This window comes from Cetorhinus maximus, chromosome 25 (genome assembly GCF_964194155.1).
Source record: "Cetorhinus maximus chromosome 25, sCetMax3.hap1.1, whole genome shotgun sequence".
NCBI lineage: Eukaryota > Metazoa > Chordata > Chondrichthyes > Lamniformes > Cetorhinidae > Cetorhinus > Cetorhinus maximus.
In genome coordinates, this window is record NC_135903.1 from 16,897,849 (window position 1) to 17,042,027 (window position 144,179).

The 144,179-nt window shown below is 40.8% G+C and overlaps 3 protein-coding genes across 3 annotated transcripts; 2 read left to right on the forward strand and 1 right to left on the reverse strand.

Annotated features, from left to right (window-relative positions):
• Nucleotides 1–10,728: 10,728 nt before the first annotated feature.
• On the forward strand, nt 10,729–46,156 carry LOC144667678 (meiosis-specific coiled-coil domain-containing protein MEIOC-like). Its single transcript, XM_078529133.1, has 5 exons — nt 10,729–10,793; nt 10,987–12,916; nt 25,136–25,270; nt 42,435–42,615; nt 45,915–46,156. Exons 1-5 carry the CDS (start codon nt 10,729–10,731, stop codon nt 46,154–46,156), a joined length of 2,553 nt encoding a protein of 850 aa, XP_078385259.1.
• Nucleotides 46,157–53,489: 7,333 nt separating this feature from the next.
• Nucleotides 53,490–74,647, reverse strand: ccdc43 (coiled-coil domain containing 43). Its single transcript, XM_078529560.1, has 5 exons — nt 74,345–74,647; nt 70,882–70,972; nt 70,497–70,632; nt 58,967–59,019; nt 53,490–54,510 (listed from the first exon to the last, which is right to left on the reverse strand). The coding sequence occupies exons 1-5, from the start codon at nt 74,516–74,518 to the stop codon at nt 54,323–54,325; spliced, it is 642 nt and encodes a 213-aa protein (XP_078385686.1). The 5' UTR covers nt 74,519–74,647; the 3' UTR covers nt 53,490–54,322.
• Nucleotides 74,648–74,689: 42 nt separating this feature from the next.
• On the forward strand, nt 74,690–117,001 carry LOC144667935 (uncharacterized). The gene is made up of 12 exons (XM_078529559.1): nt 74,690–74,886; nt 84,810–84,984; nt 90,087–90,254; nt 96,422–96,472; nt 97,967–98,036; nt 99,234–99,295; nt 104,213–104,255; nt 106,012–106,057; nt 107,877–108,011; nt 108,584–108,710; nt 111,291–111,415; nt 115,117–117,001. Exons 2-12 carry the CDS (start codon nt 84,844–84,846, stop codon nt 116,864–116,866), a joined length of 2,718 nt encoding a protein of 905 aa, XP_078385685.1. The 5' UTR covers nt 74,690–74,886; nt 84,810–84,843; the 3' UTR covers nt 116,867–117,001.
• The last annotated feature ends 27,178 nt before the right edge of the window (nt 117,002–144,179 follow it).

Sequence of the window (144,179 nt, forward strand, 5' to 3'; positions counted from 1 at the left end):
GCTTGCTTGCACATTCCCAAGAGATCTAAAAATTCTCCTGCCACGTTCAGATCATTGTCAACAAAACAAGTCCATATGCAGAGCTGAGCAATGTCATTAATATCTTTTCTTTCATCCAGCTCTATACTGATAACCTCACTTGAGCGTACAGTTCTGGAAAGCTGCATTGCCAGATCAGCAGCTGCATCTTGCACTCTGAGACTCTCAGTATGCCTGCTGAGTTGCAGACGTTAACACGTTTAATAACTTCCTCTTGGTTTTTAAACCCATCAAATAAAACATCTAAGGATTCGATGATGCATTATTTCGCTAATTCACCATCTGAGAATGGCTTTCCATTTTTTTTGCAAGTGACCAAGTAGAATGAAAGCTAGCCAAAGTCACTACATCACTCTTGTTTAATGCTTGTCTAAGTACCTGCTTCTGTGTTACCACGGGTTCCTTCAGATTTGGAAGCTGTCAAGCAGGTTGAGCAGAACCTACCTGAAATTTTGCGAAGTGAGAGGAATAGCGTGATCCATAATGTCTCTTAACATGGTGTTTTTTTTTGGAACTGATATCACCTCGTTGCAAATTAAGCAAAATAGTCTCCCTTTCTGTTCAATATCAAAATAATCCAGCTCCCAGCTATCTTTTATCATTCTGCCCTCGTCACTGATTTCCGTCTTTTTGGCTATTTCTTCTTCCTCTGTACTTTTTGATTTTGCATTTGATTTTCCTTCTTTATCACACCACTTTAAGACAAAGTGATCCATTATATAATATGGGGCAAATTAAATTACTGGCAAAAGTAACATAAAAAAATGCAACCTCCCACTCCACAGGTGTCGTGACCAAGAATGATTTCCCAGGATAGAGTAATTTTGCTAACTCTCCTTGCGTACCTAGAATTTGTGGTGTGCACCGATTGAATCATAGCAGCGCTTTGGATGCAGAGGGGGCGCAGGGCTCTCAGTCAATGTTGTGTGCAATCAGCATGCACCTCACTTCACGTTCCCTTGCTTTCCATGCATATCACTTCAGTAATACCAGTAGGAAAAAAACGTGGACTGAAACCAGCGGATTCTGGCAACGGTTAGCAAAATTTCTCGTGGGCTGCACTCAGAACTGATGGTGTTTAGTTTAACAAATCATTTTTTTTGTTCTACTCTTGAGATAAATCAACTTATTTTAAAAATGGAGAACACTTGTACTTGTGGTAACAGGATTCAAGTGGGTCGGTGAAGTCGAAACCAAGACACACAACTTTTCCTGTTAGCCTAACGTCTGTCATATGGAAAGTGCTAGAATCCATTATTAAGGAGGTTATAGCTGGATACTTAGAAAAATATGTGTGATCAGGCAGAGGCAAAATAGCTTTGTGAAAGGGAAATTGTGTTCAACTAATCTGTTAGTGTTTTTTAACGAAGTAACATTCAAGATAGATAAAGGGGAAGCAGTAGATGTGGTGTACTTAGATTTCCAGAAAGCCTTTGATAAGGTGCCATATTGAAGGTTATTACAGAAGATAAGAGCTCATGGTGTATAGGATCATGGATAAAGGATTGGTTAACTAACAGTAAGCAAAGAGTAGGGATAAATAGGTCTTTTTCAGATTGGCAAGCTGTAATTAGTGGACTGTTACAGGGATTAGTGCTGGGTCCTCATCTGTTTACAATCTATATCAATCATTTGGATGAAGGGACAGAAGGTATGGTAGCTAAATTTGCCAATGACATCAAGATAGGTGGGAAAGTAAGTTGTCAAGAGTAGGTAGAGAGTCTGAAAAAGGATATAGACAGATTAAGTGACTAGGCAGAAATTTGGCAGATGGAGTATAATGTGGGTTATAATGTTCATTTTGGCAAGAAGAATAGAAAAACAGTATACTATGTAAATGGAGAGAGATTGCAGAATTCGGTGGTACAGAGGGAACTGGGTGTCCTGGTACATGAAATACAAAGTTAAAATGCAGGTACAGCAAGCGATTAGGAAGGCAAATGGAATGGTGGCATTTATTGTAAGAGGAAATGAATATAAAAATAGGGAAGTTATACTGCAGCTGCACAGGACCTTGGTGAGACCACATCTGGAGTGCTGTGTGCAATTTTGGTCTCCTTATTTGAAAAAAGATATAATTGCTTTAGAAGCAATTCAGAGAAGGTTCATTTGACTCATTCCTGGGATGAAAGGCTTGTCTTATGAAGAAAGGTTGTACAGGTTAGGCCTATACTCATTGCAGCTTAGAAAAATGAGAAAAAGAATCTCATTGAAACATATAAAATCTTGAGGGGACTGAATAGGGTGGGAACCTGGAGGATGCTTCCTCTTGTGGAGGGAGCTAGAACTCGTAGTTTAAAAATAAGAGGTCTCCTTTTTTAAGTTGGAGTTGAGGAGAATTTTTTTTGTCAGTGGGTCTTTAGAACGTGGAATTTTCTTCCTCAGAAGGTAGTGGAGGCTGGATCATTGAATTTATTCAAGGCTGGGTTAGATTTTTGATAGACAAGGGGGTCGAGGGTTATGAGGTGCAGTTAGGAAAGTGGAGTTGAGACCACAACAGATCTGATATTACTGAATAATGAAGCAGGCTCAAAGGGCTGAATGACCTGCTCCTGCTCCTAAGTTCTATGTTATTTATAAAGAAAGTTTATTGGCTTTGTTTAGTCTCACAGCTCCTCCCACCCCTCGTGTTTCAGCTATCCCCTATTTATGTGTGCTCAAAGTACGTAATTAAGTAATACCCTTCACCTGTGTATCCTAACAATATAATTTACATACCATTAACACATTCCCCTTTCTTTAAACAATAGTTTTGTAACACTCAATTAAGTTCAAAGAAAACAGTGGTTTTCCACATTTCTTATAGCCCATCATAATACAAGATGTCCCTCTTCTTGGACCTCCAATAATTTCTTCAAACAAGTACCCTTTTTGTAAAGCAGTCCAGTAATTGGAGACTTGCGTCGACCCATTTTATCTTAGATCTCTTTTCTCCCTAATATTTGTTTTATGCTAACACTGTCAATCCTTAACGTTTTCTCAGTCTTACTCTTTGTTGAATGTACATTATCCCATGAGGAATGGTTATCCGCATAACATTCAGTAGGTAAACTTTTCTCAGACTGCTCCTTGTTAGGATTTCCCTCAAAGTGTTTGATAAATAAAATCCCATATTTATCATTTCTACTAGAGCCAGTGTTTTTGCAGCTAAGTTGCTTTTAACCACCCTTTTTATTTTCTTCACTTCCCAGGCCAATGGAAAACATTTGTTACTCTTTCCCACCAAGAATGTGATAAACACTGCTGCTGTACTAGAATACCATCTGAAAGATTGGCATGTGAAGCATCACTAAAAATGACTAACTTCATATCTTCTGGATCACCCAATGCTGGAAACTTGAGTGCGCATTTCTCTGAATTGAATGTTTTTAATGTTTTATTTGCTCTCAGAACTTGCTCAACTGTAGCATGTTTCATCATAGTACTCAGTTCCAATATGTCATAACTGGCATCAGGTCTGGCCTGAGTGCACAATCAGTTCAACTGTCCAGTCAGACTCCTTAATTGGCCTATTTCTTCCTTGGATGCAGGATCCCTTTTTTGGGAGGACCTGGCCTGATTTATTGGGATACAGTTGACATTTTCTAAATAAGACTGTTGATTCAAGGTCAGTCCTGACACATTCTGTTTAATGTCTAACCCCATATATTTAAAGGCTCCCAAAGCCTGAGTTCCAATCTTAAACTCCTCCTTTATTTTATGTATCACCTATTGCTCAAATTCTGCAGAACCTTATGACACAAAATCATCAATGTGCATTATAAAGATGCCTGCTCGATACCAGTAGAACGTTGCTGGGTCTGCTTTTAGCCGAATACAACCAGTTTTCAACAGCACAGACCTAACTGAGAAATACCACATCCTTCAAATCATAAACACACTATTTAATTTCTACAGTTTCCCTTCTATACTGCCAGCTTCTTTAGGTGGTTTCAAAAACCTTTGAAATTTCTCACCCTGCAAAAATGGAGCTTTTATATCAATCAATTTACATTCTCAGGAATATGTTGCTAAAAGAGCTAAGAAAATCTTCAAGTTCACTTTTCCTGCAGCGGGGGGAGTCCGTTCTGACATCTTGATCACCAAGTCTCTCTTTGAAACCCTGAGCTACTAGTCTGGCTTTAGCCTTATACATGCCATCAAGAAGTACCTTTTCTGTGCATATCCACCTGTGTAATGAGGCTGGCTGTTCCCTGTCTGGTATTTCAGTGTATGCACCAAACGCTTTCCAACTTTCCAACTCTGGTATCTTTTATCAACTTATCTTCTAATTTTTTAATAGCCACTAAAACTTGTTGATCATAAGGGCTTCTACTTCTAGTGGCATTCCTACCCCTGTTCTATGCCTGGCAAGAGGTGATAGCACTATATAATGCTTCCTGTAGGACCTAGAAATAGGTGGTAAAGAGAATGGTGCATTTTAAGGAATCTGGTAAGATAGAATTGAATGAGAATATGATGTACCAGATGCTAGCAGTTGCCACAATGTTTCCTGTTCTGCCATGCTAGGATTTCATGCAACCTTACAGTTCTTTCATTTTCATCTCATGCATACCGTTACCTTAGAGCAGGCAATCAAGGCGCAACATAGAATTGATAGCCTTGTGCACTCAACTTTCAGTGATTTCAAATTGGAGATACTGGTGCACCTTCCAAAATGACCTTTGCTTTTTGGGAATGTATAACTTACATACTTCATATACTGTTTGCTCCCTCTAGTTTGAGCTTGGAATGAGTTACAGATGTAACAATTGAGGATATTTGATACTGCCAACCATAGGTTGTTGTCTTTATGTTACAAGTTTGCTGTGCTGATGCTGCATATGTCAGTTTTGTCCTGCTAACTTGTAACAAGCCAAAGCATTTGTCACTGATCATTGGCAGGTGGATATGTCATGATCTGCAATATAGCCTGATGCTTGCCAAACTCCTTGCCATGTCTTCTTTCATCCTCTACCATCTTTGCCACAAAATTCAACATTTTAAGAACAAAAATGGCTGTGAAAGTCTTCATGGGATCTGGAGACGAATTTTTACAGGCATGGCGAGGCATGTTTGGGTAGCTAAATCCCCTGAATTTACAGGTTTCAGTGGGGCAAGATTGAAGGCAGGCAGGGAAACTCTTTCGAGTTACCGACAGTCACAGATTGCAACTTCTTTCAAGTACAATCACAGTGCTTGGTTTTCCAGGAGTGGGACATGAACCCACAACCCTCTGATTCAAAGGCGAGGGTGCTATGAACTGAGCCACAGCTGACACCTCAAAGGCAGGCAGGGAAAACATCTTGGATCTGTCAGGTAAGTAATTAAGGTACTTAAAAAGCCAATTAAGAAGTGTTCTAACCCTCAATTCCTTAATTGACAGCCACAGCACCTATTTTTGATCTATCAACGACATGCCAGGGTCACTGAGGTGAGTACACAGTGGGAAGAGCTTCTTTAGTGAAACTGTCAAGCTGGGAAGGCTTTGACCAGTGAAACTGAAGAGCTCCAGCCATGGCCAGATGAGGCTGCTCTTCAAAGCACTTGGTCATCTCAGAGAATACTATTACTGCTTGATAGGTGATTGCCAACTTCTAGAAAGACACTAAACCTGTCTAGCACTTCACTCATCTTCAGCTGCTCTGCAATGCTGCCAACCATCACCATGGCATGGGAGCACCTTATGCAGCTCCACCATGCATGTCTGGTGAGGGACAAGAGCAGAAGCAACACTAGCAGTAGCAGCTTCTCCAGTTTCTGTCTCAGCTGGGTTCCCCTCCAAAGGGAAGAATGGATGGATCCCAATACCTAATTGGAAGGGGGCGAGATCCCCAACACAGGGTCTGCAAGCAGAGGATCAGCTCTCTTGACATGTCTGAGCATCAGTGCCTCAGGGGGCTCAAGATTTTTTGATAGTTTGCTGCTAACACTATCAGTCTCCTGCAACAAGACGACCTTCCTGGTGGAGCAGGTGGGCACAGTTGCCAGTGGCCTGTAAAGTGCTTGCCACTGGAGGGCCTCACTCCCAGGTCTCTGCCTCTCACCAAGTTGTGTGCTCTCTTCTGCAAGTAGAGAAATAAGAGGTGTGACTGTTTGAAATTGTTTGTGTGCAGATAGGGAAGGGCAGCATTTGTGGAGTATGACTGTGAGGCATGGGTGTGAAAGGTAAATAGGATGAGGATGATTGAGTTTTAACTGTTCAGATAGGGATGTGAGTGTCTGAAAAGAGAGAAATGAGCGGAGCTCCAAGGTGTCCTGAGGAGTACTGGGCTGTAGAATTCTGGGCAAGTCAGAGTGTGGGGCTTGGACCTGAAAGTGTTATGCCACTCACCTGTCCTGTCCTCCTGAGGTCCCGACCTGGATGATCTTGGTGCACTATCTCCCATTTGGACAGACCACACTCCTGCTGTTGACTTCCTCGGCCATTTCCATCCACACCTACTCAGTTGGAAAGACTCTCCTTTTTCTCCTGTCTTTGGGAGAATTCAGCTCACTGCAATTCCTTGGATTCCACAGCAGAATCTCCAGGAAAGAGTCAGAGACTGTGGAGCAGCCTTTCCAGGTCTTCTTTCCATTGCTGTGGTTGCTGCAGCCTCAAAAATACATATGTTCATGAGCTCTTGTAAACCATGTTGTAGTCCTTTGTAATTAGAAATCCTTCCTTTGGCAGAATGGGTGTGTTATCCTGCTGGCTGTCCCTAATTGTTCAGGAAACCTGGAGGCGTAATGTTAATGCAGTGGCCCTGGGAAAGAGTCTTGGCAAAATCCATCCCCTCGCTGTTCAGGTTCCCAACACTGAAATGATCCTGCTGTTCTGGCAGAGACTAAATTGATAAAATTCAAGTGCCAAGGCTTTCCCTGACTCCCCCTTTAGTGTTGTGCTCCTGGAAAGTGTGTCTCACACCTCCAGTGGAGTTTATTGTCCATTCACTACCCTGGGGTGAAGGTCCTGGTAGCAGATTGGCAGTGTAGTCCATGGAAAACACAGATGTGGGTTTGCTGATAGTCATGATCAAGGCCATTTGTGTGTTAAAATGTAGAACTAGATCAACAGTAGAGACCCAGGACTTGGTTGGAGGCTGGGACCAAATTAGCACCTAGGTTCTGAATATGACTGACAAATCCTGGATGGTCTAGTCATATCTGGAGTAGTCTGATGGTTGAAGTCCAGGGATGTTTGCTAGTTTAGTTTGACATCAGAAAAGTGGCGTACTAAAGAGTCAGTGCAGTGGGTTATTATCATTCCGTAAGATTGATGTGTTTTCAGTTGATTTGTGAGTGAACTGAATTGCAGAATGAAACACCTGCCATGCAAGTGTGGATTGAGTGGCAAATTTGGCTTGATCCTCCCTGTGGGCACAGCTTTAGAGATACATCTGAATTGATCTGATTCAGGCTTGATGCAGGCATGCAACAGACAATGGGATCCTAGGTTTTATCCAGATTTAATATGCTCATTGTACATTTGTCTGGAGTGCAGGAAGGGCTACCAACAGCAACTCAGGGGAGGAGAAATGAGGACGGCAGTTATTATTTCTTGTTTGCAGGCTGAATGTTCTGATGCAGTTTTCTAAAAGACATCTGGAGTAGTAGAATTTATCCCTTTGAGGATGAGAGTCTGGAAATGGTGTTGGAGGAGTGCATTGAAGGAAGGTGGCAATGAGGTGAGGTAATGTGTAGCAAGAATAGGAGGAAATGGCCTTTTCAGTGAAATAAATCTGCCACATTGATCGGTCATGCAAGTAAGTGAGTTGTTATCTGGTCTGAGGAAGAGTGTCAAGGTAAACTTGACTGATGTGTGCCTAATGAAAGGAAAGAAGTCCTGGACTGTGCATACACCAAATACTCACCCACTTAATAAAGCTTGTAATTCTTTAGTACTAGATTTTCTATCTGCTATCTACCACAATGTTAAAGCTGTTGTTTAAAATTGGTGGCTGCCACAGGGAAGCACTTCTCTTACCTTGTATAACTGTAGCATATTTTGTCATGAAGGTGGTGTAGATTTAGATGCTGTCATCAAATGGACCCTGACCACTTCTCAGAAGGGAGTGTGCTGCAGTTTGCAATGAAGCTACCACACGCTCCATTGATATCTGCAATGAAGTGAAACTTCCCTGACAATTCTGAAAAGTTCTAGAAGTTGTTAAACTTGTATAAAACACTGGTTAGACCTTAACGGGAGTATAGCGGAGAGTCTTCCCCCTGATTTCAGTTTGGCTAGGGCTCCTTGATGCCAACTCAGCCAAATGCTGCCTTGATGTCAAGAATAGTCACTTGCCTCACCTCTGGAATTTGGCTGTTTTGTCCATGTTTGGACCAAGGCTATAATGAGGTCTGGAACCCAAACTGAGCATCACTTAATTGTACTGTCAATGATAGCTTCCATCACTTTGATAATAATTGTGAGGGGGCTGATGGGGATGGGGTAATTGGCCAGATTGAATCTGCCCTGCTTTTTGTGGGCAGGACATACTTGGGCAACTTTCACATTGTCAGGTAGATGCCAGTGTTGTAGCTATAATGGAACAGCTTGGCTAGGGGCACAGGTAGTTCTGGAGCACAAGCCTTTAATATAGCTGGAATGTTGTCAGGGCCCATAGCCTTTGCTGTATCTAGTGTCTTCAGTCTGACATCTGCAGAGACTAACCTGAAGAGTCTGACCTTATAACTGTTTCTTGAATACCCTTTTCTCTAGGAAGATGCATATGAGTTCTGGGTCTGAAAAGTCTGAAGCCATGGGCTGGAAAGATGGCACGTTCTCACTCATCACCTATTTACTTCTAGCTCTGTTATACTCTGCAAATTACACAATCTTGCTTCTTCACTAACATATAATTTCCTAGCACCTCGATGAAATGATCTGAGCTGCTGTGGCAGAGTAAAGAATCAAGTAATGCAAAGGGATATTTGACAGGCATTGGGGCAGAGGAAATAGGCAGGAGGGATCTGTTTTTGTATTTATGTTGTGGGGGTGGTGGAAGAGCAGAGAGACAGTAGCATAGTGGTAATGTTGCTAGACCAGTAATCCAAAGACCCAGGCTAATGCTTTGGGGACATGAGTTCAAATCCCACCATGGCAGCTGATGGAATTTGAATTCAGTTAAAATATCTGGAATATAAAAAAGCTAGTGTCTTAGTAATGGTGACTATGAAGCTATCATCGATTGTCATAAAAACCCATCTGGTTCACTAATGTCCTTTAGGGAAGGAAATCTACCATCCTTACCTGATCTGCCCTACGTGTGACTCCAGACCCACAGCAATGTGGTTGACTCTTAACTGCCCTCTGTTCAAGGGCAATTAAGGATGGGCAACAAATGCTGGTATTGCCAGCGACACATGAAAGAATTTTTTAAAAAAAGAAACACGTAAGTAAGCAGTCATTCATTCCCGAGCACCATAAGATAGCTTCTTTTTCATCTCTGAAGTAAATAATAAAAGATATTGAGACTCTTCAGGAGTATGATCACAATAGTGTCTAACTATAGAGCTTGATGGTTTCAAAAGTTAAGATTATTTTATTTGAAAAATGCAAACTTAAAAGGGAATATGATTGCACTTTTTAAGTTGATGAAGGAACTATTTTTTCTGGTAGATAAGCAATTTGCGATGAATAGGTTGCAATGAGTAAGAGGTTATGAATATAAAATCCATAGGCAGAGTTAGATACCACAGAGTTTTTAATTTCACAAAATTTCAATGCCCTCTAGAACAAACTACTGAAATGTGCAGCAGATAAGGAGTCACTACCTTCCTATTAAAAACAAACAGCAAGTCCTAAGAAAAGAGTATATTTCCAGTTAGAGGATAGTTAATTATTAGTTGTGTTTATGAGGTACTACCTGGAACTACAGTAGTTGGGGAGAAATTTCCAAAGTTAAGCCTGAATGGGCAGCATAATAACTTTTTTTTTGTTGCCTCCTTCAGGCTGGCTAGGTGTTGGGTGAAAGTCATACACTGCTCTGAATAGGGCAGGCTTGATGGTCTTTTCTCTCCCCTTTTCAAAATTTCAAATATAGGAATCACATTTTTTTTAATAAGAAAAAAAGGAAGATTGCCAGTTTATTTCTTGAGGGTTTCTTTTGACTTCTAATTGATTTCAGAAGAGTGCAATTACACACACAACTGCACCTTAGTGGCTGAATAAAGGAATGTGAATTACATGGCATAATGCTACCCCCTATTAAAACCTCTAACTTACTGGGATAGATTTACTAATGTTTTAAAATTTCTTTTCTGAAATTTAGTTGATAAAACAATCGTACACCTTTTGAGAAGAGGGTCCATTTTAGCTTGTTTGTGGTGTGTTTGGTCTCAAAATCAATCCAGTTTCTTATTTCCTTATATTGAATTATATCATATGTTGGTCCCATTGATTCTGATTTGAAGATTTTAGCACAGTAATCAAAAGAATAATTACTTTTTTGGATATTCTTCTTCCCAAATAGGTCTCAAAGTGAAATGACTGATTTTGGGAGTGCTGCAGACTTGTATGGGCTTGTTTCTAACATTTTAGAAGAACCTGATCAATCACAATCCTTGTTTGTTGAAGGGTAGGTTTATGTATGAGTATTTTTATTTAATAAATTAAATAAACATTGTGGGGAGAATGGGGGCTTCTGGTGTTTTGATTTTCCATTCAATCTGGGGACAATTGAAAAGCTGATCAGCCTACTGTCTGCCACTGTGAGTGGGTGTAAGGAGATGCATCATACCATTTTGGCAGACTTTCCCAGTACCCTCCTGCTCTGGCCTGCCTCATTGCAGCAGTACAGCTGAATCAATTCAGTAGTGTAGGCGATGGTGCCCACATTCCTCCACTGCTGTGATGTAGTACATTGGTTGCTCAGTGTGCTGTTCCATCATTCCACACAAAACAAAATGTAATATTACAATGCATATTATCTTTTAAGATTTTATCTATTATCTAATCAGTTCCTTGAAACATATCTTTTGTTTTAGAAATACCTCCTCTAACTTGTTAAGATCAATATGGTCTTCCACAACCAGCAGATATACAGAACATCTAGATCACTCATCTGAGTCTAAGAAGCCAGTAGATACATCATATTCACAGCCAGTTTTTAATGCAAAAGAATCCATAGCAACTTCTGACAAACCACAGTACCAGCAGGATAGTCATTTAGTCTCACAGCAAAAAATAAATATGGAAGACTTTTTAGGATTTGATGACTTGGATCTTACAGAGCAATGGATGTTTCCTTCAAAGAAAGAAGCTACTGATTGCAGTCCTTTTCAGTCCACTGATAGCACCAAGATGAACTTTCAAGAGTTTCCTTATGTGAAGAATTGTTCCAAACTCCAGGTAGGGTTACCAGTATCAGTTAGAGAACCAGGAACAGATATTCACATGTACGGCAGAGACGGGGGAGACTTTAAAGAAGTTGGTACTCCATCCAGTCAGACATCCACAGAGCTGTTTCCCTTCCTGCATAATTCCAGAAATTCTTACAACAGCAATACTGGCAATAGATACATGGAACAATTACATGGCAGTAAATTCAGACAGAACAAATTTGTGAATTTTAACATAGCAGATGGAAAGACCTCTTCTGATTGTATACCAGAATTACCAGTGATAGAAATGGATACATGCTCTAGAGTGTCCAAAGGGAAACAAGCACCAAAGGGGTTTGATGAATTAAACATTGACCAACATACCTTAAAATACTGTGTCAAATCATCATCGGGCTTGAGTGAAAAACAGCTTTCAAAGGAAATGGGATTAGGTAGTGATTTGGGGCAAAAGTGCACATCTGAATGTGGAAGAAATACACATACATTTTGCCCAATTAGAAGTGATTTTGAGAAGGCCTTTGAAAAGCAACAACATTCTAATTATGATCATTTTTCACAGCAGTCTGAATATGTTCAGCCATTAAATGCATTGCCGGTATCTGTGTATTCTGGAGAGTCTTACCAAAACAGACAATCCTGGACAAAATTGGCTACTTCTGGTTCTGAAACTACCACTACTACCTCATTTGGGAAACCAGACAACTCCTCAGACCCCAGTAATCAAGCATCTCCTGCCTCTAAAACATCATCCCATTCTTTCTGTCTACCTTCTCATCAGTCTTCCATGCCTTTTTCTCAAAATAGTAGTGCCTACTTCCAGAGATCCACAGGAATTTATGGTCAGGACAACCACTCCAAGATTTCTAGTAGTGAATTCACATATAATGTGGAACGGGTTCAGCCAGGTACACATGTTGAAGGGCAAAACAAAGCTAGTGGAGATATGTATTTTGAATCATCCATCGAGAAGAATTGTCAAAATGGAAAGCAAGTAAATGGATTCCATGGGAGTTCGTCATCTCAGCAATATGTTGCAAATAAATATCCCAGCTACCAAACTAAACAGCAAAACTGCCATTACGATTTGAATGAGGATGTGAAAAAAAAAGATGATGAATTTTCCCAGAGTATGTACAGAGATTTAATAGGTGCTCAGTCTTATTATTATAATAATCACAATTCCCAGCAAGGAGCTGGGGACAGCAACAATGTGGCAAATTATATGACTCGTTCATCTGCTTTTTCGAGTCCCTACATGATGGGTGACTTTAGACGGAACCACAATATTTCACAACTTGGTCCACGTAGTGTTGCTTCAGGAACTAACCTTCAATTTGGTCACCCTGTTGTTTCATTAATGGATCCCAGTGAGTTATTTCCTTATGAGGAGTTCAGTCACTTGTATCCCCTTTTCAATGATATGTTTTATGGGGATGCATCCCTTTATGGATTTATACCACCCTTTGGATTTCCAAGACCTATGAAAAATCGTAGCGGTCCAGCCAACGAACTTCATATTCGGTTGGAGGAGTGCTATGAACAATGGAGGGCTTTGGAAAAAGAAAGAAAAAAGGTAAATGGGTTTGTTGAAAGCATTAAAGTATAATTTAAAGGGGAAGTCTAGGGCAGTACATTTTGTTCTTAGTAGTCCTGTTTGTTTATGGAAGAAAATAATCTGCCATACATTTCTTGACTATATTTAACTTTACCATTTGACTTGTTCAAAGAGGTCAATTAGAAGGAGCATCTCAGACTGCCTTAGTTTAAAAATGCGACCCGTAATTTCATATTGTTCAGGCGCTCTGGAAAATCATAATGTGGGCTGAAGGCACAGCTTCCATATGAGCATGCTACATACCATTATGGCATAGCAGATGATTTGTGCCAGGCAGACCAAATCCACAAGGGAAACTTGATTGCACCATCATAACGGTTTTGCAATTATTATAAGACGTGTGCACTGAATTCAGAAGTAATAAGTCCACCAAGACCGTTAGAGATTTTAAAAATTAAATTAAAGTATTTAACAAAATATAAAAGATTTCAAGCACATACATAAGATTACAAATTACTTACTACTGTAATAACTCCTAAAATCCCTAATTAACCTGACTCCCAGTTACACTCCCTTTAAGGCAACCGTCCAAAATAATTTTTAGATTTAAAACGAAATCAGCAAGTTAACAAAATACCCTGGACAGTGGAATTCTAAATGGCTTTTCCCCAACTTCAGTTTTGTTAGATAGCAAACTTATGCACAAATGCTGGAGGCTTCATTAAGGCTACTTCACACACTTCTGTTAAATCTTACATGGCCTTCTCTTTTCACATAGCCTTTCATTCTCCTTTATATATGTTTCTCTCTCCTTAATATGTAAATTCTATTGTTCCATATGTCTTTGAAACTGTATCTTCCTCATAATATAAAAACTTTCATGTCCACTATATATTGTCAGCTACCTTTTGGAAAAATAAACACATTCCTTAGCCTTGCTTATCTGACTAGTTGTAAACAGTGTACAATCCCGTTGAAATCCAAATATCCCTTCATTTATCTAAAAATGCAAATTCTCTTCACACCTTACATGCTAAGCCAGCATCCATGTTTTCTCATTAGCATGTCAAGTACCTTGCTTCTTTTGATGATTTAAAGCTTGCAGTCTACTTCACTACAAAATGTAATTAAAATCACACACACACCCAACTATACTTACCCCCATAAACCTACTTCACAATAAACCAGAAAAATAGTATGAAAAGTATTATACTTTCATCGCAATACATCAGGCTTGTTTCACCCAGACAAGGTGCTGATTCATTTGTACCAATTTAAAAGGGTGGTGGGGTTGGTGTTGGGCAGCAGTTTTACATTTGTGAAAACTGGAAAAATGGATATATCTCAAGATCCTGCTATTAACACTTTCTGTCTCCATTTCCTGGCTGCAGCTAACCAAATTGAAAGGCTGGCAACTGTTGGATAAGCCTTTGACACCAGGCCACAGCCAGGAGCACAGAGGAGGGAGTGATCAGAAAGACCTGAGGGCTAGTCAGGGGGAAATTGGGCATTCTTGCCCAAAGACAGTGCTATAAAAGCAGTCTTCTACAAGGCATTCTTGTCCCTCTTTAACTGCTGGGAAACCCAGCTGGCTGATTAAACCTGAAAAATCCAAGGCATGCTGTCTCAATAAACTAATTAAATGAGGGAGACCCCTCCTGCGAGCAGATCGGTTGCTTCATCTCTTCTGCTTCCCTTAAAACCAGTAATTGGCATGTTGAGATTCTTAACATTTTAACATTCCACCTGATCCAAATCTACCTGTATTAGGGGTTTAAAAAACCCCTCCACTTCATGTCATGCAGTTTCTTAGAAGAGGCAAAAAAAAATCCTGTGGCTAATTTCTAAAGAAAACTCTTAAGAAAATCCTTGCTAACTCCAAAGGCAATCAAGCAAACTCTAGGAGATTACAGTAACTCATGAGCATCATTAATGCCAGCTATCCTACAATTGGAGTGCCCCCTCTCAAAAGGTTGTCTAGTTCCCTTTTAAAGATCTGCAGGATATTCCTTACCATACGCTTTGGCAATCTATTCCAAAACTCTCTAGCTCTTTATGAAAAGAAGTACTTTGTCCTTGAATCTAACTTAACTCTTTGTTTTATTCTTACACTCCTTATCTTGCTCAGCCAGAGCTAGATCTGTTTCCTCCCTCATTTTAAAAATCAGTTCTTCCCTAATGCTGCACTGCCCCAATGAAAAAAGTGTATTCCTTGAAATCATACCTTAACAGCTAACACGCCTAAACGTGAAAAACATTTTGGTCACCCTATTCTAGACCAGGGCTTCAATATACCCCACCATGAGTAAAGGATCAAAACTGAACATGATTTTCTAAATTTGGCCATGTCAATCCTTTGTACAACCTCAGTATTAAATTGTTTCATATTTTTTTTGTACTGTCCAATTCAACCCAAATATATTTGCTTGTTATTTGGCTTGCGGACCTTCAATGTTTTATCCACCGTGACCCCAGATCCCTCTCCTGCTCTGCAACCCTCCATCAAGAACTTATCCAGTCCTAAATCCGTTGCGCTTAACATTTAAAAAGTATCTGCTACATTTCCCCATTCTATCTAAATTCACCAGTAACCGATATAATGCAAGTCGCTATCTCGTGCATCATCAGACTTGTGAATGGTTTCATTTGATGTCTTCATCCAAAACATTGAGGATGTTGAAGAGGAACAATCCAATCATAAGTTCCTGTAGGACTTTCATTCTTGACTTGTCCATGCAGAGCTATGTCTCTAACCTTTGTCTATAAGAATGCAATCAATTTGCCATTCAACATAAAATCTGACTGTCGATCTCATTGAACAAATTTTCCCCAATAATTTTTTGTGTGGTACTTGACTTTCTGGAAATCAAGCTTAACACTGTAAACTAGTGTCAGCCACTAACTTCATAATTTCTCCAAAAGAATTCAGATTATTGAGGAACAACATGAACTAAATTCATGCTGGAATACTTCAATAACTGCCAATCTCTCCTGATCATGCATTACATCCTTAATATCTTCCATCACCTTTCCTACAAGTGAAATTGAATTAACTGGCATATAATTCCTGGGGTCTGATTTCTTCTGCTTTTTAAACATTAGAACCAAATAAGCCTTCCTGTAGGCCAAAGCAATGATCCCAGAACTTAAATAATTTGTTTCACACATGATCCAATGGCTCAAAAAGTACATATTTCATTTCTTTCAGCATATAATATAAATGTTACCTTGTCCAGCAGTACAGTGAACCTTGACAATGAAAGCTGTACAAACAGACACCCCTAAAAATGGGCACCTGTTGGGGGGGAGGCAGATGCTATTGACGGGTTCCAGACAACTTACATATATAATAGATGCAAACTGCCCCTTGAAACCACGGACTGACAAATAAAAAAACAAAGACAGTCTTCAATGCACCAAGTCTCTTTATAGCTTAAAATAGGGGACAGGGAGACAAGTGCAAAGCGACAGCTTTTTGTGTAAGACTGGTGAGAGTGTGGAACTCACTACCACAGAGATTGATCGAAGCAAATAGTGTAGATGTATTTAAGGAAGGTAGGCAAGTGTATAAATGGGAAGGAAATAGAGGGTTACGATGATAGATTTAGATGAAGAAAGATGAGAGGAGGCTCAAGTGAAGCATAAACACTGGCATAGACTGGATGGGCCTAATTTCTGTTTCTGTGCATATATCTTATGTAGTGTTATGTAATGGTGGGGCTGAATTTTACGGCCCTGTCGCGGTGACCTGTTCAAAAGTCCATTGACTTTAGTGGGACCAGAAAATATTGCCAGCGGGAGAGGCCGTAAAATTCCACCCATGGTGTTTGTACCCTATAGGTATAGTGACAGCTAAAACCCTTGATCTCTGGGATTCAATGTTTGCATAGCTATATTACAGGGATAGAAGCATTTCTCTGCTGCTAGGGATGCTGGGTAAAAAAATCTCCATTACACAAAAGCTGGAAACTGCCTATCTGGATGGTGACGGAGAAGGATTCGGAAATCAAGGATCCAGAAATGGTTTTCGCATTGTTACAATCTCCATATAGACCGATAACTTTAAAAGAAAAATTGAACTTCTGGTTGATAGCTGAAAGAAAAATACAAGAAAATTTCATGTTTTAAGAGTTACTGTAACAAGCAGTCTAAAAACATACTGACTAAAATCTGTTTTTGTAGGTAACTTATACTTTAAACAACAGGACAGAATTTTCTATCTTACTTTCAACACAACTAAGAAACCCACTTCACAGGTCTAATTTACACTGTCCCTTAAGTAGCCACTCAAATTTCCCAGAGCCAGTCAAAAGTGATGCTTAGGACCCGAGGGTTTACTTCTGTTGCTTTCCTTTGCCAGTCTTTACATTTTAACCACAGAACTCTCTTTCACAGTGAGGGATTTTCCTTGTGACTCTCCCTCTAGTGCTAACTAGGCGAATCTTCTAGCCTCGTTTCAAATTCTTATGAATTTGGTCTTTTCTATCCAAGCACAAGCTCCCACCTGCATTCCTGTGCAGTGAACCATAGAGATGTTCGGCCTCTAACTGTTCCTTCTCTCCTGAATCCTGGCAGACTGCCCATCTCTATGGTCGCATGAACTACATGGGCCTTGTATACAGGCAGAAATGCTGATTAGCTATCCTTGAGAACCCAACTCTCTTTAGTTCATCGTGTAAGCCCTTACAACCTGACATTTTCGACACTTGTGTGGGACTTTGGAGACTCTCAATCTATCCAATGTTAGCATACAGGCTGCTGCCATTGTCTCCAAGTGTAAACTCCTTGCACCTTCTTCCCAGTAAAGCATACTAGGTCCCTTTTAATCTCTAACAATCAAACCACCCTGGCTTGCTGTCATGCAGACTGCAGAGCAGGTCACGTGACCTTCTTCATATTACCATAAGTTAAAGACACAGTCCCAAAACCTAACAATCTTGTCACAGAATCTTTACAGTGCAGAAGGAAGCCACTCGGCCCAGTGAGTCTGCACTGGCTCTCTGAAAAAGCATTCTAACCAGACCCACTCCACTGCCTTATCCCCCTAACCTTGCACATTCTTTCTTTTCAGATAGCTATCCAATTCTTTTTTGAATACCTCCGTCAAACCTGCCTCCACCACCCTGTCAGGAAGTTCGTTCCAGATTCTAACTACCCTCTGAGTGAAAAAAATTTTCCTCACATCACTTTTACTCATTTTGCCAATTAATTTGAATCTGTGCCCTCTAGTTCTTGATGCTCCCTTGAGTGGGAACAGTTTCTCACTAGTTACCCTGTCCATACCCCTCAGGACCTTGAATGATATTAACTTTTCATACACTTCAGCCACGTCTTAGTCTTTAGTTCTAACTTACCCTGTTGAATTTCTCAAAGCACCTATGAGGTCCTGTTATACTTCTGGCATCTTGTATAACTGGAAAAAAAAATTCACTATTGCTTCTGTGGCTAAACAAAATATTTTCTTGTTAATGCCTTTTTGGCTTTTCTAATAGGATTAATTAACCAGGTATTCAGGAAGTCTCTTCTCAGCCACTTTTTCTCCAAGGAAAACAGCCACAACCTCTCCAGTCTACCCTCGTAGCTGCAGTTCTTCACCCCTGGAATCAAACCTCATAATTGTAATGCCATCCTTGGTTTCCCCTCTCCTCCTGCTCTTGGGTGGCCTCCGAGTCCTGCAACGCCTCACACGCTGGCTGCTGGTGCAAACTGCAAATAAAGGTTCTCAACTACAGGAGCCCAACCTTTATAAGATAAATGCAATAACATTTGTGTACATTCTGTGATCTGATATCACGTGACTCATTGTCACATGGTCAGTACATCAAGTAATCAAACCTCGAGGAATTCCTTCAACTAGAGACTCTTACCCTACTTCAGTAATGGAGCACTTCAAACATCAGCATCTGCACCATACGGAGGGAGATGTTCCCAGACAGGGATCTGTATGATATTAACTCTCCATGCACTTCAGCCACGTCTTAGTCTTTAGTTCTAACTTACCCTGTTGAATTTCTCAAAGCACCTATGAGGTCCTGAAATGCTTCTGGCATCTTGTGTAACTGAAAAAAAATCTTCACTATTGCTTCTATGGCTAAACAAAATATTTTCTTGTTAATGCCTTTTTGACTTTTCTAATAGGATTAATTAACCTCAAATAATGTAGTGATTATGTTAATGGACTAAAATTCAGAGAATCACGAGATCATATCCTACCATGACAGTTTGGGAATTTTATTTAGTTTTGTTTTAAATCTGGAAATGTAAAATTTGGTATCAATAACAGTGACCATAAAGCTGTCAGATTATTGTAAAGCTGCAACTAGTTCTCTTGTGTCCTTTAGGCAGGGAGACCTGTTTTCCATACTGGGCTAGCCCATATAGGCAGCAGCCTTACATAAATGTAATAGACAGTTAACTGCTTTCTGAAGTAGCCTCGTAAGTTGCATCAAATCACTTTGGTGGGAATGAATGCTGGCCTCGTCAGTGAATCCCATGTCCTGTGAATGAATTATATACATAATATATACATCCCTACTTTTTTGACTGTTACTTTCTGTACATTTAGCGATATATTTCTTTTTGAGGTTATTTTGCCTATGAACCTCTAACTCACAAAACCAAATTTTAAATTAGGTCAAGCCAACTTTGAAGGGATAAGACTGGAATTAACCACAGTTAACTAGGGAGAATTGTTAAAAGTTAAAATTACAGATGAACAGTAAGAGGTATTCAAAGAGTCATTTAGTGCAAGATCTGTGATATCCTGAAGGACAAGAGCTTTATTTGTGTAATTTAACTACTTCAGTCTACAAAAGAGATGAGAGATATGTAGGGAAGAATTTTCCCCCCCATCAGGGGGGGGAAGTGCAGGAGTGGACGCGCATCTGATCGCCATTTTACGTGGGCGGGCCAATTAAGGCTCACCCAGTGTGACATCCGCCAGCAAGCGCAATGCGCTCCCTGGTCGGGCTGGGGGGGAGTCCTTCAGCCGAGAGTGCGATTTTTTGCGCGCATGCGCAAAAGAGCGCACTCATCTCCCTGAGGCTAAGTGCTGCCTCAGGGAGATCGGTGCCAAATTTAAAAATGGTCAAGGAGCAGAAACAAAATTTCCCTGACATGTCCCCTCATGTGACACTCACATGAGTTGGGATATGTCCATCACTTTAATTCTAACCTTTAGTAAATTTTTTAAAACCCTCATGAAACCTCATCCACGGGCGGGATGAGGTTTCATGCTTTTTCTGAAGCTTGCCAGGGCTCCCGGCCTGCCTGCCAGCCTTAAGGCTGGATGGGCAGGTCCATTAATTAAGCCAATTACTTTTTAAATGGCCTCAATAGGCCGTTGACAGGTTGGCGGGCGCACAGCTGATTCGGCTGCGCCCCCACCGACCTGAAAATTGAAATGACGCAGGGTGACGTCAGGAGTTCCGCCCAACGTCATCCCGTGTCATTTTACATGTCAGCGAGCGCCCCCCTCGCCGACCTAAAAATCCTGACCATAAAAACTTAAAGAAAGTGCAAAGACAAATGGAGGTCCAGCAGACTGTGAGAGATAAATAGCTGTAATGGGATACTGAAAAAGTAGTTAAAGCAGTGGTGGAAGAGAATATAATAAAATAATGTGAGGCTATTAAATATCTATAAGTTTTTTTTCAAGTATATTAAGAGAAATAGGGTGTCTATGGGTAATGTGGGTCACAGAAAGACAGAAGCAAGTGATACTGTAATTGAAAATTTGGAAATGGCAGACTAGCTAAATAATTACTTCATATTGGTCTTCACAGTAGATTTAACAGATTTATTGAAAACTAAAATGAAATCAAAGGGATGAATTTATTGGTTTTAATATAAGTAAATAATGGTAATGGAAAAAGTAATAAGACTGAAGATTAACAAATCTTCAAAATCTGATGGTTTCCACACCAGTTTATTAAAGTAAGTAGATGGAGTCCCAAATTCTTTTGATTCAAGAATTGATCCCTTTGATTGAAAATTCTCAAGGTAACTCGTTATTTAAGAAGGGTTGGAGAGAGAAACCAGGAGAGACCTATTAGTCTAATGTTGGTTGTGAGGTGGTTACTATACAATTAACTGAGCACCTTGACAAATAGGAACTGTTCAGAGAGCCAGCATGAATTTGCAACAGGTAAGTTATATCTAACCAAATTGGTTTAATTTAATTTGTTTAATTAGTTTAATTAATTTAACGAATTGGAAAATGGGAATGTCTTACTGAGGTTATTTAAATGCACTTCTAAAAGGCATTCAACAAGATCATAACCATAGGATCATAAGAAATAGGAGCAGGAATAGGCCATTTGGCTCATTGAACCTGCTTCAGAGTTGATCCAATTGTGGCCTTAACTTCACTTGCCTGCCTGTTCCTCATAACCCTTGACAATCATAAGTCTGTCTAACTCAGCGTTGAATATGTTCACTGACCAGGTCTCCAGTGCTCCCTTTGGAAGAGAATTCCAAAGGTTAAAGGACGAAGAAATCCGTCCTCATTGCCGTCTTAAATGGGAGACCCCTTATTTTTAAACTGTGTCCCCAAGTTCTAGATTCCCCCACAATTCTCAAGGTTTGATATGAGAGGCTGATGGAAAGAAATAAATGGAATGGAATTGGAGGCAACCTTTGGACATTGGGTTGAAAATTAGTTTGGAAACAGAGGACAGGAATAATGGTTATGTATTCTATTTGACAAGATGTAACTTTTGGTGTCTCTGCTGGGCCTTGAACTTTTCACTATATTTATCAATGACTTAAATGAAGGAATAGGGTCTATGTCCAAGTTGGCTGATGACATTAAATTAGCTATGCACACAGTGCATAGTGTGGGGAATGGAAAGTTGCAAAGGGACATTGATTGTTTAAGTGAGTGGGCAAAACTGTGACAGATGGATTTCAATTTTGGGAAGTGTGAGGTCATCCACACCAACCGAAGGAAGATCGATCAGAGTATTTTCGAAACTGTAAGAAGATAGAAACCAGAGGAACAGAGATATTTAGGGTCCATTTACAGAATTTATGACAATATAGCTGACAGGGGGCTGGAAAAAGGTGGAAGTTATGTTACAGGTTGTATACAATTGTGGTTAGACTGCATCTGGAGTACTGCATTCAGTTCTAGGCTGCACCGCTCCATATGGATATATTGAATTTGAAGCGGATGCAGAAATTCACCAGAGCGATACCAGGGCTTAAAAGAGTTAAATTATGAAGAAAGGTTACATAGACTAAGCTAGTATTTCCTTAAGTATAAAATATTATAAGGTGATCTCATTGAGTTATTTAAGATGATTAAATAATTTAATAGGCTAGATAGGGAGAAACTACTTAATTTGGCGAAGGAGTCTAGAACAAGGAGACATAACCACTGAATGGCCAAGCTTTAATTTTGAGGTTATGTCAGCAAACACTTCTTCACACAAATGAAAGTGGAAATCTGAAACTCTTTCCCTTAACAGAATCAATTGATTAAAAAAAAATCAAAGCTGAGGTGGATAGATTTCTGTTAGATAAATATTTTAAGAGTTAAAGAGAAAAGACGGATATATGGAGTTGAGTTACAGATCAGCCATGGTCTAATTGCATGTTGGAGTAGGATCAATGGGGTGAATGGCCTACTCATGTTCCTATGTAATGTCAGCCAAATAGTATTACTTTCTTGGACTAGCTAACCTTGGACGATCTCTCAGGGAGGATGACCCTATTTTAGGATTTCCATGCAAGCAATAATGGTTAAATTTTTTCAAAAGCCAGATAAATTCATGGCGGGGCTTATTTTTTCCTATTAAAGATATGGAAAACAAAAGTATTCATAGGCTTTTCTTTCACTTTAATATATTGTGAAAATACTGTAATAAACAAGTTCATGTCCATATGCAGCAAGACCTGGACAACATCCAGGCTTGAGCTGATGTGTGGCACAAATGTTATTTGCCACTGAAGTGCCAGGCAATGATCATCTCCAACAAGAGAGAATTTAACCATTTCTTCTTGACGTTCAATGGCATCGCCATTGCTGAATCCACCACTATTAACATTCTGGGGATTGCCATTGACCAGGAACTGAACTGGACCAGCCATATAAATACTGTAGCTACAAGAGCAGGTCAGAAGTTGGAAATTCTGTGACCAGTAACTTGCCTCCTGACTCCCCAAAGCCTGTCCACCATTTACAAGGCACAAGCCGAAATATGATGAAACACCGTCCACTTGCCTGGATGAGTGCAGCTTCAACAACACTCAAGAAACTTGACACAATCCAAGACAAAGTAGCCCAGTTGATTGGCGCCCCATCCACTACCTTAAACATTCACTCCCTCTACCACTGGCGCACAGTGGCAGCAGTGTGTACCATCTGCAAGATGTACTGCAGCAATTCACAATTCGCCTTCGACTGCACCTTCCAAACCTGAGACCTCTACCACCTAGAGGATAAGGGCAGCAGATGTGTGGGACCACCACGACCTGCAAGTCCCTCTACAAGCCACACAGTATCCTGACTTGAAGCTGTATCACTGTTCCTTCACTGTTGCTGGGTTAAAATCCTGGAACTCCCTTCCTGTCAGCACTGTGGATGTATCTACAGCAAATGGACTGCAGTAGTTCAAGAAGGCAGCTCACTACCACCTTCTCAAGGGCGATTAAGGATAGGCAATTAAAAGTTGGCTTAGCTAGCGACATCCACATTCCGTGAAAGAATATAAAAAGTGCAAGAATAATGAAATGTGTTGCATAGTCTCCACTTAGATTAAATTTGTCCCAGTAGCTACATGCCCAACAAGGGGAGAAATGCTTCACACACTTTAAATATTTGTGTATTTAGGCATTATTTTTGAAAAATACACACTCCCTGCACTGTTTCAAAATATGATTCCCAGTGGAGTTTCTTTTCTATTACCATTTGTTCCTTTATAACAACAGTGAGGTGGACTTCATATGTTTGATGTGAATCAGTGTATTTCTTCCTCAAATTGTACCAGATTTCCATTTCCCTTAATTGCAGGTATTTAAACAACTTTTAAGCACTATGTAGTGCATATCTGTCTTTGTAGATTGTTTGGCTTGCACTGTTTGACATTTTAAAAAAATGCTCTGTTTCATTCTTTTGCCCATGCTAGCATTACCCACTATAGTTAGAAAAGTTCAAATTTGCTTTGTGTTTGCAGTACAATTTGAATTATTATGTAATGTATATTTATTCTGATTAATGAATTTTATTAATGGTGCTTCATCACTTCTTAAATCATTGTTTAAAATGCATAGATCTGAATGTTTTTGGTACGTATGAATAAGATTTGCAGCATAAGTAAAATTAATCCAACTTTGTTTTATTCCCTCTAATTTGTAATCACAAAAGAACAGGAATCTAATTTTCGCAGGCTCGATGCATGATACAGAGCATGTTGGCATAGGTCAGAAAATTGTGCCCAATTCCTGATTTTCCAACAGGAAATCTTGGAATGGAATAAAGAGGTCTCATAGCAGAAATTTGCAATCCAGATTATTTTATATTAATTTTGCAATTCACTGCCCCTGCCAAATTTTGCCAGTCCTGACAAAGTTGTAGATTATTGCTTACCTGTATAGAATGGGCATATTATAGGGAAACGTTTCTCAGCATTTCTTAAAGCTAGTTTGCTGTTGGTTGATTCTATATTGAAGCATACTTTTTTGACAGAGTACATTTCCTTTGCATTGAGCATCTAGAATACTTCTTTTCCCCACCATATTTATGCCTTTTTTAAATTTTAAAGAATTCATGCTTGTCAAGATGAGAGATTTTAGTGCTGAAAATGGCATTTTCCCATTTCAGGTACACAATGCCAGGATCTCAAATCAGGTGTAGCACAGTCAGACTGAAGCTCTTTTTATTTTGCCCCAACACTGTGCCTCAGCCTAAACTCAGAAAAACACTCCTTAATGTGCTAGTGTGATATTTTATAATTTCTCGCACCAGCTGAATAGATCCCAAGATAGCACAAATTTTACATAATTTATGAAACAACACACTTGGTGGGCTTAATGTTTTTTATTTCTTTGCTCATATTTTTCTGTTGTGCCACTGTCGTTTTCTGTGAGTACCAGCACGGCTGGTTTCTGGTTTGACATATCAGTAAATACTTTTGCTAAATTGTCACCTGAAAATTATTTTTTCTTTGAAGTTTAGTCTTGTCATATTAAAAACTGGTATTGGTTATGACGATTTTCCCCTTCTCCCCTTTTAAGACTGAAGCAGCACTTGCCCGGAACTACCCAGGAAAGAGAGTGACCAGTTCAAATAATACACCCATTCCCAGGCTACCATCAAACCCTTCCCGGGTTGATCGTTTGATTGTTGATCAACTGCGTGAACAAGCAAGAGTATGTTTCAATTATAGCTGGTAGATTGATTAATTGACCATATTTCATATCCCTTTTGTTGATCTGCTTAGGTACAATTCAGACAACTTTTTCTATTTAAAATTTGCGTTGTTTTTCAAAATGTAGCTACAAATAGATGAAAGTACACTTTATCATCGGTAATTGGCCATAGTTGTCACAGAATCTACTACTATTTATATAGACAATTTATTATATATGTAGTTATTGTACTATTCCTTAACAATTGGAATGTTTTGTAGTTTGGCAGTTTGTAACTTTTTGGTTATTTGCTAACAAAATAATAACAACTAATTAATTCAGAGTTGAGCTAACCAGGAAATTAGAAGAATAAATAATGGAATAAACACCATTAATTTTTAACTTCTGATTGTTTTCTCCCTTTAAGGTAAGGGATGTCAGTGTTAGGAAAAGGACATATTGACAAAAAGTCCTGCAAAGTCAGGCAGCACAGACAGATACAGAAAAAATAACATTCTCTGCCCTGCTCAAACAATGGGGTTTATTCTGAGACTTTCTGCCTGGCGGAAATGAGGCAATAGTATTTTGAAAATCATAGGGAAATAGTTAACAGCTTGTTTCTGTCAGTGTTGCAATGGCACCATTTTCCCTGGTTGTTCAGATTAGGCAACCTAAATAGCCACATGAACACAGTGATAGGTTAATAATCTAATGCAAACCAGGTCCTATAATATAAATAGAACCCCAGTACTATTTTGGTGGTGGGACTGCGTAGTAATCCCTGGTGGCAAAAGCCAAAATAGGCAATTAAACACTTGATTTAAAGGGACATGCACCCACAAACAAAACTGGTGAGTACACCTGTCGAAATTCTTAGTTGAGTGCTGTGGAAGCATTTGCAACTCCAGTACTGATTATAGAAGAGAGATTTTCTGAAGGTTTTTGGCAGAATTTGTTAACCTTCAGGGATGCACAATGGGATTAATTCTGGCAACCCAAGAGGGTCTGAGAAGAAGAGAAGAGGAGCAGCAGCAGGAAGATGAGCATGCTGAATCTGCAGCAGAAACTAGAGTGCATCACATAGGAGGGTGGTTGCATGGTAGTGATCCTACCCTTCATATACATTCTGTAGATTGGTTACCAGGAGCTCACCAGTGAATCATATTGAAAGAGGCTCAGGTTTTGCCATTGGAAAGTAGCAGACCTCCTGCAGCAGAAACTATGGCCTTCTGTGCCATCTCATCACTCTGTCAGTAGCAATGAAAGTAATGGTTGCCTTCAATTGTTTTTGCTTCAGGGTCCTTCAGGCTGCATCAGGGTTCATGGCACATGTTAGCCAGACAGTTGCTCATGCCTGCATAAAACAAGTCATGGATGCCAGTATTTACCCATAAATGCTGCCAGTCAACATGACAGAGCAACAGGATTTGCAGCAATTGCCAGGTTCCCAAGTCCAGATTGCGATTGACTGCACTCATGTGGCAACTAAGGCACCACTACATGAGCCAGGACTTTTTATAAACAGGAAGCGATGCCACTCCCTGTGATCCATTGGCATGTGATCATCATCTACAAAGTATGCTGGTGTGTACATGGTTCTCTGGTAGCAGGCATAATGCACTTATCCTACATTGGGCCAACAATTCTGCATTTTTTGAGCAAGCATGGAAATAAGGGAGCAAGGTCCTCAAGTTCTGGGTAGAGGAAATGCATTGTAAAAACCTACCCAACAGCCATGAACCCCAGCTGAAAAGTGGTACAATGATAGCCATACAGGTATTGGGGTAGTAATTGGGCAAGCTATTGGTATGCTGAAACAGCAACAGGTGCTTGAGAATTTTCTCCATTTCTGAACCATCTTATCTCCCATTTGTGGACTTGTGTATATAATCTCACCATGCAACAGAAGGAAGACATTGAGCCAGCTGCAGCTGAGCAGGAGTTATTGTCAAAGGAAGATGATGATGTAGGGTAAACTGCAGAAAGACTTGGATTAAAAGCATCCAGGACAATTGGGCAGCAGCTCGTTACAAGTACTTCCAGTAAAAGAACAATCAAAACCAACACCTTTACATCAACCTTGCATCAATTGTGCTTCAACATCAATCTGTCAATTCTCATCATAACAGGAATCCCTAGACTCTGAACGTTTCTACAGATGTCATCTGCATACTATAGTATGACCTATTGTACAGACAAACTTGCACAATTCATCTATTATGGTTTTTAATGCCTTCACAGAATAAAATTGCACCCTTCTTACCATAGGTCTCCTGAAGATGTGCTTCTGATGCCTGGGCCGTCCCAGGGGGGACAGTACAATACCCCCAGAGCAGGTGTCACTGATAGTGGTCACATGCTGTGCTCTCCATAGTCTGGCACTGGCAAGAGGGGACCCACTGGAGGAAGAGGATATTGACGCAGCTGCACAGGCCACAGGTGATGAATTCAGTAGTGAGTCAGAAGAGGAGCACGGTGAGGAGAACACTGAGGGCGTGGAAACAGACCTCTGTAACCTCCAGGGGGACAGGGACGTGAAGGACGCCTTGATCCAATGCTCCTTCAGCTAGGCTGCCAAATAAACACTACCAATTCTTGGCAAGGCTGCTGCTTCCATCCCGGATGTCTGAAATGACCCATTCCTTTGACCCCAAAGTCCACTCAATGCCTGTGCAATAAAGTTTCAAGCCACCCACATCCAGCATTACATACCGGCGTACCCTGCACCACATTAAATAAAAAAGGTGAAGCATATGCAGACCGTTACAACAAAAGAAAATTTATCTCATGTTGACAGTCAAAACAAATTAACAGAACCTTCTCTGGTCTTCTTCCCCAGACCAGTTCAAATAAACAAAACATTGCACAACAGAAGATCACCCGTGACCAGTCCCTCTTGTGCTCATGGTGCCTTAAACTTACGTTTGCGAGTGCTACGTCTTGGTGGCACCAGCATTGGAGACAACCTGCTGATTCTGCTGTCTTGTTGGCTTTGATGACCTTGGCGATCGTCCTCTGGCCAGTGGAGCCTGTGCTGGCCACAGCTGGGAGGGAATGGCCAGTTCTACAGCTGGCATCTCCCCAGTCGCTGCAGCCTCATCAAATGCCACGATCACTGGCAGAGGGGCGGAGGAGCTGCTGCCATCATCCAGAGCGCCCTGAAAGGAGCCCACAGAGATAAAAGGCAGCTCATGCGCCAACGTGTAGTACCTCTGGACCTCCCTGCTCACCCATTGATGGACGGGCACCTAGCTGGAGTACTGCGTGCCTCATCCAACTCCCACACGGACACTGACCAGCTGAGGTGCCTTGCAGGTCCAAGCGCAACCCCAGGAACCCCTGCTTCTGTTCCTGGAGCTGCCTCTACATGAGATGTAGGAAGTGCACTCGGCCATGAGGGTCAATACAGTGCTCATGCTCTGCATGGACTCCTCCCTAATGGAGACGATGGCACACAGACCCTCATGGATCTATACCAGATCATCCCGCACATCTCGCTGGACATCCAGCATTCGCTGCCTATGGACGACTCCAGAGGCTCATCATCATCCTTCGACTGAGCATTGTCCTGGTCTCCGGCAGTCCTCCAAATGCCGGCATCCTGGGCACTCTCTGCCTCCGCCTGCACCTTAAGCAAGTGTGAAGTGCCTTCACTGCTATGCACCAACATTCTAGCCGAAGATCTAATGCCCACTGAGGCGCTGGTATCTGTGCTGGTGCCTGGTTCAGGGAGGGGGTGTGATGCAGATGCATGTGGAGCCTGGCGGTCCTCTGGCGTCAGGGTTGGGTCTTCGGGTCCCTGTGATTGGGTGTGTGGTGGCAAACCTAAGGGAGAACAACGACATGTCATTAGGTTAAGTCATCACACTGTCACTGTGTATGCCAGGCACCCTGGTGAGACCATGGAGATCTGCATCATGGTGCCATCGTCTTTCAATAATCAACGGGGAATCCAGTTTTGAGACTCCTATCAATGATGAGACTACACAAGAATGTTTGCACCATCCGAAATTCTCAACTCTGTGCACTGCATTCTTACCTTCCTGTGACACCCAGCCTCTCCACAGCTGGTTGATCAAGGTGCATGTAGAGCCTCTCCAGCTCCAAGGTGTCCTGCTCGTATCTGGTTAGGATTAGGAGGTTAGCAGAGCCTCCGCTGGTTAGTGACCTTTCAATGTTATTATGGGCCGTCTTCTCCTGAAAGGACAGACGAGCATTGATTAGCTCACTCTCTACCTGCAGCGCCATTGCAGTCAGGCCAACCCCACCTGAGGAGCACCTTGCAGGGCACATCAGAGTCATGGCCCTTGAGCCACAAGGCACTCAGTCCAAGCAGCCAGGGCTCACCCCCTTGGCCAGCTCCGACGTCATTGACAGTTGGCACTCAGACTCTAACATCCTTGAGCTCCACGGGGGAATGGCCAGCCCTTAACACTTCAATACACTGATCCATGCTAACACGGTACTCACCCTTCCTGGGTGCAGCAGTTCGTTAAGCCTCTTGCGGCACTGGGCCCAGGTGCGCCACACAACATCATGGCTGCTGATCAGCACTGCCGCCTCCTCCCAAGCTCTTTTTGTAAGGTGTGGTGGCCTCTTCCCATCCCTGGGGACAAGGGTGTCCCTCCTGGCAGCCACCTCCAGGAGGACCGTGAGGCACTCATCAGAAAACCAGGGGGGCCGAATGCCCACCAGACCTGCCCTCTCGCCTGGCTTCTGCAGCCGCATTTGAATCCATAATTTTTAATCTCCTGACAACAAGAAAGATGTCTTGTTGCCAGCAGCCTTCAAGGGACTGACTGTGCCAGTTTTAAACTGGCCGCCGGGTCGCCATTGGACCCAGCAGCCAAGAGGCCCCTGCTCCTGCCTGACCATTGGGGAGCCAATGTTCACGGAAGGCCCGCCAGCATGAAATCATGGCCAAGAGCTGATTGCGGGCGGCAGCCTGTTTCCCAGCCGCTCCCAGCCCACCAACCGCACCCGCACGCCGCACTCAAAATCCTGCCCTCCATCTCTGAATCCCCCTGACAGTAACCAGCCCTTTAACGATATTATGGGTGGCTCTGAAAAGAGCCTTAGGATTATTAATGTTTTGTTCATTCTGTGCCGGATTAGCGGCATTCGCAGCAAGAGAAGTGGCTTTACCTCCTTCGGGACCCGAACTGGAACCCCTGCTCTCTCCCTGACTCCCAATCTATTCCCCAGTGGGAGTAAGTAACATGGGGCAGGATTTCCCCAAGCTCTGCACCAATCCCCCACCTCTAATTAAACTCGCCTTTCAGTCCCGAGTCCTGAGCGAGGGGATTGACAGTAGGAGCGATTGAAACAGTTTAGCAAAGGGACCCAACACCACAAGCCCAGTAGCATCATGCGCCTGCAGCAACTTTACACCCCAGCAGAACTCACACTTCCAATAAGTGTAGCTAGCATCATCGGCTTTATAGTTGGAGCCAAAGTGAACTGCTTTTAAAATAAATCCCCATTATTTCATGGTGCATTTCCAATGGGAAAAAACTGCACTGGAACAAAACATTGCACCACACAGGAAGCTGATTATTTTATATTTATTAATCATATTCAAATTATGCAACAGGCCACTGCCCTTTTGATATCTCAGATCAAGCTTTGTAGTGATGGATCTTGCTAACCTAGCTAAAAGGTAAAGTGGGAGAAGGCGAAAAGGCTACTTCACCAAATGGGGATTGAAAAGTTATAGAGTGAAGTGGCCCAGAAATTCATGCCAGAGCCTCTTGATCTATACAAATAACCTAAACTGAGTTTTAGTGCTTACGAATTAAGTTTGAAGATGGAGGAGCAGAAGGATTCAGCAGGCCTCTAAGCCTTAGATGGGCAACAAAGCGGCATTTAGATCTGAGTATGCAACTCAAACTCATATAGAGCCTTTAACATAATGAAAAGTTCCAAGGTGCTTCACAGGAGCATTATGAAACAGAGTATGACACTGAGCCACATAAGGAAATAGTATGTCAAATGACCAAAACTTTGGTGAAAGAAGTAGATATTAACGAGTGTCTTAAAGGAGAAGAGAATGAGTGAGAAGTGAGCTAGAGAAGCAGAGGGGATCAGAGAGGGATTCCAGAACCTATGGTCTAGGCAGCTGAAGACATGGCCACCAATGATGGAGCAGTTAAAATTACTGATACACAGGAGTCCCGAACATACCTTGGGGGTTTTGGAGCTGGAGGCAATTGCAGAATAGGAAGGTGTGAGGCCATGGAGGGGTTAGAGAACATTGATGAGAATTTTAAAATCAAGATGTTGCTTGATTGGGAGCCAACATAGATTAGCGAGCACAGGGTGACAGGGGAATGGAACAAATGTTGCGAGTTAAGACATGGGCAGCAGAGATTTTAATGACCTCAAGATTAAGGAGGGTAGAATGTGGGAGACCAGGCAGGAGTGTGTTGCAATAAACAAGTCTAGAGGTAATGAAGGCATGAATGAGGGTTTGAAGCAGATTCCAAGTTAAAAGATTTAATAATGTATATTCAGTCTTTGGTGTATGTACTACCTTATCTATCAAAAGAAGAAAACCCTGAAAAAAATTCAACACTTCCATTCAACATGAAATGGAAGGTAATGATACTGCATGATTGCATTACCTAACAAAGGAGTTAGGGAGAATGAAAACGGAGCCTCTGAAAAATAAAATGTAGCCCTTGAGAAAATCTCAAGAAGAGCCCTTGGAAAACAATTATTTTGATCCCTGGTTGACGAAGAGAATAAAGTATTGGATACAAGGAAAATATCAAGGCAGGGAAGGACCTACTAGACTTAATATAACTTCAGAAAAGTAATGGAGAAAATAATGGGCCAGATTTTTCTATCAAAATAACATTGAGGCTCATGGTGCTTGCCATTATTTATATATTAATGTTACAGCAACTTCAGTCAAGGAGCACATGTGCGGTAAAATGCCAATATCCAAAAGTTGTCTGTGTTGTGCCCCACCGCCACTAGCTTTGCCAAAAAGGCATTTGACTGTCTGCCTCACCATTGCCATGCATTAAATGTCATGAAGTTGTTATATTTGAATTACATTTGCCACAGAAAAGTTAAATCTTGTCATGACAAGCTTAAACACCCTTTTAATAATATGTAGTTATTAAATACTGTCAATCAGCTTCTGGCACTGAAATTGAATTATTGCAAATGTGGGGTCTCATTCTTTCAGGCATTACTTGTTGGAGACTTTAAAAATGTCAATATAATTAATTTTTTTGTTGTTCCTTGCTATCTCTTTTTTCTTTTTCTTAATTCAGTCTTTCTCTCCCTCTCTCTATTTCTCTTTCTGTAACCAATTTGACATTGGATTTATCCACTCTTCTTAGTTCTTCTACTGTTTATTTCTCACTGTTGGTTGAGGAGATACACAGCTGATTGCCCTGTGTATTCAGATACCCTGTTTCCCTCATCACGCCATGATCGGATTGCACTTCAAGCAATTTGTGATGCAAATAATTTTTAAAACTAAGTGTACACCAACAAAACTAACTAATAGCAAACATCTTTAGATGCCCACTACAACAGAATCTGGGCCAGTGAGACTGAAGATTGGCATATCTCCAGAACCTTATATTTTCTACCTTGAGTATTAAGAAGTAGGTGAGGAAATTGCTGATCTTTCAAACTCTCTTGATTTAGGTGAAGGAATACACCCAAATTTGCAGATGACACTAAGGCCTGAATTTTCGTAAAGACAGAGGGGGTCTCTGGTGTAGCCAAAATGGTGGCAGAGACCTAATTCTGGAAGTCAGGCCCTGGACGGTTTTTCAAAAATTCAATCATAGGATGTGGGTGTCACTGGCTAGGCCCCATTACCCTTGAGAAAGTAATAGTGAGCTGCCTTCTTGAACCACTGCAGTCCATGTGGTGTAGGTACAGCCACAGTGCTGTTAGAGAGGGTGTTCTAAGATTTTGACCCAGACACAGTGAAGGAAGGGCAATATATTTCTAAGTCAGGATGGTGAATGACTTGGAGGGGAACTTCCAGGTGGGTGGTGTTTCCATGTGTCTGTTGCCCTTGTTCATCGATGGTAGTGGTCATGGGTTTGGAAGATGCTGTCTAAGGAGCCTTGGTGAGTTCCTGTAGTGCGTCTTGTAGATGGTACACACATCTGCCACTGGTCGGTGGTGGAGGGAGTGAATGTTTTCTGGATGGGGTGCCAATCAAGCAGGCTGCTTTGTTCTGGATGATGACAGTTTCTTGAGTGATGCTGGAGATGCACTCATCCAGATTAGTGGAGAGTATTCCATCATACTCCTGACTTGTGGTTTGTAGATGGTGAACAGGCTTTGAGGAGTCAGAAAGTGAGTTACTTGCTACAGGATCCCTACTTTCTGACCTGCTTTTATGGCCACAGTATTTATATGGCTAGTCCCGTTCAGTTTCTGGTCATTGGTAACCCCTAGGATGTTGATAATTGGGGATCCAGCTATGGTAATGTCATTGAATGTCAAATGGCAATGTTTAGATTCTCTCTTGTTGGAGATGGTCATTGCCTGCCACTTGTGTGGTGCAAATGTCACTTGCCACTTGTCAGCCCAAACCTGGATATTGTCCAGGTCTTGCTGCATTTGGACATAGACTGCTTCAGTATCTGAGGAGTTACGAATGGTATTGAACATTGTGTAGTCATCACCGAACATTCCCACTTCTGACCTTAGGACGGAAGGAAGGTCATTGATGAAGCAGCTGAAGTAGGCCTCGAGCCTGCTCCGCCATTCAATAAGATTGTGGCATATCTGATTGTGGCCTCAACTCCACATTCCACCTACCACCGATAACTTTTGATTCCCTTGTTAGTCAAGAATCTATCTACCTCTGCCTTAAAAATAGTCATTGATCCTGCCTCCACTGCTCTCTGGGGAAGAGAATTCCAAAGACTCACCACTCCCTGAGAGAAAAAAATTTCTTCTCATCTCTGTCTTAAATGGGAGACCCTTATTTTTAAACTGTGACCCCCCCTCGTTCTCATCTCTTCTACAAGGGGAGACGCCCTTTCAGCATCCAGCCTATCAGGCCCATCAGGATCTTATTTGTTTCAGTAGGAACACCTCTCAATCTTCTAAACTCCAATGGATACAAGTCCAGCCTGTCTAATCTTTCTTCATGAAAAACCACCCCCTACCCCCCACCAACAACATCCCAGGTATTAGTCGAGTGGACCTTCTTTGAACTGCTTCTAATGCATTTATATATTTTCCTAAATAAAGGGACCAAAACTGTACACAGTACTTCTGATGTGGTCTCACCAACACCCTGTACAACTGTAACAAAACATCTCTACTTTTATATTCCATTCCCCTTGCAATAAATAACAACATTCCATTTGTCTTCTTAATCATTTGCTGCACTTGTGTACTAACTTTTCCTAATTCATGTGCCAGGACACCCAGGCCCCTCTGCACCTCAGAATTCTGCAATTTCTCTCAATTTAAATAATATGCTGCTTTTCTATTCTTCTGGTCAAAGTGGACAAGTTCGCATTTTCGCACCTCATACTCCATCTTGATTGGCGAAAGGCCATGAGGGTACGTGGAGGGGCATTGAAACTATAAAGGACCATTGGGGTGGATAGAAGGGCATAAGTTGGCTTAGGGGCTATAAAGAGCCTTGGGGGAGGTTTGGAGGGCTGTTTTTTTGGTTTATTTTTCTTACAGCTGGGACAAAGTCCCAAATCACTGAGGTGTGGGGGGGAGGACGCGCCCCCCCCCCCCCCTTGCAAAAGACGAAAATCTGATCATCTGGGGAACTTTCTCCTGAGTCAGGTTTGCTGAGCTGGGAATTTTCGTGACGAGCAGGGGCAAAAATTCAGGCCTGAGTTAGGTAGCATAGTAAGTAGTTTGCAAAGGGACATTGATAGATTAAGTGACTGGGCAAAAATGACAAATGGTATTCAATGTGAGGAAGTGCGAGGTCATCCACTTTGGACCTAACAAAGATAGATCAGAGTATTTTCTAAATGGTGAGAAGTTAGGATTTGTAGAGGAGCAGAGAGATTTAGAGGCCATGTCCAGAAATTACTAAAAAAAAACTAATGGGACAGTTTCAAAAAATAGTTAACAAGGCTAGTAGAATGTTAACTCAAGGAAATACAAAGGAGTGAAGTTATGCTACAGTTGCACAGAGCTCTGTTTCGACCACTCCTGTAGTATAGACCCCATGTTCATATGCTTGCTACATATGAAGGCCATTATAACTTGGTTACATTATTTTATACATTCAGTTCAATTTTTGAAAAGCTCAGAAAGAATTTTTATCTTCTGTCTCTCCACTTCTCCATCAGTGTACTTTATAACACTATTGCCCAATGCCTAAAGGACAACAGACACAAATCGAAAACTGATCATGGCAATTAGGGATGGGCAATAAATGCTGGCCTAGCCAGCGATGCCCACATCCCATGAATGAATGAAAAAATAAGGACTTAGAAATCTGACTGTCAAACCTTTCTCAGCAACTTGGGTTGGATGTTAAAGATGTAGACTTGTTTAAGAAAAGACAAACTCATATTTTTAAATAGAGTTGGGAGGTGTCCAATCAGCAAGCCAGCAAGAAGGGCTTGCATCAATGGCAGGAATTCTAGAGAGATTGGGGGTTAGAACTTAATAACAGGTAATTGCACTTAAAAAGGTGCAGATAGTTGCTTGAACTGCCTCAACATGGTTTAAGCGGCACCTTTGGAATTGATTCCTTTGGCAATAAGAAATGATAAATATTACTTGCCCTTTGCAGGTAGTAGTCCAGGATAAGCTGAAACAATGTAAAGCAGTGTTGTCCAATAGGATTTCGATGCTCATCAAACTTGCAGCAATCAGGTCACCATATTCACCACATGATACAAAATATACACAGTATGTATAAAACAAATGCACAATATTTTGAAAATAATCAAGACAACAATCAAAGCAATCAACATTGATACATTTATTGTTAGAGCCAGGAGAACAGCTTCAAGTAGACCTTTGGCTTATGGCCAACCTGAAACCTCTCATTTTATGCTGATAGCTCCCCATTCCTTTCAATTGTTCATTTCAACAGATCTATTAAGATGAAGGTTGAACACATTTGGATGTTGCTGCACCAGTCCAGCTTGCGAAAACTGCACATTTCAACCCTCATTGGAAGCCATACAGTGCTGTCCATCGCTCATCATGCAACTCAACTGTTTTGCAACAACCACCTACTTCCAGCTAAATTAAACAAGTTCTTCAGTTAGCATCCCTAATGTCACTAAATTCCCCAAGAAAATTTTGAGAGCAGTTGGGCTGCTGAAGATGGGCGCTACTTTCACAGTGCTTCACAGAGCACTCGCGCAGATCAAATATATTGTCAGAAGCACCCAGAAAGAACAGGAACAGAGAAGATAACAAATGACAGACTGTTTTTCTTGAAATTGAATTCTTCCTTGCTCAATTAAAGATGGATAACAAATAGTGGTCTAGTGAGTGACATCCATACTGGGATCCCCGGCTGCAACTTTAACACGTGTTGTGTGGCTCTAAAAATGAACAGCACATGTCTGTGGCAAATTCACCATGTGGTGAGTGTATTTGGACAACACTGGTGTAAAAGTTGGGGGACTCTACTCCTTTCAGTTCTGGGCAGCACACCTCAGGAAGGATATATTGGACTTTGAGGGGCTGCAGCACAGATTCGCCAGAATTATACTGAGGCTAAAAGGATTGAAGTTTGCATAAACTACTTGTATTCCTTTAAATCAGGAGTAATCTGATTGGGGTGTTTAAGATGTTAAAAGTATTTGGTAGAGTAGATAGAAATTATTTCATCTGGCGGGGGAACTCAGAACAAAGATCAAAACCTTAATATTAGAGTTAAGCCATTCAGGGAGCATCAGGAAGCACTTCACAAAAAGGGTAGAAAGAAATGTGAAACTCTCATCGAAACAGCTGTTGAGGCTTGGTCATTTGAAAATTTCAAAACTAAGATTGATAGTTTTTTTTTGTTAGGTAAGGGTATCAAGGGAATGTCCAATCAAAGCTGATCAGTGGAGTTAAAATGCAGCTCAGCCATGATCTAATTGAATGGCGAATAGGCTCAAGGTGATAAATGGCCTACTCCTTACATTTTAGAGCCTAAATTGCACCAGCCAGAGCTTCCATCAAAGCTACCTAAGCTGGTAACACAAACTCTGGCAGACGTCATGCTGCAGCATCCATAGAGGTGAGTACATGCTCCATGATAGATGACAGGCTGCTGAGACCACTGGCTAGAATGTTGCACACTCTCAAATGAAACTCCTCCATAGTCTAAAACATGTCGCGGTTACTCATAGGCAGGTGGTCTAATACTCCCCAATAACTGCTGTGTGTGTGTCATAGAGTCTCTTTTTGTAGGTTGGGTCTCTGATGGCTCAGCAGCAAATATTGAGAAGAATGGCAAGTTGTTCTTTTCATAACAGTGCTACAGTGAGAAACGGTGGAAGTAGTTAGAAGAATGAAAGCCTTTACAGTCACTAGATGAACCCAGTATGCTGTTTGTGACTGTTGAGAGTGTGTTTATGACAAAAATGAGAACTGCTTTCATGACGTATTTTATGTGGTGAGGAAACAGAATGTTGGAGGAGAAGAGTTCAGTATGCTTGAGGGGTGGGGTGGTAAAAGGCATGACACATATGAATGGAAACAGGAAAATTTGCATCTTAGTCTTGCTGTCCTGATCAAGTCACTAAATCATTTCCTGAACCCAGGTCCTTGGGGTGATTTTGCAGGTGTCAGTGACTTCAGCAGTCTCCTCCTAGGATTACTGTTGTGGCTGTTTTGCAATCTTGGTATTATCTCTGGGAAAGCTGACCTGCCCGTTACCTTATTTGCTCCACCAAGACTTCCACAAGCCCAACACTGATCCTTGGAAGTCTAGCTTTTCATATTTTGGAAATGCTGCAAGCACATGGAGAAGCAGCAGAATGTACTCTTCTTGGGGATATTCAACTACTTGTTGAGAAATAGAAAAAATCGACAGTTATTCAAATTCACATTTCAGTTAGCTAAATTTGGCATCCTTTTAGGAAACAAAACTAAAAGCAAGCTAATACCTATCTCAATGGTTGATCTCACTGCCAAATCAATTTTGAATTTGGGATCTTGGAATAGAAAAGAGCTAAATAAAAAGGTTCCCCCCCCCCTTCTCTCTGGCCAGGTTTCACTGTTGAACACATCTTCCCAATTTGGCTGCTTAGGATGAACTGAAATTAAATTTAAAAACTAAATGTACATAACAGACATGCCTGAAAGCATTTGAAGCAGATTAAACACACACAGGCAACAACTCTTTTGCTTTCTTCAGCATGAAGTTGCTGCCTCATAAGATGGGGAAAACAGGAAAGATAAGATCTCATCACTAGAGGGACAGGAACAGTTAGAAAATAATGTCCATATTTTAATATGTTTGTCATCTCCAAAACCAACAAGTGATAACAGATATTTTTAGTGTTGGCATGTACAGGACTGTCAAGATTTGAAGTGCTTGTTTTGGCACCAAGTATGGCGTAGACCCAAACTTTAAGATGTATACCTACAAGTGAAAAGCACTATAACAAGAGTGTTGATGCTTGATTGCATTCTTGCTGAAAGATTACATTTATGATATTCTACAATTAGAATATTAGCTTTAGTTAACTATTAGGAAATAACATTCCAATATAAGTTACATATTGACAGTTACTTCCAGTCTTAAAATTTTGAACTTGCAGCAATTATGTCAAAATTGTTAATTCATCAGTGGAAACACTATCGTGCATAAGCTGTATGATATCTCCTGGCTGATAATAAAGGTCTTGACACCTGAAAGAAACAACAGAACAGATAAACCAAGAACAGAAATTAAGTGTCCACAATAAATTCACAGTGATTTTTTTTTAATAACAGATTGGTGTTTTAGAACATCATCTGAACTGTTTGTGAAATTACTGACTTGGAAGACTTGAAATTACTGCAAATATAACAGAAGGAATTACTCAAAGTACACTAGTGTTCCATTGGATAATTTCAGGGCACAAATTTCTTAAATGGAAAGAGATTGCAGAACTCTGATACAGAGGGACCTGTATGTTCTGGTATATGAATCACATAAAGTTAATGTGCAGATACAGCAAATGATTAGGAAGGCAAATGGAATGTTGGCATTTATTGAAAGAGAAATGGAATATAAAAGTAGGGAAGTTTTACTGCAGCTGGACAGGGCATTGGTGAGACCACATCTGGAGTACTGTGTAGTTTTGGTTTCCTTATTTAAAAAAAGATATAATTGCGTTAGAAGCAATTCAGAGAAAGTTCACTCGACTCATTCCTAGGATGAGGGGCTTTTCTTATGAAGAAAGGTTGAACAGGTCGGGCCTATACCCATTGGAGTTTAGAAGAACGAGAGGTGATCTTATTGAAACATATAACGTCCTGAGGGGAGGTGATTGGGTAGATACCTGGAGGATGTTTCTGCTGTGGGAGAGACTAGAACCAGCGACCACAGTTTAAGAAGAAGTGGTCTACCACTTAAGATGGAAATGAGGAGAATGTTTTTCTCTCAAAGGGTCATTAGTATGTGGAATTCTCTTCCACAGAAAGCAGTGGAGACTAGGTGATTGAATTTATTCAAGACAAAGTTAGACAGATTTTTGATAGACAAGAGAATCTAGGGTTATGGGGGAGCAAACGGCAAAGTGGAGTTGAGGCCACAACTAGATCAGTCATTATCTTATTGAATAGCAGAGCAGGCTTGAAGGCTGAATGGCCTACTCCTGCTCCTAAGTCCTATGTTCCTACCACCTACAAACACTGTAATTTACTTTAAAATCATAGGCTTTTTTCGCAGCAAGCTGTTGTGATCTGGAAATGCACTACCTGAAAGGGTGATAGAAGCAAGTTCGAATGTAACTTTCGAAAAGAAATTGGATAACTACCTGAAGGGAAAAAAATGCATGGCTATGGGGTAAGAGTTGGGGAGTGCGACTAGTTGGATAGCTCCACCGAAAAGCCAGCACAGGCATGATGAACCAAATGCCCTCCTATCCAGTATCATTGTATGATCTGATTATCTGAATAACCTCTGAAAAAAAATTGTTGCCAGTGTTAGCAGGTATAGGCTTTTTCCTCTGCTAATTTTACAGAGCTGTTGATCATTTATTAAAACAATGGACACAGGAATTTCATACAAATGCATCAAATATTCATTCATTTTACTAACATTAGCAGTAGTGGTCTTATCCTGTTTGTAGATAAGTAAATGGTAGAGGGTCTGTTAAGCATTGAATGCATGCTGCTGAGACAGCAACTGACCGATGAAGATCTATAATATTATGTTATATTATATCAGGAAGTATGTTTCACTGGTCTGGGGGTCTAGAACCAGGGGACACAGTCTCAGAATAAGGTGTAGGCCATTTAGGACTGAGATGTGAAGGAATTTCTTCACTCAAAGGGTGGTAAATCTTTGGAATATTCCACCCCAGAGAGCTGTAGAGGCTCAGTCATTGATTATGTTCAAGGTAGAGATTGGTAGATTTCTAGTTAGTAAAGAATAAAGGGATATGGGGAGAGTGGGAAAATGACTTTAAGGTAGAAGATCAGCCATGATCTAATTGAACGGCAGAGCAGGCTCAAGGGGCTGAATGGCCTACTGCTCCTAATTCCTATGTTTTATTCAGTTTTGCTAATGCAACATAATACCAATGGTGATATTATGCTGTATGTCTTACTTTATCAATACATCTTCCTGTGCTATCTCTGATTTGGAGGTTCATGTCTTAATATGAAGCATTGGGATTTCCTATATTTTCTATTTGAAAGAATACACAGTAGGTACATTAAATCCTCCTGTGATAGGTGCCATTGCCCCCCTCTGGAGGGTATTTCGCCTCCATTGTTTCCTTCATCACTGCCAATGAAATGAGTTACTGCTGATCACAAGGATGCAAACCAGTGTTTTTTTTCTCGCAGTGAAGCTGGCAACAATGATACAAAGTTCTCATTCTCACAGCATTTTATTGCATTATATATACAATATAAGGCTTTCATATCAGAGAAATAGATGAGATGCATACAAGGTCACCCAGAAGAGGCTGTAGATATTCTGTGTATCATATGCAAAGCAACAGTTTCTGTAGATTCAGGTTCTCTAGAAGGTGCTGTCAGGATGCTGGAAATCAATTTAAAGGGATTATTAGACATTCCAACTGCTCTAGCTATGGCTTTGAAAGTAATAGTAACTATTAATTTCTGGCAGCTCGGGACTTCCCATTCAGCAGGAGATGACTTCTTTGGTATTGCACACAGCATCATTTTCGTCCATATTTAAAAGGTGATTGATGGTTTGAAAGGTTACCAGGCTGTCAGTTTCACAATATCAAATAAACAGAACATTTTTTTTGATTTTGTACTAGAGTGCCATTCAAAGTGTGCAGTGTCTTTATGATGTGCTGTGTAACCCTATCAGGAGGTAGTCTGTGAATTCAGTAAATTATTACGTGCATGGTTCTTATCTTATGTCAATTTACCACATTCAGGAATTTTGCCCCTTTTGTGACTAATCCATTATGAATAAATCAAACCTTATTTTAATTGGGAACCAAGGTTTGGTTGTCACCTTGGCATTCCTTCAAATACCCTTGCTGATCATGTAGAGAATGTTCATAAATTCATTTCACGCTGCTTGTCCTATGCATAGTTCTGCATGTTGGGATATTATCAAGCTATCTCCCGATTTCAGCATTTTAACTGATTGAAACTACTATCTTGTTTCTATTTTCTGTTACTTTTTAGTCATTTTTGTTTTGACATAAATTTATTTTTTTCACACTATGAATCCTTTGTTCTGCAGAAATTAAATTACCAGTAGAAGGGAACCTACACATTTAAAAAAAAATTTCACACCCATTATATTACATATTATGCAAAACTTAAATTCATCTGTTAAATTTTGCAAACTTACATTAACTGGAAATCATCCTACACGTATATATTTTACTCCCCCAGGTGTGACTGTGGAAACCGTAATATAAATGTAGACATAAATCAGTGTACAAGTTGTAATAACTCCTAATAACATACCTGTTTAAGTAGAAATTTGCAAAACTGTATTAATAAAGTAATAGCATATTTTACTGCTAGATTAATAGAAGCATGAACTGCACAAATCCTCTATTAACAGGTTGTGACATTGCTTGGAAAAATGGAACGCCTCCGCAGTTCTCCTCTTCATGCTAATATTTCTACAGCTCTTGATCGACATCTGGAAGCTATCCACATTACGCAAGCTCGTAGGAAAGATGAAATAGTAAATGCAGCTAATCGACAAAGGCAGGGAGCACCACGATACCAGGATGACAGAGGTAAAATCATACATTTACTCAATTTATGCAACATGAAGATTTGGTTTTTTTCGTTGATCATTCATGTGGTTTGGGGCAATTTATGACTGCACAGAAAACCCAATGCAGTGAACTTCAATTATTCACTGTACAAATTGTGTATGATTATACTACTTGTGCATGGAAGGCCCCCTTTGGAGAACCAGTATCACCATGGCAATAATATATCCTAAACATCTAAAAGATATCAAGTATTGACTATTTAGCTTGCTTAAGGAGGCTTGATTTGATGTCAATATTGACAAATGGAATCATTGGTTGGTACTGCTTATCTTTGACAGAGAAGTTTCATTCTCAGCATTAAAAGAACTCATTTTTATTCATGCCATTAAAAGTTTCCTTTGCTTTTTAATGAACTTTAAAAAGCTTAGCACACTTCCAAAAAAGTATAAAGGGGGGCTGAGATTTTGCCAGAGCATTCCAGACAGGTTGGGAAGCAGAGGGTTGGGAAAATGGCAGCAAATAGTATCGGAAGGGAAGCCTGATATGTTCATGCCGCTAGGGGATATTCCCAGAGGCAGCCAGACTGGCGGGAGAAGGCTATGCTTGAAGCAGGCAAGAAGGTAAGCTAAACAGGAAGCTAAGCAAGAAGCTAAACAGGCAATTAATTGAAATTTTACCAACATTTTCCATTTTTACATGGCGGATAAGAACAACGGAGCTTGAGAGCTATAAGGAGGTGGAAGCTCAGCGAAAGGTCAATTATGCTGCAGTCAGCATCCATTATGAGAGGTAGCGTGGCTTGGTAGGGAGAGTGAAATTGGGTGAAGAGCGGCAGGGAAGCCAAAGTTGGCCAGAGGCATTCTAGTTGACTGTCCTCTCTGACTGACACATACAGAGTAAGGGTGAGGTGTAGGGTGGTTGTGGAGAGATGGTAGAAGGCCCTGAGAACTGTGTAGCAATTTGCTATGGACCCCATTCACTTAGGCCTTCAGACCACCTTACAAGGGGGGGTGAGGTGGAGGGCATCAGAGAGGTGGAGAGCTGCAGCCAAGGGAGGTGGGGCTGCGGCACCCAGAGGGATACCAGTATCATGAGGCTGGAAGGGGGAATAGACAAGGAGGATGCAGAGGAGCATGCAACCAGCCACTTGCCCGTAGAAGACACTGCCCACCAAAGAAGGTCTAAAGTCAGAGGCTCCGGTTCCCGCAAATGTTAAAGCAACAGTGTCACTGAACACTACATCTCCCCAGCAAGGCTGTCACAGAGCTTCTGCCATTTTCTCAATGTACTACTGGTCTGTGACCACCGTAAACAGATCCCTGCAAGGTTCCCTGGAAGCTGTCATGACCGCTAAAAATACTAAGGCAAGTCCCAGGTGCCTCAACTTTTCAGACCCCCATGTGCCTTCAAGGATTGAAACTGGGTGATGTGGACTACCTGCTGAAGAGATGGCTATGTATGTTTGTGTGGAACCCAAGCTCAGATACAGAGGAGAAATACCACAGCTGTTTTGGGACAACTCGAGCAACCATCATAGGACCTATGAATTTGCAGTTCAGGTCTGATGAAGCCCTTCAACATACCCCAGAAAGGGTGTCACGTTTCATTGTGGTGTGCTGTGCGCTGTACAATTTGGTCCACAGAGGTGAGAAGCTATGATCAATAAGGACAAAATGGAGTGCAATGCTTCCTCCAAGGATGAGGAAATGAAGTGGGGTGGTAACCAGATGCAAGACGACGAAAACAACGGAGAGTGCTGGCAAGATGCAGTGAGATACAAGCAAGGAAGACATTTTTATGAGCCTTCCTTACACACCCATTCAATTAAATACATTTTCCACCTTTTATAATCATGTTACCCTTTCCTTGAATGCTCTTACCACATCCCTAGACCTGTCATCATGAGGGCACAGCATAGGAGATGTATTGACCTCATCTGGTGTGCTGCTTCCCATCACATCCTTTATATGACCCATCCATCTGTTAACAGTCTAGTTGTGGATAAAATAATTGAAGGAATCTGTGGTGCAGCATATCAGAATTCATTACAGACAGTTAAACAAGGTGACATCAAAATACATAATTAAACACAGTAAAAGACAAGTGTAGCCAGGTGAACTTTCTCTTTGGTGTTCTCCCTGCATTGTCAGTTGAGGTGGAAGCAGGCTGATGACCTTGTTGCTTACTATTTGGCTTTTGATGACCATGGCAGTCGACCTCTGGTTGCCTGAGGCCTTGAGGGCCCAGGCATTTTGGGGGCCGCCTGCATGGGTGCAGGAGATGCCTCTGTTATCACACCTTCCTTTGGTAATAGTGTGTCCGTCATAGGACTGAGGAGCCACCATCCATGCCAGGAGTGCCTTGAGAGTTCTATTAGATTGTTAGAGGATTATTTTTTTCCATCTCCATTGCAAAGACATGGCTCCTGAGGTCTGCCCATTGTGGATACCGGGTGAATGGCTATGGAGGTTACATGGGCGGGATGGGAGGTATGGGGAATTATGGAGAGGCATGGGGAATATTAGGGAGCATGGAGTTGGCATGGGGGGGGGGCATGTGCAGGGGTGAGTGTTTGAGGGCCTGACATTCATCATTAAAACTGGGCTGACTTCCCAGTAAACAGAGACGAGAATTCTAGCCTGTTCGCCAGGCCATCTGCCCACCTTCATTGTTGCCTCAGACCTGACTCCATCCTGCCCCTATCTCCCAGGAGCAAATATACAGTGGATATTTATGGAAAACTGGTCTGCTGGGTTGGGAAGTTTCCCAACTCAACCTTTCTGCCTCCACCACAAAAGTCCAGCACTATTTGTTCAAATGGCAAACTAAGGAATTTAACGTGCATTAAGATTTCTATGCAACAACTATCTGCATTTATGTCACACCTTTAATACAGTAAAACATCGCAAAGCGCTTCACAGTAATGTCAACTTCACAACATTTGTTATCAAGCTACATAAGATATTAGGATAGGTGACCAAAGGCTTGGTCAAAGGGGTAGGTTTTAAGAAACATCTTAAAGAAGGAGAGATAAAGAGATGCACAGAGATTAGATACTTATCTTTGCACAATGTAATCTCAAGATCTTGGTGATTAATCATGTAATTTTTTTTTGCTTGCATGATGGAAAGTGTCCAACTTCTACTTGGCCTCTGCACACATCTCCTTGACAGATTGGAACATGAAGAAGTCTCACCTGCACAGTTCCCTATCGTGTTACCAATGCACTACACGACTGTGTACTTTTAAATCATTTCATTGTTGAGATAGACTCACCAACAAATCTTTAATTCAGATTGTATCTCTTTTATGTACAGATGTTCTTGCTTTGGCTATTGCAGTCAAAGAAATGGCAGTAGCTACACGGAAAGCCCGGACTGCCTTGTGGTGTGCCCTCCAAATGACATTACCTAAAACACCAAATACCAATCCAGATGACCAAGTTGAAGTAGAAAGAGAACTGCAGGATCTAGTAACTAATGGAGACAAAAACTATCAAAACAGAAGCAACTACTATGGTGGGGAAAAGAATGAAGTGGTAAAAGCTCGTGTTGATTAGAAAACTGAGGGAGAAAAATTGACTGAAAAGCCTTAAAATAAATGATTCTATTATTATCTTTTGAGTTACTAACATGTGAATTGGTTAAATTGCAGCAATCACTAATTCAGATTAACTAAAAAGAAAGCATTAAGGGGAAAAGGGCTAAAATGCATAGTCTCCCCTGAAAAATAATTATAAACAATGCAGCTTGTGGTTAAGCATGCATTTGGTTAGCGACTACATCTCTGTATATTGAGACAAGTGATATAAAGTTCATTTAAAAATCTCACTACCATAATTTAACAAGATCATTTTACCCTATGTTTTGGTGAATTGCTCTTGTCAAATCTTCCCAATCAGAGTGACTAAAGCTTCTTAGTCAGGAAATTTTAATCTAACGTTTGTTTTAGTTTCTGTAAGATGTTTGTTATTTATTATATACAAAGTTTATAAAAGTGGTCATGGCTTTCCTTGACATGACCAAAAAGGAAAGGTAACCTCTTTTGGTGAAAGTGAGCAATAAATGCACCAAAGTGCAATTTTCGAGAGCTTAAAATCAGTCTTAATCAAAAAAATTAATACCACAACAGTAAGTGGAGGTTAATTAAATAAATACCATATACTACAATTATCCTGTTATGTAAACGGTTATCATAGTTTAGATTTAATAGTTCTGTTTTTATTTATATCACCCTAATCTGGTTAGACCCTCTATTTGAATAATTGAAGTTTCAGATAATGTGCAAAGGTCACAGACTTTGTATCATATAATTCAGAGACCTGGAGATATTAATCTAATAATATTAAAGATAATTCATTGGAAAATGCCATTCATTATTAGTGCAGTTTTTTCACATTTATGCAGAGAATAAGAGAAATACTCAAGAGTGATTAGAAGGCAATAATTTCATTTTGGTGTTTAGTTGATGTCAGATTGCAAATAAGATTTATAAATAATCTGATTCCAGTGTTGAAATTACAGCCTGAGCATACACTCTGTTAATATTTTAAATTATATTTTTAATTTCTTGGAACACTTCAATTAGAGATGAGATTTTCTTTGCCAGCAGTGTTACATTGATACATAATAATATCTACTCTAATAATTAACAATTGTGACATAAGGTGCACAATGGCAAGTACAAGGAAGCCATATTGTCAGGAGTTTTCATTTCCTAGACTTGAGTTTTTTTTTCCTCTCTACACCACCCTTTGTCTGCTGAAGCTTCTACAGATAGCAGCTCCACACTAACTTTCCGAAGTACATCCACCATATGTGAATCTAGGTGTAGAGTTTTAGCAGACCAGCTTGTCATGAGGGCCATCACAACAAAGTCTGATTTATTCCCATCTAACGTCCACATACACTTTCTGGAACAGGAACCCTTCTGTAGCCCAAGGAATATAGGGGTACTCCAAGTGCTGCTAAGGCTCAGTTAGCTAATTTAGCAGAGACCAGGAATGAAATCTGGGACTTTCCGGTCTATATAGCTTAATGCTATGCTGGAAATTGGCTCTAGCCATTAGGCCATTGAAGGAGCTACGAGTGGATAATATTTCATATCACTGTTTGTTGATGCATGTTTTATTTATACAACAGTTTAAAAATCATTTCAGATAGTTTCAATTAGTTTTGTTTGCTTGTGCTGATGTAGTGGGAGGCTACATGATGGCATTATATGATGAAATTGACAGCCCACAATTAATTGTGTTGGTATATGATATAATAGAATAACAGATTCTGTACTAAACAAATACCTACAAAACATAATTATAGGAATTAACCAGTAGCATTTTAATAATGCTAATCACAGAAGATAACTTTCAGCAACAACAAAAAAAAAATTCAAAGACAAGGAAATAGAATGCAAAAAACAATCTAAATGCAATGGTACAAAACCTTGTAAAATGAAGCATGCAAGGTACCACAAATAGTCTATACCTTTCCAACCTCAAAACAATATCTTTGTTACAAGAAATACTGCTTCATTAACAAAAGCCTGACAAGTACTATTTGATATGGAAATCACATTATATTGTTAAGGATATTTGGAGCACATGTTGTACCAGCTACAGTATGTGTTGTATTTCTGTATTAAAGCTACAGAAATAATGCATTATTCAACAGTCTAGATGCAATGATTTTGTCGAATTATTTTTGTATTTGAAGTGTATTGTTAGCATTCACAAAGTTTGAAATGACACTTATTTTTAATTAGTGCTAACTTGCCACATTTAGTAAGGATATTAATTTACGCTGATTGTTGCAGATATTTTGTTAAGTGTATTTATCTGAGGCAGCTTGTTTATAATGTATACAATCTAAATGTTGGTGGCTTATTTTCCATATTGTGTAGATCTCTGGTACTGTTCAAAGTTTTTGTATTGAAACAGTGAGCTTGTTCTACATTTCTAATTTTAAATCTAGAGGGTATAAGTCTGATAAATGTGCCCACGCAAATAAGTTTGATATTATGTCAGTAGCAGATACAATAGTAGATGTTTAGCAACTTTAGTAGAACACTTAATTCTTGTAACTTAAATGAATTGCTTCAAACTTGACAGTATTGTACTTGATTTACTGCTGTATTATTTGGCACCCTAAATTGTCATTCATTCTCAAATTCAATGATTAAATATGTTTGTAAATATCTTAAAATCATTTAGATACATTAAGTGATTTTGAGATATTCAATCTGAAATTCCAAGATGTCAGCAACTCATTCAGAGACTCAAATTTGAGATCTCAAAATTTAATTGGCCATATCCAGTGAAATTGTCTTTTAAAAAAACTGTATATGATTTACAGTGGATGTCATAAAATTAATAATTTCCTCCAATTTCTGAAAGGAATTTAATAAATTTCAAAATATGATATGATATATCTTTAAGGTTAAAACAATTTCTCTTGAAATCAATTTTAAATGTATTGTTTAATAGTGCATCTTGAGGTTATCCGGAAGGCATTTAATGCAATCTTCAATTATATTTAAGCTAGGTCAAGATATGTCAAAAATAAATGTGATATATCAGATATCTTTAAACGATAATTTGTGTTGTACGATTACCTTCAGGAACTAGAATTCGTCGACCTTTGAGTTTATGAATTGAATGCTAGTTTAGATTAATGAATGAAAGGAACATATCTTTGTCATATGCTTGATAAATTGATCAGGAATACAGTATGAGAAACCTCCTAGATGTTAAAATGTTTTATGTGATCAATGAAATACTCAGTAATGTAATACACAACTGCTGAAATTGTTACCTCATGAGGAGTCAACAGAAGGTTGTGTGTTAAAAAAAGTGTAGTAACTACTTGAAACAATGTCATTTATAAATGAGAAGAGTTAATCCAAGTTCTAAAATTAATATTTAAGAAGTTGACTTTGTATCAAAGAAAGTGAAATTTTTGATTTTCCTAAGTTAAAAGTTGATATATTTTACTGAACTGTATAAGTTACTGAAAATATGACATTAAATAAATTAAATATTGATCTAATTTCTTTTTCATTAATCTTGATTTTAAAAGTGTATAATAATAGAAAATGTAACTTATTTGGATAAAATTAGTTCTATCCCCATGATCACAAATCACAATCAGGGGGAAAAAATCAGTTGGTATTTAAAATGTGAAGATGGAAAATTAGTAATTGACAAAATGAAAAGACTTTGGCTAAAGAAAAATAAGTTTTAAATGCAGTTTTAGCATAGAAGTAATATCGAGGCAAAAAAAAAAATCAGAACCTCAGTGAAGTAGATTATTGGTCTAATTTCAACATACATACCGAGAATCATTTTAACATCATTAGGGGGAAGTACCTAATGAGACCTCTAAAACACCCAAACACGTTGAGGAGAATGTACCTTAACAAACAAACCTCAGTGTGAGAAGCTACGTATGACGTTCCCCACCACCAACTTTGAAACCAACCTTTGTTACTTTATATTGACATCTTTTGCGATTGTGCCCACTAATCTCAATGGCTGCAGTATTGGGCTTTTATTACTTAAGATTTCTCCTCACCAAAGTCAATTTGCAGGCGTTTTACAGGATTTATCAGTTTTAGTCAGAATTTTCAGCATGGTTTTTAGGGTAGTTGTTTAAATTTCCACTTGAAGTATTTACAGTTTAGAGGCCTTTTGATAAAATGTATTAGTCACTGTGTCTTTTTTTAAAAGTTAGATACCGTTTGTACAACAGCTCATTGTTGCAGTCTACAATCTAACATCACACTGTAGCTGATGTTCAAGCCCTTTTTTGATTTCATATCGTGTCAAAAACAGCCATCCTTTGTACAATTTCTTCTCAACAAGATTAAATAAAGCAAGGCACTATGTGTAAGAGATTCCAGGTGATTTAGCACATGATGTATATCTTAAGTACCTGTCGTTTCTCAATAGGTTGGTACCAATAGTATTTGGTAAAGTTCTTCCTTAGGCGGACTATTCATGTTAATCTGATTCCAGCTGTTGCTTACAACAAACTGATTTGGATGGCTGACACAATTATCAAAATGTAAAGAATTAACTTGATTCATATTTGTAGGACTGTCCAGTTTTTTTCCTTAGACGCTCAAAAGCATTTGTGTAAACTTCCTCAAATAGTATGTTTTAAAAATCATTGAGATAGCATTGGAAAGTTTCAAGAAGTACTAATGAAGTCTATAATTGATTCTTAAAGAAATCACTATCTAGGTCACCCACTGCCTAGTCTCATCTCCCAATGGTAGATTTTTCTGAGGTACTACTGTAATTCCTCCTACCCTCATTAAACTGGCTTCTTCTGCCTCCTTTCAGTTGTCTTATGGTTTCTTAAATAGCAAGCCTGCCTTTAGATGATGGAAATTTGTGAGAAATAGCATCAGGCGCTGGTGAATAATTTTATTTAGTAAATATCTTGCACAACACAAGATTTTGGTCCTCATCATGCCCCACAGCTCAACTTTGGAGCCTAACAGCTATTAGTAGTTTTCATTAATTCAAGCATTTGCTTTATTGTGGGGCTTTTTTGCTATCATAAAATAAAGTAATTCAATTCAAAAGCCAAGTTCAATGTCACAAGATCGACTTAAAAATCACGTTATCCATGTATGTCATCGCCTCATGGATTTACGTACCTCATACAAGTTCTGCGGATTATGAGGATGTGTAACATTTGTTAGAATGAATTTTTATCACTTGTTAATTGATTTGGTTTTCTAATATTGTATGATTAACTTACTGTGTCTTATTTCGTCCATGTAATATTTTAATAAATTTATTAGATTTTTTAAGACAAATGGTCTAGCAAAATGGTATCCATGGCCTTTTTAAGCAGACAGGAGAATGTCAAGTACGATATGGTATCAGCTACAGTCGTGCAACTTTTACTGCTGTAGTCCACGAGCTACTTAGTCAAAGTCACAGGTTGCAATTCATGGAATATTCAATCTATTTACCATAAATTGCAGCATATAAGTCGATCTTAGAGGCCTCGAAAAATCTTTCCAAAAATGGGGGTTAACTTATATGTGGAGTATAAAATATAAATTGCCAGTGTTGGCGTAGGTGGTCACCATTTTGAAATGTTAAAAAAAAGCATAACACTGGTAATTCAAATTAAATAAACGTAATTCAATAAAATGTACAAATTAATTCTACAAGTATACTTTTACTACAATAAAAATGTCAAATTCATTGTCATCGACATCTGACACAAAGTGTTCATCAAATTCATTCCAAGTCACTTTGCTTATGGCATCATTGTAGGGGTCTCACTCTGGATCACACTTGGCGCTTTTTGTTTCAGTTTCATCCCTCCACAACAAATATCTTCCTCTCCGTCCAATAAATTGGATATTCTGCATTTTTTGAACATTATGAGTTTGTGCATTAATAGCATTCCACAATTTGACGATGGAACCACAGACAAGCAGAGCAGCACACACATTCCCATTCTTTGTGAAGGTTTTTGCTCCATCAAACATCCATCTATCCACCCAGCACACATTTGAAGGTTGAACTATGGTCGTTAAATCCACTGGTAAAACTGCAGTTTGGGGGTTATTTCTTCGCAGGCACCTCTTGATCTATTCAGTTATATGGGATTTGAACATGGCCCATACTCATAAGCTGAGTTCTTTGCATTGGCCACTGGGACGTGTTTGATTGATTGATTGACAACTTCACTCTATCCTCATCCATCTATTGTCATGCACAAAAATTCCCACAGGGAACTTGATTTTCAACATGGTTTTATGTTTAAAAATTCCCATAATGCTTTGTCATTTCATTGTCAGCCATACAGGCTATTACCACTGTGAATCTTGTCTTGTGCCCTGTGGTTTTCACTGGAATCGTTTTTCGAACCTTTCCACTCGTTTGGCTGCTGGGCAGATTGAAATTGTTAGGCATTTCACCTATATTGCCAATTTGACATTATGGGTACTCATGTTCTTACTGCTATCCGATGAATCACTGAAAACTTGTAATTCTGGAAGAGGTCTTTTAGTAGTTGGAGTGATTTTGATCTTCTGCCACAACCCTAGACATTTTCATTCCATAAAGCAGCTACAGCAACTAACTGTTGCTCTGAAATCTTTGATGCACTTGGTTTGTTGCTGGACTTGGTTTGATTTGGGCCACTTAAGTGTGTATATATACATTGATTTCTGGTGATGATGTAACCATTCTGACGATTTGAGAATCCATTCCAATACATGTTTCTCAAGATCAGGTCAGTGGTTCGTCCCTGTTCAATGGCACATTTTGTCTTGGGCATCTTCTTCAGGGGAGATTCCTTCCATTCTCGCACCAGTTTTTCACTAACGCCAAATTCCCTCGCTACAGCAGTTATTTGACAAGTTAGAAAATGTCACAACTTTTGGCTTGAAGCCAGCTTCATACTTAATTATTTTTGCCAGAGGACTCATTTCTGTTTGTTGTTCACCATACATGGTCTGCTCTATGTGGGCTTGTCTTAAACACCTGCGCATATTCTTGGCCCCATACGCCAACTATAAAGGGGAGTAAAACATGCATTTTTGAGGTGAAAAATTGAGGCTGACTCATCTGAGTATAACATGTCTTAGCAGAAAAGGGTATACTTATACACCAAGAATAGGCCTAAACATGGTCTTTGGTGCCAAAAGAATTGAGTAGTTTTATATGCCGTGATCTACGGTAACAAGCTGCATTTCTACACAGCAAAAGGGCGTTTATTTTTATTTCTGCTGGAAGGAAAAGTGAATACGTAGTTAAAATTGTTCAATTGAAAATTGTTCCCTTAAAAGGAACAGCTATCAGTGACTCCTTTAATCTGTGGTGCCTGTTTATAAACAGTATCTTCATTTAAATAACAAGTACTGTATTTACAAGGTGACAAATTTGCTTTTATTATGAATTACAATGAAAAATAATTTCCCAAGCAAAAGTGAATAATAGTTCAACTAAGTTCAGTAGATGTTTTCAGTTTCAGTGCTAGAAAGTGCACCATTCCTCAAAAATGCTAAACAAAAGTGATACAAAAGCAGAATACTGCAGATGCTGGAAATCTGAAATAAAAACAAAATGCTGGAAACACTCAGCAGATCTGGCAGCATCTGTGGCGAGAGAAACAGTTAACATTTCAAGTCTCTGAGAAACCCAAAATGTTAACCGTCTTTCTCTCCACAGGGAGATCACTGCCAAAGTGATGTCTAATTTCAGTCAAAAAAGGTTAAAGTTATCCAGAAACTGGCTGGAAAAAAGCCTCGAAAAAAAATCCCAATGTTAGTTCTCCACAAAATCCTTTATTCTTCAGTTACATTTCACCAAACCAACAAAACTCTTCCTTCACTGAAGGGGTTCCACCATAGCGTGTTTCAACTAGTTTCCTCTGTGTAGGTTATTTTCAATTAATTGTTAGACACAACTAACTGAAACACATTAAGAATTTGAAATACCTAATTAAGCAGTTTATGATGCAGAAAAGTCCTAGCCAAGATTTTTTACTATGTGACCTTGAACTTTCAATTTTGACACAATATTTGCAAAAATTTGGCATTTTATGAAGGAAGATGGTTTTTCGCACTTTGAGACTCCCCTCCTCCCCCACCCCAAAAAATAGTCATTGGTGTTTCACAGTTCATATTACTTGTGGTCGTAAACTTTGTAGCTCTGAACGTCTTCACACTCCAGTCTACTATTTTTCCCCCAAATAATCTATCGCTTTCGTTCTCCTTTCTGTGTTCTCTTCTTCTCCTTTTCTTTTCTTTCCTGTTTTGCAAGCTTGTCTTTCTCTCGCTGTAGTTTATCTTGCTCCTTCTTCTTTTGTGCATCTCCCCGAGCCTTCTCCCTTTCTGCTTTTTTTGCGATAAGAACAGACTCAACGTTCGTGTTTTTAAAGAGAGCTAAAGTGAAATTAAGGAATTATTACGACTAAGTGGTATTTTGGTAATTATCACACTAAGTTTCTCTTCATGGTTAAAATTCTTTATTTGTTTACTATTTTCTACACAAATGACCAAATTGGAGCTGTGAAGAGGTTATAAAAGCAGAGCGTGCCTCATGTCTGCATAGATTTTAATATAAATATACCTAAGACAAACATACTCAATTTAATCTACTCCACCAGAGCCAGTTTCCTAATCAGACGCAATCTCAAATGTAATTTTCAGTTTCCTGTACACCTCTATCAAGTTTACTTTCCATGTTATGTCAGGTAGCATGTGAATGGTAATGAATGACCACACATTACCCAATTTGCCCACAGCAAAGGCAACAGTCCTATCAAAAATTGAGTGTTCTGATAAGTTCCTATAATATTCCTGATCATGGAAAGCCTGAATCATGGTCTGTAATGCTTAAAATTCTACAGGCTATACTATTTCAAAGAATTGTGTACTGAATTGGTATGACACATGTTAAAAGTTGTAGCTCCTGAACACCAGAATTAGCATACTAATGAGCAAATCTGTAATTTATGTTCGAGGCTAGCAAGAATCTGAGGACAAGGGGCAGTAGGATCTTGGGGTCCAAACACCAGGGAGGCTTACCTGCTTTTATGTCATGCCACGTCATGAAATTATTACAGCTATATGAAAATAGGAGAATTTTCCTTTCCAACTTGATGTTAAACAAGGATGTCTGCCCATGTGATATGGTCATGTCCAACTCTGGCATTGAAACTCAAAAGCAATTTTCCTACTTTTGTGGTGTCCTAAGCATAACCTTGCCATAACCAACACCAGGTTCTGCCCGAAAGGAAAATACAAGACAACCTGGCTACACTCACATTCTAAGCACTGGCATCTCCTTGATTATATATTTGTCAGACAGAAAGAAAGCCCGATGTCAAGATAACTCATGCCATGTGAGGAGCTGAATGCTGGACAGACCACAGCCAAAAAATCCTAAATCAACTTGCCAGGCATGACCTGGCCAATTGTCAAGCTGCTCAAGAACCCTACTATTGCCCTAGTATTTGCTACACAACTTGACATGATCCTGCAGTATGATCTTCCTCCCCTAAGTGACATAGATGATGAGTGGAAACAGCACTGTGATCAGATCTTCAAGATCTTAGTAGACATCCTGGGATATTGTAAGTGCAAGTACCAAAACTCATCAGAATTATGAAAATATTTCCCATCTTTTCAAACAGAAGTAGCTCGCACATGCAAGTCTTCTAGAAACTCCACAGTCAACCAAGCATCAAGCCTATAACATTGCTAAACACAAGCTCCAGCATGCTTTAAGATAAAAGCAGAGCAACTAGTGGAATGCAAAGATAAAAACAAAAAGCTACTGCGGATGCTGGAAATCCAAAACAAAAACGGAATTACCACGCCTTCTCCTCCTTCCCAGAAACATGATAGGGTCCCCCTTATCCTCACTTATCACCCCACCAGCCTCCGCATTCAAAGGATCATCCTCCGCCATTTCCGCCAACTCCAGAATTATGCCACCACCAAACACATCTTCCCTTCACCCCCCCTGACGGCATTCCGTAGAGATCGTTCCCTCCGGGACACCCTGGTCCACTCCTCCATCACCCCCTACTCCTCAACCCCCACTTATGGCACCTCCCCATGCCCACGCAGAAGATGCAACACCTGCCCCTTCACTTCCTCTCTCCTCACCATCTAAGGGCCCAAACACTCCTTTCAAGTGAAGCAGCATTTCACTTGCATTTCCCCTAACTTAGTCTACTGCATTCGTTGCTCCCAATGCGGTCTCCTCTACATTGGAGAGACCAAACGCAAACTGGGCGACCGTTTTGCGGAACACCTGCGGTCTGTCCGCAAGAAAGACCCAAACCTCCCTGTCGCTTGCCATTTTAACACTCCACCCTGTTCTCTTGCCCACATGTCTGTCCTTGGCTTGCTGCATTGTTCCAGTGAAGCCCAACGCAAACTGGAGGAACAGCACCTCATCTTCCGACTAGGCACTTTACAGCCTTCTGGGCTGAATATTGAATTCAACAACTTTAGATCTTAAACTCCCCCTCCCCCCATCCCCACCCCGTTTCTTCTCTCCCCCCCCCTTTTTTTTTCAATAATTTATATAGATTCTTCTTTCCCCACCTATTTCCATTATTTTTAAATCTAAACTAAAACCTTGTTAGTCTTTCCACCCCACCCCCACTAGAGCTGTACTTTGAATATCCTGTCTTCCATTCTTAATTAGCACTTTTCTCAGACAAATGTCACCACCTTCGACACCTCTTTGACCCTTTTGTCTGTGACATCTTTTGATTATCTGCTCATCTCCACAATCACCACACCCTCAATGTGTCTCTCCCCCCCCACCCCCCCACCCACCTTAAACCAATTTATATTTCTCCCTGCTTCTAACTATGCTTCAGTTCTGCCGAAGGGCCATGAAGGCTCGAAACGTTAACTGATTTCTTCTCCGCCGATGCTGCCAGACCTGCTGAGTTTTTCCAGGTAATTCCGTTTTTGTAGTGGAATGCAAAAGCTGACAAGTTGCAACTTCTAGTTGAGAGACATGATCCGTTTTTACTATATTGATGAAGATATCTGTGCACACATCCAAAAAGCAAGTTTTGCCTCCATGATCATGTCTTGAAGTAGCATGGCATTAAGCTGAAGCTAAAAATCAAACTTGACCAGCCATTGTCCTTACCACCCTGCTGTATGGCATGGAATCCCGAGTCTATTATAAGCGCCACATCAAAGCTCTGGAACGCTTCCTCCAAAGACACATGAGTTCCATCATGAAAATTTAACGTCAGGACTACATCACAAACAAGTTCTCCATCATACATGGCTCAACAAGCATGGAGAACATCCTCCAGAAAATACAACTTAAATGAGCATGCCATAAATCCTCAAGCAGAACTTCTGTGACAAACTGTCTCAGGACAAATGACATTTAGGTGATCAGCGCAAACAATATAAGGGCACCCCTAAAAACAAAAGCCCTATAAACGTCTGTACTGCAGACCATCTCTCTTGGGAAAATACTGCAGCCAACCAGCCCACAGGGAGGCATGCACTGAAATTTGGTTCAGCACGTTTGGAGGACCATCTGCACCAAACTCGCAGAGGTCTGTCCAGAGAAAGGCCACAGATGGCGCCACTACACAAGTTCTTCCAAGCACCAAAGACAATACGAACAGCTAGTTCTGTGAACATTCAAGCGAATCCCACATTGGACTGTTCAGTCATAAGACAGCTCACAGAAGACAGTGAAATCATTTCAGCTTGGATGTGCTTGAACAATGAGGGGTCTACCATGACAGCCATGCAATGTACAGTGTAGCAGTTTGTACACATGACAAACTGATTGGAATTGTACACTACAGAAGGAGGCCATTCAGCCATTAAGTCTGCACCAACTCAATCCACTCCCCTGTTCTTTCCTCACATTCCTGCAATTCTTTTCCTCCTCTGGCAGAAAACACTGGTTAAGAAAGTTCTCCTGTTCACATTTCAAAAATTTCTCCCCATCTCTGCCCTTAACACAATCAATGCCCCATTCAATATTGGAATAAAGTCTCCCATTATAACCTTACAGCTCTTGCACCTCCTTGCAAAATCTGCTTCTCTCTCTCTTTCTCATTGTTTGATGGCCTATAAAATACAAGTGGCATGTTATTTTTTTTTCTGCAACAGTTCAATATGGAATTCAGCAGGTAATAACATTGCCAGCCTTTTCTAATTAAATAGTCTTTTTAAGTTTAAGGAAGCTAAAATAGCTCGATTACTCCATACAATACATTGTGTTGATCTGACTTTTAAAAATGCAAATAAGATAAAGATCTTTACTACCAGCTTTATTTTTTTAAATAAATTCATTAATATATATTAACATCTTTCATTTTAAGTTGACTCCTGCAAGATTGAGTATAATCTAGGGTCTATTACAGATGATTACTATTAAGAACAATACAACAGGATGTGGCCTATCACAGCAACAAGAAAAATAACCCAAAATTTAGGCCATTTCATTTATTATAGTTACAAGAGGGTGTTGAGCTTAAAACATGCTGAGGAACTCGTATGATAAATTGCAAAACCTGTTACAGCCTTGAAATACCAACTGCATTTTCATGCGATTAAACACATTTTAAAGATAAACTTTACTCATTAATTGTAAACCCTTAAAAAAAATTTGGCTGCTTAACAAATGCAAACAACATTAAACGTGTTGTCCTGTGCAAAATTTCAATAGCTTGTGCAATTCATTTTAACCAAAAGCTATAATTAATGAGCAATGTAAGTTCAGACATTGCATAGTTTTGCAGTGATAGTCACAACTTCTTTGGCGCATTAAAAATATGACCAAATTATCTTCAGCTGTCAACAGAAGACCAAAATAAATGCATTGGAAAAAGGATACATTTATCACTATCAAAGTTAAATCCACTTGTTCCATGGGCTTCTTCATCTTCAGTGCTCAAGTTAAAGAAACTAAAAGTTTAAGCTGTGAGTAACAAATAATATCAACATAGGATTAGCTGTTAGATGACTCTGTTGATTTGATCGCATTGCTGTTTCAGATGATATCTAACCAAACTGCATTTGGACTAATAAGTTGCACTTAATGGACCCACCTTTGTTCTCCACCTTCCCCTATCCCAAAATATGTAGCATTTTTATTCCTCCTCCACTTTTCACATCTGCAGTTTTTCTTTTAACAGCAGGAATTCTCTGACATACTATCACACAATTTCATAAAGTAACTTCATGAGAAGCTAAGCAAATTAATCTGCAGTCCCTTCACCTGTGGGGAATGGGTTAAAAATCAACTGTAGGACAATGAATGAAATGTTCCACGTAATGTGAGCTTGGTCAGTATCAATCCAAGTCCAAACAGATTGAAGCCAACAGAAATTTACCCATAATTTGGCAATGTAGGAGACATGCAAACTTGGATTTATTGTCCATCCTTAGTTGACCAGAGGGTATTAAAAGTCAACCACATAGTGTGGACTGGAATTACTGCAGGAGAATTTTTACTTAACTGACCACAGGGGAAAATGGTCACGGGAGGTTGGAGGCCTCACAGTGGATGTGGGTGTGTGGGGTTGTTTGGGGGGGGGGGGTGCGCAAGAGGTGGAGGGAGGTGCTGGTTGGGTGCCTCAGCAAGGGCGGTGGTGCAAGGTTGAAATGCTGGTTGGTGGATGAAAGGCATTGTGGTAGGGGCAAAAATCAGGGGCCTTGTGGTGGGGAGTGAAAGTCTGCTCATGGAAGCTTTTCAGGTTGGGATCTGGATCCAGGAGATAGGTATGAAGGTACCTACCTCCTGAGTCCAAGTCCTCACATTGAAGAAGTTGCTGGGTTCCCCAAAGTTCAGGAAATCCAGTCAACCAGGTTTAAAGTTGTAAAGCTGAATGACAATGCAAGAATGGAGTGGATATGTGGACAAGAGTTATGTCCCTACCAAATAGGAAACAAGGTGCGGCCTTGGCATTGTTGCTTTCTAAAAGAAGTAAAATCAAGTAGAGAATTTTGGGATAAAAGCAAAATACTGCGGATACTGGAAATCTGAAACAAAAACAGAAAATGATGGAAAAAGTCAGCAGGTCTAACAGCAACTATGGAGAGAAAAACAGACATTTCAACTCCATATGACTCTTCTTCAGGGAATTTTGTGAGATGGATCCCTGACATTTGGATCATCTATTAGAGTTCTTGGATGAAATCTACAAAAAAAAAAATGACCTGTTCATGCCAATGAGGTCTGGTCAGAATAGATTTCAGAAAACAGATATTCCAAAGAAGAATATATCATGGACTTTAACAGACTGCATAAAAGATTAACAATATTCAATTTGGGAATCCCTGGATCAGTGCTACCATTTAAATTGGTGGATCATGCTAAGTTGTCATATAAGGGCAGGCTATGGTTCTAACTTGTGTTGGGTTTTTGGAGAAAGGGGCCCTGTTGGATCAGATGTTTGCTGCCTTGAAATATTTCCTGCAGAAGCAGTCACTCCCTTCAGCCTTTTGTGGAACAAATGGGACATTCTGCAATGGCACAAAGAGTAGAGGACTCAACGACTGCCAGATTTCAAAATGGTCCAGACACTGGACACAGGCATCAATACAACGGCAAGGTTAAAGAAAGGCAGAATGAGGAAGAAAGCACCTTTAGCTATTACAGCAGATGGCAACACTGGAACAGCAGTACTAGGTGAACGAATCCCAGGAATACCCAAAGAACAGATAGTAAGTGTCTGGTGTAACTCAAAGTATCATTATGCTTTGAACTGCCCAAAGCAGAGAGGCAGGGTCTTGAAAATGACAAGAAAGAGAATTCTGAGGAAGAGTATAAATATAATGATGATCTGAACAAATTATACTGGTCACAAGGAGTTTTAGTCATGTGATCAATGAGTTAGTCATGGATTCCTTTACTGTGCAGTAATATTTCTTGCACTTACAACAGTGTGTGGAACAAAATAGTTAAAATGTTATCTTGATTCATTTAAGTAGTGAAAATGACAAATGATTAAGGAATATAAAAGGACTACTTGTTTTATGTTTGACGATGACAACACATTTGAGGTCACAGAAGAAAAATATAATTCCATACAAAATAGATGAGTAAGCCATTTTATAAATACTGGTTTAGTTTCTCGTGAGATTACTATGCTATTGAGTAAACCTATGAAAAAGGCACCAGTGAAACTGGGCATGAAGCATGACATTTTTTTTTGAATGTCAATGGATCTGCAATGGACCCAATCAGATTCAGTGATTATTACAAAACCTGATGATTCTCAGACTGTTAGATAAGTACTAATAGCATCAGGTGATAAGAATCAGATGCAAACAAGCAAACTGTCTTCAAGTTGCATAGGCAGTTTGCTCACCCTGTTTATACAAGGTTAAAAATCCTGCTAAAAGATGCAAGTATGGTTGATGAAGTGTATACAAGGTTAACAGGCTAATAGAAGGGATTAGTGAGAAGTGTAAGAGATTAGTGAGAAGTGTAAGTGTATTGAAGGACACTGCCATGTCCTATTGTAAGCCTTCCATTGGCTCATGACTTTAACAAGGTGGTTGCCATTGATTTAAAGGCATGGGACAAACATATTTTCATTCTACAAAACAAAGGCAGGGTCCTCAAATTGACATATGACCATAAGAATTCAGAGGATGCAGAGCAGATTTAGTCTTTCTACAATAATGTTAAGGACAAAAGAGTTATTATAGAAATAATGATCGAGAAAACGATCAGGAATGGCCTTGGGACGCCAGTGAAGTTTCTGATTGATAATGGAGGGGAATGCCAATGATGAGTTCAGAGACATGTGAAAACATGAACATCATGAATACCACAGGTGACAGCAATGGACGCTGAAAGGAATCATGCGATGACTGATGAAATGATGTATAAAATTTTAGCTGATGAACCAGACATTCTTTTGGGGTAGGGTGAACAGCCAGATGTCATGGTCCACATTGGGATCAATGACATAGGTAGGAAAAGGGATGAGGTCCTGAAAGCAGATTTTAGGGAGTCAGGAAGGGAATTAAAAAGCAGGACCTCAAGAGCAGTAGTCTCAGGATTACTCCCAAAGCCGCGTGCTAGCGAACATAAGAATGGGAAGATTAAGCAGTTCAATACGTGGCTGGAGAAATGGAGTAAGAGGGAGGGCTTTAGGTTTCTGAGGCATTGGGATCAGTTCTGGGGCTGGTGGGACCTATACAAGAATGACAGCTTACATCTTAACAGGACTGAGACTAGTGTCCTTGCAGGGAGGTTTGCTAGTGCTGTTGGGAAGGGTTTAAACTAGATTGGCAGGGGGTGGGAACCTGGGGGGAAATTCAGAATGCAGAGGAGAAAAACTGGAAGTAGTGAAGTATCAACTGATAACAAGGATATATCAGAGAATTGCATCAAGGTAAATAGAATACTTGGAGAGTTTGATAGAATGAAGAGGCAACAGTAAGTTATTAGGGTAAGAATAAGCAGGAAAGTAAAAAAGCCTAAATCAGGGCTCATGTGTATGTATGTGAATGCACGGAGTGTGATTAATAAGTTTGGTGAATTGAAGGCACAGGATGACAAATTAATTATGACATTATTGCTAACACAGAGACCTGGCTCAGAGAAGGGGAGGACTGGGCGTTAAATATTCCTCAGTACAAGGAGTTTAGATGAGACAGGAAAGAAGTGGGGGGTGGGGTGAGGGGGGGAATTGGCAACATTGGTTAAAGATGGTATTACAGTACCGGAGAGAGAGGATGTTCCAGAGGGTCTAAGGACAGAATTTCTGGCTAGAGGTAAGGAATGGGAAAGGCACAATAACATATAGCCCACCAGCTAATAGAAGGGATGCGGAGAAACAAATTTGCAAAGAAATTACAGAGAAAGGTGTTTCTGAAACCGCCCAAAGAACCAGCAGATGCAGAAGGAAAGATATGGAAACGAAACAAATGCTTCAATGGCCTGAATGCTTCTTCCAACCTGTGGTATTTTTCAGTGAGCTCTGTTTTTCTGAAAATAAGTTGTGTTTAACAAAGTAAATTCCATCATGTTTTATTGGTATCATAAAGGAAAACATTAAGGCATTTTCACGGTGCATGTTTTGTTATGGGAACTTGAGAAATTAATTATTAAGATTAGAGTAGAATTTAAAATGGGAGTCAGGCTAATGGGGGTTCAGATATTAAGCAGAGTAGGTCTGGAATAACTTTCAAATCAGCAATCCTATTTGGAGATGTGTTACTCCCATCCTGGTTAAATGTATTAGGCCCTCACAGAAAAATGATGTTATGTCTAAAGATGAGACACAGCAATTGCAAAACTTGACTTGTCAGTTGAATTAGCTGGGCACTCGGACTAGACTAAGCGCTAGCTTTGTTGTGTTGAAATACTGCAATACTAATGTTAAACACTAGTTTTTATTTAAAGAGAGGGAAGGGAGTCTGTTAATGTCCACTATCTGCATAGAATTAACTGGTGATTCACTTGTGCCCCTATAGACACAAACTGAAACTGTGGTTGTGGGTTGGGAAGTGCTTGGCTTTAAGTGTAATTCTGTAAATAAATGCTTTTAGAAGTGTGTATAGATTGGCTCCAGTTCTATTCTTCACCAACTGGCTTTCTGGAATATTAATATTTGGAGTGCTTTGATCATTTGCCCACCTTCAGACCTCAGTTAAAGCTGGAAATGGGTCGGTTCTGATCAGGAAACAAATTTTTAAAATCCTCCCAGCAACCTTGTCAGTTATTTTAGGTTAAAAATCAGCCCATATATTCCCTTGCTTGGGGGGGTATTCCTAAATCAATTAAGTTTTGTGACAACCCAGCAGCTTTTGTGGTCAGATTTATTGAATTCAGTTTCACACTATTATAGTGAGATGCGAACTTGTGGGCTATCAATTTGATATAAGAATTAGGCTACTGTATGGGAGTGGATGGCCTTCTGAAGTTGAGTGAACTGTAAGGAAAGTCTGATGCTACACCACAGTGTTAAGAAACTTGGCAAATACACTAATTAGAAGAATTAATCATCCTTCCAACCTTAATTAGAATCCCAGGTATACGAGGTCACAATTCTCAACTTGTCTTTGGAACAAGTAGAAATTTCAAACCATTATGCAAACTGATTCTCCCAATATTTTATTTTCTACAATTTCAATTGAGTTATAATATCAATTGGTTGTCAATTGAGGCTTTGCCTGTACTCTATATAGCAGAGTGAGAGGCTGTTGGTTGGAGGTGTATGATATGCAACCTGTAAATAAAAGCTTGTTAAATGTACAAAGACTAGGCTCTAGTATTCGCTCATTCACTGCCTGGTAATCTAACTATAGATAAGGGTAAGGCAGTGGATGTAAAATATTTACAAAAAACCTTTGATAAGGAACCACATAATAAACTCCTGAGTAAGGTCGGAACATGTGGAGTCAGGAACAAGATACCAAAGGACAATAATAAACTTGCAGAATACATGTGTAACTAGCAAGAGAACTTCAACATAGGTAAGTGCAAAATGGGCCGTAACTTCCTTGGAGCGGCAATCAGCGCTGAATTACCACTCCATGCCCTCTTACCTACGCCAAATTTCTTCAGTACCTGTCTTGCCTGACCTTCCAACTCAGACTGGGCGAGATCCAGGAAGTACAGCTGTCTCCAAGGTCCAGCGTCTAAGTCCAGCACCGTCAAATTGAAGGAGGACTCTCCCCCTTTTTTATGGCATTAGCTGCTGTAAAGCAGGTAAGTTTACAGGTTCCATTGAAATTGAGGGGGGGGGGGGGTGCAGCGGCCTGGACATTCAAGTGAGGAGTTACCTGAGGGTGGGTGGAATCCCAAGGGGGGTCGGCGGGTGGGGAATGCCATAGCGGGGAGGTGGGGTTGGTTAGTTAGTCGGGGGTGGAGGAGTCCCATGGGGGATCAGTCTGGGTCTTTACAAAAGTTACCCAGAAATTAGAAGAGGTTTTAATTCTTCTAGCTTTTTCTGGGTAACTATTAGTATAGCCCTAGCAGAACTATCTGAAGTTTGCGATTTCAACTGCATTTTCGGATGGTTCCCTGCAAGGCAAAATTGTCCAGAGGAAGTACGCACTTCTGGGCAATTGCCATGCAAGCTCTTATCTGGGAACTTCCCAGAGGGATTCCCCAGCGCATCTCTGGGGTACACCCCAAAATCTCCGAGCTACCCAGCGTCGGATACAGTCCTTGCAGGATACATGTGTAATTGGCAGAGAGCCTTAATATAGGTAACTGCAAAGTAATGTGCTTTGGTACGAAGAATAAGGAGGCTACATACTCCTGGATGGGACTGTACTCACCTGGTTCCAATCTTATCTAGGCTTGGCCAGAGTATCACTCACAATAGCTTCTCTTCCAGCTCCTGCACCATAACCTCTGGTGTCCCCCAAATATCTATCCTTAGTCCCCTCCGATTTCTCATCTATACATAGTCTATGCTGAGGGACATTCACATGTATGTTGATGACACCCATTCTACCTCCCCATCACCTCTCCCAGGTCCTCCACTGTTGCTAAATTATCAGATTACTTATCTGAGCAGAAATTTCCATCAATATTGGGAAAATTGAAGCCATTGTCTTCGGACCCTGCTCCAAACTCCATTCCCTAACTGGCAACTCCATCTCACTTTCTCTCTGGCAGAAATCTGAGGCTGAACCAGACTGTTCATAACCTTGGTGTCATATTTGATCCAGAGCCAAGATACTGACCATTCATCCGCATAAATACGAAGACCTCCTATTTCCACCTTCATGACTTTGCCCTTGCCTCAGCTTGTCTGCCACTCAGACCCTCATTCATGTTGCCTCTACACTTGACTATTCCAAAACACTTCTGGCTGACCTCCCACATTCTATCTTCCATAAATGATGCCATCCAAAACACTGCTGCCTATGTTCTTATTTGCACTAAGCCTCATTCACCAATCACCCTGTGCTTACTGACCTACATTAGCTCCCAGTTAAGCAATGCCTCTATTTAAAAATTCTTATCCTTGTATTCAAATCCCTTGATGGCTTTGCCCCTCCCTACCTACGTAGTTTCCTCTAACCCCAAAACCCTCCGAGACATCTGAGCTTGTCTAATTCTGGCCGCTTGAGCAATTTATTAATTGCTCTACCATTGGTGGCCATACCTTCAGCTGCCTAGGTGCTAAGCTCTGGAATTCCATCCTTAAATCACTCTGCCTCTGTCCTCCTTTTACACGCTCCGTAACATCCATCTCTGACCAAATTTTGGCAACCTGCCCCCATATCACCTTGTGTGGCTCAGAATCTAATTTTGCTTTATAATGCTGCAAAGCGCCTTGGGACGTATTATTGCGTTAAAGGCACGATATAAATATACGTTGTGGTTGGAAAGTGAGTGGCTAAATGGGACAATGGAACAGACGGATCTAAGAGTTCAGATAAATCATGAGAAAGTATCATTACAGGTTAATTATGCCATTAAAAAAAACAAAGTACTTTAGTTAATTTCTAGAGGAAGAGAATTGAGAAGCAGTGAAGCGCTACGTACTGAACCTTGGTTAAACCAAAGTTGGAGCACTGTGAACAGTGAGACGAGAGTGACTGCCCTTGACATCAAGGCAGCATTTGACAAGTGTAGCATCAAGGTGCCCTTGCAAAACTGAAGTCAATGGGAATCAGGGAGAAACTCTCCACTGCTTGGAGTCATACCAAGAACAAAAGCAGGATAGTTATATTGTTGGAGGCCAATCATCTCAGTCCCAGGGTACTGCTGCAGGAGCTCCTCAGAGTCACATCCTAGGCCCAATCATCTTCAGCTGCTTCATCAATGACTTTCCTCAATCGTAAGGTCAGAAGTGGGGATGTTCATTCACAATTGTACAATGTTCAGTACTGTTCGTAACTCCTTGAAACAGTCCGTGTCCATATGCAACAGTCAGGCTTGGGAGCACACAAGTGCCAGGCAATGACCATCTCCAACAAGAAAGAATCTAACCATCTCCATCGCTCAATCCCCCACTATCAATATCCTGAGGGTTACCATTGACAGGAACTTAACTGGACCAGGCATATAAATACTGCAGCTGTAAGAGCAGATCAGAGGCTGGGAATTCTGAGGCAAGTAACTCACCTCCTGACTCCCCAATGTCTGTTACCATCTAAAAGGCACAAGTCAAGAGTATGATGGGGAACTTTCCACTTGTCTGGATGAGTGCAGCTACAACAACACTCAAGATCAACGCCATCCAAGACAAAGCAATCTGCTTGATTGGCATCCTATTCACCAACCTAAACATTCACCTTCTCCACCACAAATGCACAGTGGCAGCAGTGTGTACCACCTACAAGATACACTACAGCAACTCATGAAGACTCCTTTGACAGGACCTTCTAAACCCAAGTCCTCTACCACCTGGAAGAATAAGGGTAGCAGACACAGGGCAACACCAATACCTGCAAGTTCCCGTCCCAAGCCACACACCATCCTGGCTTGGAACTATATCATTCCTTCACTGTTGCTGGATCAAAATCCTGGCGTTCCCTTCCTAACAGTGCTGAGTGTACCTACAGCACACAGACTGCAGCAGCTCAAGACGACAGCTGACCACCACCTTCTCAAGGGCAGTTAGGGATGGGCAATAAACGCTGGCCTTGCCAGCGATACACACAAATCATGAATGGATAAAAAAAAGTTTCAGTCTCTGTATTATAAAACAGTTATGGAGGCACTGGAAGAAGTGCAAGCAAATTTACTAGAATGTATCACAACTGAGAGGTTATACCTACCAGGAAAGATTGAACAGGCTGATACCCTTCTCTAAAAACAGAAAACTAAGGGGTGATCTGACAGATGTCTTCAAGATTATGAAAGGGTTTGATAGGGTATATATAGGGAAAACATTTCTGCTTGCAGGCGAGACTAGAACTAGGGACCATAAATATAAAATGGTCACTAATAAATCCAACAGCAATTTCAGAAGAAATTTCTTTACCCAGAGTGGTCATAATATCAAACTATCACAGGGAGTAGCTGAAGTGAATAGCATAATGCACTCAAGGGAAAATTAGATAAGCGCATGATGGGGAAACAAATAGATTATGGTGATGGGATTGGATGAAGAAATGTGTGGGAGAAGGTTCAGAGTATAATCAGCACAGAACAAATTTAGCCAAATAGGTTGTTTCTGTGCAGAAAATTGTAAATAGTCCGTTCATATTATTCGGCTATATAACCAACAAACACTACAAAAGCAGGAAGAGAATAAACTCGTATTTATGTGGTACCTTTAACGTAGAAAAACCAGGATGCACCAAGAGGTCAGAAGAGATTCAGAGATCTTAGAAGGGCTGTGTGAGTTGGGGGGTAGTTACAGATAAGGAGGGGTGAGCCCATGGAGGAATCTGAATAAGAATTTTAAAAACAAGGAATTCCTGGACCAGGAGCCAGTGTAGTAGGTCAGAGAACATAGGTGATGCATGCGTAGGACTTGGTGCAAGCTAGGATACAAGCAGCAGAGTTTTGGGTGAGCTCAGGTCTGCAGATGGTGCAAGATGGGAGGCCAGCCAGAAGGTTCTGAACAGTCCAATTCAGCCTCTCAGTCGCCAGCAGCGAGATGGAGTCACACTCTCAAAATTGTTACTGTAGAAGGAGGCCATTCGGCCCATCGTGCCTGCACTGGCTCTCTGAGCATTTTAACTTCATGCCAATCTCCTGCCTTTTCCCCGTAACCCTGCACATTATTTAAATAGAAACAATCTCCAATGCCCTCTTAAATGCCTCAATTGAACCTGCCTCCACCACGCTTGCAGGCAGTGCATTCCAAACCCTAACTACACGGTGTGAAAAAAGATTTCTCTCACCTCACACACTTCTTTTGCAAAATGCTTTAAAAATGTGCCCTCTGGTTCTTGATCCGTTTACGAGCGGGAACAGTTTCTCCCTATCTACTCTGTCCAGACCCCTCGTGATTTTGAAAACTTCTATCAAATCTCATCTTAGCCTTCTCCTCTCCAAGGAAAACAGTCCCAACTTCTCCAATCTTTCCTCAAAACTGAAGTGTCTCATCCCTGAAACCATTCTTGTAAACCTCTTCTGAACTCTCTCCAATGCATTCACATCCTTCCTATAGTGTGGCGCCCAGAACTGTACGTAATACTCCAGCTGAGGTCTAACCAATGTCCAATAAGTTCATCATAACCTCCCTGCTCTTGTACTCTATGCCCCTACTAATGAAGCCTAGAATACTGTATGCCTTAGTAACAGTTCTCTCTACCTGTCCAGCTACCTTTAATGACTTATGTACATATATACCTGCATCTCTGTTCCTGCACCACCTTTAGAATAGTATCCTTTATTTTATACTGACTCTCCATGTTCTTTGCACCAGTGTATCACCTGGCACATTGAACTTCATCTGCCACCTATCTGCCCACTCCACCAATGTGTCAATGTCTTTTTGAAGTTCTGCACTATCCTCCCAATACTGACCCAGTAGGTAGTAGCTAGTAGTACTACCAAGTAAGTAGCTAAGGAATGAATTAGTGGAGAGGACACAAAAATCTCGGTGGTCTTAATATTTAGTTGGAGCAAATTTCTGTTCATCCAATACTGGATGGTAGACAAGCAGCACGACAAATCAGAGGCATGGAGGGCTCAAGACAGGTAGATCTGAGTGCCCATGTGGACCCTGACGTTCTGAGACATCACAACCTGAAATCATGCCAAAGTGCTTTGCAATCAATAGATTATTTGTGAAGTGTAATCACTTATGTTGTATAGGCAATGCAGCTGCCAATTTGCAACAAACTGCAAATGAATCAAAGCCAAAAAAACTTGTTTTAGTGGTGTCAGTGAAAGAGGCAGGCTGACCAGGAATAGAAAGCCATTGATTTTATAAAATTATATAAAATACATAAATATTATTATAAATAATAAAAAATGCTGGAAAATACTCAAGTCTGGCAGCATCTGTAGAGAGAGAAACAGAGTTAACGTTTCAAGTCTGTATGACTCTTCTTCAGAGCATTAATCTCAAGTTTGCTTTTATAAATATTATTTGTTTGAAATACATTATTTCTAATCTCCGTCCTTCATATTAATAAAGACATTCGTAGGAAAGGTCTTTCACTGCAGTAATAAACTACTATGAAATGTTTTATTAGCATTACCTATTCATCGTCCTTCTTTTCAAAGTATCTATTATGCAGTGTGTTTTATATATTTCTGTACTTTTTAAAGAGAAAATTGAGGTCTCCTTTCATTGAGCTGTTCAATTATACCTGCCCCTGCCCAAAATAATCACTAAAGTTCATTTAACTGTATTGCTCTTTTGCAGGAGGGGAAAGATGGGAAAAGAGCAAAACCAGGCTTTCAAACTGATGTCAGGAAAATTATTCCACTGAATATATCTTAATTCTTCTTCCCAAGAAAGCAGCACCAGAAAGGATATTCTTCCTCATCAGTTATATTTGCATACTGTGCAAGAACTGCAGCTTTCCTAGATTTCTCCTCTTCTGAAGCATCTTTCTGTTTCACAACAATCTGAGCCTGTTTCTCAATCATACTTGCAATGGCATGTACTTCATCTTAAAAACATAGATGGAAGAAATCCAGTTAGACATTAAACTTTTACAATTAGAATACCAAAAGAACCAAAGGTTTTTTCTTTCTCACGTTTTCTTCATAGCAATATTTAACATTTGTATGAATAAAACAGAAAAATCCTACATAGTTATGATGCATACTCACCCAATGTATTGACGTCATGCATTTAAAATATGCAAAACAAAAACCAACAGCTATTATTGGACATCTGAGATTATCCTGATCTTTACCTTCAACATTTTTTTCTTGTGTGGTATTGTTTGTGGTCTCAGACCACTTTTGAATTATATCTTTGCAAATGATTGCCAATGAATCTTCATCCTGAAAGAGATAAGAGCAGAATTCCAAATTTACATACAGCCTGTTTCTGAGGAAAAATTAACAGTGAATTCAAGACTACCGAACACAAACTCATGTACATGGTTCAAAGTTAGTTTGGCCTTTTGTAAAGGTTTTATTTTACGAGCAGAAACTGTGGGCTCCGATTCGGTCGCGCTGACCCGTGAATTATACCGCCCCTAGCTAGGCTGTTCCGGTACAATGTCAAACCAACAATGTGTGAAATTGCCCAGGCATGTTCTCTCCCTCTAAATAACAGGACAAATTCAACCCAGCCAATTACTACAACAGCCTGCTTCCAATCATCAGTAGAGTGATGGAAAGCGTCATCAAAAGTTCTATCAAGCAGCACTTACGAACTAATGAACTGTTCACCAATGCAACATTTGGGTTCCATCAGGAACACAGGGCTGTAGAGTTTATGACAGCCTTGTTCAAAACAAGGACAACAAAAGTTGAACTGTGGACATGAGGTGATAGTGACTGCCCTTGACATCAAAGTCAATCATCTCAGCCCCAATGCATTACAGCTGGAGTTTCTCAGATACTAAGGAGCATCTTAGGCCCAACCATCTTCAGTTGTTTCATCAATGACCTTACATCTATTGTAGGATCAGAAATGGAGCTGTTCATTGATAATTTCAGTATTCAGTTCAATTTGCAATTCCTCATAACAAAGTAGTCTATATCCACATGCAGCAACACTTGGACTGCATCCAAGTGGCAAGTAACATTTACATCAAAAAGTGCCAGGGAATGATCATCTTCAAAAATGAAGAGCCTGGCCACCAATTCTTGATATTGTCACAACTCACTGGGGATAGTGCGCTGCAATATCAAACCCCACTGCACCCCGAGCCGTGACAGATGTGAAAGTTTGATCAAACCACCTAATTGTTTAATTTAGGTTAACAGAATATGAGCACCAGGTTTGTAAACTTAATAAGTGTATAATTGTTTATTGAACAAACTGTCGTTAACCAGTGGCAAAAGAAAGAAATATGAACTGCTAATTTCTAACTCTATAACCTAAACTCGACCCCTCCTTAAATCCTTATACACATGCATACAAGACACATAAGACACAAAAATATAGATTTTAAGGGTGGGATAAAACCATTCAATAGCGCCAGTTCCGGAGAATAGGATTCAATGGGTTGATTTTGACTGATGTCTTCCAAATTCCTTTCAGTTCTTGTTGATGACACGAGGTGGTCTTCCAACACTTTCAGTATTTAGTTCACTGGCTGAGCAGTGATTTTCCCCTTTTCCTCTTGACACGGGTTTTCAGAGAGAGCAGGTTATAGAGGTATGAGGAGAAAAAGCCAGCCTACTGTTATTGTGGAATTACTGGAATCTTCCACACAAAGGAGAAAGAGATTTTAGGTCTTTTTCCTTTCAGGCCAAGAGCTATTCTGCTGCACTGCTCTCACACAAAACCTGGCCACCTGGTCAGAAACCAATTAAAACGTTGTTGCCAAGCAGCTCTTTTGGTCCAGGACTCCTTTCCGGCACCATCCTGTCTTTCATGACACACACTGTTCCAGGACTGTAACATTTATTTCTCTCTCATCCTGTTCAAGTGGACATGTCTTTCAAACTGCAGCCACTGTAATTTTAACCCACAGTCCAACAGAAAGTAAAAAGATACGTTCTTTACAACAATCCAACAGAAATAAATTTATTTTCCTTACAGTTGGGTATTCTGTGATGAGTGGCTCAGCTCCTGACTTCCTAAAGCATTTCCACCACATACAAGGCACAAATCAGAAATGTGATGAAAATACTCTCAACTTGCCTGCATGAGTGCTGCTCCAACGACACCCAGGTCTCTGGGAGACTCCAGAGGTGACAGTTCAGGAGCGAGAAACCGTTGCTGGAGATGTTATGGCTCTGATTAAATAAGCAAGAGTGGAAGCCAGGGCTGTTCCATTGAGCTGAACAACAAAGGAGGGTGGTGTGGCATGGAAGCATTGAAGGTTGCAGAAATTGATGAAAACAATAATACATGCAGCTCCAGAGGATGCCCCTTGTGACTCTGAATAGGACCGTTTTGGTGCTGTGGCCGGGAATGAAGCCTGATTAGAGCAATTCAAACAAGGACTTGAAGGAAAAATAAGCACAGAATTGGGAGGTGCCAGCGCAATATTTAACTTGGCAAGAAAACAGATTAGATGAGGGTAATAGCTTGCAAGAGCAGATAAATCTGTCTTTTTTTTTTGAGTGGGGATGATTGATCCCTGTGATTTTGAAAGGGAATGGGGAACGATTTACAAAATGATCTAACACAGACCTAGGAAGTGAAGTTGGTGGTCAGTAGCATAATGGAAATGGGGTCAGGGAAGCAGTAAGCGGGTGTCACAATTGAGCTGAGATCAGAAAGGTCATTAAGAGTTGGGGGAGATACTAGAGAATTGTCTGCTACCCTTAAGACAGGTAGACCATGATCTGTAAAATTTAGCACTCTACGTAATTAGTTTGTAGTCCTAGATGGATATTTACTCCTGACAGAATCTCCCACAATAATGCAACTTTTGTAGTTCTTTTGCAACATAGGGTTTGGGACACAGAAGATAATCTTCAATTCTCTCAACCTTGATTTAACTTTTTATTCCTGTCTAATGTACGGGTCATCCATCTTAGTACGACAATGCTTCAGAAGAGAGCAACATGGCGCTAGACTTGCATATTCCCTATCACTTTTTTTTAAAAAAAGAACACTGTATTGCACAAACCTGGTCGTTTTAGCAATCAACGTGTGGTTAATTTGAATCGTGCGTGGAGAGTAAAGCTCCTGAAAGAATTTTGATGAGAGCAGTGGAAATTAAACCAAACATTTTGAACACTACAGTAAACAATTTACAAACACGCACACACCGTGCCATTTTTGATTTTCACGTCCTGTATAAGGAGTTAAAACTTTCCTGCCCGTAGTCAAGTTTTTAGAAAGGGAGAAAAATAACAGCAGGGTATAAATGTGTAATCCGGGGAACAGCGTCAGGTCGAGTATGTTTTTCCCCACATATTGTAGTTGTGCCTACTGAATATAAAAATAATCAAGAGATTCAGTGGGCAATGATAGCGACCCAAACATGGGTGAGAGCTACGTGAGGGGAGATGGCTAAATTTACACTTTGGTGTTACAGAATTAGCCACATCGTATTGAATTACAACAAACGTTTCAAATTACCGTCACTTGAAGCAGATAAACAGATATGTTTCCCGACTTTAACCACGCGAGGAATGTGTAAAACAAAACAATATCGTTATAAACTGGAGAAAGCCTATTTATTAGAGAGTGAGGGTAACATTCAGGCTGAACCTACACGGCCGTGGTTTCAGTGCTGCACTCACCATAAATGCGGATAATATGGCCTGAAGAGCCTCAGATTTTTCCTCTTCGTTCTCTTCTTCCCGCAGGATTCCGTTGATGTACGAACCGTAAACATCCTCGTCTATTTCCAGCTCTTCCAGCCGTTTACTGAGCCACGAGCCAAACCCCGCCACCTCGCCACTGGGCGCCGCCATCTTGTCTGTGTGTGTGTGTGGGGGAGGGGGAGGCGTGGGGGAGTGGGGTCCTGACAGAGCTGGAGCTGCCCGCCGAGGTGCCTGACAGTTCTCCCCCCCTTCCCCCCCCCCCCGGCAAGAGCTGCCTTTCGCTCTGACCCCGAGCGGCCGCCGTAGCTGCGGTTCTTTGGCGCTGACGCGGAGCCGAATTTGAAATTCCGAAGCCGAAAAGACAAAGCGAGCGGCCGGAGGGAGAGCGTCCACCGTCCGTGAGGGAGAGGGGGAAAGAGTGGCAAGAGGGAGAGAGAGGACGGCTTTGGTCTGGAAACGGTGACCCCCACCCCCTTCCTCCCCCCCCGCCCCCCCCGGGCGCTTTGTTCCCGGTTCTGGTGAGTGACCGTTTGAATTCAGTTTTAAAATGTCTTCAGCCTCACCTGGAAACGGCCGTTAATCCCCGGGCGGGGCGGATGCAAACCTGACTTTGAGGGGGGGGGGGGGGGGGGGTTATTTGTTTTGGTTAAAGTTGCTTATTTGACTCACTCACTCTTTGCAATTCAGAGTTAAAATGAGTGTTTTGCCCCCTGGGTTACGTTTAAAATATTCAGAGCAGTTAATTCAGTGAAACCTGTCTCTCCCCCCCCCCCCCCCCCTGAAATATTTGGGGGGAGGGGGAGACAGGTTGTCAGGAATTGGAGATTAATCTGCAGGACACTTATCTGCAGGATACTGTTATCTGCAGGATACTGTTGTATGCAAGTCTGGAGAAAGATCATCAGGACATTTAAAAAGATGAAGAACAGAAATACCCTGGAAAAACTCAGCAGGTCTGGCAGCATCGGTGCAGAAGAACACAGTTCTTCTTTCGAGTCCTCATGACCCTTCAACAGAATTAAGTTAAAATAGGAAAGGGGTGAAATATAAGGTGGTTTAAGTTGGGGGTGGGGGTGTTGGGACAAGAAGAGCTAGGTAAAGGGCCAGTGATAGTTGGAGATAACCAAAAGATGTCACATACAAAAGGACAAAGAGGTGTTGAAGGTGGTGATATTAAAGGAATTAGCAGATTCCTTTAGATATCACCCCCTTCAACACCTCTTTATCTAAAGGAATTAGCAGATTCCTTTAGATAATATCACCACCATCAACACCTCTTTGTCCCTTTGTCTGTGACATCTTTTGGTTATCTCCAACTATCACTGGCCCTTTACCTAGCTCTTCCTGTCCCAACACCCCCTCCCCCTTTAAACCAGCTTATATTTCACCCCTTTCCTACTTTTCCTTAGTTCTGTTAAAGGGCCATGAGAATTCGAAACGTCAACTGTGTTCTTCTCCACCGATGCTGCCAGACCTGCTGAGTTTTTCCAGGTATTTCTGTTTTTGTTTGTGTTTTGGATTTCCAGCATCCGCAGTTCTTTGCTTTTATCATTTAAAAAGATTGTTTTTCTTTGTAACTTTCTTCGAACGTTTATCTTTACCGGCTATAACAATATTGAAAATGGGATTTAAAAGAAGCTGGAACAAAAATACCTGGAAAAACTCAGCAGGTCTGTCAGCATCTGTGGAGAGGAGCACAGTTAATGTTGCGAGTCCGTATGACCTTTCAACAGAACTAAGTAAAAATAAAAGAGAGGTGAAATATAAACTGATTTAAGGGGGGGTGGGACAAGTAAACCAGCCTTAAACCCTTAAACCAGCTTATATTTCACCTCTCTTCTATTTTTACTTAGTTCTGTTGAAGGGTCATTCGGACTCGAAACGTTAACTGTGTTCCTCTCCGCAGATGCTGCCAGACCTGCTGAGTTTTTCCAGGTATTTTTGTTTTTGTTTTGGATTTCCAGCGTCCGCAGTTTTTTGCTTTAAAAAAAGCTGCTTGGCTGACCATCATCCAATTGGATAATGAGTCTTTTTGCTTTCCAATTGGCATAGGAAGGCAGTGTGTCACAAGGATGGATGTGTTGGCCGACTAATGGCTGGAGTGTGGGAGGCAAATCATGATGAAACCTCTGGGCATACATTTAATCACAGTTGGCAGCCATACTAGGGGAAACATGCTCTCCACTCCAGAAATTTTTGATTATGACATGCATTTTCCAACATATTAGATATCAATTTAGATACTACTTCAAGATGTGCAGATACTACTTCAAGAAAGAAAGACTTGCATTTACTTAGCACCTTTCATGACCTCAGGATGTCCCAAAGTGTTCTACAGTCAATGAAGTACTTTTGAAGCATAGTCACTGTTGTGATGTAGGAAAAGCAACAGCTGATTTGAAATGGTGACCTGACACCTTTTTAGATCCACCTGAGAGAGCAGGTGGATCTAAAGACAGTAATTTGTACCTTGGATAATGCAGCACCTTCTCAGTCCTGGGCTGGAATGTCAGCCTTGATTTTTGTGCTCAAGTCCGGGAGTGGGACTTGGATCCAGCACCTTCTGATTTCGAGGCAAAAATGCCACCAACTGAGCCATAGCTGACACTCAGAAGGAAATGATATATAACTTTATGAATTTCAGGGTTTTCCCATGAAAATATATATGAATAAAAATAAAGCATAGTATGTGATGGGATGGGAACCTCACGTCCGTGTTGATTATATTTAGTGTATAATAACTACCATCTAGAAGGACGAGGGCAGCAGATAGACGGGAACACCACCACCTGGAACTTCCCCTCCAAGTCACTCACCATCCTGACTTGGAAATATATCACCGTTCCTTCATTGACGCTGGGTCAAAATCCTGGAACTCCCTTCCTAACAGCACTGTGTGGGTGTACCTCCACCACATGGACTGCAGCGGTTCAAGAAGGCAGCTCACCACCACCACCTCAAGGGCAACTAGGATGGCCAATAAATGCTGGCCCAGCCAGCAAAGCCCACACCCCGTGAATGAATAAAAAACAAACCAGAATCCTCATTCATGGCTAATCTCCATTATCATACAGTATTTGACACACAATTTTATAGCTACAGAGCTGCTTGGTTATCTGTTACTTTGATTGAAAGTGTGGAAAAAATCCCTGATTGCTGTATTAAAATTTCTTAATTTGAACCATTTGTATGGGTCATTTACATTATTTTATATGGTAAAGAAATGAGGACTAAACATAAATTAATCTTAATTCATATTTTAACCTCAAATTGTAAAACAATATAGTCTCCACCAGACTCCTAAAGTACCTTGGTTAATACTGTTTGGCTTCAAATTAGTAGAGGTAGAGGCTGGGATTTTCCAGCCCCGTTGCGGGTGGGACCCGCCGCGGGCGAGGCGGTGCCCCAACCAGAAGTCCATTGACTTACAGTGGGGCCGGAAGATCCCGGCGGTGGGAGGGTGCAAAAAATCCCGCCAAGAGTGTCTCAAAACCAGCAACCTGGGGACCGAGACCATTACAGATTTTGGATCTTGCCGGCTTTCAGAGGCTAGGTGATGGTTGTCTTCAGCCTCATGCATGTTGCAACATATCTGTTCCTATGTGCTTATCCCTCCCTTATGAGTCTTATTTGGGCCTAGAGCCTGGCTGTTTGCCTCTGCTATGTTGCCTCTGCTATGTTGCCTCTTTTCATTCTAAAGGTCACATAAGATATAGTTTCCATGGGTGGTTATAGGTGCTGCTTATCTGCTTACAGAGGAAAGTATTGTACAGTATTTTCATTCACCTGTGATACCCACTGCAGGGCACTCGTGGTGAGACTGGCACCATATTGTGACTAAGGTTTGGGTCAGGCTGAGCTGGCCAGGTGGGGTCAAGGGTTGCTCCAACCACTCAGCTCAGGAAATGACAGGCACACGATACTGCATGGAAGCTTGCGTTTTTGTTCTTCATTCCACTACTAGCCAGAGGACACATTTTAAATTTTATTTTCTGCTGTGGGTTTGTGGTTGATTAATTAACTAAAACTAGCAGAATAATACAAATCTTTTGGGGATAGAATGCTTAATAATGTTAATTATTATTATACCAATAATTATTAATAATCTTTAACTTATGCACTTATCTCCATGGGATAGTCTTGCAAGGCTTATTTTTAAAAAAATGCCTGGTTTAAGGACATTGCTGGTTTTCAGATAGCTGGATTTGAGGTACTGTACCTGTAGTCTGGTCAAGAGGGAGCTCTGCACATAAGTTCTTATACACACATACTTAACTTTGTTTCTCTCTGCAAAATTTGAATGTTTTGAGAATATCTGCCCTCCTTGCATTTAAGTAAGCTCTGGATAAGCCTAAAGAATGCCGACTATCCTGAGCACTTTTAAACCAGGTTTGACACTGCATTGGAATTTCACTTCAATGTGGCATGAAACTGTCACCTCCAGGGGATCTCTCACTGTTGTCTTCAGAGTTGGTTTGGAACCTAACTCGATGGTTATTTTTCCATACAGTGATATTAAAGTTGCAAAAATATTACATTCTTTAATTGCTCCTGTCGCTATCATCAGTATTAAACTTGAAACCAACCACTCAATACTTGAGCTAAATATATAATTCAAAATGCACCTTCCACATAGCCAAGTTTAGGTGAACACCATCTGTAATGTACTGTTGGTGGTTTGCAGATTAAAAATAAATATGGTATGAAACTCCTTGTGGTAACATTGCTAATAGTCCAAAATTTGAAAATCTTCTCTATAGATGAGTTTTATGTTAAGAACATAATAACAGCTACTTGTTAACAAAGATACATAAAATGCAAATGCTTGCACACAGGAGTTTATTCGCACCTGAAACAACAACAACAACTTATATTTATGCAGCATTTTTAACATGATAAAATGCCCAAAAACATTTTACAGGAGCGTTATCAAATAAAATTTGACATTGGGACATTTGTGATATTTGGGCAGATGACCAAAAGCTGGTGAAAGAGGCACCCAATAAATTTCATAGAGCATCAAAAAAGAGAAGTAGGGAGGTTTAGAGAAGGAATTTCAGAGCTTAAAACTTCGCAGCTGAAGGCACCAGTGGTGGAGTCATTAAAATCAGGGATGCTCAAGAGGCTAGAATTAGAGGTGCACAGATATCTCGGAGGGTTGTAGAGCTGGAGGAGATTAAAAGCTAGGAAGGGGGAAGGCCGTGGAAGGAATTTAAAACACAGAAGAAAATTTTAAAATTGAGACTTTGCTTAACTGGGAGCCAGCCTAAGTCAGTGAGCACAAGGTTGATGGATAAACAGGACATCATGCGAGTTAGAACATGGAGGTAGAGTTCTGGTTAACCTCAATTTTACGGAGTGTAAAGCATGGGAGGCTTGCCATGCATGCGTAACAAGGGCATGGATGATGGCATCAGCAGCAGATGAGTTGAGTCAGGGATAGAATCGAGCAATGTTCCAGATGTGGAAATAGGCAATCATAGTAATGGCACAAATACGTAGTTAAAAGTTCATCCCGGGGGTCAAATATGACGCCAAGTATGTGAACATTTGGTTCAGCCCTAGCCAGTAACCCAAGAGATGGATGGAGTTGATGGAGAACAGAGTTTGTGGCAGGGACAAAAGACAATGGCTCTCCTCTTCCCACTATTTAGTTGGAGGAAATTCCTAGTTGTGCAATACTGGTTGCCAGATAAGCACTCTAACAATTTAGAGACAATGGCAGAGCTGAGAAAGGTGTTGGTGGAGTTAAGTTGGGTGTCGTCAGCATGCATGTGAAAACTCATGCTATATTTTTGAATGATGGCGCTGAGGGGTCAGCATGTAGGTGGGATATAGGAGGAAACTGAGGATAAATCCTTGGGGGAGACCAGAGGTAACGGCGCAGGACTGGGGAAGGACGTTATGGCATGTGATTCTATGTCTAGGTGAAAAGGTTAATGTTTCACTCCTTCCCAGAATGCTTAACTATCTTTCCCTTTAAAGATGCTGTTTGACCAGTATTCCAGGATTTTCAATTTCTATTTAAATCTCCAGCATTCCCAATTTTTGAATAGGATAGCAATTTTTTGTCACAAAACCTGTAAATGCTATGCAAATATTTATTCAAAGTCTGCCTATTTAAGTAAGTTTCACAACTGAAGCAGCTGATGGCTTTCAGACTTTTTTTTTAACTTGTATTTTTACCTTTGTCTCAGTTGATGTCAAAAGCCTGTAAACCTTGAACGCTGAACACTGCCTGCTGCATTTCATGACTTGGTTTGAAACATGTTGAGAGCCTCTGTATTACTTTTTGGGCATGTGTTCTCATTTTCCCCCACACACACACATTTCAACATTATATGTGGGGGGAGTGTGAAAGGAGAAGCTTGGAGTTTGTGGTTAATAAAGATGAACAGTGTATGTAAGAAATAAGAGCAGGAGTAGACCACAAGGCCCATTAAGCCTGTGCCGCCAGTCAGTAAAGTCATGGCTGATCTTCTGTCTTGACTCCACTTTCCTGCCCATTCCACATATCACTTGATTTCCGGAGAGACCACAACCCTCTGGGATAGAGAATTCCAAAGATTCATGACCCTTTGAGTCTCTCCTCATCTTGTTCCTAAATGATCAACCCTTTATCCTGAGACCTTGTCCCGTGTTCTAGATTCCCCAGCCAGGGGAAACAATCTCTCGGTGTCTATTCAGTCAAACCTCTTGAGAATCTTGTATGTTTCAATGAGATTGCCTCTCATTTGTCTAACTCCAGGGAGTATAGACCCAATTTACTCAGCCTTTCATCACAGAACAACCCATAAACAAATTAACTATTGCAAAGCAGTAATATCACCCTGAGGTTCCACGAAATATATTTCAGCAGCTTATGACCTTTTTTTGGGTGACCACCAATAATGCATATGACAAGAATTGCTATCTCATAAAATTGGCCAAACTGGTTGCTGGGAGCACAGCATGTTTTGATGAAGTTATCAGGATATCATTGCAGGTCACAAAATTAACATCATTGCACTTAAACAAGTAATAAACTGCTTTTAAAAATGCATGCACAAAGTATAGAACTCTATGTAGTTGCAATAACAACAACTTATATTTATATAGCGCCACTGTCTTCAGACTCCTAAGTTATCCTAGCATAATCAGATTCAAGTCAATATAAAATTTATTTTCTAGAGGGTCAGTGAAAAGTTGCCAAAAGGTGCAGCGGCAAATTTCATAACCGGAGGACTTTATTGAGAAATTAAAGCGAGGCACTATAATCAATGTAGTATCAGTTTCACAGAGGTACAAGTGGGGCCATAATGTACTCCCAGTAACCAGTTTGGTCAGTTTTATCATTTATTAGACCTGGTTACAGTCATTACCAGGTGTCACCTAAAATCAGGTGTCTCCTAAAATCAAGTATCACTCAAAATAAACTATTAAAACTTTGATCTGCTTGTTTTATCATATTTCTTTTAAACCCAAGGTGAGATTACTGTTTTGCAATGGTTGTAATTTCTCTGTTTGTGTTCTGAATTTGTGGTAAGCAGAACTCCAAAAGGTTGCATACAATGCAGCTGGAGTTCTGTACATTGGCCTCCCAAATGCAATAAGTACTGAAACTAACTGATGAGAGAGTATTTTTTAGTCTTTTGTTATGAATGCAAGACTTCATCACACAGTTGCATTTTCCTTTAAGGTGAAATAGTGTGTCTTGAAGAGGGGGACAGTGTTCATACTAAACTCTGCCCAGAGGCAGGCCCAGGTGATTTGGTAGACATGGGGTAAGAGGCACAGGCCAAAACCTATAGAAAATCAAATTCCACTTTCACACTTTGACACCAAAGAAAAGTAGCTGGTTTACTAGATACAGAGATACAGAGAGGGACGCAGAAATAGCTGCTGCTGTGAAAAGCAGAGGAAAAAGATTGTTTTGGGTCAGCTGGTTCTCTGTTCAAAGAGATGGGACTTGTTAAGATTTAAGGACAAGGAGTCATTGGACAGTGCCTTCCTGTTGGAAGCCAATACATGGATACACAAGCCTGAGTTGAACAGCTGTCAAAAGACTCACCCAGGTGTGGCGAGGAGAGGGGAGCCTGCTAAAAAGTTGGGAGGAGCATGAGATTTAATCTTCAAGGCTACATATTGGCTGGGAGAGTGGCATAACATACAAATAGTTGTAAAGCATTTTGGTTGTGTTAGTAAGTCTTAGTTTGGTATATTAGTTGTCTGTTAATTAATGTTTAGTCTAAATTGAATTTAGTTTGTTTGTTACAGTAAAAGTCTTAAAACATGAAATCTTATCGAGGGATTCTTTTGGCCGGTCGCTGGGAAGTTCATATTTCTTTTTAGAAGTTATCGGTCTCTAAGGAGATCGGAACACCAAAACATGAATGGTGTTATGTTTGGCCAGCCAGACTTTTTTAAAACTTTAATGGTCTACTTTTTCTCTGGCTTATTTTGAATCTATAGGTGTCGCTATTGCACATCTTTAGCTGCCGTTTTACCACTAATGTTGGATTGATACCCAAGAGAATGATGCACCATTGCTAGAAATGCAGTAAGAGGCAACATAACTAATTTAATAGATGAGACTAACACTTCCAGGGACTGAAAAGTTTAAACGTGAGTTATTGTACTGCACAGAAATATAATGGAGCATGTGTCCAAATAGGGTGTACTGAGTTCAAGAACAAACGGTGGGCTTCATGATTTTTGAGTAAATGTGCAGAAGTAACAATGCCGGTCCTGGATTTGAGCCTGGTACTTCTCGCATTTCAGTCAATGAAACAACCTTAATAATCAGCCCCAAGCTTACATTACAGAATAGTTTGGCCAATGGAATGAGGAATACCTGTACTTACTGTCACAAAAGTATTGTGAAGCTACTTTCACTGCCCAGATTTTGCAGTTGTAATGATAGCAAAACTCTGCCGTCATTACTCTGGAAACTGACAACTTTGGACAAAAGCACAATGAAACATGGAAATCCAGAAGTTGCTGTCAGTGATTCCCCACTCTTCCACATGGTGTGCAGTTGAAGTCTTTGCAGAACTCCTAATGACTGCTGAGCAACCTCTCTAACCTTATAAAACTAATTTTATATTTGTGGACTGTCAAATTTCTCCATTCCATGAGTAAAAATTCCATAATTAAAAAAAAAATTCCATTGTTCCATGCGAATGTCCCAATCTTTCACTTCCTGTGATAATTCTAAAAAGTGAATGACAAAACCTGACTCTTGCTTCCTGAGTTGCTGTCTGTGAGAAGCCTTCAATGCTGCTCCATGACATCACTGTCACTGGACACCAGAGATCCCCTATAGTTGGTACCAGAATCAAATTAATGCCGGGTAAGTGAATTCCACACCACAATGCTCACTAGGTCCTTTGTGGGCAGCGCAAGCACCGTCACTTTGCCACTGATTGCAAAATCCTGGCCATGTTTGGTCCTGTTGACTCCTGGTACATGGGTATTAGAATCACTGGTAACATCAGAATTAAGTTACTTTATTTGCTGGGGCCAATAGCTGGGAAAGCCCGTGCCCCCCCAACGGGGGGCAGAAATTTGCACTTGGTGGGCAGGCAGGCCCCACCGGCTTGGCAGTGGGCGGGCAGCCATACTCCGCTGCCGAAACGGGGCCTGCCGCCATTTTGAGTGGGCGGGCCAATTGAGGCCCGCCCAGCGGCCTGCCTGTCGGGAAGCGCTATGCACTTCCTGTGCGGAGGGGGGAGGGATTCCCCATCTGACAAAGAGCGCACTGCTCCCTGAGACCAAGTGCTGTCTCGGGGAGATTACTGACAGGTAAAAAAAAACATAGAAATAGAAAAATATTAAAATTATTAACATGTCCCCCTCATGTGACAATGTCACATGAGATGGGACATGTTAATAAGAAACACATAAACTTTATGAAACTTCTTTAAAACGGACATGAAACCTCATCCCGCCAGTGGATGAAGTTTCATGTATTATCAGGAGCCCGCTGGGGCTCCTGGCCTGCCCGCCAGCCTTAAGCTTGGACGGGCAGGGCCCTTAACAATCTTAATTAGCCTGTCAATGGCCTCAATTGGCCATTGACAGGTCGGTGGGTGGACAGCTGATTTCGCCGTCCGCCCGCCTTCCTGAAAATTTAAAGGGACCAGGATGACATCGGGGGTTCCTCCCGATGTCATCCTGCGTCATTTTCCCATCGGCGAGTGGGCCCCGCCCCCAAATCGCTGATGGGGAAAATCCTGGCCGGGGGCTTCCTAACCACCAGCAAGTCATCTTTGTTGCCGCTGGCTAGGCAATATCTGGACAACACAAGCCATCAGCACTAGAGTTACATATAAATGGTTTGTAAAGCAGAACTACAACATATTCAGATTAGCTCTTTGATATTCAGCTTCACATGTGTTCACATTTGAATTATTTGATCTGTAAACCTCTGATATTGAGTGGAACTATTTCTTTTCTTTAGAAGAAAATCTTCAAGGATATTTGAACCACTGAAGATGCCACATAGATGTTCAATGCAAGGGTATGAAGATGGCACAGTAAAGAATTGTTTCATTTCTGGCAAGATATTTTACCTGGATCTTCCAAACAATAAGAACACAAAATTCCTGGAGGATGCTGTGAAGAAAAGGGGAGGGGTATGTAAAGTGCTATGAAAAACCCCATTAACCTTTTTATTGCCTGTTTCTTTGTTTTAATATTTTGATCAACTTTCCAAGAACATTTTAACCACCCCTAACAATTTCATTATTATTCATTGAAATAAAAAAATGTGTGTCATACTGCTCCCAGGCAGCTGTGCGGCAGTAGGTTTTGGGCTCACTGGTTGAATAAGGAAGTTGAAAATAATGCAGACACCAAACAGAAATATTTTAAAGTATACTTAATAATTAGTGACTACCAAAGATCATGCAGTAATTAATTATATTTAACCATCAATAAAAAAGACGAGGGCAACTGGTGTTAAAGTACTAAAGTGCAAGGAAAGACTGAAGAGACTTGGACTTTTGAGAGGTGCTGTTACAGAAGTATACAAAATAAATCCAGAACAATCTCAGATTAAGCTAATTAAAGACATTTACAAGTAAAGACATTGAGCAAAAGATAGCTGATAATGTAAAGTGACCGCTTTCTGAAAAATTCCTAAGTATATAATGCTTGGCCAACTGGTCCTGAGAGGACATGGAATGTCATACCTTAAAGGCGTCATGGCTTTCTTCAAATAAAGACACTTGAAAGGGAGATAGGAAAGGTGCAAAAGACTGAACTTCAATCTCACGTGGTTGCGGAGACAAAAGACTGCTTTGCACGTCTCAGCAGACATTCAAAATCCATCTCCTGTTAATTTATATCTCCAGAATGTGTAAATGGTCTAAGATGAAAAGAACAAAAACAAAAATACCTGGAAAAACTCAGCAGGTTTGACAGCATCTGCGGAGAGGAACACAGTTAACGTTTTGAGTCCGTATGACTCTTCAGCAGAACTAAGGAAAAATAGAAAAGAGGTGAAATATAAACTGGTTTAAGGGAGGGATGGGACAGGTAGAGCTGGATAGAGGACCAGTGATAGATGGAGATAACCAAAAGATGTCATAACAAAAGGACAAAGAGGTGTTGAAGGTGGTGATATTATCTAAGGAATGTGATAATAGGTGACATTAAGGGTAGAAAGCAGGACGGGCAAGGTACAGATAGCCCTAGTGGGGGTGGGGTGGGGGGAAGGGATCAAGATAGGCTAAAAGGTAGAGATAAAACAATGGATGGAAATACATTTAAAAATAATGGAAATAGGTGGGAAAAGAAAAATCTATATAAATTATTGGAAAAAAGGGGGATCGGAAAGAGGGTGGGAATGGAGGAGAGAGTTCATGATCTAAAATTGTTGAACTCAATATTCAGTCCGGAAGGCTGTAAAGTGCCTAGTTGGAAGATGAGGTGCTGTTCCTCCAGTTTGCGTTGAGCTTCACTGGAACAATGCAGCAGGCCAAGGATGGACGTGTGGGTATGAGAGTAAGGTGGAGTGTTGAAATGGCAAGCGACAGGGAGGTCTGGGTCATGTTTGCGGACAGACCGAAGCAAAGCGGTCACCCAGTCTGCCTTTGGTCTCTCCAATGTAGAGTAAACCACAATGGGAGCAGCGAATGCAATAGACTAAATTGAGGGAAGTGCAAGTGAAATGCTGCTTCACTTGAAAGGAGTGTTTGGGCCCTTGGACAGTGAGGTGAGGGGAAGTAAAGGGGCAAGTGTTGCACCTTCTGCGGTTGCATGGGAAGGTGCCGTGGGAGGGGATTGAGGTGTAGGGGGTGATGGAAGAGTGGACCAGGGTGTCCCGGAGGGAACGATCCCTGCGGAATGCCGCTGGGGGGGTGAACGGAAGATGTGTTTGGTGGTAGCATCATGCTGGAGTTGGCGGAAATGGCGGAGGATGATCCTTTGAATGCAGAGGCTGGTGGGGTGATAAGTGAGGACAAGGGGGACCCTATCATGGTTCTGGGAGGGAGAGGAAGGTGTGAGGGCGGATGCGCGGGAGATGAGCCGGACACAGTTGAGGGCCCTGTCAACCACCGCGGGTGGAAAACCTCGGTTAAGGAAGAAGGAAGACATGTCAGAGGGACTGTTTTTGAAAGTGGCATCATCAGAACAGAGGCGAAAGAACTGAAAGAATGGGATGGAGTCCTTACAGGAAGCGGGGTGTGAGGAGCTGTAGTCGAGGTAGCTGTGGGAGTCGGTAGGCTTGTAATGAATATTGGTGGACAGTCTATCACCAGAAATTGAGACAGAGAGGTCACGGAAGGGAAGTGTCAGAGGTGGACCATGTGAAAATGCTGGAGGGGTGGAAATTGGAAGCAAAAACTGGTATCTCCGGGACATACAACGCTCCTCGGACTGCTGTTCTTGTCACATCCTGAGATCCACACTCTCCCGTGCATCTGCCCTCACACCTTCCTCTCCCTCCCAGAACCATGATAGGGTCCCCCTTGTCCTCACTTATCACCCCACCAGCCTCTGCATTCAAAGGATCATCCTCCGCCATTTCCGCCAACTTCAGCATGATGCTACCACCAAACACATCTTCCGTTCACCCCCCCAGCGGCATTCCGCAGGGATCGTTCCCTCCGGGACACCCTGGTCCACTCTTCCATCACCCCCTACACCTCAATCTCCTCCCACGGCACCTTCCCATGCAACCGCAGAAGGTGCAACACTTGCCCCTTTACTTCCCCTCTCCTCACTGTCCAAGGGCCCAAACACTCCTTTCAAGTGAAGCAGCATTTCACTTGCACTTCCCTCAATTTAGTCTACTGCATTCGCTGCTCCCAATGTGGTTTCCTCTACATTGGAGAGACCAAACGCAGACTGAGTGACCGCTTTGCGGAACACCTTCGGTCTGTCCGCAAGCATGACCCAGACCCCCCCCCCCACTGTCGCTTGCCATTTCAACACTCCACCCTGCTCTCATGCCCAAATGTCTGTCCTTGGCTTGCTGCATTGTTCCAGTGAAGCTCAATGCAAACTGAAGGAACAGCACCTCATCTTCCGACTAGGCACTTTACAGCCTTCCGGACTGAATATTGAGTTCAACAATTTTAGATCATGAACTCTCTCCTCCATCCCCACCCCCTTTCTGATCCCCCTTCCAATAATTTATATTGTTTTTTCCTTTCCCACCTATTTCCATTATTTTTAAATGTATTTCCATCCATTGTTTTATCTCTACCTTTTAGCCTATCTCGATCCCTTCCCCCCACCCCACCCCCACTAGGGCTATCTGTACCTTGCTCATCCTGCTTTCTACCCTTAATGTCATCAATATTATAACATTCCTTAGATAATATCACCACCTTCAACACCTCTTCGTCCTTTTGTCTATGACATCTTTTGGTTATCTCCATCTATCACTGCCCCTCTATCCAGCTCTACCTGTCCCACCCCTCCCTTAAACCAGTTTATAGTTCACTTTTCTATTTTTCCTTAGTTCGGTTGAAGAGTCATACGGACTCAAAGCGTTAACTGTGTTCCTCTCCGCAGATGCTGTCAGACCTGCTGAGTTTTTCCAGGTATTTTTGTTTTTGTTTTGGATTTCCAGCATCCGCAGTTTTTTGCTTTTATCTTAAGGTGAAAAGAACGTGGACTCTGGACGTGAGTCAGTTTTTTCCCTTCCAGAATACACTGAAAAATCAGTTAAAAAGCTGGTGTGTGACTGTGTGTGACAGCAGTCAGAAGAACGAGTCAATTACGCCCCTGCAGCTTGCAGGTGAAAGATCGATCTCTCTCACGCGCGCTCTCTCTCTCTCTCTCTCTCACGCGCACTCTCTCTCTCTTACACGGGCTCTCTCTCTCTCGCGCGCTTTCTCGCTCTCTGTTACTAGAGGCAAAGCTCAGCAGAAGCCGCAATCTAAAGGAAATAGAACAGCCTTCCAGCCACCCTGCAGAATCAAGTGTCTCCAAACTAACTGCGAAACTGCCAATGTCAGCTCTACCAGAATCACCCAAATTAAGTGGTGACTTTTCAATTCACCTTGTTTTGACCAGCTGAGGGGATTCCTGCTCACCTGGGAGCATAACAAAATTGGGGTCCTGTTTGGGAAGTCAACAAATTGGGTGACCTCGCTGGGAGACCGGTTGTAACAACAATAACACGCTAGTTCTAACTAATGAATTGGAAATTTAACACCAATGACAGCAGGTAATTAACATAGATTGATCACAGTTGCTATATTATGAAAATGTTCCACATAACAGTTCAGTGCCTTCAACAAGAAAGTGAAAAAGGCAAGAAAAGAAATGGACATGGGAAAATCGCTTCAACGTTATGTTCTTATGTGGGAAAAAAGAAGAATTAAGATAGAAATAACTATGAATTAATTTTTCATCCTAACCATTTTTTCCCAGACTATCTAGGTGAGGATTTTTTAAAAATCCAATTAAGATTTGATGTTACAAAGAATAACTACATAAAAGCAAATTATAAATATCTTGGCAGGGGGAGCATTCCACCATAAATGAACTTGTAGTTGTATGATTTTTGAAAAACAATTTTGGGAACACTGTACCATCTCCTACTTTACCTGTTGCAAGTATAAAAAATCTGGAGCAAGAAGCTTTGATATTTGTTCACATTATCAATCCTGAACACCGTGGTTGAAGGACTGAAACATGTAACTTCCTCAATCACAAAGCAAGTTTGTCCAGCAGGTAACTGAGAATACAAACCAGGCAGTGACAAGGTGTGTTACCTGGTCTGTTAAATTAGCTTGAATTATTGAAATTAGTAGCACGGGAGCCGAAATTCGAATCAGTGCCAATGTGGGTAGGGGTAGGGAGGTAAGAAAAAGCTTTTCAGTATTGTTATTCAGTGACTTACTGACAAATCTATCTACAAATGTTGAGTGATGTGATCCCAAAAGTGCTCTTTAAAATATTTAAATCTCCTCTTCTTTCTTGAAGGCACTGGCTTGCTGAGATTCAACTCCATGAGCACCAGTTGCTTTCCACTATCTCATCTGTCATTGAGATATCTTCACTGAGTCTAATAAATGGGGAGTATAGTGCAGTATTTTTTTATCTTTCTGTAAAGGAATGTTCAGAACAAATGTAAAGTCATTTATCTGGACATTTTTCTGCATTTTGTGGGAAATTATATTCAATAATGAACAATGTTTTTGTTTTATATATGGTTACGAATTTGTAGTTCACATTTTTCCTTCTAACATGGGTGTTTTTTTTCTTTGAATTTCAGACAATAGAAAGTTTTCTCAGTAAAGAAGTGAATTACGTGATTTCCAACAGCAAGGAGGCAAAGCTTGGAAGTAAATCAGTCAATTTGGCACCTGTTCCAAACAGGGAATACTTGAAAAACAACCAAGCTGGTACCCCTCAGTCTGTCAATCCGAGAGATGGCCAGATGGTAAGTGAGCAAGCCAGCGGGAATGGTTTTTGCATATGTATGTTTTGTTGTTCCATAAAATAAAAATTGTAATTTGATGTTGCTCACTGGGCCAAGACTCATGTTTTAGATCCATCTGGTGCTAATTAAAGTAATTTGCAATTCTTTGGGCTGAGTTTATAGCTCAGGCAACAGATTAGGTGATCGGAATTAAGATGAATTTTTGTGTTCTGTAGGTACTTAAATCATGAGTGAACTAGCTGATAACTGCACCCCCATATTGATAACGGAGATGAGAAATTTCTGTCATTTGGCAGATTTCTGACATTTGGATTTTGGAACTCTGCCATTCTAAATATGTCTCCCACCTCCACCATCTCCATAGTCCAATCGGGGCTGAACAATTGAAGCATTGGTGAGAGCAGGAGCATAATGCAGAGTTGTGATTGGAGGAGCAGCGAGCGTGGGAGAGAAAAATATGAGCAGCTGCTCCTCCAATCACAGATTCTGTCTGTCCCACTCTCGCTGCTCCAGCTCCTCCAATCAGGTTCCCTCCCTCCTGCTCTTGCTGTTCCAGAGATAGAATCTCTCATAGGAGGAACAGCAAGGGCAGGAGGGTGGGATCCTGTGATTGGAGGTCGAAGAGCAGTTATTCTGGCCAATCCTGCTGCCGCCAAGCAGGAAGCGTTTGGCTGCACTGTCACCAATCACTTTCACCAGATGCTCGACAACCAGTGTGACATGTTTGACATCCTCTGCAACACTGAAGACAAAGAAGCTGAAAAAGAAAAACGAGGCAGCCCGAAACGCAAAGTGGGGCTGGGAGTTGGGCCTCTGGCAGCTACTCAGCCCCCATTGCCTCCGATGAGGCCAGGGAGGAGAGAGTCTTAGAAAGCCCAGAAAATCCCTGCCAGTAACGAGGCCAGGAGTAGTCCTGGGAAGCCACCTTTACCGAGAATGTCTTTGTGTGGCAGTCAGTGGAGAGAAGGTCCACCCCCTACCCCCAGCTTACTGCTCGGGGGGGAGGGGTTGTTTATAAAAACCACAGTTATTGTTTAAAATACCGCCCGGGATGAGTGTGTTTGCTTGGCTTTGCTCTACAAAGCCCAGGCTGTGGACAGGGACAGGAGCAGGCAGGCAGGGTACTGGTAAGTGAAACTTTTATTTTGTTTTGAAAGGTGTCTTGGTTGTATCGACCAGGAGCATGCATGTAACTCAGATTTACTTTCTATGGAAACATTAAACATCAAAATATGGTGTGTGTAAGGTGCAGCATTCAGTGACAATCTGCAAAATATGGAATGAGAGGGGTTGGGGTGGGGATCTGTACCACATTGGGGTGGAGTTCTGTACCTGGCTGGCCCAGCTCTAAATGTGCTGTTCTGTCTGTGTTTGAGAGTTGGAATCTGGCCTGGGATTATCCTGGCAACACCTGGGGACCCTTCTCTCGGTTGGAGGCGGTCCCGTCTTTTGAGCACAGGACCAAGATTGGCCTTGTTATATTTAAATTGTAAGTGAGGAATGATATACTGTTGGGGAATATGGCTAGCTTCATCCCCATGGTGTTGTATCAAGCTGGCATTGAATGTGTTGATTCTTGGCTGCAGCATAGTTTCGCTGAATCTGTCAAGATCAGTCAGTTCACGAATCGAACCTGGGAACTTCCTGACTTGAGGCTAGTGGATAGTTTGCTAGGCTTTCAGGATCTTGACTATTATCTTTAAGTAAATAAACCTGTGGAGGTGGTGGATGGGGCAGCAATGACAAATGAGAAAAGAAATAATTAAGTCTTGCAGAAATTCATTTGATCTGCTATTAGCTTATGTAAACTGCTTCTTATGCCTGTCCGATTTGTGTTTCATTGGGTCAAAAACTGGTCGTTGGAATTTGGGATGAATCTGATCTTAGCTTGTTATTGTAATTTAAGAATTGTGTTTGGAATCCAAATTCAAGAGAAAATACCAATGGTATCCTGAACTCATGTTAACTGCTTTGAATGACTGGGTCTGAATCACCTGGTCTTCATAAGTCTTCATAAATGATGAGCAGAAACTTTTCAGATGGCAACCTTTGCTCATGGGTGATGACACCTCACCCCCTTGCTGAAGCTTCCCTGCCTATGACATATATAATCCAGCAAGCTCATGTTCTGTTGTTAGTATGGACTTCATCCTGTAATAACTATGAAAAGCTGAAATGCTGGAGGTCACTTTGGTGATCTTATACAAATACATTTGGCCCACGGTCTTGACAGTAATAGAAGGTAAACAAATGTTTCTACTACTTGAAATCTAAAAATGTCACCTATTTTAAATGGCCTAGAAGCATTTGCACTTCACTACAGATCATAAAAAGTGTTATAATTTTCTGCCCCCTCACACTGTAGTGACTTTGCTGCTTTGTGCTATAATGTAAACATGATTCCTTGTCACACAAAATTTTCAGACATTTTTGTCTTCGGCCACTCTCGTCCCTGTATCAACCACCAACTGCATTGTAAATTGTTGTTTGGGTGTTTCCTCAAATGGAGTGTTGTCCGGGCCATTCCTTCTGCTACTTCAGGTTTACATGGGAGCAATTTGCCTGATAATTGAATTGGCTGCAGTTATTCTATGATTCAAGATAGAGGAATCCAGTTAACTTAAATCAGAAAAACTCAGGTTACCTCAGTAGAGAAGTGACTGATTTGTTCAAAATTGTTTTGCCTTGTTTCAGGTAATTTGTATACTTTAAGAATTGAAAGTATCAAATATGCTAAAGGAAAATTTCTCAATTTTGCTATGTTTAGTCATAGCTGACAGATATTTTCAGGTTTAAAAAATTCATATGATTAAAATATCCAGAGCCTTACTTGAAAACTAGGCTAAAGTTTTGAAGCTGACCGCAATGGCATTTATTCCCAGACCCTCCACTTTTGTCCCTGACCCCCCCCTTCTCCCAAAAGATTGACCAATGCTAGAGTTTAATCCCATGGATACTATTCTTCCCAGTCACTCATTTTTCATGTGATTGTCAGCATTAAATGTCAGTAGGCTTTTTGACTGTGAAAATCATTACCATTAAACCTGTTCCTGCTAATGTGCTCAAACACTAAGTGTAGTTAGTTCAGTCTCTGAAATTGAACCTTTTCCTCCTCTTTAGCCTAGTGGTGTTATAGCTAAGTGTAGTTTCTCAGTTCTAGAATATTAGTACTGGCTTCATGGCTTTTAAAATAGCATGTGCTACCATTTCAAGATTTCCTCCTGGAACTAGATATTATTGTGCTATGAAGTGATTGTGCAAGTAATTTATTTTCTAGTAATGTTGCACCTGATGTGTTCCCCTGATTGTTTAACTGGGTAACAAGTAAAGTGACGGGTGCCAAGTAGTAGGAGCCAGTTCTGACATCTACTAGTAGTTATTTTCACACTTCAATGACATTCAACAACATCAACTTTTATTTATAAAATGCCTTTAATGCAGAAAAATGTCCCAAGCCCCTTCATAGCAGCGCTAAAGAACAGCATTTGACACCAAGCCACATTAGGAGATATTATGGCATTTGACCAAAGCTCAGTCAAAGAAGTAAGTTTTAAGGAACATCTTCAAGAAGAAAAGACAGGCAGATAGGTGTTTGGACAGAATTGCAGAGCTTAGGCCTTAATAGTTGAAAGCAATGGTGGAGCAATTAAAATCAGAGGCATTGAAGAGGCCAGAGTTGGAGGAATACAGAGATCGTGGCGGGTTCTAGTCTGAAGGAGATTACAGAACAGGGATGGAGGGAGGGATATGAAAACAAGAATGGCCATTTTAAACTTCTGGCATTGCTTAACCAGGGGCCAGTGTATGTCAGCCAGTAGTGGAGTGAGGCACAAATGGAATTTGGTGTAAGTTAAGACATGGAGAGCAGAGTTTTGGATGACTTTAGGTTTATGGAGGGTAGAACGTGGGAGGCAGTCAGGCGTGCATTGGAACAGCCAAGTCTAGAGGTGACAAAGTCATGGATGAGGGTTTCTGCAGTGGATAGGCTGGGGCAGTCAGGTGATGTTACAAAGGTGGCGATGGGTGGTCTTAGTGATGGTGCGAACTTGTGGTTGGAAACCCACCTTAAGGCCAAAAATGACACCACGGTTAAAAAGGTCTTGTTCAGCCTCAGAAGTTGCCAGGGAGCGGGATGGAGTCTGTGGCTAAGGAATGGAGTTTGTTGTGGGGATCAAAGATAATGGCTTTGATCTTCCCAATATTTAACTGAGGAGATTTTTGCTCTTTCAGTACTGGATGTCAGACAAGCATTCCTATAGTTTAGAGACAGCAGAGAGGTTGGGAGAGGCGCTGATGAAGTGTCAGCGTTACAGTTGTGGAAACTGACGTGTTTGGGCGATAACACCGAGGGGCAACATGTAGGTGAGAAATAGGAAGGAGCCAAGGGCCAACCAGAGATGGCAGTGCAAGAATGAGAATAGAAACCATTGCAGGTGATACGCTGGGTACAATTGAATAGATAGAAACAGAAGGAACCATGTGAGTGTGATTCCACCCAGCTGGATGTTGGTTGGAGGAGGATGGTTTGGCAACTGTATCAAAGGCTACTGGCTGAGAAGGGATGGTTTAGTTTTGTTGTAGTCACATAGGATGTCACGCATGACACTGGTAAGAGCCATTTGAAAAGTGGTGGGGTGAAAACCAAATTGGAGGAATCCAAACATGGAGTTTCAGGAAAGTTGGGCACAGATTTGGGAGGTGAAAACAAGTTCAAGTAATTCAGAGAGGAAAGAGAGGTTGGAGAGGGGGCTGTAGTTTGCAAGGACGGAGAAATCCAGGCTTGTTGTTTTGAGGAGTACAGTGATAAAGGCAGATTTGAAGGAGAGGAGGACAATACCCAAGGAGAGAGTACCATTAACAATATCAGCCAACATGGGAACCAGAAAAGGAAGTTGGGTGGCCAGTAGTTTATTTGGGAATAGGATCAAGGAAGCAGAAAGTGGGTCTGATGGACAAGATGAGCTTGGAAAGGGCATGAGGGAAGATAGGAGATAAACTTGATAAAAAGCAAGTTTTGGACTGGGGAGGTAATTTTGGTTGGTGAACTAAGAGAAGGGAGAGAAGTGGCAAAGGCAGCTGATCAGATGGTCTCAATTTTAATGATAAAGAAGTGAACGAGTTCCTCGAATTTGTCGGCGATAGGATGGAGGAGATGGGTGAGGAGTTGAAGCAGGTACTTTGCAGTAAGAAGAGAAGCCTGGAATTACCTTCCTGGACTAGGGAGCAGTTTTGGCAGATGCGAACAGGACCTGATGGGGTTCTTCGTGGTCCAGTCCGATCTGGCAGTGAATGACTAAACCAGTTCTCAGCAATATCCGTTCAAGTCTGTTTTCCATGACTTAAGAGAGCAGTGATGAGGGCTGAACTGGAAACAGCCAGAGTGAGAGAGAGTAATTGTCTTCATGGGGATTAGGGCATCAAAGGTAGAGATGAGGGTGTAGTTGAGCAGACAGCTGAAGCTAGTAAAAGGTGGGCTAAAGGCTTGACAGATAGGATTTCGAAAGTGCAGTTGTAAGTGAATTGGGAGAGTTTTTTCCAGGGATGGACACAAAAGGAAGTAGCATTGGGATGGGAGAGGAGAGTGTGGGTAGCGAGTGATGCATAGAGATGGTTGGAAATCACCCTATCTGTGATTGACACAATGGGAATAGCGATGGCAAGGTCAAGAAGGTGGCCCATGAATATGGATTGGGTAGTTTATTCGGAGACAGAGATTAAGGAGGATAGGAAGGAAGTCAAGTCAGTGAGGCATGAACATGATGAACTGAGTTGGAGGTTGAAATCAAGTATGTGACGTCATTCGATGCCAAGGCTGAGGGAGGAAAGCACTGAAGAAATCTCATTGAGATCATTTTTATAATAGTGGGTGAATGGTAGGGAAGAAGGGTTTCAAATGAGAGTCAAAAGAAGACAACGAGGTGAGATGCTGAAAGGAAGAGAGAGTACCAGAGGAGTTGGGGAACCAAGGTGTGACTTGGCGATAAGAAATATTACCGACAGGTGGTGAAAGGTATAGCCAGGCAGCAAGGCTTAATTTAGAGGGAAGGCGTCATCACTCCTCAGTCAGGTTTCTGTTAAGGAAGTTCATCCTTCCAGCAGTTTGCTGTTCTGAAATATTACTCTGGTGTTTGTAACTAATCTTTCTTTGTAACTAATCTTTCTTTCAGATGCAGATCAGCAGGGGAAAGCGACTACTTGAAACAGTGATCAGGAACAATGTAAGAAATTATTTTGTCAATATTCAATAAATTGTTAAAGCCAGATATTAGAACATTCCCACTTAATCTGCAAAAACTGTTTGTGGTTTAGTGGATGAGTTCTGATACCGAGCATTCTAAACTGAAAGGCCCCAAATTCGATCTTTGGCCTGTTGAGTTAGCTGATTTCAGCTGGTTTAGCAGAAAGATATGATGTTTGACCTTTCGGTATACAGAAGACAAATATCAGCCAGATTCCTGTTCTGCTTACTATCTAGAGACTCCCGTGTGATCTAATATGGCTGGAACTCTGCTCGGGAACTTCTACATTATGGGGAGCCATCTAATTTGCATTGAGTCATGAGTCTAATGAACCTAGTACACAAGTTGTGTTCAGGCTGCTAGTCTCCTTTGTGTTCTCTGTCTTGCTGGTTGTATCCTTGGATATGACTGTACCACTGTCTTGTTTAGAGCCTTAATCATCCCTGGTATGTGCTATACCCCTTTAGCTATATTTCCTATGATCCAATTAATTTTTCTTACTGCTGCCCACGCACAGCTGTTAGTTTCATTGAGCTATCAATCAATTCCTCCAGATCTCTTTCTCTTGTCCTGTAGTCTAGAGCTTTAAATTTACATTCCCACTGTTTCTCTTCTCTTTTCTCATAATCTTGCATTTGTCCACAGTAACTGCAACTTTGAAGAAAAATTAGAGAATCTCAAAAACAGGAGTTAAGTAGGGGGGACCCCATCAAGGTATTTAAAATAAAATAAATGATATAAAGTAAGCACAGATTATTACTTCAATGTAGGCAAGAAAAGTAGGACTAAACGATGTGAATGAATGAAAAATAAGTTGGAAAATAGTTATCTTCCTCTTTTTCCCAAGAATGGCAAAACATTTGAAATAATCTGCCTGGTAGAGTTCTCAAACATTTAAGGATTTTCAAAAAAAAAACAATTAATACAAAGGTCAAAGAATTTGGGCAGTAAAGGGATGAGCTTCATTGGGCTAATTGGTCTTTTCCTTTACTTTTACTACGTGCTTAAATCTTAAGACTGCTAATTTTTCACAAGATTATAAGGATAAGTACAAAATTAGAATGTTCTTGTCATTTCTTTACAGAATTGCTCTGAAGAGGTGAAGCCATCTGTTATTTCATGTAATTGATTAAACTTGAATTTGACAGTTTTGCTAATATACTGGCTAGATTATTGAAGGGAGATATAGTTGGTTCTATCAACATAGCAAAAATTTACTTGTGTTTTGACAAATGCAAGGTTATTAGAAAAGAGAAGAGAAATAAACAGTGGGAATGTAAACTAAAAGCTCTAAACTACAGGCCGAGAGAGAGATCTGGAAGCATTGATGGATAGCTTAATGAAACTGACAGCTGTGTGTGGGCTGCAGTGAGAAAAATTAATTGAATCAGAGGATGTATAGCCAGAGGAATATAGCATATACCAAATGATTTTCAACTGCAAAATGCCCTCTAATTTTTTTTTCTCTGACAGGAATGTGGTGGTGGTAACAGTATTTTGGCCAATGCGCGTTCCTGGGGAGTGAAAATCCTACATCTTGATGGTATCCTTTCTCGTTGTGTGTGTTTTACACTATTGACTGTATAATTTAATACATTTTAAATTTAAAATTTGCATAGTTAATTAGTACCAGAAAGATTTGCAAATTGCACAAACTCCACTATCATCCTGTACTTGTCAATCTGTGATAGCATAAAGCTACCACTGTGTGGCAAAGGCAATGCGTGTATATGTAAAGTCTTCCATGTCTAAACGTGAAGCTGATGAAAACCTGAATCCCAAAAGAGCTGCAATGGCTGCCAGAAGCTAAAATATTAGGAAAAATAACTTGTCACTGAAGGAAAACCGCAACTTGTCAGCAAACACTAAATAATGTTTTGTGGCTTTGTTGCTGAAATTGTATAATCAATTTTGTAAAATAGTCAAACATGGGGCAAATTATTTCTCCCTTAGTTGCCCTAAATGCAGCACTGGCCTTGATCCCTATGTAATGTATACATACACTTTTATATGCACAAATATGTTTTAGTATTTTTTTATTATTTGTCCTTAGGATATAGGTGCTTCTAGTGAGGCCAGAGTTTACTGCTATCCCTAGTTACCCTTAAGAAAGGGGTGGCGAATTGCCTTCTTGAACCACTGTAGTTAATGTGATGAAGGTTTTTGCACAATACTGTTAAGCAGAGTGTTCCAGGATTTTTACCCAGCAACTATGAAGGATCTGTGATATATGTCCAAGTCAGAATAGTGTGTGTCTTGGAGGTTAATTTGTAGGTGATGGGGTGCCATGCTCTTCCTGTTCCTGTCCTTCTAGGTAGGTAGAGGTTGTGGACTCAGGAGGTGCTTTATCCAATTGTAGAGCTTTCATGCATACTTTGTAAAAAAAAATCACTTTTTAATCTCCAATCCCCTTTATTCATAAACTTTGACAATTAGAAATGAATTTCCAATTAACAGCATCCCTTTTTTTCAATTATAATTGTTTATATGAGTTCTCTATACCATTTAATTCATTTTCCATCCGTTTCATTATTTTTAACCGACAGTTCCTTTATTTCCAACACTTTATAACCCAAACCCTCCTTATCAAATACATCCTCCCTGAGCAATGATATAGCAAATCCACAAACTATACACAAAAGTTGTTTAGATTTTATCATGATTTATATGTTCTGACATTTGTTAAAAATCTTGCATGTACTCCCACAAAAAAAGTTTTTGAGCCTTAACTACTACAAAGATCTACTGGCATATTTTGAAAAAAGGGGTGTTAAATTACTAAATGCCAATAGAAAAACTGAGGTGAGTTTTGCTTGTGTACATATGTTGTAAACCTGAGGTATGTAATCGGACTCTAGTCCGAATGATATATCCAGAATAGCAATTCCGAGAGCGCTGAACAAAGCTGAGTTGAATCAATCATTTTCTGCTGCTTATTGTTTTATTGAAGACACACAAAAAAACTACAAGCATTTTAATGAGTCTTCAGCTCTGATTTTAAGACCAGGAAGTTTTATTAATGAGGTAGAATTTAGTTTAATATAAAAGCAAAATACTGCGGATGCTGGAAATCTAAAACAAGAACAAAAATACCTGGAAAAACTCAGCAAGTCTGACAGCATCTGCGGAGAGGAATACAGTTAAGGTTTCGAGTCCGAATGACTCTTCATCAGAACTAAGGAAAATAGAAAAGAGGTGAAATATAAGCTGGTTTAAGGGGGGGGGCGGGACAGGTAGAGCTGGATAGAGGGCCAGTGATAGGTGGAGATTACCAAAAGATGTCATAGACAAAAAAAAGAGGTATGGACGGTGGTGATATTAGCTAAGAAATGTGCTAATGGGGACATTAAGGGTAGAAAGCAGGACAAGCAAGGGACAGATAGCCCTAGTGGGGGTGGGTTGGAGGGGGGAATCGAAATAGGCTAAAAGGTAGAGATAAAACAGTGGATGGAAATACATTTAAAAATAATGGAAATAGGTGGGAAAAGAAAAATATATATAAATTATTGGAAAAGGGGGGATCGGAAAGGGGGTGGGGATGGAGGAGAGAGTTCATGATCTAAAGTTGTTGAACTCAATATTCAGTCCGGAAGGCTGTAAAGTATCCAGTCGGACGATGCTTGCATTAAGCTTCACTGGAACATTGCAGCAGGCCAAGGACGGACATGTGGGCATGAGAGCAGGGTGAAGTGTTGAAATGGCACGCGACAGGGAGGTCTGGGTCATGCTTGCGGACAGACCAAAGATGTTCCGCAAAGCGGTCACCCAGTCTGCGTTTGGTCTCTCCAATGTAGAGGAAACCACATTGGGAGCAGCGAATGCAGTAGACTAAATTGAGGGAAGTGCAGGTGAAATGCTGCTTCACTTGAAAGGACTGTTTGGGCCCTTGGACGGTGAGGAGGGGGGAAGTAAAGGGGCAGGTGTTGCACCTTCTGCGGTTGCATGAGAAGGTGCCGTGGGAGGGGGTTGAGGTGTAGGGGGTGATGGAGGAGTGGACCAGGGTCTCCCGGAGGGAACAATCCCTGCAGAATGCCGCCGGGGTGGTGAAGGGAAGATGTGTTTGGTGGTGGCATCATGCTGGAGTTGGCGGAAATGGCGGAGGGGGACCCTATCATGGTTCTGGGAGGGAGAGGAAGGTGTGAGGGCAGATGCGCGGGAGATGGGCCGGACATGTTTGAGGGCCCTGTCAACCACCGTGGGTGGAAAACCTCGGTTAAGGAAGAAGGAAGACATGTCAGAAGAACTGTTTTTGAAAGTATTCCAGGTATTTGAAAGTAAGAATTTAGTTTCCTGATTAGCAGCCTTATAATAATAGTTCTAAAATACAGCATACTGGCCTGTTAAATCCTTGTTTTAGAGCTGCACAATTTCCTATTTTACAGTGTAAACGGTTGCTGCTCTATTAATCCATGTAGCAGCTGCGGTGTTGGAAATGTTTGTAATTGTTTTCATTTTACTGAGATAATAGCCCAGCTTTACTGTACCAACACCTGCAGCGCCTGCTGTTATTACTGGGTAAAATTGAAGTTATTTCTGGGATCCACACGTGCCCAATTAAATGCAAAAATCCTTGAGTTACAGTCAGTGATACCCTGCTCCTCTACAGGCTGGGCTGCTGCAGTTTTTGCCAATGGAATCTACACTGAGCTCACTATAATGGTGTGAATTTAGGCTAATTATCTGCTATTCTTGCTGTAAAGACAAATGTGAAAGTTAGGACTCGTGCAATCTGGAGTAACTGAGCTTTTAACAATGTAATAAGTGAAAATTAATACCAAACAACCTCTCTGACCATGAAAAAATAATTTTTACATATGTGAAGCCTCACTGCTTCAATTGCTAGAAAATTAATATTGCAGAAGTTAAAAAACATAAAATAATGGCTTTCTGTTTTTCTTATGCCTTTTGCTTAATCTCAAATGTATGACCCAATCCTGTAGAATGATTTAAATGTAATTAATATTTTCTGCTTTTTAACTTCCTGCTTTGCAGTCTGTCTGTCTGTGATTCTTAAGATTTGTTGAAGAGCTTCCCTGCTGTTTCTTCTGCTCACAGACTCTGCAGATTCCCTGTAGAGGGTGCCACATTCAAACAGATGCCAGCTAACTAGAAGTCTCTGCTGTCAAGCCCATTAAAAGTCCCTGGGTAGATGCATGCAAGGTGAATGGCAAAAACCATTCCTTCACATTCGCAGCAAACTCCAGGCCTATAGTATAAATGTTCAAAACAAAAATTAAGTCTCATTGGTTTTGAATTTTACTTTCGTTCCTTATGTCATCTGTATCAACTTTAATAAATGTGATCACAATTAGTCCATGCCATCTGTAATTCTTTGGCCAGCCAAAAATGCACTAAGACAAAGCTTTAGTTGCTATAAGTTTGGATTTATAATTAACTCAATGGAATAAACTAAAGTTAATGGAAGAAAGAAGCACATTGGTGCAGTTGATAATAAGAGTTATACCAATCCAGCAGTCCTGAAAAACAAGTTATTCATTACACTGAGATGCAAAAACATTAACTCCACCATGGCAAATTTTATTTTATGAGCCATATTGATGTGCATACTAATATTTAACCTACAATACATTGCTAGCTTTTGAGGAGGCAGAAAAATATACTTGACATTGAAACAGTTTTAAATACAGTAAAATCTTGATGAGTTGAATCCCAGGGGATTCACCTCCAAATTCATGTTAAGTGGAGCTTCACGATTGCTGAGAGGCCCCATTCCTACATAGATCTGTCTCTATGAAACCTCATGCATACAAACGTGATCTATGTCAAAAACAACAGATTAATACACCAAATTAAAACACAGTGAAGCAGTAAATGTGTGAAAAAACCATGATTCAATTTGTTCACACCATACAATGACCTGACCTTGCAAAAGGCTAGGGCTTTGCATTGATAAAGGCCCAGAGCTAGTGCTAGAAAACCTCCGTAGTCTTTTTTGCTTAGCATGCTGTGAGATACAGTCCACCATGTCTTCAATGCAGTCAAATGTGCTTTCGGTGTTTTCGTGCTGCAGTGCAAAACCCTGGAGCATCGGCTAGGGAAACAGGTGGGTGAGCAAACGGGCAGACATTCTTTGGACTTTTCAGGATCATCGGCCTCCTTAGCATATGTACGTACTGCATCTACAATTGCACCATCTGTCGGTTCCGTTGTGCATCATATAGCATTGTCTAACTCCGTGTAAGTTCCCATGGTTGTCTCTGCTGGAATTTCCATGCCGGCCTCCCGCAGCCGAATGAAAACTGCCTCATCATCGGGTTGGTTGTGCAAATGTAACCTGTTTGAACCCAGCATGGTGAAAACAGTTGGCAATTATGGCTTCCGTCACCATCTTCCATGCCTTTTTCATCATGAACATAGCTTCTAGTACAATTGGATTGAACTCCTTCTTATCAATGACCTCGATAACCTGAGAGATCACCTGCCAACAGTAGTGGGTTTTCAGGTCCCTAATCACCCCCTGATCAATTGACTGGAGCTTGGCTGTGGCGTTGGAAGGCAAGAACAACAGTTTCACACTCTTGAGGCCAGTGATGTCTGGATGCGCAGGGCAGTTGTCTGAAATGATGGCAATTTTCCTTTTCTTTCATTGATACATTTTGTTCCACTGTCCTGATCCATGCCTCAAAAATGCTGGAAATCATCCAGATGGTTTTGAGAGCTGCGTATTGCATGGGTAATGTCTTGACATTCACAAAACAATGTAGCTCCTTGGACTTTTATCGCAAGAAGCGGCAGCTTTTCAGTGCCATTCATGTTGATGCAGACCACAGCGGCAGCTCATTCCTTGCTCCGCTTTCCACCATTACATGATGTTTCAACGTTAAACATCAAAGCGTGGTCTGGCAAAAGGTGGTAAAACAGTCCATTTTCATCCGCATTAAACATGTCTCGTGGTGCATACTCGTTCAAGATGTGGGTGAGACCATTTTGGAGCCAAACATCTGTCATTGCTGCCATAACCACTGCATCCTCACCGCACAGAAGACGATGCTGTGCCTTGTTTTGAATCGGCCCAGCCATCCATTGCTGCAGGTGAACTCCATGTGGACCAGCTTCTTTGCCGGGGCGACTCCCCTTTCCTGCAGGATTGGACCGGAGATGGGAATTTCCTCTGCTCAGGCTGCTTTGAACCATGTTGACAGAGCTTCTTCAACGCTGGGATAGGCAACCTTCTCATCCTCTTCCTTGCGGGAGAGACTGTCTGTTTGTCAAACTGCTCCTGATGTTCGTCCTATGTTTCATTATGGTGGATAAACTTGATGGCAGAATCTCCCACTCCCTTGTGATGTTAGCTTTCTGCTTCATGCCATGATTTTCCACTTGCTGTATGAACTTCACCTTCTCTCTGATTGACAATACTTTTAACTTTCTCACAGGCTTAGCCATACTCGTAGGTTTTGCCGCCCTTTCACAGGGAGATCGCAACGTAAAATGATGGCATGCCCAGTGCTCCATGATTTTGCGCTCTAGTGTGGCCTAACTCCACTATAATTGGTCAACGCGGTCATATGACGAGCTTAAACAAGTTTGACTCATCCAGAGTTACCAGTATGGAATTTCCGCTTATCACCAGCATCATTCTGTGGGATTTGCTATTCTGCCGGTGGGAATGGTCGACGACTTCAAAGTAAGGAATTTTGTGTCATCCGAGTTTGACTCATTGTACAAATTCATTGTTTTTTTTTGGATGTTTTGCAGGGAAATGGTCATTCACCTAAATCCATCTGCAAGAATACAAAAGGTCAGTTATGCCACAACTCGTGTTTTTTGCATGTAATTTTTAATGATAGAGGCAAAAATAATTTGACACTTTTTGTACAGTACAACATCAGATTTGAAAATATTGGCTATCTTGTTTCATTCAGCAAGTTTTATTAATCATAGGAAATGCTCTAAATGTAGAGGCAATTCATTGTTATTTTTATTAAATCTACCTGTATTGCTGCTTCCCTGCCTTTCTCAAAGTGATGGATACCCTTGAGTTGCTGATTTGCATATATAGTAACTTCCTGCTGTGCATGTCTGGCTGAAATAGACTACTGTTTGTGAATTTTAATATTAAAACGGTAATGTAGCATTGAAGTTAAACCAGAGGTGTTACACTATTTTTTAAAATGCTGAATGATCTTAAATAATGAGGCCTTGATTTTAACTTTGTTGGGGGGGGGCGAGGTTTAAGTTTTGGGATCGAGCATATTTGGACATATAAATTTTTTAAAAATCAAATCAGGCCATCAATAAGGTTCTAGCAAAAATTTGTTGCTTAATCTTAACTGCATTTCAGTGGGGGAGGCCCATGCTGCCGGATGCCTGGCAGCAAATCAAGGGAGGTAACGACTGTATAAGTTAAGTAGTAAAGATGTGTTCCTTTTAGCAGTCCATGACTCTAACCACACCAACTCCTTCACCTACTCCCTTGCCTCCTCTTTAATATTGGGGCCTGTGTGTTTCTGTGCTTCAGCATGAAACTGACAAATGTATTTTGATCAAGTTCTTCTCACCAAACAATCATTAAAGATCATCAACCAGAAACAATAGCTCTGTTTCTCTTTCCACTGATGCTGCCTGACTTGCTGAATATTTCCAGCATTTTCAGATTTTCAACATGAGCATATATTGCTTTTGAACAATTAAAGCAGCATGTTTAAAGAAAAAGTTTATATTCATATAATATCTTGCACAACCTTAAGACATCCCGAAGCACTTTACTGCCAATGAAATACTTTGACGCGTAGTCAGTATTAGACTGGAAGAAACATAGCAGGCATTTTGAGCACAAGATTCCACAAATAGAAATTAAATAATTGATTCTATCATCTGTTTTAGATGTTGGTTGAGGGATTAATTTTGGCCAGGAAACCAGCAGAACTCCACTGCTCTACAGTGAGACCTTTTACATCCATCTGAGGACAGATGAGGCCACTGTTTAACGTCTCATCTAAAAGACAGTACGGCACTCCCTCAGTACTATACTGAAGTGTCAGCCTCCATTTTATACTCAAATCAACAGAGTGGTGTTTGAAGCCACAACCTTCTGACTCAGTGGCAAGAGTGCCAAGGCTGACAATTAACAACCAGACTTTGCAGCCTTGATGGAACACCATTCCACAGTGGCAGAATAGTACATTGTGCATTACATCATATCTTGTCCTCATAAGAGCACATCATCGAAATTATTATAACAATGCCATGAAAGGTCTATCAGTAAAATAAAAATTTCAAGAAATACATTGTTATTGTGATTTGGCTTTATCTGAAATCAGATCTTTAAATAGAGCTTATAGATACAGTATTAACAGGTTGGGATTTGAATCTGAGTCCAGAACACTGCATTTAGAGCCACTGGTGAGTCCTGGGGAAATGCAGTTTTAATGGTATAACTTTGTCATGTTTGTCAGTACTACTCCTGCATGCAGTAGCTCCAGTTTAATTTGGCTCCATAAATCAGTTGATGTGAGTACTGCTATTCATTTCATTTTTTATTTTTGTTTGAGCAGTGGGAAAACTAAAACAACCTTTTCTTAAAATCGAAGATTCTAGCCGGTAAGTCAGCTGATATTTTTTTCACATGAGGATTACACTTTCTCATTTAATACTTGTTTATGACTAGTTCTTGAATATTGAACATTTGGACATCTTTCAAAATCAGTCCAGTGAACATTAAGTATTTATGAAAACCTGATCAGAATATCCAGCATGAAGAATGAAATATTGAGTATTGCTGAACAGAAAGACTTTTTTTAGTTGAAACTTTTCATCTTGCACTCATCAGGACAATTCACAAGAATACCAAATGTAAAGGGAACAACAACAAGGTATCCTGCAGGATAGTTTTTTTTTTCACTCATCCATGATGTGGGCACCACTGGCTAGGCCAGCATTTATTGCCCATTCCTAATTGCTCTTGTTCAGAGGGCATTTTAAGTGTCAACCACATTGCTGTGAGTCACATGTTGGCCAGACCAGGTGAGGACAGCAGATTTCCATCCATAAAGGATATTAGTGAACCAGATGGGTTTTTACAACAATCGACAGTGGTTTCATGGACTTTTAATTCCAGATTTTTTTATTGAATTCAAATTCAAAATCTGCTATGGTGGGATTCAAACCCAGGTCCCCAGAGCATTACCCTGGTCTCTAGGTTGCCAGTCCAGTGATAATACCACTATTCCACCACCTCCCCTAACAGGTGACCACCCTGATCAGATCATTTTGAGCTGTACATCACGCAAACTCATGAACGGACCGAAGGGCATCACATTCAGCCCTGAAAAGTGCCCAGTCCACCCCAGATTACCCTGGAAGGACAAGGTAACTCAAACATTTGAGCAACAGGTGAAGCTAGCTGTTTCACGCTACTACTATGCAGTAGCAACACGAGTGGTATTCGTCACTAACAGGATGCTGCTGTCAAGCCAAATAGACATTCTGCCTATCACACAAATGAGTACTGTGGTATATGAATTTCAGTGCCAGTGTGAGGCTAGGTAGGTAGGCCGCACATCCCAAAGACTGGCTGATCATATCAAACAGCATGTCCCTTCCGCTGTCTGCAACAGGCAAGGTACAGACCGTACCCAACCAGTCTGTGCTTGCAAAATTCAACCCGCAGTGTCCAACATTAGATGCGATTCCACGATTGGATAACATCTGTTAAATTATCCTCAGTGTGCTGAGAATTATGCTGATAACTAATTCAATTGTCAGTTAGGCTCACAATGTGGCACACATGCATGTGCTGGAAGCTACATATATTAATGCACAGGGCCCTGTTCTTTGCAGACAGAAATAACAAGTACACGCTGCACCTGTTTCAGCTAAACAAAATAAGTGACAGCTATTTGCTGGTTCATTCTACAGGGCAATGCCTTGACCAATCAGAGTCAAGCTACCTGGTTTAACTTTCAGACAATGCTTGACAGTTAACTGTCAGTCACCATCAACTGATACGTTCTCCATGGCAGTGTCTCTACCAATCGGAGTCCACTTGCCAACCAATCAGCACTCTCTTCTCATAACAGTATAAATTGTTGTTTCTTTTACATTTGGTATTCTCGCAAATTGTCCTGATGAGTGCAAGACAAAAAGCTTCAACAAAAAATGTATTTTTTCAACAACACTGAAGTGCTGTACTATAAAACGACTAATGAAATATTGATAACATGTAAGTGAATTTTTAGCACATTTTTTCACTTATTACACATGCAATTGCTTTTTGTTACAATTGTTACTGTGATTTGTACAAATTAATTTATTGTATACTTTTAAAATTTAGTAAATTAAAAAAAATTGATTAAATGCATTAAATTCATGCAGCGTTTACAGAACTATTTGTAAGTGTTGGCAAATTGTGTGTATGCAGACACTTTAGACCCCTCTACCAGCAATATATCAGCTATCCAGAACTGAACTACAAATCTCGAAGAGGATTTAGTGCATTTGATCCTCTGAAGAAATCTAAGAATGAACATCAGGAGCAAGAAAAGAGCAAAATTAGGTAAACATTTATATGTAGATTGCTGTGTTTTGTAGTAAACTTTTTTGGATTTTAACTCCCTTTTTTATGGAGTTTTATTGAATGATTAGTTATGTCCAGTTTAAGAAATGACTGCTTAAATACTCTAGATTCATGTTTCCCTTTATTAAGAGCTTAAGCCCTTTCATGCAATTGAACTCTTATTGTCACCATCCCAAATTTATTTTTATCTAGACAATCCAGTAATTGAGTTTAACTGAAGTGACTCACCATTATTCCTTTACAATTACTCATTCACAAAGCCTGTTACTATTGCCTAATTTTTCTCTTTGGAAAACGTTAGGATAGGATGTTAAATTTGGTGACTTATTAAACAGGACTCTGAAATATCTAATATTTGTGGGATATGTAGCCATGTCTGACAGCTAAAAGACACCTTATATTGTGCCCAGAACGCCTTGTCCCGATTAGTTATTTTGTTTATTTGGTTTGGAAGATTTTTTTTATAGTCTTGTGCTTTTTGATTTGTGTGAAGCCGTTACTTTCATTTGTAATCTGAATTAATTACCATTTTGATTGTTTCCATTGCACAGGGACTGTAGAATGACCAACAGTGAAGGAGATGTAGAAACCATCACAAAACCGGCAGCAACACAAATAGAAAAAAAACGACAGCGATTCTGTGAATGTTGCCATGTGACGTTCTATGACCTTGTTGGGGTAAATGTATAAATATTTTGTAATACTGCTTCAATTAGGATCTAGCAAAGCGTTGCTGGACTGATTCTGTCCATTTTATCATTTTAATTGTGTTCCTTTTGTCTGGAATTATGATAATATTCATTTATTTGCAGAATTATCACTGTGCAAGATGTCCAATTCCCTGAGCTCAATGCCTAATGTTATTTTTTGCTCTTAAATTGTCTTTTTTCTTTAAATGTATCCTTGGAATTTCGCTTTCATGCTGGGCCTGTTAAACAACCAGCTCACACTTCTTCAAAGCGAGAGCAAAGTACTTTCCAATTAATTTTCTTTCCCTGTATACCTCCTGTTTGTTGCACTACATGGTCTCTTAAAGATTGTCACACAGCTGCACATGCACGCATCTTAAAGAAACCGCTGCTTCCACATGGCCTGTTTGTCCCCTGCACATCACAATCCCAGTTGCTGCATGGCTGCATACCTGTGCAGCTTAGAGGGAACATTGAAAAAGACTGTCTTGGGACTCGAATGCCTTTTCCATAATTTATTATCCAACTCTCTCTGCACCATCTTCACACATTTAAACCCTAGATGGCCTACAACACTTTCCTGTGTGAATTCAAATCCATTACCTCTAACATCTCTGCTTCTAGCGATATTTTGTCAGCATCCTCTTCCTTAGTAAACAAAGACACAAAGTACACATTACGTATTCTAGCCTTGCCCTGTGCCTTTAAGCATATGTCACTCTCTCTGCCCTTAATAGGCCGCACCCCACCTCTCACTACTCACTTACTGTTTACCTGCCAGTTGAAAATTTTTGGACTCCCTTCTACAATTGCCATTGTATTCTTTTATTCTCTCTTTGCCCATCATATTTTCCTCTTCACTTCTCTCAACTTATTGCATTTGGCCTGGTTCTCACCTGTAAAGTTCAACTGTCATGCAGCATGCGCCATTTTTTTTGTTTCATCATATTCTCTACCTTCTCGTCCAAGGAGTCCTGCCTTTTGTTCCCTTACCTTTCGCCCTTGTTGGAATGTACCTAGCCTCTTCCTGAAACATCATTTCCTAAAAGATCACCTGTTGTTCCATTAGTTTTTTCTGTCAATCTTTGGTTCCATTTTACCCTGGCTAACTCCGCTCTTATCCCATTGAAGTTGGTACTCTTCCAATTTAGAAGTTCTACTTTACATTGTTCCTTGCTCTTTTCCATTACTAATCTATAACTTATACAATGATCCCTTTTACCCAATTGTTCCCCCAAAGACACTTGGTCCACCTCATTCCCCAGCACGAGATCCAGCAATGCCTCCTTCCTACTTGGATCGAGAACATACAAGTCAAGCAAGTTCTAAACACATTTCAGAAATTCCTCACCCTCTTTACCCTTTACTCTAACTTTACCTCAAACAATATTTGAGTAATTAAAGTCCCCCAGTATCACCACTATATAGTTCTTGCATATCTCTGTGATTTCCCTGCAGATTTGCTCCTCTATCTCATTATTTGGAGGCCTATCCCTTACTAGTATGATCCTCCCCTTTTTGCTTCCCAACTCTAACCAAATAAATTCTGTCCTTGCCCCCTCCAGTATGTCCTCTCTTTCCAATGTTACAATGTCTTCTTTAATAGCGTTGCTACCCCTCCTCCCTCTTTTCCTTTCCTATATTTTCTCGATTGAAATTTTTAATTTCCCAGCTCCGAGTTTAAACACCACCTAGTTTAGAAAGAGAGAAAGAGAAGTAATCACTAAACAATCACTTATCCATTTTCCTCTGACATACTTGATTTTCTTTTTCTCCTCTTGCAAAGGCTCACTCTGTCTCCCACTGACTCCCTGCCACCTCTTTAAACAATGGGTTTTCTGCACCTGCCCCTCTGTCTCTTTCCACTCTTTACTTCTCTCTTCTCTGTCTCATTCTGTCTCTTTCTACTCTACCTCTTTCTTCATTGTAAAAACTCTTGAAAAAGAGTTGAATTTAATGTAACTGGGTTTATAATTGCTGCCAAACGACCTCACTGGCCCTGAAAGAATAATTTTCTATTTGCTGAACTTCAAATTTTGCCATATGATAAAAAGTCACATTTTAATTTTTTTAATGTTTTAGCTTTGAGCTAAATCCCATGTGTTTATCACAATCATTTAGTCCTCTATATGTAAAATTTAAAACATAAAATTGAAGGAATACAATGGTTTTAACTTCCCATCAGCTGTCTGTGAGACCACTTCAGTGTGATTGGCTGCTTGATTACATTACTGTTACTGGAGATGTGGTGATCTTCGTGACTTGGTGCCAGATTCAAACTACGTCAGGAAAGGGGGAACCCTCACCACAGAGATCGCTAGGTCTTTGTGGGCATTTGTTTTCTTGAAGTCAGTGACAAGTCCCATTGCTTCACTGTTGACTGCAAAATCTGGGCCAAAGAATTTTAATATAGTAATTCTCTAGATGCATAAAAGTCAGAGCATTATTTGGGTAACGTTTTCTATACTGTTAACTGGATATCATGTTAACAGGTTGCTGTGGCAACTTTTTAAATTCCAAACTAAAATAATTCAGAAAAGATGACATTTAATTCACTTTTTTTTTGCAGCACCTTATCTCTAAACAGCATCAAGACTTTGCCAGTAACCCCTCTCATTTCACAGCCCTTGATGATATTGTGGCACAATTAGAAAATGAATTTGTAGAGTACCAAAGCGATGGATGCACCCAACGGTAAAAATCTTAATATACATATATTTATTTTGACTCTGGAAAAATTTTGTTCAATGTATTTATTTTGAGAATATTTTTGTAGAATGTTCATATTGCTGTTAAACAGAGAATTCTGCTGTACACAAATCCTCAACCCCCCACCCCACGCCAAATGTATCGAGTTTCTGTCAAATCGGCAAAATACAACTCCTACTTTTAAACTTTCAAGTATACGTGAATGAATGTTGCAGTGAAATATATATTGCCCTTCATCTTTGAAGTATGATTAATATTTTCTCTGTGATGACTAAAGGTCCCTAAGTAAAATACTTTTGGCCAACCTTGATTCAGGCTTTCTGGGCCTTAAAAGGAGCAGATTAGGTTACTGTTGCATGTGAATCCAAAGCAGGAAATTATCATAAAATAGGGAGATCCACTTAAAGGGCACAAGGATATAGGAAGTAGAAAAAAACTGCTGCTGGCAAGGCCAGCATTTGTTGCCCATCCCTAATTGCCTTTGAGAAGCTGGTGGTGAACTGCCTTTTTTGAAACGATTGAGTGGCTTGCTAGGCCATTTCAGGGGGCATTTAAGAGTCAGCCATATTGCTGTGGATTTCATTTGGGCCAGACCAGGTACAAACAGCAGATTTTCTTTCCTAAAGTGAACCAGATGGGTTTTTAGGATGTTACGAACAATAACTTAAAAAAGAAATTTCAATTCCCATGACCAACTGAAAAGATCGCAACAAGGTTTCAAGTTTTAAGGCTTTTACCGTAAATTAAACTAAAAGCAATATTAACTAACCACTATTTTGTAGGCAGCTTATACTCTACACTGCAGAAAAATTCCCTTATTAATGCTTTAACACAACTGAAAGTCTGCCTCCATAGTTAAACTTTACTCTGTCACTTAAGTCCCTTTATTCACCCAGAATCCAAAGTGATTCTTAGATCCAGAGGGCTTGCTCCCTTCTTTTCCTTTGCCAGCTGGAGAACTTCTAATCCCTGAAGGAACTTTTACGGTAAGGGTTACCCTGGATATTCCTCCCTCTAGCCAAAGCTAGGCGAAAGTTCCAGTCTTGCTTAAACTCTCTTGAACTCGGTCTCTTCAATCCAAGCATGTACTTGCACCCGCTTTCTTGCTTGGTGGACCATAGAGACTTGCTGCTTCTATCTCTCAGCATTCTTTCTTAGAATCTGTCAGACAGAGACTGTCTATGAGGTTTGGTGATATTTTAAGACCCTGTAGGCCAATCCTACAATGACTTCCTGTTGATTCTTCCCCCAAGTCCGTCTCCATGCAACGTGAATCACATAGGCCTTGTATCCAGGTAGAAATGCTAATTATCTATTCTTTAAACTCTCAACTTCATTCTATCTTGAAACTAATTAGAAATATAACCATTTATAAAACCTGGCATTTCTAACTGCTTTGATAGTCTGATAGACTTTCTTTACTAGTCATAGGTCTATGTAAGTTAAACTTGGCAGACAAATCAAAATGGCATTCCCCCCACCCCGCCAACAGAGATGTTCATAGAACATGCAGAAGGAAACATAGTTTGTTCAACACAAGTATGAGAAGTAAATATTTTATCCAGATCAGATAAATAAAGCAGTTCAGCATGTCATTGGAAAATATGTTCATTGACTTTGGAAACTAAAGGCAACAGGGATGTGCGGGCTCGATCGGCACCCACAATCACCGCCATTATACTGCCATTATCATGCATGCGTGCAAAAGAGCGCACAGATCTCCCTGAGGCAAAGTGCCACTTCAGGGAGATTGCTGGAAGTTATAAAAATTTGTGGAAGTGTAGGAAAAAAATTCCTGACATGTCCCCTCATGTGACACTGTCACATGAGCTGGGAGATGTCAATTTCTTTAATTTCAACATTTTATAAACATTTTAAATCCCTCATGAAACCTCACCCTGCCCGTGGATGAAGTTTCATGTTTTTTCTAAAGGCCACTTGGCCTCCTCGCCTGCCAACCTTAAGGTTGGACGGGCAGGTCCTTTAATTAGCTTAATTACTTTTTAAAAGGCCTTAAGCGGTTGTTGAAAGTTTGGCGGGCACGCAGCCGAGTCGACTGCGTGCCCACCAAACTGAAAATCTAAATGACACAGGGTGACATCGGGACACAGGCCCGACGTCACCCCGCGCCATTTTACACAGCGGCGAGCGGAAGATGCAGCCCAAAGAGTCTTTCCACTGTCAGCACAATTGCTTTGGTCATTCTTTATTGGCATGATACACCTTCCCAGTAAAACAACCTGTGTTTTCCCCCACCCCCACCTTTTATCTTTAACACCCAAGCTTGCTGTCAGAATTGTGAACAGATCACATGACCCTCTTCATTCCTCCATTTTACCCTAAATTGAAGTCACAGTCTCAAAAAACATAATCTTATAAAACCTTGCATTTATGACAATCCAATAGTTTAATGGTCACCATTATTGATACTAGTTTTTTAATAGTTCTGGTCAACTTAATTGAGAAGGGATATACTTATATTGGAAGCAGTTTAGAGAAAGTTCACTAGGCTGATTCATGGGTTGAAGGTGTTGTCTTATGAGGAAACATTGAACAGGTTGGGCTTATACTCACTGGAGTTTAGAAGAATGAAAGGCGATCTTATTGAAAAATAAAAGATTTTGAGATGGCTTGACATGGTAGATGCTGAGAGGATATTTCCTCTCATGAGGGAATATAGAACTGGGGGCACAGTTTAAAATTAAGGGGTCTCCCATTTAAGACAGGGATGAGAAGGAATTTCTTCTGAGGGTCGACATCTTTGGAATTCTCTTCCACAGAGAGCAATGGAGGCTGGGTCATAAGAGGCAAGAAAGTGCTGTTAAGGCCACAATCCGATCAGCCATGATCTTATTGAATGGTGGAGCAAACTCAAGGGGCCGAATGGCCTACTCCTGCTCCTATATCTTATGATCTGCCCACCTCTTACTATCCGCTTACTATTTACATGCCGGTTGAAGATTTTTTGAGTTCCCTTCTATGTTAACTGTTATTCTATTCTCATACTCTTTCATATTTTTCTCTTCACTTCCCCTCAACCTGTTGTATTTTACCAGGTTCTCACTTGTAGAATTCATCTGAGATGCATCATACGTCGTCTTTTTTTGTTGCATCATATTCACTCTCTCTCTCCTTCGTCATCCAAGGAGCCCTGCCTTTGGTTCCTTTAACCTTTCATTCTTGTTGGAATGTAACTAGTCCATACCTGAAACATCACTTATTTAAAGAAAATGAGATAGAAGAAATGTAGGAACAGGGTGGATAAATGTGATTAGAGCTACCTACTCACATGGAGGAGAAAGGCCAACACTAACTGTTTGGGCTGAATGGCCTGTTTCTGTGCTGTAACTTCTATGTTTTTCTATGTTTGCGTCAGTATGTAATTCCAAAGACAAGTGAAGAATTTTATAGCAGGGTGTTTCTTTCCCTCCACTAGCAAGACTAGCTCCAAAGAGTAGAAAATATTCTATTTTGTATCTTGATAGTTTTCTCCTCTCAACACCATGGCACTTGTTGAAATTAATTGATAGCCATCAGATTTTAGTAATCAAAATTTCAAAATCCAGGAGTTGAACTCTTCACCAATTTTACTTAAAAATGATTCAGAACAATGGCAAGATTTCAGGTATATTGAATTTTATGTCGTTTAACCTCTGTGTTCATACAGATTTGTGCTTTTAATGCAGATCCATGAAGTCTGCTTCAAGTTCTGGAATTTCACTATCCAAAATGTACATGGAATCGTTGCAGGCTGTTAATGACCTTGTCCTTGAAGAAGAAAAACTTTCACTTGAGTCTCTAGCTGCAAGCCAACAGATAAATTTCCCTGTGGATAATCTGGAAAGAATTGATGAGAATGGTCAGAATTCAAAGGTGCATCACATGAAATCTGACAAAACAAAGGGTGAGCTCACCCAAGGAAGATTGGAACTTAACGGACACAGATCCTGTCCCCTGCAGCAGGATCGTGAACTGGCATCTTTGAGCTCTTTGAATCAAATAGCTGCATATTCTAAACAGTTAGTGGTGAAATCCCCAAATTGTAGTTCATTAGATTTCAACACAGGAGTACCAGCAGAGAGAGCAGTCAGCTACACGCCTAATGAACAAATGGATGCTGGAGATGCTTTGGTGCAAAAAGTTTCATATTGTGCCGGCGAGGAAATCTCAGAAAGCTGCCATCGAGATGAACAGAGGCATATGAAATCTGAAGAAATTCCATGTTGTGTCGAGACCATTCCTGAGTCGTGGGAGGTTAATTGTGATATAGTTACTACAGATACCAACTGTAGTTTCAAAAAGCGCAAACGCTCTGACACCAGTTCACCAATCAAGAGGAGCCCAAGATGTAGATTGGATGATTTGACTGGCGTATGCGAATGTTTCTCTTTCAGCAAAAATATCAATTGCTACTTCAATGAACATATTTTCCAACCACATGCTGAACTGCTTTATTTATCTGATCTGGATAAAATCTTTACTTCTCATACTTGTGTTGAGCAAACAATGTTTCCTTCTGCATGTTCTAAGAACATCTCCATGGGGGAGCATTTTGATTTGTCTGCCAAGCTTAACTTACACAGACCTTTGACTAGTAAAGAAAGCCTATCAGACTATCAAAGCAGTAGAGCCAAAAATGAATGTGAAAACTTGGGGAAGTCGCAAAGAGTTGTTTGGGCTTGTGAAGAGACACCAAGCAACTTACCAAATACTACCTCTACAGTTAGTCAGGAGGTAAAAGAAGAAATTTGGCTTAATCAACCCAGGGAAACTCTTCTACATGACAAAGAGCAAAAGGCAATTCCCTTAAGCAGTGTAACAGTTCAGGCTGACAGAGAATTGCTGCCAGCTCTTCAGAATACAGAAAGTTTAGCATCTCAAAACAACCAAGTTGGCCTTAGTGATGAAACTGCACTTGAGGATGAAGCTGAAATTCAAATAATAAATGAGAAAATTGAACACTCAAATGTAGCGGGGAATACTATAATGCATCGGTTTTCTTCCTTTGAAACCAACACACACAAGTCTCTAGGATCTGATACTTTCCTACATACACAAACTAATTTTCAAGTGGATGAAAGTAGATGTGAAAATTCTGTCAACCAAACTAACCTCTGTCATTCCTCCTTTAAAAGTAACATATTTCACACAGATACATTTTCATCAGAATCTGAATGGGATATTCAGTTGTCTTCAAAACTTGGCAATATACAAGCCAATGCCAAAGACCAATCTGTTGACTTGGAACTCTTGAGAAAGACTTGTGTTAATGTGAAAGATGCAAAGTATGAGACTCAGTTATACTCTGTATTAAAGGACAAAGCTGAAGTAGACAGGATCAACAAAGTAGAGAAAGATCTAGCAAGCTGTCAAGCTAAAACAAATACACCACGGTATTTAACACTTGTACCCTATCTGGACAGTTGCACTAATTAATAATACTGTGCCAAAGTTACTTGAAAGATTCTATTAACTCTTTCGAACTTTATAAATTGTAAATGATTTTACTTTTGAGAGCGAATGGGTTCAGAAACCACATTACAACACTGGAATGTTGCGAGTCCTAGATTAATACATTAGTTCTGATTGAGTTTCTGCTCCAATTTCACCCTGGGTTAATAAATGGAGTTCTTGTCCAGATCCTAACAGAACTTTCAGGTGGCATTGGTATAAGTCCAGGAGCAGGTTGTGGGCTTATTGTCTGTCTGAGAATAACATGGCAGAAGTTAACATCATATGTGCTCAGCATTATCTACAAAAGTGCTCTTTCTCCTGAGTAGCTCATGAGCATAAGCAATCACCCTTGGGAGAGTGTGTTAAATATGTTAATTAGTGAGGTGATGTTGGCAGCTTTTTGAAGCAACAGTATAAAGTATTCTGCTCAGCAAATGAACCCACCCAGTTGTATTTTATATGATTGAAATGGCTTATTGTGACTGCTAGCAGTCTTGTTCTTTATTCTTGTTGAGCCAGTTCTACAAATGCTATTCTAAAATCATTAGCATTTACTAGTTATGGGCATTCTAAACAGTGACCATTCTGCAGCATTCTATCCATTTTCTATATTGAAGAACAGATTGTTAGCAATCTATCTAAGGAAGGGATGTGTGTTAAATTTGCATTTGCTAATTCCATTTACTAAACACAGATTACTGTGCAAGTATATGTTAGGCAAGATTAGGCGCAACCCCACTTAATTTATGAGCAAGAAAGAGGCATAAGTATTTCAGTTATTACCTTGTCATTCTGAAAAAAAATCAGTATCCGTTTGGGAAATATGCTGGATTAGATTGAGTGCACTGAGTAAACCAATTTTCAAAAAATAATTTTGATGCATTAACCTCATCTTTCAGATTTTTTAAATGTTTTTTTTGTTGGTATTACTTAAAAATTGTTCAAACTTGACATTGCATTAATACCAGCCTCAACATCTCAAGTGTTTTCTGGTTTGGAAAACTCAAAATTTTAAAGTAATTTAGTGAACAAGTTCTGTATTTGAACTTTGTATTGTGCCCCATAAACCTGGTGTTTTGGTTCTCCACTCAGCCAGATGTCATTTAGCCAACTATGATGTGAATGAGCATCTCCATTGACCAAGTGCATGTTAAATTCTTTGCCTTACTGTTGGCTCTCTTGGCTCAGACACTGCCTAATCGCTATGTCTGTTAGGAACGGATGGGAGTTTGTGCTATTTCCATCTGTGTAAAGGAGATCAGATGTGGTGAGGAGATGGAAGAAGTGAGCTAGTTCTATCGGGACTGATTTGTAGAATTTGTTTTATAAAAAGTGTTCATTCTCTTCCCATTCCTCAACCAAAAACACACAAGCACACTTATTATACAGTTTACATCTGGCATGTTATGAACTCTTAGCACTCACATTCAATTAGAAATCTAGTTTAGTCTAAGTCTATTAGGTTAAAAGATGTTAGCATGTTTCAGCAATTAATTTGAAACCTAAACAGTTGCCATTGATCTCTAGTAAACCTAAAGGAGCATTAGCAGTAAATCTGTTGTTATAGCTCTATCACCAAAATTCTGTCAATTAAATATTTTTGTTTAAAGTAGCACTTGCTGCTTTTCTGGTGGCATTTTGAATGTGAGCAAGGTGAACAGATTGCATTTGCAGTTCCTGATCTTAATTATCCAGGCAATGTGTGATATAGAGAGAGATACAAAAATATGCTGGATTAGATTGAGTGCACTGAGTAAACCAATTTTCAAAAAATAATTTTGATGCATTATCCTCATCTTTCAGATTTTTTAAATGTTTTTTTGTTGGTATTACTTAAAAATTGTTCAAACTTGACATTGCATTAATACCAGCCTCAACATCTCAAGTGTTTTCTGGTTTGGAAAACTCAAAATTTTAAAGTAATTTAGTGAACAAGTTCTGTATTTGATGTCATTCTTTTGACCTAGAGTACAAAATTGCTTCCTTGATTTTAATCCTCTTTTACATAAAGTAAAGAGCTATTACTGTCAAACATGAGCTCTTGAAATCTGTACAAATGTATAGTTTTAATCATGAAATGTACACTGGCTAATAATTTTGTGGAAAATCATTGAAATAAATGTTGAAATACAGCTCTTTATTCATAAAAGTGATCATTTTTAAAAAATGAAAGGACTACCGTGGAATAGTACAGGTTCTCAACAACTTGTATTTATCTAGTGCCTTTAATGTCACGAAAAATCTCCAGACTTCAGAGGAGCATTATAAAACAAAATTTGACACCGAGCCACATAAGATTTTGGGGCAAATGGTTGACAGCTTGGTCAGAGAGAGGTAGTTTTTAAGGAGTATCTTAAAGGAGGAAGGATGTGAAAAGGTTTAAGGAGGGAATTCCAGAGCTTACGACTTTGGCAACGGAAGGTTAGCCACCAATGCTGGAGCAATTTAAAATCAGAGATACTCAAGGAGCCAGAATTAGTGGAACGTGTTTATCTCAATGTTGTGGAGCTGAAGGAGTTTACAGATATGGGAAGGGATGAGGCCGTAGAGGGAATTGAAAACGAGTGAGTATTTTAAATTCAAGGTTTGCTTAACCAGGAGTAATGCAGGTGATGAGTGAATGTAAGTGCAAGTTAGGATGCAGCAGCAGAGTTTTGGATGGCCTCAAGTTTATGGAGGGTAGATGCAATACTAGCCAGGGCTGCATTGAAATAGTACAGTTTAAAGTTAACAAAAGCACGGATGAAGGGTTCAGCAGCAATGAGCTGAAGTAGGGACAGAGTCGGGTGATGTTACAGAGGTGGAAATAGGCACTTGGTAAAGGCATGAATATATGATTAGAAGCTTGTTTCAGGGTCAGATATGACACCAAGGTTGAAAATAGTCCAAAACAAAAACAGAATTACCTGGAAAAACTCAGCAGGTCTGGCAGTATCGGTGGAGAAGAAATCAGTTGACGTTTCGAGTCCTCACGACCCTTCGGCAGAACTGAAGTATAGTTAGACTATACTTCAGTTCTGCCAAAGGGTCGTGAGGACTCGAAACGTCAACTGATTTCTTCTCCACCGATGTTGCCAGACCTGCTGAGTTTTTCCAGGTAATTCTGTTTTTGTTTTGGATTTCCAGCAACCGCAGTAGCTTTTAGCTTTTTGTTTTGAAAATAGTCCAGTTTAGCTTCAGCCTCTAGTCTACAATATGCATTACTATGGTATAGGCTATTAGTATGTGAAGTACAACAAATGATAAAACTGTATTACTCATTTTCAGATATTCTTCAAAGAAGTTAAACTTAGAGTGATGAACTCACAAGGTCAATGATTGGGGAGAGGGATTATAGGTTCTCACTTGTGATTCCACATCTTGCATTCCATTATGCCTTCCTCACTGCCCATTCCATTTCTAATCCCCTTGTGGAAAAAGCCTCAAATGCAGCCAAACGCTTCTTTGTGGGTGCGACTACTCTTCAGATGTTCTTGTGTTTAGGGACCAAGGGGGCAATCTATGGGTGGAGCCAGAGGACATCGGTAGAGCATTGAACGAATACTTCATATCCGTCTTCACCCAAGAGAATGAGGATGAAGGCATGGAACTCGGGGAGAGAGATTGCGAGGTTCTTGAGCAAATTGATATAGGGAGTGACAAGGTATTGGAGGTGTTGGCAAGCTTAAAAGTGGACAAATCTCCAGGTCTGGATGATTTGTGTCCCAGACTGCTGAGGAAGGTAAGGGAGGAGATCGCAGGGGCTCTGACCCAAATTTTTAATTCCTCTCTGGCCACAGGGGAGGTTCCAGAGGACTGGAGAACAGCTAATGTGGTTCCGCTATTTAAGAAGGATTGTAGAGAATAGCCAGGGAACTACAGGCCAGTGAGTCTCATGCCAGTGGTAGGGAAACTTGGAGAAAATTCTGAAGGAGAGAATCTATCTCCACTTGGAGAGGCAAGGTTTGATCAGGGATAGTCAGCATAGCTTTCTCAGAGGGAGGTCACGCCTAAAAATTTGAATTTTTTGAGGAGGTGACCAGGTGTGTAGATGAGGGTAGTGCAGTTGATGTAGTTTATATGGATTTCAGCAAAACCTTTGACAAGGTCCCACATGGGAGGCTTATAAAGAAGGCAAATGCACATGGGATACAGGGTAATTTGATAAGGTGGATTCAAAATTGGCTTAGTTGTAGGAGACAGAGAGGATGACAGAAGGCTGCTTTAGTGACTGGAAGCCAGTGTCCAGTGGCGTACCACAGGGATCTGTGCTGGGTCATCTATTATTCGTAATTTATATAGATGACTATGTGGGTGTAGGATTAGTAAGTTTGCGGATGACACGAAGATTGGCCAGGTGGTTAACAGTGAGGTTGAGTGTCTTGGGCTACAGGAAGATATAGACAGGATGGTCAAATGGGCAGAGAAGTGGCAGATGGAATTTAACCCTGAAAAGTGTGAGGTGATACACTTTGGAAGAAGTAATTTGACAGGGAAGTATTCAATGAACGGCATGACACTAGAAAGTTCTGAGGAACAAAGGGACCTTGGCGTGTGTGTCCATAGATCTCTGAAGGCGGAGGGGCATGTTAGTGGGGTGGTGAAAAAGGCATATGAGACACTTGCCTTTATCAATTGAGGCATAGATTTAAAAAGTAGGGAGGTCTTGTTGGAGTTGTATAGAACCTTGGTGAGGCCACAGTTGGAGTAGTGTGTGCAGTTCTGGTCGCCACATAGGAAGGATGTGATTGCACTGGAGGGGGTGCAGAGGAGATTTGCCAGGATGTTGCCTGGGAAGAAACATTTAAGTTATAAAGAGAGGTTGGGTAGACTTGGGTTGTTTTCGTTGGAGCAGAGAAGACTGAGGGGCGACCTGATTGAGGTGTACAAGGGGTATAGACAGGGTGGATAGGGAGCAGCTGTTCCCCTTAATAGAAGGGTCAGTCACGAGAGGACATAAGTTCAAGGTGAGGGGCAGGAGGTTTAGGGGGGATGTGAGGGAAAACGTTTTTACCCAGAGGGTGGTGACGGTCTGGAATGCGCTGCCTGAGAGGGTGGTGGAGGCGGGTTGCCTCACATCCTTTAAAAAGTACCTGGATGAGCACTTGGCACATCATAACATTCAAGGCTATGGGCCAAGTGCTGGTAAATGGGATTAGGTCGGTAGGTCAGGTGTTTCTCACATGTCGGTGCAGACTCGATGGGCCGAAGGGCCTCTTCTGCACTGTGAGATTTTGTGATTCTGTTTCCTTCAATGGCCAATTTAATTTTTCATTAGCAAAGACCTGAAGGTCCTTCAGGGGAGGATACTTGCCAACATTACCTAATCTAGCCTGTATGGGACTTGGCTTTAACTGACCTCTGAAGTGGCCTAGCCAGCCATCCCTTCGCATCAAACTGTTGTACTGCAGAGGTTCAAGAGGAAAGCCTGACTTCACCACCTTGGTGGGAGGGGTAATAAATGGCAGACTTTTCAGCAATGCCCACATCCTGTGAACATATTAACAAATACAAAAAGCAGTATCTATATTTGCAGCCCATTTAACCATTGCCTTTCTTCCAAGTAGGATTAGCACACAAACACTTTACCAAGGTCTACTAGCAAATTAATTATCCCAGTGGGTATGTTAATAGGCTTAATATGTTATTCAGTGATAGGTTGATGTCATTTAAATATAACAATGCTCCAAATACCTTTGGGAATAGCCCTTCATTTTGCCAGGATTGCAGACAAGTGAATCATTTCTGATGGTGCGAGACAGCTCCATCCCATTTAGGCCATGAGGACAGAGGGACATGTATGCAAATCCTTTTTTTTCACTTCATTTCAGTTGCATCCAAAGTTCTGTGCATTCTAATGTTGTAATAGTGCAGCAATTCTTAATGGGTTTTTCATACCATTATATTTGCGTACAAAACACAATGGACAGAATTTTCTCAGGCTGTTGGTGGGGGGTTTGGGGGAAGCGGGGTGGCGAAGTTTTAGTAAGTGATGCCAAGTTGGGATCTTGACCTGGTCTTGCCCTCTTTTGGGTAGGGAATCCTTGTTGACCTATTGGGTAAGTAAAGAGCTTATTGAGGTTATTAAGCCAATTATAAGGTCTTTAAGTCTTAAATCCTAAATGTTGCAGCCATGGAACCTACTTCCTGACCTAGCAGCAACTTGCCGGGGTCACTGAGGTGAGAGAACAGCAGGAAAAGAGACTGACAGGCTGGGAAGGCTTTGATCAGTGAAACTGAAGAGCTCCAGCCACGGCCAGGTGAGAGGCTGCTGTGCAAAGCACTTTTTCTCTCAGAAGGTGCTTTCACTGCACTCAGGTGACTGCCAACTCGGAAGGCACAGCTCTATGTGTGGCACCCGAACCTGAAGGAAACCACATGTAATTAAAACTTCTATTTTTATTTTGAGTATTAATTACCCACCTTCAGCTGCCAGCCATCATCAAACATGGGAGCAGCTTATGTAGCTCCACTTGGCACCTCTGCTGAGGGCTATGAGCAGAGGCCACGCCACCACCAACAGCTCCAGCAGCAACACCAGATACCTTCACAACCGTATGGCAAGACCACCAACACAGGGTCCACAGGCAGAGGAGCAGAATTCTCGACATGTCTCAGCACTCGTGCCTCAGGAGGCTCACGATCGGCTGCTGCTGCCATCTGCAGCCACCTGGGACAAGACCTCCTTCCCAATGGTCCAGGTGGACGTGCCCTAGCAGTGGCTGAAAAGTTGCTGGCCACTGGAGGGCTAACCCACTCCCTGCTCTCTGGGTCTCTGCCACTCACCTAGATGTATGATCTCTTCTGCAAGAGAAAAAACAGGTGTGAGTATTCAAGGCAGCTGAGTGTAGAGGGTGGAGGGATGCCATTTATGGAGGATGACTATGAGGCATTAGTGCAAGAGGACAATAGGACGAGAGTGTGTGTGAATGTCAGCTGCTCGGATGGGGATGCAAGGTGCTTGGAGAGAGAGGAATGAGTGCAGCTGCAAGGAATGTTGTTTTGAGCTGTGCTGTGTGTGTGTGGGGCCTGGCACATAAAGTGTTATGCCACTCACCTGTCCTGCCCTCCTGAGATCCTGGATCTGCTTGGTGCACTGTCTCCAAGTTGGAGGGACCATACTTACATACGAACACGCAAACATACAAATTAGGAGCAAGAGTGGACCACTGGGCCCCTCAAGCCTGTTCTGCCATTCAATAAGATCACGGTTGATCTGATTGTAACCTCTACTCCAAATTCCTGCCTACCCCTGATATTCTTTTACACCCTTGCTTATCAAGAATCTATCCAGCTCTGCCTTAAAGATATTCAAAGACTCTCCCTCTACTGCCTTTTGAGGAAGAGAATTCCAAAGACTCATGGCCCTCAGAGAGAAAAAGCTTTTCCTCATCTGTGTCTTAAATCGGCGACCCCTTATTTTTAAACAGTGATTCCTAGTTCTAGATTCTCCCACAAGAGGAAACATCCTCTCCACATCCATACTTCTGCTGCTGACTTCCTCGACCACTTTCATCCACCGATACTTGGTTGGAAAGTTTGTCCTCTTCCTCCCATTCTCAGTAGTTTGCCTCACTGCAGCTCTTCAGATTCTCTGAGTAGGACCTCCAGGTGAGTGTGACACACCAGGGGAACAACCTTGCCCGGTCTCCTCTATATTTGTGTGCTTGCTGCAGGAAGAAAGCTTTTAACGCTGGTGATTTTTTTTCCTTACACATCCTGTGATCCGTTTAATTAGAATTCCTTCCTTTGACAGGATGGACTCATCATCCCATCTGCCCTCCCTAAATGATCAGGGAACCCAAAGGTGACAATTAGCTTATTCTGGCAAAGAGCAACCGCCAGGCGTTCTGTGCAGAGAGTCCAGTTCCAAACCCAAAAATGGTCCAGTCATTACGGCAGGGACTAAGGTGAGAAGATTCCATTCATTGTCCCAAATCTGGATCTTTGGTCTCCTGCTTAGTTTTTGTTCCAGATCTTTACTATTTGTGTGTTGAAATTCTTAAAGGTAGCCATCTAATTAGTCATCTGTGTCCGACTTTATACAAGTATGGAATGAAGCGGTTTGACATTCTTTATGTTCATTTTTACCTTCAAATAGCCATGAAGGAGTCATGATCCTGCCCTTTTCTCCCAATTGCAAGAGTTGTATGGGACATCTGTTTTATGCTACTGTTTAGACCTACTTTTGTAATAATTAAAATTATAAATAGTGTTCTTAGCTCCCTGTTATAGTGCATACTACTAGGACTGTGATGCCATTTCTAATGCATCCATAAGGAAGATACAGGTTAGCACAGTGTTGGGAGTGCTATGGGATATCTTTAAGGCATCAGGAGTTAGTCTGTCTTTATACTCACGTAGATAAAAACAAAAAGCTACTGCGGATGCTGGAAATCCAAAACAATGACCTGCTGAGTTTTTCCAGGTAATTCTGTTTTTGTTTTATACTCATGTAGTCTGTAATTAACCACTAGAGGGCTCCCTGATAGGAACAAGCAGACTATAGCAATTAAACTCCCGTCTCTACTCTTATTGAACGTCCTGAAGAGTAAAATGAAAGCAGCCATTACAGCCACAGCTGTGATTCCAGAATGGTATGCTGCCTTCCTGCTGCTAGGGTCAAGAATGTCACTGAACAACTGCAGAGCATTCTGAAGGTGAACAACCAATGGCCCTGGTCCATATTGCAACCAACAAAACAGGTAGAAAGAGGGATGGGAAGATTTTAGGGAGCTAGGAAGGAGACTAGCAAACAGGACCTCAAAGGTATTTACAGAGACACTCGCAGCTGAGTATAGAAATAGGAAGCGAGAGCAGGTGAATGCACAGCAGAATAGATGGTGCAGGAGGAAGGGATTTAAATTCCTGGGAGATTGGGACCAGTTCCCAGGAAGGTGGAACCTATAGAAGCCGGAAGGGTTGTGCCTCAACAGAATTAAGATCAATGACCTGGCTTGCTATTGCTGTTGGGGTGAATTTAAACTAACTCGACAGGAGGATGGGGACCAGAATGATTAGAAAGGAGAAAGAAGGGGCACAAAGGATTAGGAGAGACAGATAACACTAGAGTAAGAAATAATAAAGTATTAGGTGGGATCAGAGTAAAAGGGAATACAGGAAAGTTGAAATAGTGCATGTTTGTATACACACACTGTGTGACAAGTAAGGTTGGTAAGGGTAGATATAGCCTTGACATTAATGGAGACCTGGCTCAGAAAAGGACAAGACTGGATGTGAAACATTCCTGAATGGTTAGAAAAGGATTCTAGGGATAAAGAACTGTAGCTATGAGGATAGATTGGAAAGGTTGGGACTGTTTTCCTTGGAGAAGAGAAGGCTAAGAGGAGACTTGATAGAGGTATTCAAAATCCTGAGGGGTATGGACAGGGTAAATAGTGAGAAATTGTTCCCACTCAAGACAGCATCAAGAACTAGAGGGCACAGATTCAAAATAATTGGCAAAAGGAGTAATAGTGATATGAGGAAAATATTTTTCATCCGGTGGGTTGTTGAAGTCTGGAACAAACTTCTTGAAAGGGTGGTGGAGGCAGGTTCGATCGAGGTATTCAAAAGGGAATTGGATCGCTACCTGAAAAGATAGAATGTCGAGGTTACACGGATAAGGCAGAGGAGTGGGACTCGGTAGAATGGGCTTTCAGAGAGCCAATGGAGACTCGATGGGCTGAATGGCCTCCTGCACTGTAAAGATTCTATAATTCTGATTCTGTCATTATGTGAAAAGAGAGGGAAGGAAAGAATGTGGGGGGGAGGTGGCAGTATTGATTAAGGAGAATATTATTGTGCTAGAGAGAGAGAGAGAAAGCAGATGGCCTGGAGGGGTCAGAGACAGAATCTATTTGGTTACAGTTAGGAAACCACATCAGTATGGCAAAGGGAGAGTTTGAGAAGAGACTGGCAGCTAATGTAAAAGGGAATCCAAAAGTCTTCCATAGAAATATAAACAGGTAGTAAGAGGAGGGATAGGGTTGATTTGAGACCAAAAAAAGGATCTACCCATGGAGGCAGAAGACATGGCTGAGGTACTAAATAAATACTTCGCATCCGTCTTTACCAAGGGAAAATATGCTGCCCAAGCCATAATGAAAGAGGAGGTAATTGTAACACTGGATGAGCCAAAAATGAATGAAAAGGTACTAGAAAGGCTAGCTGTACTTAAAGTTGATATGTCACCAGAATGCATCCATGCATACTGAGGGAAGTAAGGGCGGAAACTGTGGAGGCAAAAGCCATAATCTTCCAATCCTCCTTAGATATACAGGGCCGGAGAATTGTAAATGTTGTTTAAAAAAGGGTTTAAGGATAAACCCAGCAACTACGGGACAGTCAATTTAACCTCACTGGTGGGAAATCTTTTAGAAACGATAATCCGGGACAAAATTAATCTTTGAATAAGTGTGGATTAATGAAGGAAAGCCAGCCTTTGAGGAAAGACAAATCATGTTTAACTAACTTGATTGAATTTCTTGATAAGGTAACAGAGCGGGTTTTTGAGCATAATGTGGCTGATTTTGTGTACACGGACTTCCTAAAAGGGACTTTGATAAAGTGCCACACAATAGGCTTGCCAACAACAGTAGCAGCATGGAGACAAAGTTAGTTGGGTGACAGGGGACAGACTAGTAGTGAATGGTTGTTTTTTGGACTGAAGGAAGGTAAATAGTGGAATTCCAGAGGGGGCTGTACAAGGACCACTTTCTGACATATATTCTTGATCTATATTGGACTTGGGTGTACAGTACACAATTTCAAAATTTACGGATGACAAAACTTGGAAGTACTGTGAACTGTGAGGACGATAGTGACTGTCTTCAAGAGGACATAGTCAGGAATGGGCGGGCATGTGGCACATGAAATTTGATGCCGAGAAATGTGAAGTGATACATTTTGGGAGGAAGAACAAGGAAAGGCAATATAAAATAACTTGTAAAATTTTGAAGGGTGTGCAGGAACAGAGATAATGGGCAGAATCATGTGCCTTCAGGCATGAGCACGGATTGGAACCATTTCTCGTTCCCAACCCTGTTCTACCTGTCGGGGAGCCCACCTTGCCAAAAGCTGCCTCTGGGTCCACCATGCAGGTCCCTGAGGCTGCAGACCCAGTCAGAGAGTCCGCAGCTTTGGAAGGACAGCCGCTCCATCAGCAGAGATGGGTGCTGCCGCTGCAGGATGGGGACTGTGAAGTTTCCTCCGTCTTGAGTTGCCCTCTGAAGGGATAATTGATCAGCAGGCCACAGCTGCGAGGCCACCCCTGTGGAGTAGAACCTCTCCACAGGATGGCCAGTGGCCTGCTGATCCCTGCGCCTCTGGGTGGGGGTTAGTGTTAGAGACCTTGCAGGTCCCACAGGCCAGCTGCCAGCAAGCCACCCCGAGGCACCTGCTGGGCCTGGCCCTCGTGGTGGGGATGGCAATTCCTGACGGTGACACCAATCAACCCACAAATGAAGACTTAATTATGCAGATTGGCCTCTTGCCACTGCCATGCTGGTAGTCAGGTAGGTCAGTAGTCTCGGCTGGTAATGGCCTGAAGTCTGCTCCAGCGAGACCAGGAAGATTCCACCCAAGGTTTCACATAGATAACCTTTCATCAGAAGACAGGACCTTACTAGCGCCCCCCACCCCCGAATAAAACTCCTGTTAACATATATACAACAATCGACATTTTGCTTAGTAACTAAGTACCAATTTTCCAATCACAGATGTCGACCTTCGATAAGTAATTTGAGTAAGTGGCGATTTAACCCTGAGTAGTGTGAGGTGATACATTTTGGAAGGAGTAATTTGACAAGGAAGTATTCAATGAATGGCATGATAATAGGAAGTTCTGAGGAACAAAGGGACCTTGGCGTGTGTGTCCATAGATCTCTGAAGGTGGAGGGGCATGTTTGTGGGGTGGTGAAAAAGGCATATGGGACACTTGCTTTTATCAATCGAAGCATAGATTACAAAAGTAGGGAGGTCATGTTAGAGTTGTATAGAACCTTGGTGAGGCCACAGCTGGAGTACTGTGTGCAGTTCTGGTCACCACATTATAGGAAGGATGTGATTGCACCGGAGGGGATGCAGAGGAGATTCACCAGGATGTTGCCTGGGATGAAACATTTAAGTTATGAAGAGAGGTTGGATAGACTTGGGTTGTTTTCGTTGGAGCAGAGAAGACTGAGGGGCGACCTGATCGTGGTGTACAAGATTATGAGGGGCATGGACAGGGTGGATAGGGAGCAGCTGTTCCCCTTAGTTGAAGGGTCAGTCATGAGTGGACATAAGTTCAAGGTGAGGGGCAGGAGGTTTAGGGGGGATGTGAGGAAAAACGTTTTTACCCAGAGGGTGGTGACGGTCTGGAATGCACTGCCTGCGAGGGTGGTGGAGGCGGGTTGCCTCACATCCTTTAAAAAGTACCTGGATGAGCACTTGGCACATCATAACATTCAAGGCTATGGGCCAAGTGCTGGTAAATGGGATTAGGTAGGTAGGTCAGGTGTTTCTCACATGTCGGTGCAGACTCGATGGGCCGAAGGGCCTCTTCTGCACTGTGTGATTCTGCAGTTTGTGCAAAGTCAAACATCTCTGAAGAATAGAGTTGGTGACTTTTAATCTGTGTGTGTGTGTGTGTCTGTGTGCAAGTCTGGCTTAACCATATTTGGACAGTCTTAAGAACTGCTGATTTGAGCATCAGATCAACAACCTGCCAATGGGCACACTGTGTTTGGAATGATATCTCTGATGGAGCACGTGACACCAAAAAAAAGAAACGACTTCAACCAGCTTTCCAGTTTATTTGAGTAACGCATTTTGATTGGAACCAACCAGCCTGATATCCCATCATCGAGACTAGAACCAGCAGTAGTGACATTGTTCATCCTCATTGCCTGATTCCTGGGATGTAGGCTGGGTTTAATCCAGACTGGTGCATTGAGCTGAAATACTGCAGGTGCCATATAGGCTCGGAGCGAGATGAGAAAGAATTTCATTGTCTCTCACACATAGAAGCTGTTGTTGGAGCAGGCTGCGGGGACCCTGACACACAGGTTCCAGCCCCTCTGCAGATCCTCGTAACATCACCTTCCTTTGTAAGAAGGGGTGGGGGTGAAAATTAAAATATCTTTTTAAGCTTCTAAATGGTGCAAAAGGTATGAAACCATGATTCTTGTGCAGCCTTGGATTTTTGTTCCATTCTTCTACCTCACTTGTCCTACAGGTAAGCAAGTGCACTTATCTTTCTTTTGAAAATTGGCGCTTTTCGGATAAATGCCAATGCATCAGTTCCCCCCCGCCCCCCCCTAATTTGGGCGAAATTTAGCTTACACTTTTTTTTTGGAAACCTGCGATTCGTCCATTATTTTCAATGCGGTTGCTGCATCAACATAAATTCTGCAATGCACACTCTAGTATAGTCATCAATACAGCGTCGCGTCCTGGGCTGTGTGTGTGTGTGTGTGTGTGTGTTGGGGGGGTTTAATTACTCACATTTAGCTTTCAAATTTGAGCATCGATCTATCATCAGGCACCTTTAGATTTTTGCACTCAACTTCTCATTTTAATCACTATTATTTTTGTCCCAGGGTTGATTAAAGCCGAGAGCCAGACGGGGATGGCTTGGAAGGATCTGCGGAAGGGCAGATCCGTCTTACAAGAGGCCACCCAACCTCAGCGATTAATCCACAGTGTTGACTCAGGAAAGGAAATCAGGCACGACCAGCTGAGTACCCGAATCCGAAACAACAGCACTGGTTCTCGTGTAGGTTTCATTCAGTGTTTTACTTTTGTCTTTTATTCACCTTTTAGTTCACTGTTATAGACAAGTTATTTCTTTTCTTTTTAAAAAAAATGTGCTCTGCAAAATGCATTGAGGGTTGAGGGCAAAGTTGAGCCTAGGGTGGTGTGAACTCAGTACCACCAACTCTAGTGAAGCCAGAACAAAAGTAGAATTACCTGGAAAAACTCAGCAGGTCTGGCAGCATCGGTGGAGAAGAAGAGTCGACATTTCGAGTCCACATGACCCTTCAAGGGTCATGTGGACTTGAAATGTCGACTCTTTTCTTCTCCACCGAGAAGGGTCATGTGGACTCGGAATGTCGACTCTTTTCTTCTCCACCGAGAAGGGTCATGTGGACTCGAAACGTCGACTCTTTTCTTCTCCACCGATGCTGCCAGACCTGCTGAGTTTTTCCAGGTAATTCTATTTTTGTTTTGGATTTCCAGCATCCGCAGTAGTTTTTTTGTTTTTATATCTGGTGAAGCCAGGACGCTCTGCCAATGGTGATCATGAGAAGGGCAGGACTGTATGCGGAGTCTGTTCGGGGATGTCTCCTGCGGCGATCTTGGTCTCTCCCTTGTGTTAATGTATTAAATCATATTTGAAATAATAGGCAGAAGGATTCCTTCACCTCCTTATCGCCCAGGATGCGCTCACTAATACATTATGTGTCAGCGGTGGCTCGGTTGGTGGGACTCTCGCCTCTTGAGTCTCTGGGTTCAAGTCTCACCCCGTCACTTAAAAGTGCAAAAAAATCACGCCTGACGCTCCGGTGCAGCACTGAGGGAGTGTTGTGCTGTCCGAGGTGCCATCTTTCAGATGACATATTAAAATGAGGCACCATCTGCTTGCTCAGGTGAATGTAAAAGTCCCAGTGGTTCTATTTGAAAGGAGAGCAGGGGAGTTATCCTGGCCAATATTTACCCCTCAGTCAACATTGCTGGTTTTGGGCGATTGCTGTGTTTCCCATATTACAACAATGACTTACACTACAAAAAGTACTTAATTACCTGTAAAGCACATTCCGCTGGTTGTGAAAGGCCCTATATAAATGCAAGTCTTTTCATATTCAAGTTGTCAGTACAATACTGGCTATTCAGCCATTATCTCACAATAGTTTCAAGGCAGAGGATACTTGTTAACACTTATAAGTGACACATTATGCCTGTGTTAAGCAAATTCATTAATTTTGGAGTAATTTGCATTCTGAATGTTTGGAAAAAAAGTTCTGCTGGGGCACTTTTAAAGTTGCAATTTCTTAATAACACTGTCAATTTTGTTTTATAGCTTATTCATCTTGCACAAGCAAGCTTCCTGATAGAAGCATTCGGGTCATCCTACATTTTGGACCTAGAATTGAACTAGTGAGTATTGTATTCAGAATTGTCAACAACAATGTTAGTGAGATTCTCGAGCTAAAAGAATGCACTCAGTGGAGTTTTGTTTGGTGCAAGTGACAGTAGCTCCTTTTCAAACTTAATCAAACTCTTAATGGCTGGAAATGTACACACTTACAAGTGAATTAGAGCAACATGGGAATGCATCCAACATTTAGATGTTCATCAAATGGGCTTCTAATCAAAATTTAGTGTTTCTTATTTGTGTTTTAATGTTGTGATTTCAGCCAGTTTCCAGTTTATTTCTCAATGCTACCTTAGTGCCTAATAATACTCTTGATATTGACTGCAAACAGCCAAATATTGAAGTATAAGCATTGAGCTAACTAGGGGTGCTGATAAGTTAGGATGATATATTCAAAGGCTGTGCATCATTTCTGGTCGATCCATAATCCAATCCCTGCTATTGTTATAGGAGATATGGAGGCAGATGCTTGTAAGTCTCAAGGTATTTAGGAGTTTTACAAGACCCTGGGGGGGAGGGGATGGGGTGGGGGAGTAGGGTGAAATTGGGGGTCTTCCATTTTTTTCAATTGATTTTAGTGGATAAGAAATTTGGACAGGTTGAGAATGGACTGGCGATTCAATAATTGGCCATTTTGTGCCATTGCCAAAGATGAATTTTACCCCGAATGGATTCACCCATAAACTGCGATTCCTATAAACTTTATGGAATCTGGATTGTTCATTGAATGAACAGAGAATCTGGAAATATTACAATGTTGGAGAAGTTTCAGCAAAAATGCGTTGAGCAAAGGCTGCGTTTGAGATTCTGAAGTAATTGTGCTGCTTGAATGTAGTAATTATGCAGTGCTATAAGCTAAATATTTTATTCAAATTGAAGGAATAAACGAACAGTTGTTCAAACGTCTGTATTCTGATCATAAAGTATGCACCGAATGTAGAAGCACTCTTCACCTTTACAAAGAGGATATGAATTGCTCTATCTTCTCCCCGTTCCTGCTGATATTGTTCGTGATTTCAATTTGAGATCCCAGGAGATCATCCAAAGTATCTGCTTATTTGTTTCTGTCAAGTCTGTTCCTTGCCCAGGGGTGAGCAGTCGAACCACAGCAGCCCAGCAATAACTGATCAGTTTTCCTTTCCTTCTATAGAGGGAAGTTGTCTGACATCCATTCAGCAGTTTGCCAGAGCAGCAGCGCCTGAAATCAGAGCTTTCTGAAGTTGGGGTGGGGGGAGGGGGGTGTGGCGTTGAGGTTCCGAAATGCCTGTACCCTTTTTTCTGCCTCACTTGGCATTGCTGCTTTGCTATTACACAGCCCCCTAAAAATGAGAGGCTGTTAAAATCAAACTCTTAATCAACTAAGATGTGGTACTTAAAGGTAATTTGCTTTTACTATTAAACCCTTTGATTATTTTTCCGTTAATGAGCATTTTTACTAATGTTCTGAGTTTTTAGAAGAAGATGTTAAACCAATGCATGTGCAAAAAGCCTGGGTGTCTCTGGCCTCCAGCTAGTCTGCGGAGAGCAAAGAAGTAGCAAACTATAAGAACTGTTCAATTTTAAAAGGATTTTTTTAAAAATCCAGATTGTGGACCTCCAGACACTGGCTGATCCCACTTTGTCAGTGTTCCTGCATGACACTACTTTGTGTTACAATGTAGCAAGCTGTTATTAGGCTGCACTGGATGTTTGAGAATCATTGGCAGGTCAAGTGACCTAATAAAAACCATTGACAGAGTAGGACATGAATGCCAAGAGCTGACAACACAACAGTAATGTGAAAACATCTGATGCAGGACCTTTAAAATGAGCCTTGAAGCAGTTGGCAAGTAATTGCGTATATTTCAATGTGGAATGTATGTGAAATATCACACATGTCCCCACATGTTCAGTAATACTTATGAAGATTGTGCAGTAAATGTAAGCCAATAAGAATAATTGTAACAAACCCTCTGCTGATGCAGTTGCAGCTTAACAAATGCATCATCTTTATTTCCAAGAAAGTTTACACTTGTGCCTGGGTTACTTTTAGAACTGGTTATTCAATCTGTAGGAGATGACTGAAATTTTACACTTTCATCGAGTACTAGCTTTGGCAATGGATATCTCAGTTTGTTCATTCTCATGCTTTGTGCTGAGAATTATTGAAGCCTTTGTCTTTTACGTAATTTGTACTTTTTGGAATTTTTAAAAACAGCATTAAAAGATGTGAATAACCTGTTCGTTCATTCCCAGGATTGTAGGATAAGAGTCTCCATTTTCCTATTTCCAGAATTTCCTATTATGTAATTTAAAAATTATTCAAGCTATTGAGTGAGAGGATTGGTAAGCTTAGTGTAGTTAATGCTGCCTTTATGGCTTTTTAAAAAGCGCTTGATAATGTGTCACGTAAAAAAGCTTCTTAACAAAATTGAAGGGATAGTGGCAGTGCAGATACAAAATCGACTGAGACTGGAATAGAGAGCATTGGTGAATGGTTAAAATATACAGTAAGACCACTCCTCTTTTTGACATCTTAATAAAGGTATTATGAAGGGCATAATTTCAAAATTAGGAAGAGCCAATATAAACTAAATGGCCCAATTTTAAAGGGGATACTGGAACAGAGAGGAGGTTCACAAACACAAGTCTTTGTAGGTACCAGCAGAAGTTGATATGGATGTTAACATAACTGACCCTGGGCTTTATAAATAGAGGTATTAAGCACAGAAGCAAGGAAGTTACACTGAACGTTTCCAAATCACTGGCTAGGCCTCAGCTGGAATATTCTGTCCAATTCTGGGCACCATGCTGTAGTAAGGATGCCAAAGCCTTGGAGAGTATGCAGAGGAGATTTAACTAGGATGATACCATGGACGAGGCAATTCCAGCTATGTGGAAAGATTAGAGAAAATGGGGTTGTTCTCCTTAGAGCAGAGAAAGATAAGGGGTGTTTAAAATCATGCAAGGTTTTGATGGAGATGAACCATGGGCTCCTGTCCTGTGTAACTCTGGTTTTTATGGACTCACTACAAGTTTGCAGATAAATCAGTCGTTTTGTGCTTTGATTTCTAGCATCTGCAAGTGTTCTTTGAGAGCAATAAGCTGTGGTTGGGGGACAAAGAATAACAGATTAGATATTTGTCCTGTTTTATAATCACCAAAACACTTTGTTCTTGATATTAATTGAAATTTCTGGATTGGGAGGATCATGAGAAGCTTAACTATCCCTTTAGTTTTATTCTATTTCTCTGTTCTAGGAAGTGGGGGAATGTTATGAATATACATCTTTTCAAAAGGAGTTTTCTGACCTGACGCAATAGATATGTCAACAAATACCACACATGATTGACAATATTCACTGATGACCAGCCTATCAATGAGGGAGGATATCACTTACTGTGTCAGAAATGTTGTTCAATACATGTAAACATGGCATCAAGAAAACCTGTACAGAGTTCCTATACCTGTAACCATTGTTTTGTATACAGGGTTGTGTTATCTTTCTGGGTCCCAGTTTAAACTTCAAAGCTAGAGGAAAGAGTATAACTGTTGTTTCAGTGAATCTTTGCTTCACAAAACAGCTACTAAGATGCAGCAAATGGAGAATATCCAACCTCACACACTAAGATGCAGCAAATGGAGAATATCTAACCTCACACACAGGCTAATTTTTAATTTATTATTTCATGGGACATGGGCATCACTGGCAAGGCCAGCATTTGTTGCCTATCTCTAATTGTCCTTGAACTAAGTGGCTTGCTAGGCCATTTCAGAGGGCAGATAAGAGTCAACCACATTGCTGTGGGTCTGGACTCACATAGAGGTAAGGATGACAGTTTTCTATCCCTAAAGGACATGAGTAAACCAAATGGGTTTTTACAACAACGATGATGATAATTTCATGGTCACCACTACCGAGATTAGCTTTCAATTTCAGGTTTTATTAATGGAATTTAAGTTCCACCAGCTTTGATGGGATTTGAACCTGTCTCCCCAGCACATTATCCTGGGTTCCTTGAGTACTAGTCCAATGACATTACCACTACACCACCATTTCCCCCTTCATATTATTGATTCTTCGTGTAAGCTGAGTGTTTTTCAACGATCTAAGATATTTGAGGCATTAATTAATTTGAAAGAGTAATGCTTAATTAAGTGCAATTTGTGACATGGTGAAATGTGGTGTGTTTGCCTTTTGTTTCTATTTAATCCTAGTTCTGAATAAACTTGAATATTAGTTGTAGCCAATTCAATTCAGATCATAAGCAGGGACATTTTGTTGGACAGAAGGAAAATTCAGTGGAACAAGCTCAAATCCCTAAGATGCTATTATCAGAATAGCACTGATAAAGAGGCTTAGCCACTTTTATGCATATATATTATAATAAACTTAAAAAAAAACTATACACTTAGGGTGCATAGGTAATTTTCCATGTCCACTCTGCCAGAAAGAAGCTGCATCCACTGGCAGTCCAAATCAGAAATACAGATTTGTATTGCCCACAGTCTTCTATTCCAGTTTTAACGTTAGAAAATCATGGGCAGTATGTACCTGAGTTTCTGATAAGTTGCCAGCCTCCCCAATGGGACTACAGACTTAGAAAATAACTTCATACGTGTTTATTCAGCAACTTTGTGTAACTTCAGTCAGTGTTCAGTGGGGTTGTAACTTTGTGATGGCTTGATTGAACTGTGGTTTGCAGCGTTAATGCATTGCTTTGGGCATAAGAGAGATCAGATTATTTTCTAAATGATGGGAAGCTGTAAACTATGGAGAAATAGATGGGTTTAGAAAAGTACAGAAATCACGAAAAACTAGTGGGCAGAAACATAAATAATTAAAAAGGCGAATCGAATGTTGACCTTTCTCGCGAGGCCTGGAGTAGAAAGGAGTAGGGGTTATGTAAATTTATGGTTAGACTCTCTTTAGAGTACGGTGTTCATTTCTGCACACCGCACTTTAGGAAAGATGTTTTGGCCTTTGAGGGTATACGGTGCAAATTTACCAGAATGATACCTGATTTAAAAGGGTTTAATTATGAGGGCAGGCTGCATAAACTAAGCTTGTATTTCTTTGAATATAGACAATTAGAGGTGATCTAATTGAGGTGTTTAAGATGATTAAAGGATTTGACAGGGGGAAACTAATTCCACTGTTTCAGGAGTCCAGAAAGGGCCCGTAACTTTATACTATAGAGCTAGACCTTTCAGGGGTGATGTCAGAAAGCATTTGTTCACGAAAAGGGCAGTTGAATCTTAAATTATCTTGTTGAAGCTGGGTAGGTGGGGTTGGAGGTGGCAGACGGGGGCAGCTAATTGAAAATGTAAAAACTGAGATTGAGAAGATGCTTATTCGTCAAGAATGTGCGGGTTATGGAACCAAAGCTGGTAGATGGTGTTAAGGTTAGCCATTATCTGATTGAATGCTGGAACGTGCTCAGGTGTGGATTGAGCTACTCTTGGTTTCTATACCGTCACTGTGTGCCATGTGCAGTTTAATTAGTGAACTACTAAACCTGGAGATGTGATGTAAAAGCCTTCCACTCTTTTTTATTTGTTCATGAGATGTGGGCATCTCTGGCTAGGCCAACATTTATTGTCCACCCCTAATTGCCCTCGTTCAGAGAGATTTAAGAGTCAACCACATTGCTGTGGGTCTGGAGTCACATGTAGGCCAGACCAGGTAAGGACAGCAGATTTCCTTTCCTAAAGAACCAGATGGGTTTTAATGACAATCGGCAACGGTTTTGTGGTCATCATCGGACTTTTAATTTCAGATTTTTATTGAATTCAGATTTCACCATCTGCCATGGTGGGATTCAAACCTGGGTCCCCAGAGCATTACCCTGGATCTACTGGAATACTAGTCCATGTCAATACCACTATGCCGCTGCCTCCCCAAACCTACCCCCCATTTTTTTTTTTTGAAATTTACCTTTATTTGTGATGGAAGAAAAAAATGGGATTTTAATCAGGAAGTGGGTCAAACAAAAACAAAATAGCTGACTGGAAGTCAAGAGTGCTGAAAACCAGTCAAATCACATTCAAGTGCACATAAGTAATATTGGTGAGAAGATGTGTGCCTTGAAGTAAAATTCTTGGATCACATCCAATTACAAACGGCCTGGTCTTTGTCAGCAGTTGAAGGATCTGTGCTCACCATTTATTTAAGCTTACAGATGCCCAGATATTTTTTGTGGGTTTTTGAGTGGCAATTTAAGGTTCCTTGAGAGGTTTCCATGTTTAACTGATCATGCACAGCTGCCAGAAGTTGCTGTGCGATTCACTCCATGATTGTTGGTGCTGACAGCCTCCTAGTTATTCCTGTCACAAAATCTGAGCCATTGCTTTCTGCTGCTGGTTGGTTGCACATCAACTTGAGGCAGAAGAGTTTTAAGATGAGCTCATGGTTTCTGACAGTTACAAGTGAGTTGATTTACTGTTCTGTTCACAAAATAGTTATATAGGAGCTAAATAGGATCCAGAAATCCAAAAATGCTGGAAAAACTCAGCAGGTCTGACAGCATCTGTGGAGAAAAAAACAGAGTTAACATTTCGAGTCCGTATGACTCTTCTTCAGAGCTCTGAAGAAGGGTCATATGGACTCGAAACGTTAACTCTGTCTTTCTCTCCACAGATACTGTCAGACCTGCTGAGTTTTTCCAGCATTTTTTTGTTTTTGTTTCAGATTTACAGCATCCACAGCTTTTTGTCTTTATCCTGAAATCCAACTTTTACATCTTTTCAGTTTCCTCAAGGAGTTTTCGGAGGCATGCTTAGCAGCTGTCTTCTGTGAAGGTTTATGTTCTTCAAGGCAGGTTGCAGTGACATTTTTGAGATAAAGTGGATATTTCCTAGTGTGGAAGCATCAAATGGCTTTATTTTGACTATTGCTGTCACTGCATTTATAAAATTACCTGGAGAAAGGATAGGGAATGAGGTTAGAGTGGTTGTGACTTCTATTTTACTTTTTAAAAATGTTAATTTCCACTTTTATAATGTCAGTTCTAATAGTGTATGACTGCAATGCTCAGAGATGAACATGCGCATACGTGTGTCCTGCTTGAGTTCTATAACTTTGAAAGCTTTTGTCATAACAGAGGAGAGAGCTTACACTTTGTGTGTTGGAAAGGCTATCGCCCATGAAGACGGGACCTTAATAATCGATTCAAACATAACAGACTGCAAACTACAGATTGGAGGCAGTTAGTTGCAACAGCCTGAGAGCATTAAATTCATCTCCCTCTTCCTTTCTCCTTTTTCTCTTCAGTTTTTTTAATACTTCTATTTTTATTTCTAGTATAAGAGAATGATCAAAAACTAATCTAGGCTCAAAGTGAAATAAGCGGATTAAGTCCTCAATATTTAAATAGTAGACCGGAAAATGTGATACGACCATGCTTTCCGATTATGGTTGCTACTACTACCAATGGTAACATTTGACATTGTATTTTAAGAACTTTAAAACTTAGAAATTGTTCAAATGCAAACATGATGAACTAACATATAAAAAGAAGAAAAGGCACTTCATCAGGGCTTGTTCTGAGGTTTTTTGCTGCAATGTTATAAACTCATGGTTCCCTTTCCTGAATCTACTTATTTACATCAACAGAATCAGGTAAGGCCTTGACTCTGAACATTAATGATGTCCAGGACAGCAACATTTATTTCCACTTTGGGAATTTGGGATTGTGACAGGTTTGTCTCATTAATTTCTGGACTGAAATCTTTTATATGATCTAACAGATTTTAGATTCCAGTCAAAAGTAACTGGACCCCATCATGTTGAATTGCAATTACATTTACTTTCATATTTAATGTATCTATAACTCTTCCCAAGATAAATTATTTTTGGCTTCAAATGAATCTCATGCCTTTTAACCCTTTAGCAGTTTCTATATCCACCTGCCTGTGACCTCAGAACAACACATTTTCATGATACTTGGCTAGATATTGTGAAATAATGGATGAAACTGACTAACAGTGGGAAAAGTCATGTTTCAGCTTGTCATTCATTGTGTCATTTATGTTCCCATGCAAAAGCACACTTGGCAAATTTTTAATCTCCATATATCTCTTTGACCAATACCATAAATGTCAGTGTCCTGTCCATTATTTGGCCAACCACCACTGCCATTATAAAATGGGTGTCCCTTTTGAGTCCTGTGGTGCTTGCAGGAGGAGGATGAGTAGGAACTGCAGAATGCCGAAGAATGTAATGTCCTTTTCGCAACCTAAATTGTGATTAGATAACTCGGGGCAGATTTTAGATGATCCTTGGATCTTCTTGGTCTACATAGCTCAACTGAGGCATTGGGGCAGGCGATAATTCCTAATCAAATGAAGCAGTAACTTAAAATGTAAATACAATCAATGATAAACTATTGCATTGCTTCCATATATTTCAGTTCCAGTAATACTTATGGGCTGCAGTATATTAGTCAACAGGCACTGAAGTGATGTCAAACAAAATACTTCAATTTTAAAAAATTGAATATCTTTCAAAACAGATTGAGAAGACTTGCATTTATATAGCACCTTTTATGACCTTAGGACTTCCCAGTGAAGTACTTCACAAATGTGACCACTGTTACACTGCTCCAAAAATTCTCAAGAAGTTCGACACCATCAGGACAAAGCAGCGCGCTTAATCGGCGCCCCATCCACCAACTCATTCACTCACTTCACTACCAAGCACAGTGGCAGCAGTGTGTACTATATACAACGTGCACTGTAGCAACTCACCAAGGCTCCTTTGACAGCACCTTCCAAACCTGTGACCTCTACAATCTAGAAGAACAAGGGCAGCAGACACATAGGTACGCCACAACCTGCAAGTTCACCTCCAAGCCACACCATCCTGACTTGGAAATATATCACCGTTTCTTCCCTGTCACTGGGTCAAAATCCTGAAACTCCCTAGCAGCACTGTGGGTGCACCTGCACCACATGGGCTGCAGCGGCTCAAGAAGGCAGCTCACCACCACCTTCTCAAGGGCAGTTTGGGATGGGTAGCAAATGCTGGCCTTGCCAGCGAAGCCCACATCCTGTGAATTTTTTTTATATAAGTAGGGAGAAGTGAAGCTGAAGGGATTCGAAGATGAGGAAGAAAATTTTTAAATTAATGTATTGAATTTAATTTAATTTTAGACATGAAATGATGTTTGCCCTTGGAGTAAGTATTCCTTTGGGGTGGAATAGTCCTTTATATTTCTGTATTATTTAAGACTAAACATATATTAAATAATGTAAGACCTTGAAATTGTTCTGGAGTGCAGAAATTCAACATGCCCTGTACTGCTGAGATGGGGAACTTGGTGAATATTTCATATGCGGAGGAAACTGGATGTTCTTGAAACAAATATATTTATATGAGCAAATGCACTGTTCACTGTATAACCACAACAGTCTCTTTATGAAATGATTTTCTTCTGATATCCCTGAAGGCACAAACTCTTCAAATGTATTGTGGCAGCCCTCTACTATCTTACCCATTCTTCATGTACAGGTCTAAACAGTGAATGTCAATGTACTTTTATCTTACCATGTGGCACCTGTCATCTGTCCATGCACCGCCTAGCATGAGTCACTAGAGGGCAGTCACAAGTGGGAATCCTGAGTGAAATTCCCCCTTTCCCAGCTAAGGGGCCACTGAGGTCAATGGGAGTGTCTACTATTTCAATTGAGACCAGTTAACTCTGCACGGAACCTGTATGTCTTTCTGTAGGATCAGCATTATATCAGGCAACAAATTACTCATCCAGTTTTTAAAAAGGGTTCTCTCCTTGTTCACCATCGCTTCCATGCTATCTGAAGATGAAGGGATTCTTGTGTAACTTAGGACAAAGAGTGTTACTGATTGTATTACATTAAGACATATGCCATAAATCCTGCCAATGCTGGATCTCATGAACATTTTTATTTTAATGGAAAGAAAATTGTGGATAATTTGACCTGAGCAATTCCCCAAAGAGGAAGGGGGACTCAAGTTACCCGCTTACCTCTGAGCACAGTTTAGTTTTGAGAAGAAATATTTTTAAGAGTATGGTATATGCACTTAACTCCACCATTGAGCAGCCAAATAATTATTTTTCTTTTCACATATTAGAAGTGGCCTTTTTGCCAAAAGGATGGTTGGCCATTAAATTTACTCGATGGGTTTTGGTGGCAATGACGGGCTTGTTGATGGTGATAGATCATGGCGGTGCCAATTTCCAAGGGAAATTTAACAGCACAATTGATAGTAAAAGCAGTCTTTTCTTTAATTTATTAGTTCGTTCATGGGATCTGAGCGTCACTGGGAAAGCCTGCATTTATTGCCCATCCCTAAATTTATTAGAAGTGGAACTGAAACAATTTACCCAAACAGCCTGTATCATGGGTCTTTTGCAAAAAGTAAAATGGTGGCACCTGTGCTCCTGTATTTGTGGAATCTGAGCTGATGTATGAGGGGAAAGTGGAATGAAAATGAGGTGAGGATGAGGAGGAAGACAATCATTAAAACATGTTACTTAGAACATTGGTCAGAGAGGTCAAAGATGAAATACCTGGTAAAGTCTAAGAAGAAGTGAACACAAGCTTATATTCACTGGTAAGGTATCAGTGAGAGTTGTCACGTATTAGTTATGGATTTACAATGAGTCCCATTGACACTTGCTGCTCTGCCTGTGGCTCTAATGCAGCTAGCAGTTTTTTGAATACATGGCCTTTTCAACAAAACAAAGGAGCCGGCTGTGAAATATCTCTAGACTCTTCTGCATTTGGGCAGTGAATGCTTTGGAGGGAAAGCAGATCTGATCATTTTTTCAAGAACTGCAGTCAAGCAGTTAACTTGCCACAGAAGGTTGTAGTTGGGTTTCTAAAAGCAAATTATATCACCCACCTTTACACCTGACGACTATCAGTCAGTGCAATGGTGTAATCCACCATAAGAATTTTCAGTTTTTCACCATGCATTGTCCAGATCATAAGTCTGATGTTTCTATTGCCATGTTTCAAATTCATAATATCAAATTTCTCCATTATGATAAATATTCCCATTTTTGAAATAAATTCTAGCATTTGTTCATGATATTTCAGTTCCTAATTTTAATCCCATGTGTATTGTCACAATCACTTATTTTGCTGTCTAAAATGTTAGTAGGTGCTTTCTTAAATTTTCTGGTTTGCGCCCTGTGAGAATACTTCAATGTGATTGGCTGCTTACCCTACTTGATGCCATCACTGTTGTTGGACACCTGGTGATCCCATTGACTTGGCACCAGATTCAAATTGGTGCCAGGAAAGGGGAAACCCACATCGCATAGATCATTAAATTTTTGTGAACACGTTTCTTCAAAGTCAGCGTTAAATGCTGTTACTTCACTATTGACAGCAAAATCTAGAACATTCTTTTTTTAAATGCCTTACAGGCAGGATTCATGTTTGTGCACCTGGTGGCTAGTTTGATTCACCTGGAGACAGGACAAAGCAAATACAAAACCCAGGTACCCAGAGCAACTGGGATTCTGTCATTTTCCATGGCGGAGGGGTTGGGGGCTATCTGCTGGTCACGTGCTGAAGTTACAGTGGGATACCAATAAAACTATTATGGAATTTTAGCTTGAGTGTTCCATTTCACATGAATATAATATAACAATGACTCCTTCATTCTTAGACAGCCTTTGTTTCAATATGGTAACTATCTATAAGATTAGCTTTTGGTGTCTGTATGGTTATGGTATAAAATCTTGGCTTACAAACTCTGATTTTTTTTTTATTCTTTGGGATGTGGGTGTCACTGGCAAGGCCAGCATTTGTTGCCCATTCCTAATTGCCCTTGAACTGAGTGGCTTGTTAGGCCTTTCAGAGGGCAGTTAAGAGCGGTCGGTAGTCACATGTAGGCCAGACTAGGCAAGGACAGCAGATTTCCTTCCCTAAAGGGCATTAATAAACCAGATGGGTTTTACAACAATTGACGATAGTTTCATGGTCACCATTACCGAGACTAGCTTTCAATTCCAGATTTATTAATTGAATTTAAATTCCACCATTTGCCATGGGGGAATTGACATGGGATTCGAACCCATGTACCCAGAGCATTAGCCTGGGCCTCTGGATTACTAGTCCAGTGACATTACAACTACGCCACCATTTCCCCATTCCCTCTTTCTCTCTGTGCCAACTGATAGTCAATGTAACCAGTCGAACAGAGGC

Bases quoted from the DNA above. Each gene is read 5' to 3' on its own strand.
- ccdc43 (XM_078529560.1), bottom strand. From the start codon at position 74,518: ATGGCGGCGCCCAGTGGCGAGGTGGCGGGGTTTGGCTCGTGGCTCAGT. The intron at 70,973-74,344 runs GTGAGTGCAGCA...TATCTCTTTCAG, and splicing joins CCATATTATCCGCATTTATG to GATGAAGATTCATTGGCAAT. The intron at 59,020-70,496 runs ATATCCTTTCTG...TAACTTGAGCAC, and splicing joins AATATAACTGATGAGGAAGA to TGAAGATGAAGAAGCCCATG.
- LOC144667678 (XM_078529133.1), top strand. From the start codon at position 10,729: ATGCATCATACCATTTTGGCAGACTTTCCCAGTACCCTCCTGCTCTGG. The intron at 10,794-10,986 runs GTACAGCTGAAT...CTTTTGTTTTAG, and splicing joins TGGCCTGCCTCATTGCAGCA to AAATACCTCCTCTAACTTGT. The intron at 42,616-45,914 runs GTAAAATCATAC...TTTTATGTACAG, and splicing joins ACGATACCAGGATGACAGAG to ATGTTCTTGCTTTGGCTATT.
- LOC144667935 (XM_078529559.1), top strand. From the start codon at position 84,844: ATGCCACATAGATGTTCAATGCAAGGGTATGAAGATGGCACAGTAAAG. The intron at 104,256-106,011 runs GTCAGTTATGCC...TTGTTTGAGCAG, and splicing joins CATCTGCAAGAATACAAAAG to TGGGAAAACTAAAACAACCT. The intron at 108,012-108,583 runs GTAAACATTTAT...TCCATTGCACAG, and splicing joins CAAGAAAAGAGCAAAATTAG to GGACTGTAGAATGACCAACA.